Source organism: Chlorocebus sabaeus, chromosome 20, assembly GCF_047675955.1.
Source record: "Chlorocebus sabaeus isolate Y175 chromosome 20, mChlSab1.0.hap1, whole genome shotgun sequence".
NCBI classification, from domain to species: domain Eukaryota; kingdom Metazoa; phylum Chordata; class Mammalia; order Primates; family Cercopithecidae; genus Chlorocebus; species Chlorocebus sabaeus.
This window is the reverse complement of record NC_132923.1, coordinates 8,219,953-8,355,427: the sequence shown is the minus strand read 5'-3', so window position 1 is coordinate 8,355,427 and position 135,475 is coordinate 8,219,953. Positions and strand designations below refer to the sequence as shown.

The following is a 135,475-nucleotide window of genomic DNA, read 5'->3' as shown; positions in this document are numbered from 1 at the left end:
TTGAACTCCTGACCTCAAGTGATCCACCCACCTCAGCCTCCCAAAATGTTGGGATTACAGGCGTGAGCCACCACACCCAGCCCTGACCCCCTATTTTTATTTTTGTATGTGTGTGTATGTGTGTGAGACAGAGTTTCGCTCCTGTTGCTGAGGCTGGAGTGCAAATGGTTGCTCACTGCAACCTCTGCCTCCTAGGTTCAAGCAGTTCTCTCACCTCAGCCTCCCAAGTAGCTGAGATTACAGGCACCTGCCACCACGCCTGTCTAATTTTTGTATTTTTAGTAGAGACAGGATTTCACCATTTTGGCCAGGGTGATGACCCTTATATTTTAAGTGCCTACTAGAGCCTGGCAGTGTGCTATACATCACATATATGTGATTTTACTAATCTTCACAACAACCCTACGAAGTTGGCACTTTTTTTCTTTTTTAAAATTTTATTTTTCTGTGTGTGTGTGTTTTATAAACGGGGTTCTCACAATGTTAAACAGGCCAGCCTCAAGCAATTCTCCCACCTCAGCCTCCCAAAGTGATGGGTTTACAGGCATAAGCCATCTTGCCCAGCCTTTTTTTTTTTAAGACAAAATCTCACTGTCACCCAGGCTAGAGCTAATTTTTTGTATTTTTGTGTAGAGACAGGGTTTCACCATGTTGCCCAGGCTGGTCTCGAACTCCTAGGCTCAAGCAGTCCTCCCACCTCAGCCTCCCAAAATGCTGGGATTACAGGCATGAGCCACCACACCTGGTCAGCAAAAAAGCCCAATTAATGATTAAACTGAGGGTCAGAGAGGTTGAGAAACCTGCCCAGGGTTACATACCTAGGAAGTTGTAGAGATGGGATTTCAGCCTAATGCCTGATAATCTCTTACTCCAAAACACAGACCCTTTTTTTTCTTTGGTGACAGGGTCCCTGTCACCCAGGCTGGAGTACAGTGGCATGATCTCGGCTCACTGCAGTCTCTGCCTCCCGGGCTCAAGCAGTCCACCCACTTCAGCCTCCCAAGTAGCTGGGACTACAGGCATGTGCCACCACGCCCGGCTAGTTTTTGTATTTCTTTGTAGAGATGGGGTTTTACCATATTGTGCCAGTTGGTCTTGAACTTCTGAGCTCAAGCAAGCCACCCCGCTTAGCCTCCCAAAGGGCTGGAATTACAGGCATGAGCCATCACGCCCAGCCATCAGAACACAAACCCTTAACCACTAAACCCATTGTAGACAATTAGAGGGAGATGGGGCTGGAAAAGAAGATAGGGTGTACGCCACAGACAGCCCCAAATACTCTGCAAAGGAATTTGAACTTTATTCTGTATACAGTTGGAAACAACAAATGGCTTTTAAGTCCAAGAGTGATGCAATCACAGTGACGCATTAATAAAGGTTACTGAGGAGACAGAGCAGAGCACTGTGGCTGGAGGCTGGGAGCCTGGCCAGGAAGCTGTTGCCATTGTCCAGGTGAAAGGTGCTAAGGACCTGCTTGGTGGCAGTGGGGACAGAAAGAAGAAAGCAGGCCAGGCATGGTGGCTCCCACCTGTAATTCCAGCACTTTGGGAGGCTGAGGCGGGAGGATCACTGAGACCAAGAATTCAACACCAGCCTGGGCAACATGGCAAGACCCCGTTTCCACAAAAAAAATTAAAATGAGCTGAGTGTGGTGGCACGCACCTGTAGTCCCAGCTACTCGGAAGGCTGAGGTGGCCCTTGAGCCCAGGAGGTTGAGGCTGCAGTGAGTTGTGATTGAGCCACTATACTCCAGCCTGGGTGACAGAGACCCAGCTTTAAAAACAAACAAATGGATTTTCCCACTCTTGTGTCCAGTCCAGGCCCCTCAGCAGCCTGAGGTGGTGTCCTTCAAAGAGCAGAGCACTGCATCATCAGGTGGATGCAGCCATCATCTCCAACCCCCTGCCCTTCATCCCTACAGTACTGACGGCCTCATCCTCCCCTTCAACCCCCAGGGACACACTCAGGACACCAACACCTTCTTTCTGTGCCGGACACTGCGCTCCCTAGGGGTCCAGGTTTGCCGAGTCTCAGTTGTACCTGATGAGGTAGCCACCATTGCAGCTGAGGTCACCTCTTTCTCCAACCGCTTCACCCATGTCCTCACAGCAGGGGGCATCGGCCCCACTCATGATGATGTGACCTTTGAGGCAGTGGCACGGGCCTTTGGGGATGAGCTGAAGCCACACCCTGAGCTGGAAGCAGCCACCAAAGCCCTAGGAGGGGAAGGCTGGGAGAAGCTGTCATTGGTGCCCTCCTCTGCCCGCCTGCATTACGGCACAGATCCTCGCACTGGTCATCCCTTCAGATTCCCACTGGTCTCCGTCCGAAATGTCTACCTCTTCCCAGGCATTCCAGAGCTGCTGCAGCGGGTACTGGAGGGGCTGAAGGGACTGTTCCAAAACCCAGCTGTTCAGTTCCACTCAAAGGAGCTGTACGTGGCTGCTGATGAAGCCTCCATTGCCCCCATTCTGGCTGAGGCCCAGGCCCACTTTGGACGTAGGCTTGGCCTGGGTTCCTACCCTGACTGGGGCAGCAACTACTATCAGGTGAAGCTGACTCTAGACTCAGAGGAAGAAGGACCCCTGGAGGAATGCCTGGCCTACCTGACTGCCCGTTTGCCCCAGGGATCGCTGGTCCCCTACATGCCCAACGCCGTGGAGCAGGCCAGTGAGGCTGTATACAAACTCGCTGAATCAGGTAGGGGCCTTATGGAGGAGGGGCAGTATGCCCAAAGCCATTGGTGCCACCCCAGATCTCAGTAATGCAGGGGCTGTTGGGTGCTTCCTGCAAATCCCAGAGAGGGCAGAAGATAGCTTCTGTTAATTCATTATTCTTCCAATAAACGTTGATTGAGTACCTACTTTCATCAGCACTGTGCTAGGTGTTGGGGATATAGCCCAAAAGGATAATGTATGCCCTGCTCTTGTGGACGAGTGTTTTAACAAGAAAGATGGACATTAAACAGGTGATCCTGCATGGGGTGATGAAGGGAGTGATCTCCCACAGCAGGGAGATCAGCCTTGATCTGGGGTCAGAGAAGGCAAAGTGACATAAACTGAGTGATAAGGAGGATTTGGTCTAGTAGGTGGGCAAGAGCCAATAGTATAAATGATGGCCTGCAAGGAAGCAGCATGGGGTTTAGGGGAATGGAAGGAAGCCCAAACCCCACGCCCCCTGCTACGGAGGAATGACACTGAGGCTACCGTGAGGTGTGGCTGGGTGGCAGATGGCAGGTCAGGGGCCAACTCTGCAGGGCCTAGTGAGCAGCATGAAGGAGTTTGGACTTTATCCTCAGACAATTGGGAAGATATCGAAGGGTTTAAGCAAGGGCAGCATGCCTTCACTCCCCTTTGATAGCCATATGTGTCCATCTGATGCCCTCTTCCCTGCCTGCTTGGCAGGGTCTTCTCTGGGGGAAAAGGTGGCAGGTGCCCTACAGACCATTGAGACCGCCCTGGCTCAGTACAGCCTCACCCAGCTCTGTGTGGGCTTCAACGGGGGCAAAGACTGCACCGCCCTCCTGCACCTCTTCCATGCAGCTGTGCAGAGGTGAGCCTGCCCCCTGGGAGACAAGACCCCTGATCTGTTTCTCCAGTTCCACATCCCAGAAAGCAAGGGGAAAGGGGGTGTATAGGTGGAGTTCAAGAGGGAGATAGTCTTGGTGACCTCTCAGTTCCATTCTCCCACCATATTGAGCATATGATATGTGCCTGGCCTTGTGTATGGATGTGCAGGCCACTATCCCTGACCACAGGGAGGTCACAGTCCACTGGGGAGATGGGAGATTTACATACCTGAACCAGGGATGCGTGCTTAGATTTGAGAGGTGAAAGGTCAGAGTGGGCTTCCCAGAGGAAGTGGGTCTAATGGATGGAAAGGACAAGGAAAAGGGAGAAGGGGTGGGAGTCTGTTCCAGGGGCCAAAGAGAACAGTGAGCTGTTTCAGGAGAGCCATTTCCCTGTCCATGCTGGCAAGCCTGTGGATTCTTCCCCCTCCGCAGGAAATTACCTGATGTTCCAAACCCCCTCCAGATCCTGTATATCCGCAGCATCTCCCCTTTCCCTGAGCTGGAACAATTTCTACAGGATACTATCAAGAGGTACTAGGGGCCTGGAGGTTTGGGCTCCAAGAGAAGCTTGACAGAGCCCACTCCCGACCCCTACTTCTGTTTCTTCCTAAGGTATAATCTGCAGATGTTGGAAGCTGAGGGCAGCATGAAGCAGGCCCTGGGTGAACTGCAGGCACGGCACCCCCAGCTGGAGGCTGTCCTGATGGGCACCCGCCGGACTGACCCCTACTCCTGTAGCCTCTGCCCTTTCAGCCCCACTGACCCAGGCTGGCCTGTGTTCATGCGCATCAACCCACTGCTGGTAATGGGGAAGAGGGTTGATCGCGTTCAGTCTCACGTGCCCCATCAGTCACTGCACCCTAGCTCACTTGTAGTAGTGGGGAGGCTAGAGCCTGGAACCTGGATAAAGGGGCCTCATCATCCAAGTGAGGCAGTGCTATCTGTTCGTTCATCCTTTTGACCAATATTTATTGAGCCCAAATTCAGTAGCAGGCATTGTGCTTCCTACTGTGGACAGAATAGTGACTTAGACCTGTGCTGTCTAATATAGCCACTAATTATTTATTTACACTTAAATTTTAATTAATTAGAATGAAATACTTATGACTAAAAACCACTGAATTATATACGTTAAAAGGATGAATTTGACAGCATGTGGATAGCTCAATTTTTCAAATTAAGTGCAATTAAAAATTCAGTTCTGGCTGGGCGCGTGGCTTATGCCTGTAATCTCAGCACTTTGAGAGGCCGAGGTGGGCGGATCACTTGAGGCCAGGAGTTCGAGACCAGCCTGGCCAACATGGTGAAACCCCATCACTACTAAAAATACAAAAAATTAGCCAGGCGTGGCCAGGTGCAGTGGCTCACACGTATAATCCCAGCACTTTGGGAGGCCGAGGCAGGCGGATCACGAGGTCAGGAGATCGAGACCATCCTGGCTAACCGGGTGAAACCCCGTCTCTACTAAAAATAGAAAAAATTAGTTGTGCATGGTGGCGGGCACCTGTAGTCCCAGCTACTCAGGAGACTGAGGCAGGAGAATGGCGTGAACCTGGGAGGCAGAGCTTGCAGTGAGCTGAGGTCGCACCACTGCACTCCAGCCTGGGCAACAGAGCAAGACTCTGTCTCAAAAAAAAAAAAAAAAAAAAAAAGCCAGGCATGGTGGCATGCACCTGTAGTCCTAGCTACTTGGGAGGCTAAGGCAGGAGAATTGCTTGAACCTAGGAGGCGGAGGTTGCAGTGAGCTGAGATCGCACCACTGCACTCCAGCCTGGGCAACAGAGCAAGACTCTCTATCTCAAAAAAAAAAAAAAAAAAATTGCAGGCCAGGCGTAGTGGCTCACACCTGTAATCCCTGCACTTTGGGAGGCTGAGGCAGGTGGATCGCCTGAGGTCAGGAGATCGAGACCAACCTGACCAAGATGATGAAACCCCATCTCTACTAAAAATACAAAAATTAGCGGGACATGGTGGCAGGCACCTGTAATCCCAGCTACTTAGGAGGCTGAGGTAGGAGAATCATTTGAGCCTGGGAGGCAGAAGTTGCAGTGAGCCTAGATGGCACCACTATACTCTAGCCTAGGCAACAGAGTGAGACTCCGTCCAAAAAAAAAATACAGTACTTTAGTATTTGTACTAGCCACATTTCAAATGACCACCATATTAGACAGTAGAGATATAGAACATTTCCATCACCACAGAAAGTTCTGGCCAGGCATAGTGGCTCACACCTGTAATTCCAGCACTTTGGGAGGCCAAGGTGGGCTGATCAATGCCTGTAGTCCCAGCTACTCAGGCTGAGGCAGGAAGATCACTTGAGCCAGGGAAGTCAAGGCTGCAGTGAGCCATGATCATGCCAGTGCACTCCAGCCTGGGCAACAAAAAAGACCTTGTCTTTAAAAAAAAAAAAAAAGGCCGGGCGCGGTGGCTCAAGTCTGTAATCCCAGCACTTTGGGAGGCTGAGACGGGCGGATCACGAGGTCAGGAGATCGAGACCATCCTGGCTAACACGGTGAAACCCCGTCTCTACTAAAAAATACAAAAAAAAATAGCCGGGCGAGGTGGCGGGCGCCTGTAGTCCCAGCTACTCGGGAGGCTGAGGCAGGAGAATGGCGAAAACCCGGGAGGCGGAGCTTGCAGTGAGCTCAGATCCGGCCACTGCACTCCAGCCTGGGCGACAGAGCGAGACTCCGTCTCAAAAAAAAAAAAAAAAAATCGGGCGGGACGCGGTGGCTCACGCCTGTAATCCCAGCACTTTGGGAGGCCGAGGCAGGCGGATCATGAAGTCAGGAGATCGAGACCATCCTGGCTAACATGGTGAAACCCTGTCTCTACAAAAAATACAAAAAATTAACCAGGCGTGGTGGCTGGCGCCTGTAGTCCCAGCTACTCAGGAGGCTGAGGCAGGAGAATGGCATGAACCCAGGAGGCAGAGGTTGCAGTGAGCCAAGATCACGCCACTGCACCCCAGCCTGGGCAACAGAGCAAAACTCCGTCTCAAAAAATAAATAAATACACAGACATGGTCTCTGCCTGTCCTCCTGGAGCTCCACCCTTGCAGTAGAGGGTGGTTCAGGAATGGAAAGCAGAGAGTGGAGAAGATGAAGTCCTTATCTTTCTCTTTGCATACATAGAGCAAGCTATACCAGAGAATCAGATAGCAAGCCCTCCTTAAGAGGCCAAGGGAGCAGAAGAGCCATCAATGGGCCCCTTCCCAGGACAGCAGGGGTAGAAGTGGGAGAGGGGAGCATTTGTGACTATTCTATTACTCTGACCTCCCAGGACTGGACCTACAGAGACATCTGGGACTTTCTGCGTCAGCTGTTTGTCCCATACTGTATCCTGTATGACCGAGGGTAAGGGTATTAGGGGAAGGGAATGGGTAAGGGAGTTTTTAGGGTGCTGGAATAGGGAGGGCCAGTAGGATTGCACACCCTACCACATACTTGCCCTCTACCCTCCCTGCTCCAGATACACATCACTGGGGAGTCGGGAGAATACCGTGCGGAACCCGGCTTTGAAGTCCCTGAGCCCAGGAGGACACCCCACATACCGTCCAGCCTACCTACTGGAGAACGAAGAAGAGGAGCGAAACTCCCGCACATGACCTCCCACCCTAGGAGGGAGGGAAGGACACTGTTCTAGGGTATAACCTGGCAATAAACCATGCCTGTCACTGTGCCTGTTGCTCTAGCTGTGTCTTCCTGCTCCAGAGGATGGGAGAAGCAGAATTGGGTCAAATGCTGCCAGCTCTGACTGGCTGTGCTCACTTTAAGGGGCCCAGGGGCAGGGCAGAACAAGCTGGAAAGGAGCTCTCACTGATGGTTCTCAGTGTCAGCCTCAGCAGGAGCCCACCAGAGGGCAGAAGCAGGAGTTGTGCCAACCACTGGGAAAAGGGCAATCAGGCAGGGCAATACCCTGGCTGAAAGAGGGGAAGCTGCCTTGGCCTAGTTGTGGAGGATGAAAGATGGAGTGGCCAGGCCCTCCCTCCCACTAACCCCACCCTCCCATCCCTGTCTAGAGGGGCTGACTCAGCCTGTTCCCAGGCCTAGAACCTTCCCTTTGCTAAACCCTGGATCCTTTGTCTCTGTAGTCATGAGGCTGAAGGGGGTGGGGACAGTGTTGATAAAAGGCACTAGAGGCAGCTCCCACACCCTTCCTCAGAACTGCTGCCCACATGCAGCCCCGGACACAGCCCCTAGCCCAAACCCTACCTTTCTTCCTCGGAGGGGCCCCTCAAGACACTGGGTTGCGGGTGCCTGTCATTAAGATGGGCACAGGGTGGGAGGGCTTCCAGCGGACCCTGAAGGAAGTCGCCTACATCCTCCTCTGCTGCTGGTGTATCAAGGAACTGCTGGATTAATGGTGGCAGGGAACTGCCTCCTCTCCCCACCAGCACCATGGCTGGCATCGCTCAGGTGGGCAGGATAGAGTAAACAGGAGGCATAGCTGCAGCTTCTGTGGCAGAGCTTGCCTCAGCTTCTCATTCTCTTCTTTAGCCCCCAGCCCAATTGCCATCAAGACTCCTGGGGCCAGCTGTGCTTGACCAAGGATGGGCCATAAACAATGAGTAAAGAGTGAAGTGTGGATCCTGCTTTGAGCTGTGTCATCTGGCGGACCTGCCTCATCTCTGAGCCTCCTCCATTCCCAACCCCTGCCTCTGGGGAACCTCTGGTGGGCAGGAGCTTGGACTGATCTGGCTAGGACCCCAGTAAGATTGTGGCAAGACCTGGCACTCCTCCAAGCTTGGCACAGTGGGCCCACCAGCTCAGATGGTTGATCTTACTATACTCTCATAGTACCAAGAATGGACTGTCCCCTAAGATAACCGAGAATCACTGAATTATAAATATAATCCACAGGCTTTGAGGCCCAAGATTCTAAATGTCTAAAGGGGAATCAGAAAAAGTCAGCACTAGAAGGGTCTGAGAGCCAGGGTGCAGACCAGGGAGGGAAGGAGCTTGTCCTGAATAGAACCAAGAGTGGGGAGGGTGGAAGACAGTCCAGGTTTCTCTCAATCTGTGGGTAAGGAAGGGACCCAGCTTGAGTAGTGTCTTCATCTGTGAGGCCAAGGGTGTATGGAAACCCAGAGGACCCAGCCCTTTCCCAAATAGAAGACCTGCCCAGGCAGCTTCCTGCTTCTGAGGATCTTGGGGAAAGCACTGAGCTGAGGCTAGTCCCCAGCTCCTGAAGGAAGTGGAACCGCATGAGCTACAAGAGCTCCCAGCTCACATACAAAGCTACAAGAGAAAGGCACCTGTGTGGCCACATGGGTTCCCCCAGGCTTATCATGGCACAGCCCTATCAGGACATAAGCAGCTAGATTGAGCAGAATTGGCTCTTGACTTCCTCTTGGTAGCCACAGCTGGCATTTTCCAGGAGTTGCTCCGGTGGTAGAGGCGCGTCGGCCACGTGCGTCATCCTCCTCATGGGGCGCTTATGCTTACTGATGCGCCCACCCACAGCCCCCACACCTCAGAGCCAGCCATGGGACTGCTCAGTATTTCCCTGGGATCCCCACCCAGCATTCTCTGTCCCCTCTTAGGGCTCAGTTTTCATCCCCCAGCCCTTTGTCACTTGGGGCACTGGCCTGGAGATTACGGTAGATAGGGCCCTCTTCCTCCCTGCCTGGGACCTGCTCTTCCTCAGCCTTCTTGTTAGTTAACTCTTGTTTTTTTTTTTTTCTTTCTAGGTTCTTTTTGTAAAGGTGATATATGCCCACAGTAAAGAACTTTAGGCCAGGCTGGGTACGATGGCTTACATCTGTAATCCCAGCACTTTGGGAAGCAGAGGCAGGCGGATCACCTGAGGTCAGGAGTTCTAGACCAGCCTGGCCAACATGGTGAAACCGCATCTCTACTAAAAATAATCAGCTGGGCAAGGTGGTGAGTGCCTGTAATCCCAGCTACTTGGGAGGCTGAGGCAGGAGAATCACTTGAACCCGGGAGGCAGAGGTTGCAGTGAGCCAAGATCATGCCACTGCCCTCCAGCCTAGGGGACAAGAGTGAAACTCCATCTCAAAAAAAAAAAAAAAAAGAAAAAGAAAGGGCTGGGTGCGGTGGCTCCCAGCACTTGGGGAGGCTGAGGCGGGTGGATCACTTGAGGTCAGGAGTTTGAGACCAGCCTGGCCAGCATGGTGAAACCCCATCTCTACTAAAAATACCGAAAAAAAAAAAAAAAATTAGCCAGACGTGAGGGCGCATGCCTGTAGTCCCAGCTACCCGGGAGGCTGAGGCAGGAGAATGACTTGAATCCGGGAGGTGGAGGTTGCAGTGAGCCAAGATTGCACCACTGCACTCCAGCCTGGGTGACAGAGCAAGACTTCGTCTTACCAAAAAAAAAAAAAGAACTCTAATAGTTAAAAGTCTCCTGGTCTATCCCCCAGTCCCTTATTGCTGCCCCTGGAGGCAACCATGGTTACCAGTTTCTTGGAGAACATTCCAGTCTATGCATAGACTGCATCTTCATTCATTCTACAAATATTGAGTTTTTCAGTGTATACTTATATCAGTGTGGGTCTTTGGATACAGCAGTGAACAAAACAGATCCTTGTACTTGTGAAGCCTACATTTTACGGGGCAGACAGGACAAACTAGAAACATTTTTTAAAGTATGTATATGTTATTAGATGATAGGCACTATAGGGAAAAAAAGTGGAAATCGAGCTGGTGTTGGGAATGGTTAATAGAGAGCCTAAGAATTTGAGCTTTTATGCTGAGTGAAACGAGGAACTATTGCAGGATGTTGAGCATGAAATGAGTTTTTTTATTTAAAAGGCTCAAGCTGGCTGCTGTGTTGAGAACAGACTTCAGGGGAGCAAAGGTAGAATACGAGTGACCTATTAGGAGGTAATGGCACAATGTAGGCCAGACACGTTGGTGGTCTCAGACCAGGTTTATAGCAAAAGCAGTAGTGAGGGGTGGCTGGATTCTGGATATATTACTCTTCCTAGTTAGTTAACATACTCTCCACATTGTTCTGCACTTTGCTTCTTTTCCTTTGATAAACCTTGGACAGGATTCAGGATCCCACATCAACACATGGAGAGCTTGTCCATTCTTTTTTACAGCAGCCTAGTCTCTACAGTACTCCAACCTGAGCTTATTTCTTATCCCTGGCAGGTCAGTGCATCTTTTTTTTTTTTTTTTTTTTTTTTTTTTGAGACAGATTCTTACTCTGGCACCCAGGCTGGAGTTCAATGGCGCAACCTCAGCTCACTGCAACCTCCGTCTCCCGGGTTCAAGTGATTTTCCTATGTCAGCCTCCTGAGTAGCTGGGATTACAGGAGTGCACCACCATGTCCTGCTAATTTCAATTTTTTTTTTTTTTTTGAGATGGAGTCTCGCTCTGTCACCCAGGCTGGAGTGCAGGGGCAGATCTCAGCTCACTGCAAGCTCCGCCTCCTGGGTTCACGCCATTCTCCTGCCTCAGCCTCCTGAGTAGCTGGGACTACAGGCGCCCGCCCCCACACCTGGCTAATTTTTTGTATTTTTAGTAGAGATGGGATTTCACCATGTTAGCTAGGATGGTCTTGATCTCCTGACCTCCTGATCTATCCACCTCGGCCTCCCAGAGTGCTGGGATTACAGGTGTGAGCCACCACGCCCAGCCAATTTCGATATTTTTAGTAGAGACAGGGTTTCACCATGTTGGCCAGGCTGGTCTCGAACTCCTGACTTCAAGTGATCCTCCCACCTTGGCCTCCCAGTGTGCTGGGATTACAAGCATGAGCCACCGTGCCCGGCCTCAGTGCATCTCTTTAGGCATCCACAAAATGCAGCTTAGTGCTCTTGGCTGGTCCGTTGAGAGGCTCTTACCTGGTCCCAGTGATGGGAGTAGTCAGAATTTACCTTCCCATGAATCTGGGGCTCCTTCTTCCCCCTCAGAGCCTGTACCCTATTTGGCCAGCTCCAGCCCTTCCTTCCCCGACTCAGGCCCTGGCCTACTGCCTTCTTTTCCTTTCTTAGGCCTCACTCCCCCCAAGCGGGGCAGTGCCTGGAGGTGGATCCTGGAGTCTGAGGTCTGAGCTCAAGGGCCTTTGCCAGGGGAGGGGAAGTCTGGCAGAGACCACTGGGGAAGTGGTGGGTAGAGGAAGGCGGAGTCCAGGGCTGTGGCCTGTGGTGAGATGGCTGATAGAGAGCAGCAGGGGGAGTGAGACTGCCAGTGGCCCAAGGAGAATGTGAGTGGGAAAGAGGGCTTTGACAGTGTAAAGACTGAATAACAGAAACCTCAGATACCATTCAGAGAGCCCTTTTAACAATACAGAGTGCTTTGGGTGCCACGGAAGTCCACTTCAGCAATCATCCCATGTTAACATGAAGGAAATAGGCCCAGAGAGGTGAAAGGATTCACCCAAGGACATACACAGCACACTGCAGTAAAGGAGTCATTTAGCAAACCCAGATTTTCAGATCACCAACTCACTGCTTCTCCTAATGAGCCTGCCTTCCTCTTCTGAGCTGCTGTTGCATGGAGATGGTGGCCAAAGTGGCCTGGAGGCAGGGTCATGCAAGCAAAAGCATGGAGGGTACCACCACCCCACTCTGCACCCACTCCATGCCACTTCCCACCTCAGCCCTAAGCTCCCTGTTCTCAGCCCATTTGGAGGTTTCAGCCTCAGCCCTTTCACCTAATCCACACAGGCCAAGAGATCTTTCCTGGTCCATGGCTGCCCACTCTGTGGCTGTTCCCCCACAAGTATCTCTCCCCAACTAGGGCAACTCAGGTTTCGAGTGTCCAAACTACTCCCTCAGGAACTCAAGTGGAGTGAGGTGGGAGGGAGGTGAAGGAGACAGGGTACAAGATATTAGGTTGGTGCAAAAGTAATTGCGGTCTTTGCCATTAAAACTTCGCATACCCCTTGGTGCCCCGGTGCCCTCTAATGGTCACAGGGGGTGGGGGAATGGGTGGAGTAGGAATGGAGACAGGAGGGACCAGATGGATGTGACCCCCAAGTACAACAGCAAGAGGAGAAGCCTGATATCCAGGATTCCCGGCGGATTACATCGGATACAGGACCCTCGTTGGCATGCGAGAAACAGGTGGAGAAGAGGGATCACGGCCCAAGGGTCTGAGAAGCGGCGGGCAATAAACTGGATATCACAGCAATAATCTGGCGGTAGGGAGGCCTGGGTGGGTGGGGGTGTCCCACGTTTTCCCAACAACACCAACAGGCCAGCAGAAAGGGGGATGTGGCAATCATTTCACTGACAGAGCCAGAGCGCAGGCCTACCCCCAAGGGCATAGGCTTTTTTTGTTTTGTTTTGTTTTCTGAGACGGAGTTTCGCTCTTGCTGCCCAGACTGGAGTGCAATGGTGCGATCTCGGCTCATGGCGACCTCCCCCCCCCCCGCCCCCGTTCAAGCAATTCTCCTGCTTCAGCCTCCCGAGTAGCTCGGATTACAGGCGTGTGCCACCACGACTGGCTAATTTTTGTATTTTTACTAGAGACGGGGTTTCACCATGTTGGTCAAGCTGATCTCCAACTCCTGACCTCAGGTGTTCCACCCGTCTCTGCCTCCCGAAGTGCTGAGATTACAGGCGAGAGCCACCGCGCCCGGCATGGGCATAGGCTCTTTCTTACATCCTATTTACATCTCTCTTGCATGTGAGTTATTTTCCCCCACCCACTTTCTCAGTTACTCTCAGACTCTAGAGTGTTCGCCAGCCTTGGAGCGTACCCGTTCCTCCAGCCATTCTCCAGCCTCAGTTCCTTTCCATCATTCGCCCTCAGCCTTTCGCTTACCCCCGCTTCAAAGAAGCGACCATACCTGCTAGCTGGCCGGGTTCGAGGATCCGGGGACCTGCGCCTCCTGGTGGCTGATCGGAGGGAGGCTGAGTGCAGAGGGGTTCTCTCGCCTTCTCTGGGACGTGGAGTTTTGGAAAATGTTCCCCTGAGCTTCCTGAAGCTAAATTTACCTCCCCCGGCTTTGGGGGGCGCAGAGATCCCGGCGGCGATTAGCGCTGCGCGGCAGCCGGCTCCAACCCAGAGGCCCGGAATAGGCGCGGAGTTATAAATAGTGCCACCCGCAGGTGTTGGGGGGAGTCGGCAGGAGGGGGGTAGCCCTGGCGGCCACGGCCCCTTCAGGTGGGTTGGGCGGTCGCGGTGGGAGCGCTGGGGGGCGGGGGGCGTGGGGGTCTGCGGTCTGAGCGCCCCCAGCGGTTTCCTGGGCGGCGGGTTTTTCGAGGGAAGCGGAGGCAGTCGAGGATGGGGGGGAGCAGCGGGGAAGAGGTGGGCGCCGGGCGCAGGCTGACACTCCGCTTGCAGCTCAGTTCCCCACATTCCGAAACAGTCCCCCAGACCCACCCACGCAGGACCCCGCCCAGGCAAAGCCTCGCCTATCTCGCCACCTGAAGGTTCCGCAAGCATCTAACTTCTATGCTTATACCCTTTGGCGCACGTGGCCCAGTCAGTCCGGCACCTGGCCCTCACTCCGAGTCGCTGTCCCCAGCCCCAGGTATTCAGTCCTCCCACTCGGGGCTTTCATCCCTCTCTTACGGTAAACACTTCCTTCTCTGAGTATTTCTCCAACTCGTGCTACTCTCCCCAAATATTAAGGTCTAGCTGGTCACCTAAAAATTTAAGTCTTAACGTGAGGATCTGGGACGCTCCCCTATCCCCAGGCGGCCCCTGCAGTCCCCTCACTTGCCCTCCAGCTCCCAGTTCCAGTCTGGGCCTGGTGGCGGGGCGGGGGCGGCCGGCCCCTGGGGCCTAGCAGGGGCTTCAAGGGAGGGGGCGGGGTCCCCAGTCAGCGTTTCTCTACCGCCGCTGTTTCGGTCGTTTGGCGTGGTTAGGGGTTGGGGTAAGAGGGAATTTCAAGTAGGGGTTCCCCACTCCGATTTCTGAGTAAGGAGGGGAGCTATTTGCACCAGGAGAAAAAAAGACATGGGAGGGTGGGCGTCACTGAGGAACTAACTGAGGGTTCCAGGACTATTGGGAATGAGGTGGGGAGTGGCAATCTAGCCGCAGAAAGATCAGTCATGTTCAGCCAGACGTAGAACGCGACCCTCAGGGGGGAAGTTGAGCGAGGCAAGCCTGAGGCACTGGGCATCTTTCGAGTTTCTGTACCCAAAGGCTGGTGCCAGGGAGCCCGCCCTGATATTGCCTCTGGAAGCCCTGGCCCTGCCCTTCCCGGGCCACGTTCCCACCCCCTGTCCTCCGCCCCCTTTTTTGGCTATCCCCTTTCCTCCCCAAAGCAGCCCCCTCTCCATTTCACTTGTGGCACTGCCGCCTAGCTCCTAGCACAGCCCTTCGCCAGGCCTGCACTACCCGGACGGCTGGAGTAGGACGGGGAAAACCCCGGCCTGGACCCCACCGGCTCCCGGCCCCTCCGGACCAGAATCTGTCCGGCGGGGCTGAGAAGAAAACCCGGAGCAGTGACCGGCCTCGGGACCCAAGGGGGTCAGGGACGCTAGGAAAACCCGGAGCGGATTACTCGAGTCAGAGCGCCCCATGCCTGCAGCTACCTCCTCCTTCCTATAGCCCCCCTAATTCTCCAGTGAGATAATGTCTGGGGTGGGGGGCTGTTTGGTTTGGCCTGAGCCCTCAGGGGCGCCTCACACTTTCCGCCCCTGGCTGGGGCGCAGGGCAGCGGCCCCGAGGCTGAGTCACGGCCCGGCGCGGAGAGGGAGAGAGGGAGAAAGAGGGAGGGAGGGACCTGGACTCCGCCCCTCATGCGCGGGGATCCCGGGTCAGCCCGGGTGAGGGCCAGGGCCCCCCTGGCGCCGCCCATTGTGGTCCAACAGGTTGAGCTGGTGTCCCGAGGAGCCACCTGCTGGAAAGGGAGGGAGGCCCCCTGCGGAGGGGGGTTGGGAGGGGAAAGCGAGTCCGACCCGGTTCGGCCTGGCTTGTCGCGGGGGAGCCAAACCTGGCCCTAGGTAGCCTGATGTGATTCCGTTTGACACTAGTGGGAGGGGCCCTTTGGGGTACGCAGCTCCGCAGGCTCAGTCGGAAACATCCTTCACCCGCTACCTTTCTCAGTTGGGGGGCTCCCAAGTATTTATACCGGTCCTCCCCAAAACCTACACATACCACACATCCCAAAACATCCAGGCACCCCTCGCCACCTGGGTCTCTGAGCGAATCCATGTCAAGATATCCCTCCTCGGTGGAGACTCAGTTTCTCCACTTAGGGAACCCGCGGGATGGAGTTGGGGAGCAAAAGCGTGAGCGCGCCCCCTCCCCCTTCGCAGACTGGGCCCCTCCCCTCCGACAATGCCAAGGCCGCAGCGGGCACTGGCGACAGCACAGAGGCTGCTTGCCCGGGGCGCCCTTCCCTCCCCGCGGGGCACCGTCACGCGTGGGGAGGGACGCAGGGCGCCCGCAGGCTCAACTCCCCGGCTCCCTCCGAGAGGGGGTGGGGCGTAGGGGCCGGAGCTGAAGGCCTGGTGGCTCCCCCTCCCCCTCCCTTGTAGGTCCCTGACCTGATTATAGCCCCTCACGGGACCCCCTCCCTCAAGACCCTAAGTCCCCAATTCACTCCCACCCAGCCTATCCCTAACCTCTCATACCCTTCCCTCCTGAGGTCCTGACCCTGCAGAAGCCCCTCTTGGAGGAGAGGGAGCCCCTGTAGGGGGTGCTTGGTTCCCTGGCCGCTGCGGACACTGCCCCCTCCCCCCTCCTCTCCAGGTTCCAGGCCAGCCCCTCGGCTCCGCCCCCTCCTGGACGAAAGCAAGGCGAGACCCACTGGAGATGAGCGGGTATTCAGGCCAATGGGCGGACAGGGCGGTGGCGTGCAGGGGGCGGGCAGAGCAGCGGCAAAGGGCTGGATGGGGGCCTGGGGCGGAGTTTGAGTTAAGGTGGACTGGGAGAGATAGGGGCAGGAGAAACGGGGGGAGAGAGGGACCGCGGCAGGTGAAGGGAGACAGAGAGAAGGAAAGAAGGAGGGAAAGGAGGAGGGTGGAAAAGGCTAGGAGAGCTAAGTAAGAGTTTGGAGGAAGGGGGCAAAAAAGGAGGGAGGGACCCATCTGCGCTCTGCAGGGACTGGCTGGACGAAGGGGTTGAAGTTTATGTCCTTATTGGGCGGAGGGAGGGGGACCTGGGGGGGCGGGTGAAAAACCAGGAAGTGACAGAGGGTGTTGCTAAGTGTTGGGGGGGGAGTTTGGGGGGTGGCAGGGGCGGGGGGGAGGGAGGGGAGGGATGGGGGGAAAGCAAGCAGGAGGACAGGTGAGACAGCAGGACAGGTGAGGCGGGCCCTAAGGGGGGGGCGGGTGGGAGCCAGGTGAATGTACGGCTCTTGGCGGCCGAGGGGGGGCGGGCGGCAGGAGGAGGCAGAGGGCGGCGGAGGAGGAGCCCCCCAGCAGCGAGCGGCGAGCAACTGACCGCGGCCTTCTGACCAGGACCGGAGCAGGGCCCCAAGCCCCCGGGCCTGGTGGGGGACGCGCTTCTTCCCACACCCTGAGCCTCAGCAGCTCCAGCCAGCGGACCCGACGGCTGAGAGGTGAGTGTACCCCACTTTTGTCTCCTGGCTCGGGGTTCACTAGACTCGAGACTACTGCAGTGTCCTTCGTCCGTCCTGTAAGTGGGACCCCCACATACACACGCATGCAGATCAGATTCCCACCACTCCCCTTCCCTGTGCTTTCCCAACACCCCGGGTCTCTGGAATTGGTTTTAATTGGGAGGAAAGACAGAGAAGGAACTGCGGATGCCCCCCAACCCTGGGAGGAGGGTCCCCAGAAACTTTCTCTGCACTTCTCCTGGGATCAGACAGACAGGCGGCTTCGGGATGGAGAGGGGGTGAGGCGACGCTGAGCGTTTCCCCAGTCTCCTTCGTGACTTTAGGGGGAGACCCCAGACCGGACCGAGTTGAGGGAATGGAAACGCTGACGGACTCTAACTAGGACAACGCGCACCCCCCCACCCCGCGCCCCCTGGCGCGGTGGGTTGGCCCCAGGCCAGTTGCATGGGGGTTGGGGGGGCGCAGGAGGAGCCGCTGCTTGGGGGAAAGTTACCGGCTGGACTACGGTTTCTTGCGCTTCCAGAGCCGCGCTCTCTCCAGCGGTAGTGGGGCTCAGCAACAACCTCCGAACCGACATAGAACGACCTCTCTCTCCCCTGCCCCTCCATCCCACTCCCTTCCTTCAGGCTCCAGTACCGCCGCTACCTTTTCCACGCCAGCTCATGCCCCCAGAACCCGAGAGCCAGGGCGGGTGACTAGGAAGAATTCTCCTACCTACCGCCCGTCCCCCCACCGGCGCCGGCGCACCTGCCCCAGCCCAGAGTGGGGGTCGCTACAGTGTTGTTATAGAACCTACAGAGTGAGCCTGGCAGAAGGCTGCTATTCAAAGGGGTGGGGGGCGCTGCTTTCAATTTCCAGCTTTCTCTCCCTCCTCCCACCCCATCCCAAGTAAGAGAGCGACGTGTCCCGGCCAGAGCGAGGTGGGGGCGGGAGTGGGGGGGCGGCGTGGGCAGCGGGTTGTGCCCGGACACGTGCCTGCCCAGGCGCCCCGGCCCTGCTGGTGTTTAGAGAGAGGGCGGGTCCCCTGCCCCCCGCCCCGCACAACCCCCACGTATCAAAGGGCGGCTGAGACGTGGTGAGACCTCGGGGCGCCCTGGGGGGCGGGGGGGCGGGGAGCCTGGGTCCGGAGCAGGGGAGGGGCAGAGGCGCCGGTGCTAGCTGACCCACAGGAAACGAGCGCTGCTGACCTAGTTTGGGACACCGGAAGTGGGTGCTGGGGAGAGGGGGAGACCGGCTGGCTGTCCTGGCTTCCGGGCCAGGTGGAGGGTGTTCTTGAATTGACCCCCGCCCGAATGCCTTGGAGACCCCTAGCTGCAGCCGAGAACGGGAATGAGTCAGCGCAGCTATTCCTCCTTCCCCCAACTTATTCCTGGAGGAGGGAGACCGCTTATCAGGGGCGGGGGAACCAGATTGGGCTGTGAGGGGTTAAACCAGGATGGGAACTGTCTGTTCCCTAAGGGAGTATGTGTGAGTGCGGGGATGAGGCCTGGAGGATTATGGGGTTGCCTCCTGCTGCCCTACACACACCAACTGGTTTGGTCACCCCTGTACCCGCCTGGCACTGCTGGGAGAGCTGGCATGGAGTGGGCATCAGGTTGGGGAGGAGAGAGTGGGCATAAGGAGTGTTGCGCTGCACTAGAGAGGGACATACTTGTGACTATGTCTGGGTGGTAGTTAGTGTTTCTCCTTAGCGGTAACTGGGGAGAAGGGCAGGGGGCTCCCCCTGGAGCAGCTGATGAAACAAGGAGAAATCTCTGTCAGTGCCTCTGTCCCTGGCCCCGGGGACCCCAGCTCCCCCAGCGTGCCTCTGTTACATGGTTGCTGTGGGCACAGCACAACTAGCTGGCACCCCCAGACACTGTCCCCTCCCTTGGGTACCATACACCCCCAGCCTTGGCATAGGGGTCAAAAAGGGGTTAATACCACCAGAATGGGGCTCTGGGGAAGAAAGAAGGCAGTGCCCACTAGGCTCAGGTGTCAAGGAGACAGGCTTGCTCTAATGGGACTCTCATCACTACTCAGCCCTGGCTGATGTAGACCCCAGTATCTGGAAGACAGGTGCTGTCCCCTTCTTCCCCATGGTGCCCCCTGGCACCCAGGGCCCCCAGCTCCTCCTTGGCCTAGTGCCTGCCCAGGGAGGGCGCGGCGGGCAGCGGGGGCTGGGCTAACAATGCACCATCAGGCCCTTTGTGTGCCTGCACTTGGCACCCTGGGGAAGGGTGGGGGAGGGGGCCCAGCAGGCATGGGGGGCGGAGCGCTCTGGGGTGGGGACAGTGAAGGCTGGGGGAGAGAAGCAGAGAATGAAAGCAGGTGGGGAGGAAAGGGAAGTAGGTCAGATAGGATGCCAGCCCCCCATTCCAAGCCAAGGCTGAGAAAACCAGCCCCTGATCCTATGGCTGCCTGGATGGCATCAGACTGAGGGATAGCCTAGGACTGGGCATTTCAGGTCAGAAGTCACTGCCCAGGGGACTGCTCAGATGGAGGAGGTTTGGCCTAGTACTGCCCCCCTTCTTAATGGCTAAGAGACCCAATTCTTCTGGCCCAAGACCAAGGTCCCAAGATGAGTAGTGAATGGGCTCCAGGCAGGGCACTGCCCTCTGACAGAAGCCTCTGGGCCTGCTGCGGGGCTTCCTGCCTCTGTCCCGCTTGGCTCCCTGACCTTCCTGAGAGTTAAGACTGCCCTGACACCAGGCCTTAGGGCCTATGCCTGTTTTGGCCTAGGGCAGGAGAGAACAGTGGGGGAGGAAGGTGGGGACAGGCAGATGGATAGGACCCTGGCATGGGGTGTGCCCGCCCTGGCCTCTTCCCCCTCCTTGTGCTGAGTAAACTCGTGAGTAAACTTGACGTTTTGCCCGGACAGTTTGAAGTTGCCTCGCTGCCCCCTCCCCCCCACCTCTTGCCAACACAGAAGCGGCCAGGCGCCAAGGCGGGCCTGGGGGACTGGGAGGTAGGGGATAGAGCTGCTGTCATCCACCATCAAGTGTTTGGTGGGGTGGGGACAAGAAAGACCCCCACACCCAGCCAGGCCCAGGTCTTGGCAAGAATCTTGGCTGGGGCCTGCAAGCATCTGTCCCAGAGCCTTGGGGAGCCCAGGAGAAGTGACTTCAAAGCAGGTCCTCTGCCCACTTCTGACCTCCACCCCTACTAGGGAAAGGCACCCAGCTACCACCTGGTCCCCTGAATTGCCATCTTTAATATTCACTGGCACAGGGACAAAGCTACCTTTAACAAATTCCCCAGGGAGACCAGAGAGGGCTGCCCTCTTCATCCTGTCCCACAGCTTAGGATGGACATCTTAGCCCTCTCTTCCCTGAGGCCTCCAGATGCCATGGTTCTGCTCTGGAGGATAGCATTCTCATTTGCCAGCACTTGCCCTGACTACACCTGGCCTAACCCCACATATACCTCTACCATATTCACCATCAGGCCTAGCCCTGATCTCCCCAAGCCCCTTCCTTTGCCTGCTCTCCTCCCCAGAACCAGGTCAGCCTTCAGAGCTTCCCAGTCAGCAAATACCTATGCCAGATTCAAGGTTTGAAGGTGCCCCAGGCAAAAGAGGGCTGATGGAGGCAAAAGAAACAGTGATCCCCATAAATATATCAATTTGCTATCTTTTGACATCACTGATTCCTCTTCTTCCTCCCAGGCCAACAGAATGACATGGGGAAATGCCATCCCAGTCCCTGACAGGCCTCAGAGTGGGGCTCCCCCAGGCCTTTACTTTCAACCTCATGTCTCTGGCTTCAATTTCCTTCCTGTTTCCACCGTCCCCCCAACTCCTCCCCACCCATATGCCCCTTTCAACAGACATCCTCTCCTCCTTCCTTCCTCCTTTCCTCCCCCTTTGCCTGGGAGCAGGGGTCCTCTTTCCTCCACCATGGACATCCTAGCCTTTTACCTCTTCTTAAACCTAGCCCCCTTGGAGATTCATGACCAAGTCATCTGCCCTTCCCACCCATCAGCAAGGCTCTGGGGAAGAGGAGAACCCAGGGCTTCTCAAGGGGTACTACAACTCCCAAGGTACATACAAAGCAATTGTGGTGCACACTGGGAATTGTAGTCCTTGAGCTCTCAATTTGGCTGAGTCTGGAAGTGTTTCTTGATGAGGGTGAAAACCAGAACTGGGATGGGTTGGAATGTGGGTACCCTCTGCATCCCCCCACTTTATTCTTGCTATCGCATTGCCATGGGATGCCATGTACCTATGACTGACATCCATCTCCCTTGCTGAGACATGCTACCCGTCCTCACCTTAGGGCCCCACCCAAAAGATGCCCACACCCTGCCCTGCTGTCCCTGGCAGGGGTGAAACAGAGGGGCCCCATGAACTCCCTCCCTGCCCCCTGCCCTCTAGGCTGGTTCCCTCCCTTTATGGGGATCAAAGGGCAGAGAGCAGCCCCACCCCACTCCCTCGCAGGCTGCAGGCACTAGGGCTCTCAGGAATTGCAGGGACTTTGGTGCCCAAGCAAATGCTTGGGCAGGGGGAATGCCGGGAGGTTGGCACCTGGTGGTAGGGAGAGACACTGGCCCCCACCCTGGGGTGTGGAGCCTTCATTAACTGCTCACAGGGCTGTCCATTGCCTCCTAGGCTCTCCCTGTGTAGGCCCTGACCAGTGTGCTACCTCTTGAGGGGGTGGCTTGAGAACAGGGTCTTAGGCCTTATCTTTAGGGCCTAGGGGCCTGGGCCCGTCAGACTGGCACCAAGGCACAGGGTGACCCTCCCCCACCTCAGGCCCACAGTTGGCATGGGGCGCTGGGAGCAGGGGGGTAGGAGGGAGAGGAGGGCAGGACTGCCAGCATCCTGGTGGGTAGGTGCCAACCGGGCCGGGAGCTGGTGAGGGGCAGCAGGCCAGCGGCATTGAGCCAGCAGCTGTTGGGGGAAAGGGGAGGGGATACTTTAGGGGGCATTTCTATGGTACCCCCAAGCCTAGCAGGACTTGGGATGGCCTAGTGTCTGGGGGACACTAGGGCACTCCTCATTCCAGGAATAAGGGACCCCAGGAGTTGTTTAAGTGAAACTTGGTGGCCCATCCATGTCTGGGCTCAGAGCCCTCCTGAGTTGCCCCTCAGGCCCAGGCGGGTCCCACCCAACCGGCCAGGGTGGCAGCAGCTTGCGCAAGGGGTGGGGCTAGGCGCTTCCCAGCAGATGCCCCCTCCCGGCTCCTTCCTCTTTCGGTGCCCACAGCTCCCCCAATCTGTCTATCCCCCTCAGGCCAGCTCTGTACCCCCTGATCCCCCTGGCTATTGGGGGCTGGCATGAGTGCTGCCCCCTGGCCTGGTTGGCAGGGGTTGGCGCCCGGGCAAGGAACTGTGGTATGTGAGTGGGTTTGGGGTGAGGCTATGGGGAGGGCGGGGTGCCGCCTTGCCCAGCCCCTGAGGGCCCCAGCCCAGTACAAGGTAGGGAGAATTCGGCCAGCTCCCAGGGGGACTGAGGAGCCTGCTGGGGTCTAGAGAGCCTCCTTGTGGTCCCCATCCCACATATTCTGAGGGGCTGGGACCCAGGCACCTGTCACCCCTGGCACTGACCGTCCAGGGTTCCCCTCCTCCCTCTTCTGGCCACTGCCGCCTCTGTCCCCTCCCCTCCCTTCTTCCTTCTCCTGGTCCCACCTCCAGTAGCCTCTCCCATTGCTCCTCCTCATCTCTGTCCTCCTGGACTGTCCCAGCTCCTACCTTTCCTACCCCTCACCTTTTTCCTCTTTTAGGACTGAGTAGGTCCTAAGGAGCGGGTGGGTTCTGCTGGGGCTTCAGGCACCACAGGCAGAGACTCTGGGCCCTCTCCCACGCCGCCAGCCCTCCGGTAACCCCTCCCTCCAAGCTGGGGGGAGGGGGGACAGCACCCAGAGGGTTAAGGCTGTAGGGGGGAGGGGCTGGGCCAGGTCGTGGGCGGCCCCTTTGAAGGAGGGAGCTGGAGCGGGGAACAGCCACCCTACCTCCCCCCAAGCCTGGCCCTCCCCCACCTGTCCCAACCTGCTGCCCCCAGGGGCCAGGAGGAGTTGCCGCCAGGCCCCTCAGCATTCAGGTGAGTAGGCCCTGCTCTGGCTTGGGAGATCAGGCCCCAGGGGGGCTTGGAGGCCTAGAATTAGCCTAGGGTCAGAGGACTGAAAAACAGGCCAGGAAGAGGGTGCCCAGACTTCACAAGAGAGTTTAGGGAACTGAGGGCTTGAGAAGCGGGAATGTGGGGAGGCTTCAGTGTCTAAGGGGACCCGAGCGGATCAGGAGAGGCAGAAGAGCGGCCTATAGGGACTGAGTGATTGCTGGGCCAGGCCAGAAGGCTGGTCAGGCTGGCAGAGAGCCGGGCTCCGGAGATCGGGCTGGGGTGTCCTCTGGGGCTGGGGGGCTCAGGTTTCTGCCGGCGGCTTGGCGGGTGTGGGGTTACCAGCCAGCTCGGTTACCCAGCTGGAGACACTAGGCTGGGGGGAGGGGGTGGGCACAGGGCAGACCCTGGCACCTTGTGTGGTCTCCTCAGGCCCTAAGGGGAGCTGGCACTGCCCAGGCAGACCCTGCTGAGAATCCTGATGGCCAGAGTCTGTCCAAGTGGACAATTGCCTGGTCCAGGGTGGGCACCCTCCGGGGAAAGTCCAGCGGCTCCAGGGCTGGAAACTCTGACGGGCACAGAGGCACAGGTTATCCCTCCACCCCCACCCCACATCCGCTCTCGCTGCAAACCCCCCTCCACCACTCATTCTCCCCAACTGGCTCCCAAATTGTGGTCCCCTGCTTCATCCAAAAGTGGGGCATGGATGCCCTAAACTCAACCATCTTTTGGCAAGACCAGGTGTTGGAGGGCAGGCCTGGCCCCTGATTTAATTCCTCTGCCTCTCTCCACCCCTCACATGCCTGGGGAGAAGGGAAGGGATGCTCGAAGCAGGGGGCCAATGGAGACAGTGGAGAGGTTTGAACAAGAGAGAACCAAGGGGAAGAGAAAGGAGAGGCGGGGACAGTTCCTGGGAGGAGGCCTAGGGACACTGATGTGGTGGAGAGGGTGCGGAGTTCAAGGAGGGCTGAAGGAAGGAATGCAAAGGGTGGACTTGCGGAGGGAAGACAAGGGTCAAAGGAGGCAATGAGAACAAGGAGGCCAAGAGAAGGGCAAGAGTGAAGGCTGGCTGATGGCAGGGAATACCCAAAGGTGGTGGTGCGAAGGCTGGGAGAGTTGCCCCCATTCCTTCCTCCGCCATCTTTTATCTCCCTCATATTTCCCTTGATGGAGACTAAGGGGCTATGGGCAAGGGCTTGTGTCATGGAAAGAAAATGTAGGGAAGCATTAAGGTCTACCTCATTTCAGGAGCCCCAGAACCAGGACTGGGGGATTTGGAGCTGGGCAGAGACTTAACCCCCACAGCACCGGGAAGCAGCCAACTCCCCTCGCCTCCTTCCCCCTTCGTGGCTTGCGGTCTCTCTTCCCCGCCTCGGCCCCCAGGAAGTGTGAGTGCTGGGGGTGGTGAGGTTAGGAGGGGAAGCGTCATATGGGGGATGGGGAAGGCATGCACAAGCTTGGAGGGGCTGGGGTGGGGAGAGAAGAGCTCCATAAATGTCAGAGCATCCCTGGGCAAAGAACCTCTTCTTTGAAGCCCTTCTAGTCCTCATGTGAGAAGAGGTTCAGCCCCTTTACCTTCCCTCCCCAACTGGGCAATCCAGATGGCTTCGGCCCCTGGGCCTCAGAGGCCCTGAGAAGTGGTGGAGGAAGCTGGAGAATAAGGATTCCTGGGTCCCTTAGGACTTTGGACTGGCTGTCCAATTTCCCCACCTCCCTGGTCCAGACGCAGGCCAAAGCCCTGGCTTCGTGCAAACTTAGTTCCAAAAAAACAGGAAGAGAACCTGAGGCTGGAGTTGGGGTGGGGGTTGGAGGGAGAAAGGAGACAGAAGTAAGGGGGAGGGGTGGCCAGCCAAGGCACCAGGAGCGTTGGGAAGAGCCTCAGGTCTCTCCATCATCCCTGGCAGGAAGATGTTACAGCCTGGTCCTCATCCTCCCTCACCCCAAGCTGCTGCTCCTGGAGAAGCCTGGCCAGGCCCCTCTCAGGCTCCCTGGCAGAGCCTAGAGGTAGGGGCCTTGGAACCTGGGGAGGGGGGGCTCTGTGTGCCTGTGTCTCAGGCCCATATCTATTTTCTCCGCCGCTAATCCTGGTTCTGCCTGCTGCCCCCCACACTAAGCCTCACTCCCCTAATCCCCAGGGTGGGGAAAGGGGGGCCAGCTTTACTCAGCTGCCCTGTTCAGGGCCTCCTATCTCTGCCCTTCGGCTGGCTCAAGCCAGCAGTGTTGGCCCTAGTGGCCCCCAGCCCTGCACTGGACCCTGCCTGAGGTCAGCATCTGGAAAGAGTTCCCGTCTCCCTTTTCTTTCCAAGACCGGGCCAGTGGCCTCCACCTTTTGGTTTCTTGGTGCTGGACATACCCTGCCAGGTGCCCTTGAGCACTGAAGGGTAGGTGATAGGCACTCCCACCTTTACCCCCTCCCAACTTTCTCACCCTGAAGTCTTCCCCCAACCAAAGATAGGGCAGGCTTGACTCAGGGCCCAGTTTCAAGAGAGCTGCCCACCGGCTTGGCCGGTCTAGCAGGCCTGACAGTGAGGGGAGCCTGGGGGGTGGCGGGAAAGAGGGGAGTGATGGGGCGGGGCCCCCAGTTCTTCCCCCTACCGGGCAAACAGACCAAACAGACCTTGCCCGGTTCCCTGGCACAGCTGCACCCCCAACCACCACACACGCCCATGCCCACAAGGTCTTAGCAAGAGGGGGCATGCCAGACTGGGTGGGGATGGGCCGCCTTCATGGGGCGTCAGGGGACTGGGCCCTCTGGGATGCAGAGGTGGGAAAGGTGCCCAAGATGGGGTGGGCACCCTGGCACCAGTGCCCTACCCTGGCAGAAAGAAAGGGGATGCCTTCGCCCCACCCATCCCTCCCAGATGATGGGTCTAGGAGGGCCCCTTGGCCTGGTTGGCACCACCATAGCTCCAGGTGGCACCTATATTGGCATGGGTGCTAGAGCCCTGGGTAAGGGTTAGGGGAGTTTCCCAGAAGCTAGAGAACCTTATGAACACCCTCTCCTTCCCACACATGTCCTCTGCCTCTCCCCCTCTTTCATTGCTACCTCTTGGCCATGGGCATTGGATTTGGGCCTAAGGAGTTAAACACCCACCCTTGCCCAATCCCTGTGTGAGTTGCGTGGTGAACGAGCCTGAGCCTGTGACCTGACAGTGAGGTCAGCCAATCAGCGCCCCCACCACACCAAGTTGCCACGGAGACCGGCCCTGGGGTGGGAGAAAGGAGGCGGGCTTAGCAGCGGGAATGGGTGGGGTGGGCAGGGAAGGAGGGAGAGGGATGGGGTGAGCCACGTGCCTGCCAGTGCCCAGCTCCCAGCCAATGGACAGTGAGGACAGCCCCACCCATCCCCCTTAGGAAGGACAGGATCCACTTGGGCCCAGGAGGGTGCCTACTGCTGCTTAAGTGGCTACAGCCACTGTTGCTGCTGCTCCTCCTGCTGCTGCTGCCCACCTGGTTTTTGTCTGTTCCCAAGTCTGGGGGCCATTTGCCACTTGTACCATTTGTAAAGTACAGTCAGGAGGATTAAAGGGAGCAGGGAGAGTTCTCAGATGGCTTGGTTCCTAGGGAGAGAAGTGGTTTGAGGACTTAAGGTGGAAACAGGTGGGCTATCTAATGGTGCCTAGATGTGGCTTACAAGCAAAGACGGACATGCGGGTGCTGCTCACCTAAGGTTTCTGTGTAGGAGCCCTGGCCTTGCAATGAAGTGGGCAGGCAGGGAGGCAGACACAGAGAATGCAGTTCTTCTGTCCTAAAGAGAAAATTTGTGGCCGGGCGCGGTGGCTCAAGCCTGTAATCCCAGCACTTTGGGAGGCTGAGACGGGTGGATCACGAGGTCAGGAGATCGAGACCATCCTGGCTGACATGGTGAAACCCCGTCTCTACAAAAAAATACAAAAAACTAGCCGGACGAGGTGGCGGGCGCCTGTAGTCCCAGCTACTCGGGAGGCTGAGGCAGGAGAATGGCGTCAACCCGGGAGGCAGAGCTTGCAGTGAGCTGAGATCCGGCCACTGCACTCCAGCCTGGGCGACAGCACGAGACTCCCTCTCAAAAAAAAAAAAAAAAAAATTTGTGGCTTAACTCCCCATTCACTCCCCCACCCCCCCCAAAAAAACTCTTTCCCCATCAATGGCCAGGGCTGAACAGCTGCTGACGCGGCAGAGGGGACACTGACAAAATGTCAGTGGGACTTGCCCTAAGGATCAACAGGGGTAGTCTTTAATATTACATATGAGGAACAGGCCTCCTCAGGAAAGGAAGTGACTTATCCAAAGTCATGTAGCTAGTAGTAGCCTGGTTCCCTCAGGGTGATTTGAGGGAGGGAGGCTGACCTGTCCCCAAGTAGTTTTCTTAACAGAGGCCATCTATATAGTGGAATCTGACCCCAGGCTAGGCCAAGGCCAGAACATTTATTGAATCCCCACTGCGTATCAGGCATTGTGCCATATTTGGTCTCATTTAATCCTCACCACAACTCTAGGAGTCAGGTGGAATTATCCTATATTACAGACGAGGAAGGCGGCTCAGAGATTAAATCACTTGTTTAAGGTCATGGAGCTAACTGGTGGCAGAGACAGGATTCAAACTCAAACCTGGCTGACTCCAGAGCCCAGCTCTTTCCAGGCCCCAGCACTATCTCCAGTTGCTCCAGACCCACAAAATGTCAGGGCTGAAGGGCTGAGCCATTGGGGCCACTACTTCCACCCCCTCCTTGCACAGCTGAGGAAATGGAAGCACAGAGAGAAATGACTTTCCCAAGGTCATTCAGCAAGATAGTGGCAGAGCCAGGATTTAAAGCAGGTCTCACCCCCTTCCAGGCCCCAACCCCTGCCCACACCTCTGCCAGCCTTGGGATGGCTGGCTGCTCTGCACCCACCTCCTGTGGCTGGGCGTTGGAGGGTAAAGGATAGAGAGCAGGACCAAGGCCCTCTGGAGATGTGGCTCTCCTGGAATACGGAGAGAGGGGTGGCAGTAGCTGAGGGGGAGTTGGGGGGTGGGACTGGAACTTGGCCTATTGGCAGTGGGGGAGGGGGCGGGGGCGATGCTTATCTGTGCGGGGCAGGAAGCAACCGCGCCAGCCAGTGACACCCCAGCAAAGGGTGGCTGCTCCTTGGCCCCATGGGGGAGGGGAGGATGTGGGGGGAGGGATGCTGGGAGCTGTGTTTCCCGTTTGGCCTCAAGAAGCGGGGGATCTAGAAGGGGAGATGAACCTTTGGTGGCCAGGGGAGGGGCACGAGGAGGAAGAGGATGATGCTTGGAAGCTGCCTTCTCTTGTTTGCATATGTTTTACAGTGTCCTAGCCACTTTGGAGAGAGATAACTTGAGTTAAAGCACCTGTCTGTGCCTGGCCTCTAGCAGATCTTGGTCCAGTGTGAGTCTGAACTCTCTCATTGGCCTCTCCCCAGGTTATGAGGAGGTTTCACTACAAAGACTGTTACCTCACTTTTCAAATGACTGAGGCCAGCTGCCAGTACCACCCCCGGTCCTTCAGCCAATTCTTTATGAAGCCTGAACCAGGACCCAGGCATCCTAGCTCCCAGTCCACTGCTTCTTCCAAAGAGATGGGGAAGGGGGCAGGTGACACAGATGGACCTCTATGAAAAGGCCAGAAAGGCAGGGCTCCTGCTGCCACAGAGGCAGAATAGAACAGTGTAGTGGTTAGGAACAAGGACCGGGCCCACTGCCTGAGTTCAAATACTGTTCTGCACTTAACTTCGAAAATCACTTCACCTGTCTGAACCTCAGTTTCCTTGTCTGTGAAACAGATGATGATCATACTTCGGAGGGTTTTGGAAGATGAAATGAGTGTAAAGTACTCAGAAGGGTGACTGGCATGTAGTCATCCTTCAATAAGTATTGGCTAAAGTTGGTCCTCTTTCCCCAGACCCCTATGGGCTGAGCGCTCTTAACCTCCCCTCTATTTGACTCTGCAGGAGAAGATGGGGAGCCCCGAGGATGACCTGATTGGGATTCCATTCCCGGACCACAGCAGTGAGCTCCTGAGCTGCCTCAATGAGCAGCGCCAGCTGGGCCACCTATGTGACCTCACCATCCGGACGCAGGGCCTTGAATACCGCACCCACAGGGCTGTGCTAGCTGCCTGTAGCCACTACTTCAAGAAGCTATTCACTGAGGGCGGTGGCGGAGCTGTCATGGGGGCCGGGGGCAGCGGGACAGCCGCTGGGGGAGCAGGAGCAGGCGTGTGTGAGCTGGACTTTGTAGGGCCAGAGGCACTAGGCGCCCTCCTTGAATTTGCCTATACAGCCACACTGACCACCAGCAGCGCCAACATGCCAGCTGTGCTGCAGGCTGCCCGCCTGCTGGAGATCCCGTGTGTCATCGCTGCTTGCATGGAGATTCTGCAGGGCAGTGGGCTAGAAGCTCCCAGCCCAGACGAGGATGACTGTGAGCGAGCCCGCCAGTATCTGCAGGCCTTTGCCACAGCCACAGCTTCTGGAGTTCCCAATGGTGAAGACAGTCCTCCACAGGTGCCCCTCCCACCACCTCCACCACCGCCACCTCGGCCTGTTGCCCGCCGCAGCCGCAAGCCCCGGAAAGCTTTCCTGCAAACCAAGGGGGCCAGAGCAAACCACCTAGTCCCTGAGGTGCCCACAGTACCTGCCCATCCCTTGACCTATGAGGAGGAGGAGGTGGCGGGTAGAGTGGGCAGCAGTGGGGGCAGTGGGCTGGGGGACAGCTACAGCCCTCCCACAGGAACCGCCTCCCCTCCTGAGGGGCCCCAGAGCTACGAACCCTATGAGGGTGAGGAAGAAGAAGAGGAGCTGGTATATCCCCCAGCCTATGGGCTGGCGCAGGGTGGCGGGCCCCCGCTGTCCCCAGAGGAGCTGGGCTCAGATGAGGATGCCATCGATCCTGACCTGATGGCCTACCTAAGCTCCCTGCACCAGGACAACCTGGCACCAGGCCTGGACGGCCAAGACAAGCTGGTGCGCAAACGCCGCTCCCAGATGCCTCAGGAGTGTCCTGTCTGCCACAAGATCATCCATGGGGCGGGCAAACTGCCTCGCCACATGAGGACCCACACAGGCGAGAAGCCCTTTGCCTGCGAGGTCTGCGGTGTTCGATTCACCCGGTGAGCAGCAAGTGGGGAAGGGCCCGGCAGGGGCCGTGGGTAGGGGACAGGGTGGGAGGAGAGGGGGAAGGAGTTAGGAGACCCGAGGTGGAGGTAGGTGGTCGTGGAGGGACTGGGACATGAGTGGGTTACTGGAATGAGGAGAGCAGAATAAAACAAGCCAGCGGGGGGTGGGTCTGGAGCATGAAGGATTTGGTGCCCAGGAGGGCAGTGCTGGAAGCAGAGGAGTGGATAATGGCAAGGCCTAGTTAAGCTAGAGGTGAGCCAGCAGGGTATCCTGGGGCAATAGTGGGGTAACAAATGGTGAGGGACAGGGATGGGACAAGGCCAGGGTGGTATGACCAGAAGGAGCCAGGGATCCCATCCTGAACACCTCCCTGCCCCTCACCCCTGCCTGTGCCAGGAACGACAAGCTGAAGATCCACATGCGGAAGCACACGGGAGAGCGCCCCTACTCGTGCCCGCACTGCCCAGCCCGCTTCCTGCACAGCTACGACCTCAAGAACCACATGCACCTGCATACGGGGGACCGGCCCTATGAGTGCCACCTGTGCCACAAGGCTTTCGCCAAGGAGGACCACCTGCAGCGCCACCTCAAAGGCCAGAACTGCCTGGAGGTGCGCACCCGACGGCGCCGCAAGGACGATGCACCACCCCACTACCCGCCACCCTCTACGGCTGCTGCATCCCCCGCTGGCCTTGACCTCTCCAATGGCCACCTGGACACCTTCCGCCTCTCTCTAGCTCGATTCTGGGAGCAGTCAGCCCCCACCGGGCCCCCGGTCTCTACCCCGGGGCCCCCTGATGACGATGAGGAGGAAGGGGCACCCACCACACCCCAGGCTGAAGGTGCCATGGAGTCCTCTTAAAGAGGGACGAGGGCCAGGCTGAAGCAGCACAAGGCCGGGGACACCCATGCCAAGCAGTGGGAGCACGCAGGACAGACACAGCAGGGGTCTGGGGCACGGAGCCTTGCTGGTGTCAGCATCAGCCCTTTCTCCCAGAGCCCTCATTCCAATTCCGAGCTAAGAAGGTATTGGGGCAGAGGCTCCCCAAATTGGGGTGATCCCCCAAGGAGTGATACATATATTGTGTATATATTTACAGCTCTATTGTAAAAGTGGGGTCCCTGTCCCCAGCTGCTCCTGGGGAGTAGAAGCAATAATGTATTTCTGATTTGTGGGTCCCACTTCGGCTATGCGGGTTTCTAGGGGGTGGGGGCTTGGGACCAAAGCCTTGCCCCGCCCCTCTGCCCCTTGGGGGTTTTGGCTGTGTAAGGGGGTGAAGGACTGCCCCTCCCTTCCGAGACCCCTCCTTCCTGGTTTCTGTTCCTTTTTCCTGGCAGTGAATTATGCAAAGGGGGCCGGCAAAGGAAGGGTAGGTGGGGGAAAGCCAGGTGGAAGCTTGAAAGACTGGGGGACTGGGCCTGTAAGGAAGGAGCCATCCCAGTCCCCCTCCGCCCTGCTCCCGGCGCTGAGTCATGGGGTCGCGGAGAAGAAGGGGGCAGGGTGGCCTGATTGGCTCGCCCGCCCCTGGGGGCAGTGGAGAGGGGCCCCGCCCAGCTAGGGGAGCCGCTCCGTTCCACTCCCCTCCCTGTCCCTCCCTCCCCGCGGCCCTGGGCAGGGAATGTCTTGTTCCCGCCGCTCCCTCCCCGGGGCCAGAGGGCAGGGCGGGCCGGGCGGCGTCCTACCCTCTTCTCCTCCCCATCTCCTCCCCGCCCAGGTGCGAGCCGGAGCCGCCGCCACCGCTGCCGCCCCTGACTCACGCCGCCCCCGGGCTGGCGCAGCGAAGGGTGTGGGACAGGGTGAGGGGTTGGAAGAGCCTTGTGGAGAGCGGGCGAGCCGGCGCCATCTGGCGGCCATGCCCTGAGCGGGCGAGCGCCCCCCGCGGCCACTGGAGCGAGCTGTCTTCTCCTCAGCCACCCCAGCTGGTGAGCGGCGCCCCCTTGCCAAGGCAATGGGCACAGAACTTCTCGCTTGGCCGCAGGGAAAGGGGCTGCGGACCTGTGGGAAAGTGATCCCCTTCCCAGATCCTTGCCAGCTGGGCTTCCTGTCAGGCAGGGGAGAATAATCCCCTCACTCTTCTCTTAGGATTGAATCCACCCCCATTCTGTACATAGCCTCTTCTGTTGGTCTTGTTGAAATCTAGTTTCAGATTTTTAACTACCCAATTCTGCTGGGGGTGGGGGACACCCCCCTTCCTCGCTGGGTGCTGGACCCCTTTTGCAGCCTGGGCTCTGCCTTGCACTATTTCCCCTTCCTGGCCTGACGGCTCCTCCGCCTCCTTAAAAGGGGCAGGTTCAGGGGCCCGGTGCTCTTCCTCCCTTCCATGCACCCCCATGCCCATTTGCACAGCTGCCCAGGTACCCCTAACAGTGGGGAGGGGTCACAGGGAGGGGGTAGCGGGACCAGTCCCTGTATCTATTTAAAAAGTGATGATGTAATATATTGGGGTGGCAGGGAGGTCGGGTTGTCCTGGGCCTCATCTTAGCATTTCAGGTGATGGGGGGAGCCCAGGGCTGGGGAGACCTGGGGCCCAGCCCCAGAGAGTGGGGACAATGTGGCCTCCTTTCTCCCTACTTTCGGCTTTCCCAGTCAGTGCCTTAGGGGGAGAGGCACTCCCCCCCTCCTATTCCCTTCCCCCCATCCCAACCCCCCGACCAAGGGTGTAAGCGACAGGAAGAAATAATAATAATTTAAGATTCACACTTGTGTCCACTTTTGGTTTATTTGGGGGGTAGGTGGGAAGGATCAGGAGGAGAGGGAGGTGAGAGAGGGACTGAGGGTTCTGAAGCTGGAGTGGGGGCTGCTTTGGGGGCGGAGGATGTCTCAGGTGGTCTGTGGGGCTCAGGGCTGGTGAGAATGCTAATAGGCTGATGGGCTTCAGGTAAGGGCTGCTGCCCGTGCTTCCTCTGCTGAGGCCCCTTCTCCTCATCCAGGTCACTAGTGAGGAGAGGAAGGGGGTGGCCGGATCACCCACCTTCTGTCTTCACAGGTGCATCCCTGCCCCCTGCCCTGCCCCATCTGTTCAGATCCAGCTCCTGTTCTTTATGAGGAACTCCTGTTCTCTCAGACCCACGAGGCATACCAGCCCATGGCTGTAGATATTTTCTGATTTTAGGCTGATGCTGAGTGGGGGCAGTGACTTGCCTGAGGCCACATGGCTAGGAAGGGCAGAACCACTAGTGACCTGAGTGGTCACACCTGCTCAAGGCTCAAGCTGTCCCCTCTGCTGACCCAGCTTATCCTTTCACTGGGCCCTCTAGAACCTCTGAAAAGAAAGCTTTGCTTCCCCTTCAACCTCTCGACTCATCACGACCTCCACCGCCCCATTCACACTGGAATGTGCCCACTGGACAGTTTTATTTGCAGTCCTCCCAAGAAGAGGCAGCTTAACCTTCTCAAACCCAGCTGGCCCCTAGTGATTTTTGCAAAGCCCCTGGCTGCCACGACAGCTATACCACCAGTGCTGTGGCTGTCTCCTTAGGCCTGCCAGACACCTGCCACATCTGTTTAAGATGCCGGCTCTGGACTCCTGCTGTTTGTATGGTCCTACAACCTCCTCATTAGAGGACCCATCCATTTCTCTGGCCTCTCAATCGCTAACCTCCTTGGTCCTATTGACTGTCATCTCTGTTCCCACTCAGACGTCCTCCTCAGCCTTGGCCCTTCACTGGATTCATTCCAGAGTTCTTCCCTGGCCATGGCCCCCTCTCTGAGCCCCTCCTGTTCAGGCAGCTCTCCCTCCTGGCCACTGCCCCTGTTCTAACACGTCATCAAGACAGAGACCCTGGGCTGCCCCCAGGGGCCTTAGCCCCTCCTCTTCACCAGTCATCTTAGACACTCTTACCAAAGACACCTCAATTCTCACTCCATCTTGTCCTCCTGACTGCCCAGAAAAAGCCCTCCACCCGTGAATCCTATTCATGGCTACCACACATGCCAGAGAAAATCACATAACCAAGCGCACTGGAGCAATCATTACAGGTTACGGCTTCCAGCATCATCTGGGCCTTTGACGCTACCTGGAAATCCCTTAACCTCCCCAGTCGGCTTCTTTGCACACTTGCCACGGTAGGTCTTTCAACCTCTACCACCCACTCCTTGAAATCTTTATTCCACTCCCAGCCGCCTGCTCTGCTCTCTCAGCAGGTGCTCTTGCCTCCTCCTCCCCAGAGAGAAGCAAGGCCTCCAGGCTGGAGTGGGCTCAGCTGCTCAGGGGAAAGTATACTCTCCCCCTCTGCCTCTGCCAGCCTGCTCCTTTCTAAGGCAGGCCACCTGGTCCACCTGGCCCTGGAACCCCAACGCTCTTTTACACTGCCTAAATGCTCAAATCTTCCTGTCCTTAGATCTAGAAAACGCTTTTAGTGCTGACTCCCCTTCAAGCTACTTTCTTGCTCTGTGAAGCTAACTCTGTCTTTCTCTTCACCATCGAGCTTACATTTTTTCAAACTACAGCACTCATTAGATTAAAAGCATTATCAAACTCCTGGCAACAGTGATGCAGGAGCCACATACCATATTTTTGAGTCCTTTTATTTTGTTTGTATGTATGTATGTATGTATGTATGTATTTAGAGACGGAGTCTCTCTCTGTCACCCAGGCTGGAGTGCAGTGGCGCGATCTCAGCTCACTGCAACTTCCGCCTCCTGGGTTCAAGTGATTCTCCTGCCTCAGCCTCCCAAGTAGCTGGGATTACAGGCGCCTGCCACCATGCCTAATTTTTTGTAATTTTAGTAGAGACAAGGTTTTACCATGTTGGCCAGGCTGGTCTCAATCTCCTGACCTCAAGTGATCCACCTGCCTCAGCCTCCCAAAGTGCTAGGATTATAGGCGTGAGCCACCGCGCCCAGCCTATCTGAGTCTTCTTTACCTGACAGCCCTCAACCCATCATGACAGATCCAGTTTTGGTCTTCCCGATGCCATGAAAAACATTCCCACAAGCCACTCCAGTGATTTCCTAACTGCCTGTCACCTGTCTTCACATGATCCTACTTGATTTCTATTTTTTTTTTTTAATCTTCTCATTTTTCGAGACTAGGTCTTGTACTATTGTCCAGGCTGGAGTACAGTGGCACAATCTTGGCTCACTGCAGTCTCGGCCTCCCTGGCTCAGTGATCCCTCCCACCTTAGCCTCCTGAGTAGCTGGGACTAAAGATGTATGTCACCATGTCCAGCTGATTTTTATATTATTACTTATTTATTTATTTATTTATTGAGACCAATCCTCCCTCTGTCGCCCAGGCTAAAATGCAGTGGCACAGTCTTAGCTCAATGCAACTTCTGCCTCCCAGGTTCAAGCAATTCTCCTGCCTCAGCCTCCTGAATAGCTGGGACTACAGGTGTGTGCCACCATGCCTGGCTGATTTTTGTAGTTTTAGTAGAGATGGGGTTTCACCATGTTAGCCAGGCTGGTCTCGAACTCCTGACCTTAAGTGATCCTCCCGCCTCAGCCTCCCAAAGTGCTGGGATTACAGGCGTGAGCCACCATGCCCTGCCAAGTTTTTGTATTTTTAGTAGAGATGGGATTTTGCCATGTTGCCCAGGCTGGTCTCAAACTCCTGGACTCAAGAGATCGGCCCACCTGGGCCTTCCAAATTGCTGAAATTACAGGTGTGAGCCACTGTGCCCATCCCCCCACTTGATTTCATAAGTTTTCCTCTCCTGCTTTCTTGAGCCTCTCCCCTCCCTGTCCCCTCCCCCTCCCTGTCCCCTCCCACTCTCCTGCCATGCCCTCTGCCAGGATGATCTAGCTCATCCTCTCTCTTACAGTCTCTAGCTCAACAACCCCCCAAAAATATACCTCCAGCCCGGAGCCCTGCCCTTTTCTAACTACCCCCCTGGGCATCTCCAGCTGGATGCCCTACAGACACCTCAAAGATCTCAAACTGGGCCAGTCGTCTTTCACCAGAACCTGTTTATCTTCCTGCCCTAACACCTGCCCAGGTCCAAGCATAGAAATCCCAGTCACACTCAGCACCTCAGTCCTGAGGCCATCACGAACTCCTAGGCTAAGACAAGCTCCTTTCTGACCTCCCTGCTCCTGCCCAACCTCCACTCTGCCTTCTTCGTTTATGGTCTTAAAAGACAAATATGAGCATATCACTTTCCAACCTAAGCTTTTCAAATGACAAGTTAAGGTTCTTGCCCCTCTCTTCCCACCTTGACTTCCAACCTCATCTCCCAGCATTCTCTGAGGTCTCTACCCAGTCACACCCATCCCTTGGGCTCTACCCTTCTGAATGCCTCACATTCTCCAAACCCATACAGGCCTCCCCTTGGAATGCTTTCCTCTACTTCTCAGCCTAACAAACCACCAAGTTGCACCCAAAATCCAGCCCATGGCCAGGCACCATGGCTCATGCCTATAATCCCATAATCCCAGCACTTTGGAAGGCCAAGGTGAGAGGATGGTTTGAGCTCAGGAGTTTCGAGACCAGCCTGGGCAACATAGTGAGACCCCCGTCTCTACAAAATAATAATAATAATAAAATAATAATAAGCCAAGCATGGTGGTGTGCCTGATGTCCCAGCTACCCAGGAGACTGAGGTGGGAGGATCACTTGAGCCCAGGAGGTTGAGGTTGCAGTAAACTGGGATTGCGCCACTGCATTCCAGCCTCGGTGACAGAGTGAGACCCTGTCTCAAAACAAAACAAAACAAAACAAAAATCCAGCTCATTTATCACCTCTTCTATGAAGCCTTCATCAATATGCTCCTTTTCCCAAATTGGCTGTTGTGTCCTCTGTGCTGTCCAGAGTGTACTTCACTCCTTTATCAGGGTACTGTCCACCCTGTTATGTATTCGATGTCACTCTCCCCAAGGGCATGGTGAGCTCCTCCAGGGCCACGGTGCTAACACAGAGCAGCCGCTTGGCAAACCTTAGTTACTTCCCCTCCCCTCATGTCTCTCTCAAGCCCTGGCAAAGGTCCAGACACCCAGGAAGGCCTTTGTAAATGGAACAGAACCTGCTTAGGCCTCACAATTCCCAGGTGCCAACTCCTGCTTCCTGCTCACCTGGACTCGGAAGTGGACTCCACGGAGAGGCTCCTGCCGAGCACTTCTTGGAGCGGTTGCTGCAGTAACCATGCCTGCTCAGGGTCCTTCCACTGAGCTGCAGCCAGCCATAGCTGAGGGCCCTCCTCATCGCTGGAGTCCCTGGAGAAGACTCTCATCTCAGTGGCCCGCAGACATCCTGGGAGAAGGGTGGCTACTTCCACTGCCCCCACAGACTCCAGCCACCCCATGTCACTGAAAGACTCACAGCTCCAGGTCTAGGTCTCCCTGGTAGGAGAGGGGAGATGCACACACACAGCAGGTATTGTCCAGGAGGCGGAAGCAAGTGAGGCAGTAGAGACCTGGCGGAGGCCAGGGGGAATGGAGGTGAACCCGAGCTCACCCACCCACCCTCTGTGCTTCCTGGCTGCCAGCCCCTGCCTCCCCTCACACCCCTGGAGGAACCATCCTTGTCAAGGGGTGCATACTAGGGAACTGCTGCAATGTCACTTGCACATAAATCCTATTCATAAATACCCAGGAAAATAAAGGTAAGCATGGAGAAAATGAGCTACCTGAGGGCTCTGTGTAAATGAGAACATGCATAGTAGTGAAGGGAGGGGCACAAAAGGTGGGGTACAAGAGAAGTCCATCAAGGAAGGACCACAGTGGATTGTCATATGCAAGTGGGGTAAGTCTGAGCAGCGAGAGACACACGCCCCAGGGGGTCTCACCTTGGCAGCCTGGGGTACTGCAGGACACAATGTTCTCCATGTTTCCCTCATCCTGGGGCTGCCCACAGCCCAGGCAGTAGGCCTGATGCAGCCAAAAGTGGCTGACAAATGGACCTAGGCAAGGGCACCTGAGAAAGGGATCACAGACACTAAGCAGGCCAGACCAGCCAGCTTAAGCCTCCCCACTCCAGCACCAACCTCCAAATGGCAGGGAGGACTTTCTGACTTCCTGCAGTACATCCTCCATCCCTCTGACTTCAGCAGCAACCTCTCCATGGCTCTGCCTTCCTTCCTCCCTTCACTCCTCACCCCTAAGAATTCCCATCTCTCACGGCGTTAAGGGCATGCAATGGGCATCCTCTTCAACCAAATCTCTTGACACTTAGAGAGGACAGAAATCCATTCGGACTCCTGGCTCTTTTTCTTTCCCCTCTTGCCCCACCCCTATAGGAAAGACAGTGGCCTCACCGACTGGCCAGCACTAGGAAGGCACTTCTGTGGCCCTGGTCAGCCGCCCGCCGCCTCACTGATCGGTGCAGGGCAGCCAACAGATTGGTTCGGCGGCTCAGAAGTATGTTGTACAGGTAGGAGATCCTCTCCTGGTGCGGGGAGATCAGGGATGGGGTCCCACTTGACCCTGTTTTGTCTGCCTGGAATGCCGTCTGCGCCCATCTCCACTCCCTACCTTTTCCTTCTGTCCAACTCCTATGAATCCCTTTAAGTTTGGCTCAAATGCCCTATCCTCTGGGAAGTCTTCTGGACTTGCCCAGGTGGAGTTACCACTCTCTCCTCTGGTTTTCCATAACACTTTTATTCATTCCTAAATAAAAGTGCTTTTTAAATTACAATGTCTTGTTAAAAGCTTGTTAAAAGGTGACCTCAGGATCACCTGAGGTCGGGAGTTCAAGACCTGCCTGACCAACATGGAGAAACGCTGTCTCTACTAAAAATACAAAATTAGCTGGGGTGGTGGCACATGCCTCCACCAGTTACTCGGGAGCCTGGGCAACAAGAGCGAAACTCTGTCTCAAAAAAAAAAAAAAAAAAAAAAGAGGAAAGGAAAACAAGCTTGTCTGGCCTGCCTCGAGTTTGTGAGCTCCAGACTGTGTCTGGTTCATCCTGGCATCCTTGGAGACCAGCATAGAGATAGGGGAATATAGTAGATGCTCAGTAAATGATTAGTAAATGAGTAAACCAATGGTGAGGGTTTTTTGTTTGTTTGTTTTGTTTTGTTTTTTGAGATGGAGTCTTGCTCTATGGCCAGACTGGAGTGCAGTGGCGTAATCTCTGCTCACTGCAACCTCCATCTTCCGGGTTCAAGTGATTCTCCTGTCTCAGCCTCCTGAGTAGCTGGGACAACAGGCACGCGCCACCACGCCCAGCTAATTTTTGTACTTTTAGTAGAGACAGGGTTTCACCATGTTGGCCAGGATGGTCTCAATCTCTTGACCTTGTGATCTGCCCGCCTCAGCCTCCTAAAGTGCTGGGATTACAGGCGTGAGCCACCGTGCCTGGCCCCGATGGTGAGTTTTTAATTATACCTCAACATGCCAACACTGCCCCCACCATGGTTTTTGTTTTGTTTTGTTGAGACAGGGTCTCACTCCATTGCCAGGCTGGAGTGCAGTGGTGCAATCATAGCTCACTACAGCCTTGAACTCCTGGGCTCAAGCGATCCTCCCTAGTAGCTGGGACTATAGGCACACACCACCATGCCTGGCGGTTTTTTTTTCCTTTTCTTTTCTTTTCTTTTTTTTTTTATAGAGACAGAGGCTCACTTTGTTGCCCAAACGGTCTCTAACTCCTTGCTTCAAGCAGTCTTCCTGCCTCGGCCTTCCAAAGTGCTGGGATTACGGGTGTGAGCCATGGCACCAGCTCCACTCTCCAACTCTCCCCCATCTCTCATTCCTCACCCCCCCAACACCCCTGTGATTTTAACAAAACTTTGGAGGTAAACGCTGTCTCAGGAAGCCCCACTCCAGAGGCACCATTTCTCCCAGCCCCATCTTGGGTCCAGAAGTCTGCAGTCCAGGTCCTTTGCTTTGGAGTTCAACCAGAGGAGAGAGGGCTGGGGCTACTGAAGGAATTCAGCTCCCAAAGCCAAAACAGCCAGCCACTAGCTAAGCCCCCTGGGGAGGGGGCAGGGCCTAGCTCCCAGCCCTGGACCCCTCACCTGCTCCCGGGATGGGTAGTAGGAGGCACAGATGACTCGCCGCAGCCGGCTGACATAGCTGCCAAACAGGGTGACGAAGAAGCATAGGCCATACATGACGCCTGGGAGCACAGCAGCCAGTCAGCCTCACCAGCAGGCACAGGTGCCAGCCCACCCCTGATGCCCCCCACACCCTCAGCAGTCTGCACCCCTCATTTCCCGCATGGTGTCCACTCCCCCAGGGCCCTCAGGGTGTGGTTGATACCAATGACTATGTAGCCAGTTCTGTCCGGCTCCGAGGGACGAAGGAGACAACGCCGGGACAAAATACTGATGTTGCCTTGCTGCAGGACATCAAATGCTGACACCAGGTCACGATAAATATTCCCAGCATAGCCAGTCCCTTCCACGGTTATAGACACCAACACAGGACCTGGCACAAAGACACTGTGTGAGTGACACTCATGGTAGTTGCTATGCAGAAAAGCCCACACCTTCTGGAATGAGGAAAGTGGAGCAGCGCAGGTCATAGGATGACTCAGACCCTCGGCTGGGGGCCTCTGATGCCTCAGGCACCCTCATGGTGCCCTGGGGCCTGACCTCAGTTCTGGCTCCTAGGACTGGCCCCATGGTCCAGCTGGGTGGTACTGGTGTCTGGTCTTCCTATCCAAGCCACCACATCTAAGACAACCTTAATGGTCAGTGAGTCCACCCCCCTGGCCTCCATGACCACCCAGAAGCATTTATTTATTTATTTATTAAATTTATTTTTTGAGACAGGGTTTCACTTTGTCACTCAGGCTGGAGTGCAGTGGTGTGATCTTGGCTCACTGTAGCCTCAACCTCCCAGGTTCGAGTGATTTTCCTGCCTCAGCCTCCCAAGTAGCTGGTACCATAGCCACGTGCCACCACGCCCAGCTAATTTTTTTTTTTTTTTTTTTTTTGTAGAGAGACAGGGTTTCACCATGCTGACCAGGCTGGTCTTGAACTCCTGAGCTCAAGCCATCTGCCTGCCTTAGCCTCCCAAACTGCTAGGATTACAGGTGTGAGCCACCAAGTCAGGCCCCCAGAAACATTTATTGACTGAGCACTGACTGTGTAGCAGACACTTAACCAAGTGCTTTATTGTTTGGTTTGGGGTTTTGGTTTTTGTTTTTTGGGAGTTTTTTACCTTTTTTTTTTTTTTTTTTGAGACGAGTCTCGCTCTGTCGCCCAGGCTGGAGTGCAGTGGCCGGATCTCAGCTCACTGCAAGCTCCGCCTCCCGGGTTTACGCCATTCTCCTGCCTCAGCCTCCCGAGTAGCTGGGACTACAGGCGCCCGCCACCTTGCCCGGCTAGTTTTTTTGTATTTTTTAGTAGAGACGGGGTTTCACCATATTAGCCAGGATAGTCTCGATCTCCTGACCTCGTGATCTGCCCGTCTTGGCCTCCCAAAGTGCTGGGATTACAGGCTTGAGCCACCGTGCCCGGCCTTTTTTTTTTTTTTTTTGAGACAGGGTATCATTCTGTAACCCAGGCTGGAGTGCGGTGGCGTGATCTCGGCTCACTGCAGCCTCTGCCTCCTGGGTTCAAGTGATTCTCGAGCCTCAGCCTCCCGAGTAGCTGGGATTATAGGCGCCCACCACCACGCCTGGCTCATTTTTTTGTATTTTTAGTACAGACAAGGTTTCACCATGTTGGCCATACTGGTCTTGAACTCCTGACCTTAGGCGATCTGTCTTCCTCAGCCTCCCAAAGTGCTAGGATTACAGGCATGAGCCACCGCAGCTGGCTCACATTCTCAGTTAATGGCTTACCAGGCACTTGACACACTTAATTTATTTTATTTTTTTCTTCTTCTTATTTTTTTAGACTTAGTTTCACTCTTGTTGCTAGGCAAGTTGCCTAACCTCTTCAGCTTCAGTTTCCTCTTTTTTTGTGCTAGGATTACAGGCATGAGGCACCCACCTGGCCCCAACACACATAATCTAATTTACTCCTTACAGTGACCCAGAGAGGTTGCTACCATTATTATTCCACTGTTCAGATGAGGAAACTGGGTTAGCACAGTGGCTCACGCCTGTAATCCCAACACTTTGGAAGGCTGAGGTGGGTGGATCACCTGAGATCAGGAGTTTGAGACCAGCCTGAGCAATATGGTGAAACCCCGTCTCAACTAAAAATACAACTGGCCTGTAGTCCCGGCTACTTGGGAGGCTGAGACAGGAGAATTGCTTGAACCCGGGAGGCGGAGGTTGAAGTGAGCCAAGATTGCACCACTGCACTCCAGCCTGGGTGACAGAGTGAGTGAGACTCCATCTCAAAAAAAAAAAAAAAATGCCGAGCATCTTGGCTCACACCTGTAATCCCAGCACTTTGGGAGGCCAAGGCAGGCAGATGAGGTCAAGAGACCAACACCATCCTGGCCAATATGGTGAAACCCCATCTCTACTAAAAATACAAAACTAAGCTGGGCATGGTGGCATGTGCCTATAGTCCCAGCTACTCACAAGGCTGAGGCAGGGGAATCGCTTAAACCTGGGAGGTTGCAGTGAGCCGAGATGGCGCCACTGCACTCCAGCCTGGTGACAGAACGAGACTCTGTCTCAAAAAAAAAAAAAAAAAAAAAAAGAGGAAACTGCAGCTGAAGAGGTTAAGCAACTTGCCTACTAATAAAGTCACCGCCTAATAAAGGACAGAGCTGGGATTTGAACCCCGGCCAATCTGACTCTAGAGCTTGCATTTTAAACTACTCTGTATGCTATAACCTTGACCTAGACACAGGTGTTACTGGGCAGAGGATAGAGTTGAAAGAGTGGCCCACTTGGGGGCTGCTGAGTAACAGTGACATGGGGACATTCAGGCAGTCACCAGGACTGAGGATGGGAAGAGGAGAAGGCTTGGGAGCAGGCAGGGAGATGCAGGAGCAGGTCGAGGGGGCTGCAGTGGGTGAGTGGGAGGAGGCTGTGGTGTAGGCACTCACTGCGGGCCACAATCTCCCCCTGCAGCTGGTGCCGGGCCAGGTCAAGCACCCAGAAGACAGCATAGTCTAGGAAGACTAGGAACAGCACGAGGAGGAGGTGTCGGATAAGGTTGAAGGTCTCCAGAATGTAAAAAAACTTCTCCCATTGGGACAAGAAGATGGAGCCTGAGCAGGAGTGGGATGATCAGGAGAATGCTCCCCAGTTCTCCCGTCCACCAGACCCCAGTTCTTGGAGAGGCCTCCTGCCCGTGATCAGGCTTGGGCCTGTCTGCTCATCGGGAATATGGAAAAGAAAAGCTGTGAGGACTCCGGCAAGGATGGAAAACACTCTTCAGGGGAGGGGGCTCTGTGGCTAGAGGGGAGGGGCCTGCCTATCAGCTCCACCTGGCCCTGTGGTCCATTCCAGTCTCAGGAGCCCTCCCTCCTAGGGCATCCCTCATCCCCTTACCTGTCTCCCCACCTCACAGGCAGTCCTCCCCCTCCATATTAGCACTTCCTGCCCACCTGGGGAAGCCCTCCCAACTTGACTTCCCTCGCTCTGTGTCCATCCCCTGATGTCCTGATGTCCAGGGTGCTCCCAGAAGCACCATCTGCCTCTCCTGTCTCTGGCTACTTTCTCCAAGGGTGTCTATGTTCTCCTTTCAGACTGCGGGCTCACCAAGGACTGGGCAGTGTCTTCCCTCAGCCTGAAAGTTCCTTAAGCTCTGGGTCTCCTCCTTCTGGCCCCGCCCCAAGCCCATCCTGAGCCCTGCCTATGCAGGGGCTTAGGGGCAGGGCAGCGGGGCTGGGGGAAGCCCTGGCCTCCCTGAGCTGGGCTCTCCCTGTCCTCAGGGTCCTCACCCGGTGGGATGTAGCGCCTGGCCTCGTGAGCACTGAGTGGTAGCACTGTGGGCAGCCCTGCCGCGGAGCGCACAGCCTCCATGCGCAGGAATTGGCTGGTGATGTAGATATTGTCATAATGGTCCCAGTTCAGGTAACAGTACCGGTAAAATAGGGCTCTGGGAAGGGGAGGTAGAGCACATATGAGGCCCTTTACCACCCCGGGACAGACCCCACAGGGCATCCCCCCTTCAACCCCACTTCAGCCTCCCTGGATGCTGGGGCGGCATGGGGATGAGCTGCTCCCTGCAGCCCTGGCCCTGCACACCCCACCCCGTGCCGCCCGGTAGCGCCTCACTGGAGGTAGAGAAGCACAAGCAGCAGAGGAGTGGTGAACCCCATCAGAGCCAGGGCCTCTCGGACACGGTGCAGCTTCATGCTGACAGCCTCGTGGAGGTCCATGGCTACCTGGGACAGGCTCCGAGAGGCATTGAGATCCACAGAGAAGTGGTGGGTAGCTGTCATGTTGAACTCAAACTCCTGACGCACCCGGTTGAGCAACTGAATCACAGCTGGGGCCAGCAGGTTCAGGGGAGACGTGGGCAAGGAGAGTTAGGAGAGGGTGGAGCTGGCCCTGGGGAGGGGCCTGGCACAACCTAGGGGGTGCAGCTCACAGACCAGCTGGGAACCCCCAGTGTTTGGGTCAAGGTGGACTGAGGAGGGGACAAAGCCTCCACATATGGCCATCGCCACCACATGCTCAGCTCCCAGTATGACAGAAGGCATGCAACAGATGCCCCTAAGGAATGATCTTGATGACTTGAGTGTGGACCTGAGTGTGGACAGGAGGGCCTGGTTCTGTTTCCAGCTCCTGCTCTCACGGCAGGCTGTGGTGAGGCACTGGCCCTTCACTGGACCTCAGTCTCCTCATCTGTATTTGTACAGCATGGATATGGGCCTGGGTGATCTCTTGAGCCCCTTTCTTTCTCTTGCATTCTCCTTTATGGGCTGGGAGCACTGGGGGCTGGCCATGGCCACACCGGGATGAGGGAGGGAGACCACTAGGGAGCACCACGTGTGGCAGGAGGGGGTCACTCACGGGTGCCGATGGTCTGGCGCAAGAAGGGCTGAATGTACTTAGGGATGACGCAGAACACCTGGACCACTGACGGGTGGAGTCTGCTGAGTGTCCGAAGGAGGAGCACAGCCAGGCCTGCCCCCCACCTCTGGAGACCTCTTCTCACAGGGCCTCTTTTCGATTTTCCTATTGGCCTCCACATTTGCTCAAAACCTTGTAGCACCTCCCTGTCACCCCTCTCTCCCAACACCAGTCCCTCCCTACTGCCCGCCCCCACCCCCAATACTGGTCCCACCAAGCTTATTCCTCTCTATTGCCCCCAATGGTCCCCCTGGGCCTGTCCTCCCAACTGACCCCCACACTTCCACCCCGCCCCACCACACATAGGCTCCTCCCTGCTGGCGTGCCCTGGTTTTCTCACGGCTGGCAAGTCCACAGAGCGCCAGTTTGAAGGGCATGAGCACGTAACACAGATGGTAGGCTTGTGGTATGACCATCATGCAGCTGTCCTTGGCATCATCAAAAACCCGTGCACACTTCAGGTAAGGGTTGCCCAGTTCCGAGTTGCACACATCCCCGATGTGCAGGAGCCACTGCCATACATTCCGGAGAGCCCTGGCTGGGGACAGTTGCAGGGTTGACACCCAGGGCTGGAATCCTACAGCCTCTTCTCAGAGGTTTGGGGAACAATACCACAGCACCCAGTGTTGGAGAGGCCTGTGGTCAGGGACCTGGCTGTGCTGTGTCCAGTGAGCACTAGCCAACACCCAGGAGGGGCCTGAAAAGCCCTGGACAGGGATACAGGTGAGGAGACTGAAAATTTTTTTTTTTAGATGGAGTTTCGCTCTTGTTGCCCAGGCTAGAATGCAATGGAGTGATCTCGGCTCGTTATAACCTCTGCCTCCTGGTTCAAGCGATTCTCCCACCTCAGACTCCCTAATAGCTAGGATTATAGGCATATGCCACCACGCCTGGCTAATTTTTGTATTTTTAGTAGAGATGAGGTTTCGACATGTTGGCCAGGCTGGTCTCAAACTCCTGACCTCAGGTGATCCACCTGCCTCAGCCTCCCAAAGTGCTGGGATTATAGACGTGAGCCACCTCACCCAGTCTTTTTTTTTTTTTGAGACAGAGTTTCACTCTGTCGCCCAGGCTGGAGTACAGTGGCACAAACTCAGCTCACTGCAACCTTTGCCTCCCAGGCTCAAGTGATTCTCCTACCTCAGCCTCCTGAGTAGCTGGGACTACAGGCGCATGCCACTATGCCTAGCTAATTTTTTGTATTTTTTGTAGAGATGGGGTGTCACCATGTTAGCCAGGATGGTCTCGATCTCCTGACCTTCTGATCTGCCTGCCTCGGCCTCCCAAAGTGCTGGGACTACAAGCAAGAGCCACCACACCCGGTCCCCCACTTTTTTTTCTTTAGAGATGGAGTCTCACTCTGTTGCCCAGGCTGGATTGGAGTGCAGTGGCACGATCATAGCTCACTGCAGCCTCAAACCCCTGGGTTCAAGAGATCCTTCCACTACAGCCTCCCCAGTAGCTGGGACTACAGACATGTGCCATTACATCTGGCTAGTTTTATTTTTTATTTTTTTTATAGAGATGGGGTCTTGCCATGTTGCCTAGGCTGCTCTCAAACTCCTGGGCTCAAGCAATCCTCCCACCTCGGCCTCCCAAAGTGCTGGGATTACAGGCGCGAGCCACTACACCTGGCCAAGACTGGATGCATTTTGAGTCCCCAGGAGTAGACATGCTAATGTGCTTACCTACATGTTTCACACCATCCATGATTGACCGAAAGAACTTGCGGATCCGGTCAGCCACCTCTTTGGTCTTTTGGGCAATAGCTTTAATCTTGTTCAGGGCACCTGATGGGTGAGGGACAGAGGCACTGTGGAATCTCCTCCTTTAGGGGCTAGTTCTCAACATTGCCCCTTAAGCAGGGAGTGGAGAGGAGGCCACCGTACCAGAGGCAGGGAGCCTGGATTCTGGGGCCTGGGAGATAGTTAATCTGGGAGTGGAGGAGGCCAGAGAGCAAGGAGAGAGGGTTTAGCTGTGCCCAGAGTCCCTTCCAGGCCCAGATGCTCTGCGATTAGCACCAGCAGAGAAGGAGGCCAAAGGACTATAGAACATGCAGCATGAGTGGGGCAAGGAGGACCTGTGGGAGACAGTGGTGGAGGTGGGGGACTTACTGACAAGGGGCTGCTTGGCCCGCTGTAGCACTTCGGCAGTCTGGTTCAGGGCCAGCTCTGCCCCACAGGCTACAGCCTCGCTAGCCCGGGTGAAGTTGCGTAGAGTGTTGGCACAAGGACCTTGAAGCACCAACCCAAAGGCAGCCACCAACAGTAGTGTCCGGCCCTGCCCTGCGGGCGACAGCTCCGTTAGAACCAAGAACCCAGCCCCAAACACGGCAGCAAGTCCCTTCAGAATATTTCACTTAAGCCTTCAGAATATTTCCCTTAACCTCTGCCTCTCCCATAGCATCTCTCCTGCCCCAGCACCAGCTCCAGGACCTGCCCCCTAGCCCTGGGTGCCAAGCTCACTGGAGAAGGCCTGGGGCAGCAGCAGGAGGACAGTGGCTCGGACCTGGCGGGAGAATCCCATGCCCAGGCTAAGGAAGGCGGCCAAAGTGAGGGTGCCCACCAGGCAGCCCCAGGGGCTGTGCCCTTCCACCAGTAGCTCCAGAAGCCCATAGGCTGTGGCCAAAGACAAGCCCAGGGTAAAGCCTCCCACGCTGCGAACCACAGCTCTCGCCATGCTAGGCTCCTCTCCCCTCAAGGGGTGCACAATATCCTTCATGACTTTGGGCATGGCCGCTGAGGCCAAATGTCTGCCTGTCTCCAGGAGATGCCCGCTGACTTCCGTGCTCCTGGAATTTCTCACCGTATTCTAAGGTTCCAAGGGCTTTCACTGCATGTGTCTTGGAATCCCTGACCCAGTTCCGAGGGCTGGAGAGGGGATAGGTAGGTCTCGAATCTCCTTCCCCACTTTTTGAAGCAGAAGGATGAAAAGGCCTAGAGATCAGGTCTAGGCTTCCCGTAAGGCAGAAGAGACAGGCAGCGCCTCTCTTCTCTCACCAGAACCTTGTGTCCAAGGAGGTCCTTCAGGAGACTTGGGATGAGTGGTGCTTCCCCAAAACAGACTCATGGACATTAAACATCATCAGAGTGGGGCAAGAAGGCAAAGAAGAAAACAGCCTCATACTGGTGAGTCACTCAGCAGAGACCCAGCATCCCTTGACCTCCATTCTCATCCCATCTCTCCTCCTGGAACTCCCGCACACTATCTCCCAACTTGGTGTCCCAGCCTCCACCTCTCTGGTCTGGTGCCCCCGGCCCCCCAGCCCAGCCCAGCCCTTGCCTTTTCTATCCTTTACACCCATACCACTTCCTCAGGCTCCCTCATCCTCTCCAGGGTCCCCCAAGTTCCTACTGTTCCACATCCCAGGTTCCCCCAGCCTCTAACCACCTGCAAGCCCTGAATCCTAATGAACCCCATCTCGGGCAGAAGAGTGGGCTGTTGAGCTACCCTGTCCCCCTCTTAGTGGTGCAGAGGTTCCTGAGCTGGGGGCTGCCAGTCTCCTGTAGCCGGTTCCTATGGCGCCAGCCGGGCGAGTTTCCCGTCACTGCTTTCCTGCTGGGGGCAGGCGCTGGGGGGCTCCTGGCCATAGGTGAGTGTGGAAGCAGAAAGTCCGGGGTGGGCAGAGGCTGCACCAGGGTTAGGACCCATCTTTTGGCCCTTGGCTTGACCCTGTGCCCCTAGGTCTCTTTCAGCTCCTGGTGAACCCCATGAACATCTATGAAGAACAGAAGATGATGTTTTTGTACAGCTTGGTGGGTTAGTGCTGGGCAAAGACCAGGAACACTCAAGCGGCCTGTGGAACACAGGACCATCCTGCATGCCCAGGAAGGAGTCGGGGCTTGTTTCTTCTGTACCCAAGCATCCCCTGTGGCTTCAGCCTCCTCCTGGGCTTTAGGGGGAGGTCCAGAGGGAAGAGGCCACCAATTTAAGAAGGAAGACACCATCCTTGCCCTGAGGGAGTCTCTCCATTCTGAGGGACTCCCCATCACCCACATGATAACCCTTCAAAACTCTTATCTCTCCTGACCTGTCTGACCTCGTTTTCTGATCCTCCTAAGAAATTCAGTTCATTCATTCATTCATTCATTCATTCATTCAGCACTTACTGAGAATCTGCTGAGGATTTAGCAGTGAACAAGGATGACAAGCATTGAGCCGTTTTGCTTTGGTTTTGTTTGTTTATTTTTGCTTTTGCTTTTGTTTTGAGATGCAGTCTTGCTCTGTCACCCAGGCTGGAGTGCAGTGGCTCAATCTTAGCTCACTGCAACCTCCACCTCCCAGGTTCAAGCCATTCTCCTGCTCAGCCTCCCAAGTAGCTGGGATTACAGGCACCCGCCACCATACCCAGCTAATTTTTGTATTTTTAGTAGAGACAGGGTTTCAGTATGTTGGTCAGGCAGGTCTCAAACTCCTGACCTCAAAAGATCTACCTGCCTTGGCCTCCCAAAGTGCTGGGATTACAGGTGTGAGCCACCGAGCCCAGTCTGGATAATTTAACAGCTCAGTAGCTTCAAGAAGGACTCAGGTTCCTTCTGTCTTTTCTCTGCCATCTTCAGCCTATTGACCACTTCTCTTCAGGTCACAAGATAGCTGCAGCAACTCTGGCATCACATCTTTATACAACAATGTCAAAGATCAGAAAAAAAAAAAAAAAAAACAGGTCAGGCATGATGACTCATGCCTGTAATCCCAGAACTTTGGGAGGCTGAGGTGGGTGGATCACTTGAGGTCAGGAGTTTGAGACCAGCCTGGCCAACATGGTGAAACCTTGTCTCCACTAAAAATACAAAAATTAGCCAGATGTGGTGGTGCACACCTGTAGTTCCAACTTCTTGGGAGGCTGAGGCAGGAGGATCGCTTGAACCCAGGAGGCAGAGATTGCAGTGAGTGGAGATCATCGTGCCACCACACTCCAGCCTGGGTGACAAGAGCGAAAGGCCATCTCAAAAAAAAAAAAAAAAAAAAAGGAATATAAGTTTAATCCCAGGCCCAACTTCACTGTCTTGGGCTGTGTGATTTGAGGCCAGGGAAAAAGGAAAATGACCTAGGTGACAAAGACTCTGACTCAAAAAAAAAAAAAAGAAGAAGAAACATCTTTTCCTCATGTCCCTTTTTAGGAACAAGGGAAACTTGCCTATAATCCCCGCAGTAGACTTCCTCACATCTCTTTGGTCAGAACTGCGTGCAACACATGCCCTTTCCTGAACCTGTCCCAGGCAAGGGAAATGGAATTAGCATTTCATCACCTGTTTATTGAATTAATCCTGCTGGATACCAACAGGAGACTACTTTTTCTCTGACCCACTATATTCGAACATGTTTTTTTCCATTGATAACCTTTCACACAGCCCCTTAGATTTCTAGTTATATTTCTTTAGAAGACCTAGTCCTACTTCAACAATTAAGACTTATTTTTAGGGATTAAAGAGGTCCAGTCCATCCTACATCAACTTTTTTTTTTTTGAGACAGAGTCTCGCTCTGTCGCCCAGGCTGGAGTGCAGTGGCCGGATCTCAGCTCACTGCAAGCTCCGCCTCCCGGGTTTACGCCATTCTCCTGCCTCAGCCTCCTGAGTAGCTGGGACTACAGGCGCCCACCACCTCGCCCGGCTAGTTTTTTGTATTTTTAAGTAGAGACGGGGTTTCACCGTGTTAGCCAGGATGGTCTCCATCTCCTGACTTCATGATCCGCCTGTCACGGCCTCCCAAAGTGCTGGGATTAAAGGCTTGAGCCACTGCGCTCGACTACATCAAACTTTTAACCTCATCCATTCTCAAGCATCTTCCCTCCTTATCTTGCCCTCCCCATCCCTTAGGCCCCCAGCTCAGGCCTGCTCCCTGGCATGAGGTCCTGCAGTGGAGAAGGGGCGTGGCCTGCTCTTTCCTTTTTTTCCTCTACTTCCTTCCCTTTCTGGTTCTTCTGATGTCAGAAGGGAGATTAGAAGAATTAGAGGAAAAGGAACAAAAGTCGTTAAGTCACCAATGCTGTTATAATTCCACTTGGATGCCTGTGTGTAGCAGGCACTCACACCCTGGCTGTCCCAGTGGGCCTGATTATCATCTCCTTGGAGGCTGTGTGTGGACCTCAGCAGTGCCCAGTTTCCTGCAGAGGGCAGTTCTTTTGGCTGACCTCGAGTGAAGCCCCCCTTCAGGGGCCACCCACAGCCTCTTGCTTTTTGGATCCCTCCCTCCAGCAGACTGGAAGTGCACATGTCCGTGCCCTGCCAGGCAGAGAAAGCAGGGCACCTTCCTTTTTGTGGAGAATGGGGTCTCGCTATATTGCCCAGGCAGGTCTCAAACCCCTGGGCTCAAGCTATCCTCCCGCCTCTGCCTCCCTAAGAGCTGGGATTACAGGCATGAGCCACCACACCCCGTCAAAAGCAGGGCACCTTACGGCTGCCTCTCTCCTGCCCTGATGAGAAGCAGATACCAGTCTCCATGCTTGTATGCCCCCATCGTCCAGGGGAGGTTTACAGAGGCATTGCAGAGGCTGAGCTCTCCCAGGAGCTCTCCCTCCACTCTGTGTTCAGGTGGCAGCCCTGGAGTGGTCTCATGAGGCAGCCCTGGAGTGGTCTCATGAGGCTCTGCACTCAGCAGGAGTCCAGTCTACAGAGACCAGGCAGGTTCCCCTTCCTGCATCACCAGTCCCTGAAGCCTGTTGGACTCCTGGAGTCTCTCACTTGACAGGTGACACCCATCCTCTCCACAGACTCTCCCTCTCTGCCCGTCCATTCCAGCCACTTTTCTCCCCTTCCAGGAAATCCACATTGCCAGTCATTTTTTTTTTTTTTTCCAAGACAGAGTCTCGCTCTATCTCCCAGGCTAGAGTGCAGTGGCATGATCTCGGCTCACTGCAACCTCTGCCTCCCAGGTTCAAGCAATTCTCCTGCCTCAACTTCCTGAGTAGCTGGGACTACAGGCGCCTGCCACCATGCATGGCTAAATTTTGTATTTTTAGTTGAGAGAGCCATGTTGGCTAGGCTGGTCTCAAACTCCTGACCTCAAGTGATCCACCTGCCTTGGCCTCCCAAAGTGCTGGGATTATAGGCGTGAGCCACCATGCCTGGTCCATATTGCTGGTCTTTTTATATAGACAGGGTGGGATACAGGAGTAAACATCAAGTTTTGCTCTTTTGGTGAGCTCAAAGAAGACACCCATAGCTCCATGGGGCTCTCATTAGAATGTAAGGCAACTATTTGTCAACTATTGGCCTCAGCTCAAGTCTTTGGCCAGAAGGCCAAGACCACAGAACTAGTCCCTTTCAATGTCCTGTTCTACCATGATTGGTTTGGACAGATCCAGATTTATCCCTCAGGGGCTGGGGCAGGGCCAGGCTATTGCCCTTGCAAAAAACCCAAGTTGTGTTAGCAAGGAAGAAGGCAGAAAAAAACTGTGGGGTGGCACCCGACAGGGTTTGCCACAAACCTGTATGACTAGGTGGAGCCAGCCATGTGAAGAACAGGGAGAAGAGTGCTTCTGGCAGGGGGAACAGCTAGGGCAAAGATCAGAGAGGAGGAATGAGCTTGGCTTGTCCAAGGAGCAGCAACAAGGTCTGTGTGGGTAGACATGGTGGGAGAAGGGCTGCATAGAATGAGATCAGGAAGCAGGCAGGAGCCACATCACAAGCTAGGTAGACCATGTTAGGGAGTTTAGATTTTATACCAAATGTGGTAGAAAGCCACCAAATGGTTTGAAGCAGGGAGGGGACATGATCTGATTTATGCTTTTGCAAGATCACTCTGGCTGCCTTGTAAAAACTGAAGTGTAAGGTAGCAAGAGAGGACATAGGGAGATTCATTAGGTTATAGTCCCAGTAAGAGATGATGGGGACTCTACCAGGACAGTGGAGATGGAGGAAGTGTAAGGATTTGGGATTTGCTTTGGCGATCATTGGGTGAACACTCCATCAACACAGGAATCTTCTAGCTCCCCTGACCAGCTTATAATGCTCCTTTGGCCTGGAATGCCATCTGCACCTCCTAACAACACTTACTCACCTTCCAGGCCCAGCTGACACATCCTCTCTTTGTCCAGCCTTCTCAGCCCCACCCCTCCCTGCAGAAAGACCTACTCCCTCCTTGGCTCCCACAGCGCTCTATAAGCACCTCCCTTGTGCACTTAGCACATCGTGTTGTAGTCATTTGTTTACTCATCTGTCTCTTTCTCTGGATTATGAGCTTCCAGAAGTTCACTGTCTCCGTGCAGAGACCACAGGGAGACACATGTGAAACTGCTAAAACATACCAGGCAGTACACGACTAAGGGCTAAAATTAGAGGCAGGGACTGCGAGTGCTGTAGGTATCTGAGCACTGGGAGTACTGAGGTGGGCTCTGATCTCTCTTCTGACCACTCTGAGCATGAGCGCGTTTCCAGAGTTTTTCTCTTGCTCTCTCTGCTCCCTCAGCACCTAGGGTCAGTGTGACTGTAGCCCAGAAAACCTTGACTCCTTTCCCTAACACACACACACACAAGTCGATCATTTGTGGCTTTTTAAGTTCTAGCCATCCCTCTATGCCCTTCCAGAGACTGGCACATAGCTGAACTCTGTGAGTGGCTGCTGAATGAATGAATGAGTGGCCTAGCAGGTCTATCAGAGTCAGTGTAAATGGGGATAAGGGCAGGATGGTGGTGGTTCCAGAATGGGGTGTTACAGGTGGGTGTTCGGGTAAACATGAGGAAGGGAGGCAGCTTTCTCACTTTGCCTCACCACCTCCTGGGCTCTCCTGACAGGCTTGGGAGCCATGGGCTGGGGGACCTCCCCTCATATCCGCTGTGCTAGCCTCCTGCTAGTACCCAAGATGCTGGGCAAGGAAGGCAGGCTCTTTGTCCTGGGATACGCCTTGGCTGCCATCTACGTGGGTGAGTATGTGGGGGCCAGTGAGTTACACTGAAGCAGTGACCCTGGGTGGGCCATCCAATGGGAGCCAGGCTGGGTGAAGGAGAAAAGGCAAGGGTGTCATCCCAGCTGTTCTAATTTGCTGTGTCCCTGAGGGAGCTCCTCCCCATATCTGGGCCTCCTAAGTTTATAAGAGTGAAAAAATTGGCCAGGCACAGTGGTTCATGCCCGTAATCCCAGCACTTTGGGGGGCTGAGGTGGGTGGATCACCTGAGGTCAGGAGTTCAAGACCAGCCATGGTGAAACTCCATCTCTACTAAAAATGCAAAAATTCACCAGGTGTGTGGTGCACACCTATAGTCCCAGCTATTCAGGAGGCTGAGACAGGAGAATCGCTTGAACCTGGGAGGCGGAGCCTGCAGTGAGCTGAGATCACATCATTGCACTCCAGCCTGGGTGACAGAGCAAGACTCCATCTCAAAAAAAAAAAAAAAAAAAAAAAAAAAGGGCCAGGCACGGCGGCTCACACCTGTAATCCCAGCACTGTGGGAGGCCAAGGTAGGCAGATCATGAGGTCAGGAGTTTGAGACCAGCCTGACCAACATGGTTAAACCCCATCTCTACTAAAAATACCCCCAAAATTAGCCAGGCATGGTGGCACATGCCTGTAATCCCAGATGCTCAGGAGGCTGAGGCAGGAGAATCACTTGAGCCCAGGAGGCGGAGGTTGCAATGAGCAGAGATCGAGTCACTGCACTCCAGCCTGGGTGACAGAGGGAGACTCCGTCTCAAAAAAAAAAAAAAACAAAGGTGAAAAAAATCAAGGGTTGAACTAGATGACCTTCCATAGGCTTCTCGGCCCCACCACTGTATAGTTCTAGGAGATGGGCACCATGTGCAGAGGGGAGCTGAGCGGGTTTGAGAAAGTGCTGGTAATACAGGGAGGTGACCCACCAGGGCCTCTTTCTCCAGGGCCAGTGGCCAATCTGCGGCACAATCTCAACGACGTGATCGCATCGCTGGGCTGCACCGTGGAGCTGCAGATCAACAACACCCGTGCGGCTTGGCGCGTCTCCACAGCCCCCTTACGGGCCGTGTTCAAAGACCTGCTGGTCAGGAATCTGCACAGACAGGGCCTGGGGGGTCCCTCTCCCTGGAGCCAAGTTTACTTGAGCTGGGAGTTGTCACCCTGGATTTACAGTTCTCCAGTGGGGATACTACTGGCATTTTTTGCAGAACTATTCCCAAACATTGCAGAATATGCCCTGGTCCTGGGACATTAAATGCCAGGAGAGCCCCTGAGCCATTGGGACATGCTCTATACACATTTCCCAATACCTGAGTGGTCAGTACTCTGGACAGCTGAACTAGAATATCTAGGAAATTTGAGGGCCTTGGCCTTAAGTAGCTGAGAAGTTTTGAAGACAAGAGGATTCAAGAGTTGGGTATTAGAGGGCTGGAGACTGCGGTTTGAGAGAATTGGAGAGCTGGAGAGTTGGGGAGATGGGGGCTGAGGGGTTTGGAAGTTGGGGCATTCAGATGGCATAACGATCTCAGAGATTAGTGGTGAAGGGTAAGGACTAAGGACCTGGGGAACCACTGATCAGGAAGGGTCTGGGATGGGAGGACCGAGGAAGAGCTGAGAGTCCCGGAGGTACACAGAGCCAGGACATGTGGGATCAGACAAGACAGCTGCGGAGAGGAGGGGGCTCCCAAGGGCAATGGACAGCTGGGAATTTAAGGTGAGAGGCTGTGTCTCAGGGCCTAGGCTCCCTGCCAGCCTGAGGTGAGAGCCCAAAGCTCGGCTACTGGGGGAGGACAGGCCCTCAGGCAGCAGAAGTTCTAAAGCCTCAGCCCTCGCCCTTTCCTCCCTCCACCTCCAATCCCAGAGCAGCAAAGAATTGCTGAGAGCAGAGACTCGGAACATCTCCACCACCTTTGAGGACCTGGATGCCCAGGTGAAGAGCGAGACAGGCTACACACCTGAGGATGCCGTGGACTCAGGGGAGACAGCCCAGGGCAGGGAGGCCCACCAAGCCCCAGCCTCCAGCCTCCACCTGTCGACACAGAAGATGTATGAGCTGAAGACTAAGCTGCGTTGCTCCTGTGAGGGGTATCCCTGGGGAATGGAGGGTGGGGTGGGATGCAGGGCCAGCGTTGTGGATCAAGATGTGGGGACCTTGCTCCTTCCTACAGATGTGGTGAACCAGGCCATACTCAGCTGCCGTCGTTGGTTTGACCACAAGCATGAACAGTGCATGAAGCACATCTGGGTCCCACTCCTCACCCACCTGCTCTGCCTGCCTATGAAGTTCAAGTTCTTCTGTGGCATTGCCAAGGGTCTGCACAGTTGCAAAGGGGTGGGGAGCATCAGGGGTAGGGAGCTGAGTCCTTGAGACCCATGGTAGGTGACAGGCAGGAAAGCAACAGATGAGGAGGGTTTTGGCCCTGAGGCCACAGTATCCTTAGAGCCCAGTCCATCTGCTGAATAGCTCTGTGACCCAGGGTGAGTTACAGCAAAGCTGTGAGCTGTGGCTCTTCATCTGAAAGATGGGCATGGGCAGAATAACAGTAGTTCTTGCATTAAGGGCTTTTTTTTTTTTCTTTTGTGAGACGGGATGTTTCACTCTTGTCACCCAGGCTGGAGTGCAGTGGCACGATCTCGGCTCACTGCAACCTCTGCCTCCCGGATTCAAGCGATTCTCCTGCCTCAGCCTCCCAAGTAGCTGGGATTACAGGCGGCCGCAACCACGCCCAGCTAATTTTTGTATGTTTAGTAGAGACGGGGTTTCACCATGTTGACCAAGCTGGTCTTGAACTGCTAACCTCAGGTGATCCACCCACCTCAGCCTCCCAAAGTGCTGGGATTACAGGTGTGAGCTATCGCACCCAGCCACATTAAGGGCTTTTGAGGATTTACGGGGCTAACATATGTGAAGGCGGTGGCAGAGCTGGCACACAGAGGATCTGCTCTGTAAATGCTGGCTCTCCTTACTGATGTTTGTTATGGTTGAGGATAGGTTGACAAAAATGGGGGAACTCAGGCCTGGTTCCTGGAAGGCAGAATCCAAAGAGAGCAGAGAGGGGAAGACTCGGTGTTGGTATGGTAGCAAGCCATGGGCAGAGAGACAAAAAAGTAGGATGAGGAGGACCACAGAAGGACAGGCAGGCCAGGCCTGCACCTGGAGGACAGGCCCAGGGAGGCCCCCTGACCCCACCCACTGTCCACCAGTGATGGAGGTTTGGTGCCGCAATCGCATCCCAGTGGAAGGCAACTTTGGGCAGACCTACGACACCCTCAACCAGTCTATTCGTGACCTGGATGGGGAATTTTCAGCCAATATTGACTTCAAGGTAGAAGGCAAGGGCGAGGGTTGGTGGGGGGTAGATAGGGAGTGGGAGGAGGGCATTAGGGAATAGGGCTAGAGAAAGGACAAGTGAGAGAGCACAGGAAAGAGGTGACCAGGGGTGAGGAAGGGGGACAAGGAGGGGAATGTCGCTGGTGTTGAGGAGGCCCTCTGTTTCTCATCTCCACCCCCGAACACCTAAGATGGGCAGGGGAGGGGAAAGGTGTTGAGGAAGGGACAGTGCCAAGCCTGTGGTTTGTGCAGACTTGGCCTGGGGCGGGAGCTATCAGCCAGATATGAGATGATGTCAGCTGATGTAGGTGCAGGGGAGCAAGACTGTGTCCAGGAGGGTAGTGAGCAGAAGGAAGTGACAACTCCTGGAGGTCCTGGAAGGGTCCCGGGGACACAAGTGGGGTGCTGGGGGACAGATGCCATGAAGAGGTGGGACCTGGGTCTGGCAAGGCAGCCGCAGGCTGAGTTTGCTCATGTGCCCTCCACCAGGAAGAGAAGCAGGCTGGGGTGCTGGGACTCAACGCGAGCTGGGAGCGAGTGAGCACTGAGGTGCGGGACTACGTGCACCGCCAAGAGGCCCGGCTGGAGTGGGCCCTGGGGCTGCTGCACGTGCTGCTCTCCTGCACTTTCCTGCTGGTCCTGCACACGTGAGCCATTGTCCCCACCACAGCAGCCCTCCTCTGCCCAGGACTAGAGCCCTGCCCTGAGGCAGGCTGTAAGGATGGAACCCTAGTGCCTATTCCCACCTCTGAATCTGAGTATTATTTACCTTTGTCTTCATTAAGTTTGTTTACACAAAGTTAAAGGAAATGTGGACATTTTGTCAGAAGAACATTACCGATGTTCCCACTGCCTTAAAAGGCCAACCGTCTTCATTCATCCACCTCCTTCCAGCCTTTATCCCAATAGTGATTTTTTTTTTTTACATTTAGCTTTGACTTTTGATTTTTTCTTGCCCTTCATATTCCCCTTGGCTCTGACTTTGTGCCATTTTTATCTTTCCATTTTGCTTTCATTTTCTCCTGCCTGCTGCGTTGGCAGCGACTTTCCCTCCATTTAGAAGAAAGTCCTCAACCCCACCCAGCCCAGTGACCAGCTGGACTGCCCTGGGCCTTGCTCTGCTCTAGCTCCCCTGCTGGTCTCTGGACCTTCTATTTCCCATCTCTACTCCTAAACACCTGAGATGGGCAGGGCTTAGGTGAGGGCCGCTACAGGACTGTTGCTCTGTCTGCTCCTGTGTGGGGGGCCTAGAGTGACTGCAAGTGAGTGGCTATGTGTGTATCTAGGGCCCTGTGGGAAGACAAAGATGAAGGAGCTCTATTCCTGCTCTCAATAAGCTCATGGTCACCGGACATGGTGGCTCACTCCTGTAATCCCAACATTTAGGGAGGCCGAGGTGGGAGGATGGCTTGAGTTGAGGTGTTTGAGACCAGCCTGAGTAACACAGTGAGACCTCATCTCTACAAAAAATGAACAAAATTAGCTGGGTATGGGGCACATGCCTGTAGTCCCAGCTACTTGGGAGGCTGAGGCAGGAGAATCACTGGGAGGTCGAGGCCGCAGTGAGCTGTGACTGTGCCACTCCATTCTGCATTCCAGCCTGGTGTCAGAGTGAGAGCTTGCATCAAAAAAAAAAAAAAAAAAAAAAAAAAGCTAATGGTCTAGTTGGGATAATGAGATACCCACGAGACAGAGATGGTTCAAGGGCCATTCTATGGATTGGCTTTTGGGATGTGTGTGGGAGCTGAGAAGGTGCCCCTAGAAGGGCCATAACTGGGCTCCAAATGGCTGCAGATGGGGAGCGATGGTCAAGGAAAGAAGGGTGTCCCTTGGGTAAGGCTCCTGGTATCCGTGGGGTACAGAGGGCAGAGGCTGGCCTGGAGGACTGAAGTGGGCATGACCAGAACAGTCTAGAAAGCCCTGCAGGAAGACCTGGAACTGGCAGTGATGGCAAGATGGCCTCAGGAAGTCTGGAGGCAGGGAGGCCAGGCTGGGTCAGAGGTTAGGGAGCCTGGCCCAGGTAAAGCATGGCAGGAAGATGGTTTGAGGTGGAGGGGGAAAGGGAAAGGTGCAGCGAGGATCAGAGCCAGCTTGTGGAGGGAAGGAAGGAGGCACAGAGTCAAAAGGTACTTCCAGGCTTTCAAGCTGGGTGAGGTCATGCACTGAAAGGACAGCTGGCGGGAGGGCAGGCCCTGGCTCAGGAAGCCCAGGCACCGCCTCTGTGAGCCTCTCCACAAGAGGGCGCTCACAGTATGTCTTTGCACTTAGAGTAGTTTTAAAGGCAAAGATGTGGATTTTTACAGGGCCCCAGAAGCAATAGCATTGAAACTAATGTTGCACGCTTTACAGAGTTTATTTAATGTACTTTTACAGTTTTAAACACATTTGCAATAATTAACATTTTTTCCTTAGCAAACTGAAGCATTATGTGGGGCTTTGGGAAATACGTGGGAGATAGCTATCTATGCAGGCATGCACCCATGCACACATGCACCATGCTCAAGGGTAGGCAGGGAGGGCCAGGGTGTATTGAGGAGGATAGAGATGGTGGTTTGGGATGAGTTTTGCCCCGGCACACCTCCAGGAGATATGCTGCAGGCAAAGCCAAGAGGCAAGAACTTGTGAGTCACAGTGGATTAGGTGATTCCTGAAACCTCCAGGAGTTTCCTGTCTCTGTGACTCTGCTCGATATCCATCCTGCAAGATGCATGCCTGTCCCCTATCTCAGACGCACACATGCAGCTCCCTCCCAGACAGGCTGGCCATGCCCTCCTCTAAGCCCCCACCTCATCCCCTACTCACTTCTGCTGTGTCTCACCCATCGTGTAGGGGGATATCTTCCTCTACACAACTGGAAGGCAGGGACAGAGTCTTCTCTTTATTATCACCATCGCCTAGCAGTGCCTAGGACATAGATGGTGCTCAATGAATGCTGGCTGGTTGGCTGAAAGACTGTGCCTCAAGGAAGCCCATGTTTGGGGATGGATGAGGAGAACCTGGAGGAGATAGAGACATCCCCGCCCATCCACCCACAGGTCTTTCTCCTACATGGACAGCTATAACCGTGACATTCGTTTTGACAACATCTACATCAGCACCTACTTCTGCCAGATCGATGACCGCAGGAAGAAGCTGGTGAGTGGGTGTGGCACTGCCCAGGGATGCCTTGCTATGTGCCCTGTGTGGGTTCATGTTCCAGGAAGGCAGAGGGGGAAAGGGCAGAGGGCCCTTGGGCTTCCTAACTGTGTGGACATTTGCTTTCCAGGGCAAACGGACTCTGCTGCCACTCCGCAAAGCTGAGGAGAAAACCGTCATCTTCCCCTGCAAGCCCACCATCCAGGCCTCAGAAATGAGCAACATGGTGAGGACAGCATGGGGTGCGGGCTCCTGGGTGCAAAGACAGGCCTGAAGGTGAGGGTGGAGGGTAAAAGGCACCAGAGAGTGCTCCGTGCCCAGACAGGTGGCGCTGCCCAGCTCTGCCCCTCCTGCTCCTTGGCCAGGTGAGGGAGCTCCTGGAGACACTGCCCATTCTGCTGCTGCTGGGGGTGCTCTGCGGCTTGGACTGGGCTCTCTACTCCATCTTCGACACCATCCGCCACCACTCCTTCCTGCAGTACTCCTTCCGCAGTGAGCCCATCCCCCAGACACATTCCAGGCCCAAGAGATGCCCTCTGGAGAACTCCAACGCCTGTACAGGCACTCCACCCTAGTTCTTCCAACTGTGCCTCCTCCTTCTGCCTTTTTTTTTTTTTTTTTTTTTTCTGAGACAAAGAGTCTCGCTCTGTCACCCAGGCTGGAGGAGTGCAATGGCACGATCTCAGCTCACTGCAATCTCCACCTCCCAGATTCAAGCAATTCTCCTGCCTCAGCCTCTTAAGTAGCTGAGATTACAGGTATGAGCCACCATGGCCAGCTAATTTTTCTATTTTTGGTAGAGATGGAGTTTCACCATGTTGGCCAGGCTGGTCTTGAACTCCTGACCTGACCTCAAGTGATCCACCTGCCTTGGCCGCCCAAAGTGCTGGGATTACAGGCATGCACCACCGTGCCGGCCATCCTTCTGCCTCTTCTTTTCCCCTTTCTATGATTCAGCCCCTCCCTGTCCTCCTCAAGGTCAAATGTCAGCCCTGCAACCTGACAGCTCTCACAGCAGAGGAGGGGGGCTCTTTACCCCTTTATACTTACAACAGGGAGCAGGGAGGGGTTAGGATTCATCGAAGTGACAGAAAGACCCAGGCAGCTGAGAAGTATTTCTGTGTCTTGACCCCTCCCCGACATCCACCCCACATCCTGCCCCACCTCCTTAACACATTCCTGATTTCCCCACCTGCCCTGACTTCCCTACCCACCCTCCTGGCTGCAGGCAGTCATAAACTGGAGGTGAAGGTCGGGGGAGACTCCATGCTAGCCCGGCTTCTTCGAAAAACCATTGGGGCCCTAAACACCTCCTCAGAGACAGTGATGGAATCAAACAACATGCGTGAGTGATGCTGAAAGTTTGGATCAGAGGAATTGAGGGCGGTGGGGCAAGGGTCAAAAGACACCAAGGTAAAGAGTTGGGGGCCTGGGCCTCGGGTGTGGAGAGAGGGGGGTTGGAGCATTTGAGCTGGGGAAATCGGAGCAGGGAACACATCTGGGCAGGCTTGAATAAGGGGAGCATGACAAGCTTGGGTCAGAGGAGACTGGAGGCCAGGGTCTTGGGGCTAGAGGGCCCCAGCTCTCCAGAGCGGCACTCTCCAACAGGACGTTCAGCCAAGATGGAGATTTGCAAGATCTGTGCCACATTTTGCCCAGTGGCTACAGTACTGACAGGGCAGTTCTGCAGTGAGGGGCAGGCCGGAAGAGACCAGGGGAATCAGAGGCCCTGCCTGCACCTCCCACTGGGATGGGAAGTCCAACCCAGGGCTGCCCTGCCCCTTGGCTGGTCCTGACCAGACCCCTGGTCTGCCCCTCCCCTAGCCTGCCTGCCCCAGCCTGTGGGCCTGGATGCCAGGGCCTACTGGAGAGCTGCACTACCAATTGGCCTGTTAGTGTGTCTCTGCCTGTTACAGGCTTTTGGCTACCGACTCCGGAGGGTCATCGCAGCCTTCTACTTCCCCAAGGTTTGCCCCTCCCCAGACCTCTCCACCCCTACACACCTGCATGCGCGCGCACGCGCACACACAACACACACACCCCGCACCCCTCCCCAGCCGCACCCAGCTCCCTACCAACTCCATCTTTGGGGGATGCCTTCCTCCTCACTGTCAATATCATTGACCCCCTCCCTGCCCCCAGCGAGAGAAGAAGCGGATCCTGTTCCTCTACAATGACCTACTGAGGAAGAGAGCAGCCTTCACCAAACTCAGAAGGGCCGCTATCCTGAGACGGGCGCGACAGCAGAAGGCTCCAGTAAGTCCAGGCGTGAGTGCTGCTGCCCGCTCCTGGCTGGGTTTAAGTACAGTGGGGCAAGGGGCAGCTCCCTTCAGTCCACTCAGCACCCACCAATGGTGGCAGGCCTACTCCAGCCTGGTGAGTTCTTTTTGTTTTTTGAGATGGAATCTGACTGTGTCACCCAGGCTGGAGTGCAGTGGCACGATCTCAGCTCACTGCAACCTCTGCCTCCCGGGTTCAAGCGATTCTCCTGTCTCAGCCCCCCATTCCACAAGTAGCCAGGATTACAGGCGCAGGCCACCACTCCCAGCTAATTTTTTGTATTTTTAGTAGAGACAGGGTTTCACCATGTTGGCCAGGCTGGTCTCAAACTCCTGACCTCAGGTGATCTGCCCACCTCAGCCTCCCAAAGTGCTAGGATTACAGGTGTGAGCCACTACACCCGGCCAAGCCTGGTGAGATCTGATGTAACACATACTGAGGGCCCTAGTCACCCAGCTCCTAAGGTCAGGGCTGTGCCCATTTCTCAACCCCAGGATTCAGCCCAGCCTAAGACACTCAGTGGACCATTAGGAAGCAGGCAGAAAAGGAGAATGAGATTTAATAGTCTGCTCAAAGAAAAGCAAGAAGGCCGCACAGAAACAGGAGGCCCAAGGCAAAACCATAGGTTCTACCAGAGGGCTGCAGACCAGAAGCTCAGTGCAGTTCAGGGGATGGGAGGAGACAGGTGGGCTGGGAGTCAAGAAGGCCTCAGGCAGGGGCACATGGTAAGGCACATGGAATCTGAGGAAGCAGACTCCAGTCCAAACTCCCTCATTACGTTGTGTCACCTTGGCCAAGGTCTTCACTGAGCCTCAGTTTCTCCCTCTGAAGAATGGCAAGACTGGAGAGATCTGTAAGGCCTGCTCACTGGAGATCAGCCTAGAGTGGTGGTCAGGTGTGGGACTCCGGTGCCAGAGGGCCTAAGTGTGAATCCCAGCTCCTTCCCTCATTACTATGACACCGGTGTGACCTTGAGCACATGACTTGACTGCTGTGCCTGCTTTTGCCTTCCGTAAAATGGGGTTAACTACTCCATCTGGTTGTTGTAAGGATTAAATGAGTTGTACTCACATGGTGCTGGCATGCAGCAAGTTCCATATGCATGCATGTTGTCCTTCTGTGACCCTGGGCAGTGATCACATCTCCAAGCATCAGTTTTCTCACCTGAAAAAGAGATGATAATAACACTATCTGCCTTATATGATAATTGAATTTTTTGTTTTGTTTTGTTTTGTTTTTTGTTTTTGAGACAGAGTCTTGCTCTGTCACCCAGACTGGAGTGCAGTGGCGCAATCTCGGCTCATTGCAAGCTCCACCTCCCGGGTTCACGCCATTCTCCTGCCTCAACCTCCCGAGTAGCTGGGACTACAGGTGCCCACTGCCACGCCCGGCTAATTTTTTATATTTTTAGTAGAGACAGGGTTTCACCGCGTTAGCCAGGATGGTCTCGATCTCCTGACCTCATGATCCGCCCGCCTCGGCCTCCCAAAGTACTGGGATTACAGGCGTGAGCCACTGTGACCAGTTTTTTTTTTTTTTTTTTGAGACTAAGCCTCACTCTGTCGCCCAGGCTGGAGTGCAGTGGCATGATCTTGGCTCACTGCAACCTCCTCCTCCGCAGTTCAAGCGATTCTTGTGCCTCAGCTTCCTGAGTAGCTGGGATTACAGGCACGCACCACCACGCCTGGCTAATTTAGAATTGAAATAATTTACGTACAGTATCTTAGTACAGGACCTGATATTATAAACAATGAGTGGCAGCCATTCTTATTTAATCAGTCCTAACAAAGTTCATAAAAGTGAGACTGTGTATGCTTAGCTTTTTCCCTAGTACCTGGATAGTCCCAGCCCCCATGACACACAATAGGGGTCAAATGAATGTGTTATGAAAAAATGAAACCCAAAAAACAAAAAAGAACATGCCGGGATTCCTTGACAGGGTCGTGAAGCAAACTGAATGTGAATGCACAGATGGAAATGTGCGGGACAGCCATTCCAAGCAGAATGTGCAAAGACTCAGAATCCAAAGGGAATGCCAAGTGCCAGGGCTAGTCTCAGGAGAAACTGGTTCAGAAGAGACAGCTCTCAGGGAGGGCTAAAGTGGGAAAGAGGCTAGAAAGGGACCAGGTGATGGAAGGCTCTGAAGGCCAAGCCCAGGAGTTCTTCTGCCTGTCTGGCAGGCAGCAGGGCCTCTGGAGTTTCTTGGGCAAAGAGTGGCTGCTTCCTGGGTAAGGTGGCTTATGAAGAATCCCTGACAACTGTGTGGAGACATGTCGTGAGGGATGGCAGGGAGCATAGTGAACTAGGTTTGTTGTTTGGAATCAGGGTCCCTGGGGTCCAGCTGAGTTGGATTGTTTACTATCTGTGTGACTTTAAGAGTCACTTCACCTTCTCCTCTGTAAAGTGGGGATAGCAACAGTGATAGTCGATCTGGCCTGCTCACGTCTCAGCCTCACTGTGAGAATCAAATATGATTTACAGGAAAGTGCAAATGAGAGTTGTGGCTGATATCTGCTGGGAGAGAGCCTGGAGGGTGCATCCTCCCATTCTCTAAGAGTTGGGGAGGGAGGCACCCTAGCCCTCCAGGAGTTTCTTTGTCCAACCCAGCCTCCTCCAAGATGCAGGCATTGTCAAGCCTGGCGACTTCAGTCAGGAAACGCTGTCCAGGTCCCCTTCTTTCCCGCCTCGCTCTCCGGCTGGCGCTAACGCCCACCTCCCAACAGCGCCACCCGCTGGCGGATATCCTGCACCGCGGCTGCCCGCTCCTGCGCCGCTGGCTGCGCCGGCGCTGCGTGGTGTGCCAGGCACCCAAGACGCCCGAGTCCTACGTGTGCCCGACGCTGGACTGCGAGGCCGTGTACTGCTGGTCGTGCTGGGACGACATGCGGCAGCGGTGCCCGGTCTGCACGCCCCGCGAGGAGCTCTCCTCCTCCGCCTTTAGTGACAGCAACGACGACACTGCCTACGCGGGGTGAAGAGGCGGCCTACGCGGGGTGAAGAGGCGTCCTTCCCGGTTAATAAAATGCCCTGTACGCTTCACGTGGGTCGGGGACTGGGGTGAGCCGCGCGCTGCCTCGCCTGCAGTCGGGAGAGCCTGTCCGCCCGACCTCTCCAGAGCCAGGCCGCGCACAGCTGGCAGAGAGGCCGCGAAGCTACTAGGGAGGGGTCCAGACCTGGGGCCGGGTGAAGGCGCGCCGCCCAAGCCGGTCAGACCGGACCCCGGTTCCCATCCTGCACAGTTGCGGGAAGGTTGTAGAGCCGAGCAGCGCGAGCAGCGCCGGCGTTGTGGGCGGGGTCCCAGCTCCCGAGGCACCCGGCACGCAGCCGGGATGGCCTTGCCGAGGGCGGAGCTTGGCTTGGGGCCAAGTGGGAGGGGGCGGACCGGGGCGGGGCCTGGTGGGTGCGCGGCGCTGCTGGGTGCTCCGAGGCCACCCGGCCGCCGGCCGCTCCTCAGTGCGCTGTTCCGCACTTGCTGCCCTCGCCCGGCCCCAGGCGCCGCTGCCATGCGGCTGGCGCTGCTCTGGGCCCTGGGGCTCCTGGGCGCGGGCAGCCCTCTGCCTTCCTGGCCGCTCCCAAATATAGGTGAGTCGTCGGCCTGTAGTGGGTCGGGGGGCGGACTGGGAGGGAGGTGCAGGAAAGTCGGAAGGCATTAGGGTAATGGGGCCGGACAGAGACCCTGGGAGAGCCCAGCCAGAGCGCGGCCCGACCTGGTCCGTTGTCCTGGGCCTAGGGCCCAGTGACTTGGCGATGGAGTGGCGAGGGAAGGAGAGGGGATGCCGGCGCCCCCTTCCTCCTGCCTGGTCATCCTCTGCGCGATCCCTGCGGACACTTTCAGGCTCAGGTACCAGGTACCGAGGGGTCTGTCCAGCGCCACTTCAAGATCGTGGTGAGAGGGTAGCTGCTCCCCAGGGCTGGCATCTCCGCTGCTCTGGGGCCTAGCTTACCGTTCCACCCGGTGCCAGGGCGCTGAGCGGGCATGGCTTGTAGGGTTTAGTGAAGAGGATTCTCTCTAGCCTGTATTCCAGGCCTGGGGCCGCCAGGCACTCCTCACCCTGGTGCTGTTGCCACCAGTGCCTGGCCGAGCGGGAGGGGCCCGAGAGGAGCCAGGAGAAGGGAGAATTGGCCAGGAAAGAGGCTAGGACACCAACTCCTCCTTGGAACTTTCACTTCCCGCTGCTGTCTTGGGCCGGGACCGAGAGGGCAGGCGCGGGTGGAGTGTCCGGAGGAGAGAGGGCCATTGTGTGCTGGGGGGGTGTGGGGGTGCTCGGGGAGGAAGCAGAGGCTGTAGGCAGCGGGTGTGCCTGACTGGGCATGAGGGTGTTTAGGGAGGTGGGGGTGTTTGCACTGCTTACCCAGAAATGGGCGTTCCTGGCATCTCCGATGTGAGCTAAGGGGAGGGTGAGCGGGCACCCGGCCACAAGGCTTAGCTCAGTCTCAAGAGGGGGCGTTCCTGAAGTGGGGGGAGAGTGATTGGGAGGGAGTGGGAACAGGGGAGGGTCGCTGTGAGAACCTGGGATTGGCCGGAAGGGGACAAGGAGGGCCACAGGCTGAGCAAGCTGAAAGTCTTTCTTGGGGACTTGTGAATGGGTGGGTGGAAAGCCATAAATTAGAGAGACACCCCCTCCTTCGAGTATTTTCCTTTAAGTCTCAACATGCAATGCGGAAGCCCCTCAGGTGTCTAAGGGCCTTGACTGGCTGGGAGCTGGTGGGTCTGAGGGCACCTGCCACCCCCAGCCGTGCTGTCAGTTTCCTCAGTACTGTCTTCGGGTGTCCTGGGACCTGCAGGTGGCACCGAGGAGCAGCAGGCAATGTCAGAGAAGGCCCCGAGGGGGCCCTTGGAGCCCCAGGTCCTTCAGGACGATCTCCCGATTAGCCTCAAAAAGGTGCTTCAGGTGAACTCCCACACCCCTCTAATAAATAAATGAATCCACACACGCCCCTGCATAGTCAGGTGTCTCAAGGCCAAAGCTTGGCTGAGGAGCTGGTGGGTAGAGCTCGCTGTAGTGGGTCTATCCCAGGCCCAGCTGCCTCTCCCACCACACCCCAGCACCTGGCTTCACTTATCTCCCTCTCCCTCTACACGCACATCTGTCTGCCTCAGCCCCACCCAACCCATCCATCTCCACTGGGGAAATTGTGAAGCCAAACTTGCTTTCTTCATCTCATGTTGTCGGTTTTTTCAGTGGGGGGATTTGGAAAGAGTCAGGACCTTACCAAACCACCCCCCAACCCCATTATAAAGCTGAGTCAGAGGAAGGGCTGGGGCTTGTGCTGGGTCCTACATGGTGCTTCCTCTCTGGGCAGGAAGCCGAGAAGGGGCGGCTCAGATACCTTCCTTGACCTCCCCACACAACCCCCCAGAACAATGCCGCAGGCCAGGCAGGGCTTCCTGGCCCCTCCCCTGGGATCCCCCCACCAGTGATCTAATCGCTGGTGCTCTTCTGAGGGCCTTAGGTTTTCTGGTTAGAGAGGCTGGGAGTTGTGGGCAGGTCTAGGGAAGTGACCTGCCCTCTGGTGCCCACAGACCAGTCTGCCTGAGCCCCTGAGGATCAAGTTGGAGCTGGACGGTGACAGTCATATCCTGGAGCTGCTACAGAATAGGTAATAGTGATGGTGGCAACAACAGTGACCACATGGCCAACAACTTGTATAGCATTTATTATGTGCCAGGTGCTAAGTGCTTGTGCTCATTTAATCCTCATAACAACCCTGTAAGGGAGATACTATCATGTATTATTGTCCTTATTTTATACGTGAGGAAGTCAAGGCACAGAGAGATTAAATAACTTGCCCCAGGTCACACAGCTAGTATGTGGTGAAAACCAGATTGGAATTCAAATAAACAGAGTCAGTGGCCCACCCAGTATACTTTGCTGACCTGGTGTCAGGGAGTGGAAAAGTTGGCTGGGGGGTGTTCCCTGGTCCCCAGCCCCACCACCACCTTCAGGCCTCTGCTTGTCAATGCACGACCTGGGAAGTGGCTTGAGCACTGCCTTCTTTTCCTTCACTCCACAGGGAGTTGGTCCCAGGCCGCCCAACCCTGGTGTGGTACCAGCCCGATGGCACTCGGGTGGTCAGTGAGGGACACACTCTGGTGAGTCAGGCCCTCTTGTGCCGTTTTTGGCTTAGGGGAAAGAGGAAGGGGGTAACTGGAAGATGAGAAGACACTGCCTATTTTTACTGTCAAGCTAGACTCCTCGGTTCCAGTCCTGGTCTGCTCTCTGAGACAACACTAATGTTGTTCCTGTGCTGCAGGAGAACTGCTGCTACCAGGGAAGAGTGCAGGGATATGCAGGCTCCTGGGTGTCCGTCTGCACCTGCTCTGGGCTCAGGTATACTGGGCGGATTTGATGACAGTAGAGAAAGTAAGGAGACCCAGGCATGGAGCTGTAATGTTTTCTAACTTCCTTTCTTTTTTCTTAGAGGCTTGGTGGTCCTGTCCCCAGAGAGAAGCTATACGCTGGAGCAGGGGCCTGGGGACGTTCAGGGTCCTCCCATTATTTCCCGAATCCAAGATCTCCACCTGCCAGGCCACACCTGTGTCCTGAGCTGGCGGGAACCTGTACACACTCAGACTCCACCAGAGCACCCCCTGGGACAGCGCCACATTCGCCGGGTGAGGATGAATGGCAGGGGAGTGGGCTTCGCTTGTCTTGAGCGCTGACCCCCAGACACTCAGAGCTATGTGTTCACAGTAACAACAGCTCCTGCGAATGGAGCACTTTCCACATGTTGGGAACTTTATGAACATTAGCTCGTGTACTCCTCCCATACCTAGGAGGTAGGTGCTATCAATAGTTCTATTTTAAAATGAAGAAACCTTACAAAAAGTATCCAGGCATGGTGGCATGCGCCTGTAGTTCCAGCCACTCAGGAGGCCGAAGTGGAAAAATCGCTTGAGCCCAGAAGGCGGAGGTTGCAGTGAGTCGAAATCGAGCCACTACACACCAGCCTGGGTGACAGAGTGAGACCTCATCTCAAAAAAATAAAATAAAATGAAAATAAAATAAAATAAAATAAAATCTAGCTGAGACAGGTTAGGTGGTTTGCCCGAGGTCATACAACTAATAAATGGCCTATCTATATTAGTTGTATTTGGCTAAAACTCTTCATCTGTCTTATGATCCCATTTGCAGAGAGCTCTCACTTGGTTATAGATAATACATAGTTACCAGTGATAAAGCAATATAAACCCAATTTCCTAATTTGTAAAATGAAGATAATAAAACTACTTGCTGCAGAGAGTTGCTGGGAAGATTAAATGAGTCAATATAGATGTGAAGTGCTTAAAACTGTGCCAGGCACATGGTAAGTGACAAGAATTGATATTGGGATTTTTTCAAATTATTATTGTTATTATTATTTGAGACGGAGTCTTGCTCTGTCGCCCAGGCTGGAGTGCAGTGGCTCGATCTCGGCTCACTGCAAGCTCCACCTCCCGGGTTCACGCCATTCTCCTGCCTCAGCCTCCCGAGTAGCTGGGACTACAGGCGCCTGCTACTACGCCCGGCTAATTTTTTGTATTTTTTAGTAGAGACAGGGTTTCACCGTGCTAGCCAGGATGGTCTGGATCTCCTGACCTCGTGATCCGCCCACTTCGGCCTCCCAAAGTGCTAGGATTACAGGCGTGAGCCACCACGCTGGGCTAAATTATTTTTAAAAATTTGAAAAAAAACCACTGAGTTTGGAGCCAGAAAAGCAGGGGTCTACTCCAACCTTTATTATCTACTTCCTGGTCCTCCTTGGCAAGTTCCTGGGCCCTCTGGCCCTCAGTGGCTCATCTGTAAAATGGGCTCTTCACCCTCCTGTTTCACCCACAGAGTAGGAGTGGCTGCCTCTTGGTCAGCCCTGCACAGCTGTTGGCTGCGAGCGGCAGGTTTGCCTGATACTTCTTTTTGTCCGTAGTGGAGGCGGGATGTGGTAACAGAGACCAAGACTGTGGAGCTGGTGATTGTGGCTGATCACTCGGAGGTGAGCCGGCTGGCCCCTGAGCATCCTCCTTCCCCCACACTGTCCTGCCGCCTTTCATGTCACCTCTCTTGGCCTACAGGTCCAGAAATACCGGGACTTCCAGCACCTGCTGAACCGCACACTGGAAGTGGCCCTCTTGCTGGACACAGTGAGTGCTGGACAGGGCAGCCCCCACCCCAGGCCCCTGACCATGACAGCCCCTCTTCTGAGCCCCAGCTCTCTTTCAGTTCTTCCGGCCTCTGAATGTACGAGTGGCACTAGTGGGCCTGGAGGCCTGGACCCAGCGTGACCTGGTGGAGATCAGCCCAAACCCGGCTGTCACCCTCGAAAACTTCCTCCATTGGCGCAGGGCACATTTGCTGCCTCGATTGCCTCACGACAGTGCCCAGCTGGTGACGTAAGGCCCAGACCCAGCCAGAGAGGCCAGTCCTGTCCTGGCCAAATTCACACCCCTTCAGCACCCTACCTCAGCCCCTGAAGCTCTGACCACTGTGGCTTCTGGCTCTGAACTTTGGCCTCTCTGTCCCACAGTGGTACTTCATTCTCTGGGCCTATGGTGGGCATGGCCATTCAGAACTCCATCTGTTCTCCTGACTTCTCAGGAGGTGTGAACATGGTGAGTTATTTCCAGGTCTCCTCCTCGTTCCCAATTCAGTTCCTCCCAAGTGTGGAGGCATTTATTCACTGAAATCCCCCTACAAAGTTGCCCAGCCCCAAAGCTATGGGTATAGAGGGTGGAGATGCGTGATGTGGCCTTTGCAGTCAGGGAGCCCTCACTTGTGGTCAGCTCGTCACAGTGCACACAGTCATCCCCTGTGCAGTCTTCCCATTTCTTGGAGGAGGGTAGGAGGCAGCTGAGGCGCAAAGAACAGAGGTGATCTCCAAGGGCCCACAGTGAGGGAGGGGGACAGAGCTGAGCTAGAGCCCAGGTTTCTGCCATCCAGGCCTGGGTTCTGCTACTTTAGAAGCAATTCAGGAGGGAAGCAGTGCCTGCTGAGTGCCCGTGAGGTCAGACATGGAGGGAACAGAAGCAGAGAGGGTGCTCTGGGCATTGTGGTGGAGGCAGGCTGGGACTGGACCTGCGGTACCGCTCCCCAACGACAGGACCACTCCACCAGCATCCTGGGAGTCGCCTCCTCCATAGCCCATGAGTTGGGCCACAGCCTGGGCCTGGACCATGATTTGCCCGGGAATAGCTGCCCCTGTCCAGGTCCAGCCCCAGCCAAGACCTGCATCATGGAGGCCTCCACAGAGTGAGTAGCTGCAGGATGGAGAGAGGCGGTGGGGCAAGGGGCAGGGAGAGGCCCCCAGCCCCAACCTTCCTTGCCACCCTCCCCAGCTTCCTGCCAGGCCTGAACTTCAGCAACTGCAGCCGACAAGCCCTGGAGAAAGCCCTCCTGGATGGAATGGGCAGCTGCCTCTTTGAACGGCTGCCTAGCCTGCCTCCTATGGCTGCTTTTTGTGGAAATATGTTTGTGGAGCCGGGCGAGCAGTGTGACTGCGGCTTCCCAGATGTGAGCCCCTTTCCCAAAGCCTCGCCCTGCTCACTTCTGTGCCTTCACCCTGGTCATTAGCCCTCTCCCAGCCTCCTGAGCTCCTCTTGGGTTCTGAAGGGACTTCCCACCCCTCTCCTACTGGCTGTGTCTGTGGGGACAGCACATGGATTGTTCGTCTCTAACCCTTGCTTGCTGTGTAGTTCTGGGTGTCCTTCTGGTCTTGGCCTGTGGGAGGAGGAGGGATTGGAGGGAGGCTCACAGGCCCCACCTGCTCTGATGCCTGGCCCCCGTGCTCCTGCCCACAGGACTGCGGCGATCCCTGCTGTGATTCCTCAACCTGCCAGCTGAGGCCAGGGGCACAGTGTGCATCCGACGGACCCTGTTGTCAAAATTGCCAGGTGGGTAGAGACTAGACTGGCCACCCAGAGCTCACCTGCCGGGGCCAAGGTGGAAAGGGTCATTCTGACCCCCTAGCTGGATTTACCCAGTGCCCACACTGATGCTCATCCACCCTCGACAGCTACGCCCGTCTGGCTGGCAGTGTCGTCCTACCAGAGGGGATTGTGACTTGCCTGAATTCTGCCCAGGAGACAGCTCCCAGTGTCCCCCTGATATCAGCCTAGGGGATGGCGAGCCCTGCGCTGGTGGGCAAGCTGTGTGCATGCATGGGCGTTGTGCCTCCTATGCCCAGCAGTGCCAGTCACTTTGGGGACCTGGAGCCCAGCCCGCTGCACCACTTTGCCTCCAGACAGCCAATACTCGGGGAAATGCCTTTGGGAGCTGTGGGCGCAACCCCAGTGGCGGCTATGTGTCCTGTACCCCTAGGTAAGTGAGGAAACCTGGCTCCTCCTTTGGGTTTCTGGGAGTCTTGGCCCTGCTTCTACTAACCTGTGTGCCCTTCCCCCTCCTCCCAGAGATGCCATTTGCGGGCAACTCCAGTGCCAGACAGGTAGGACGCAGCCTCTGCTGGGCTCCATCCAGGATCTACTCTGGGAGACAATAGATGTGAATGGGACTGAGCTGAACTGCAGCTGGGTGCACCTGGACCTGGGCAGTGATGTGGCCCAGCCCCTCCTGACTCTGCCTGGCACAGCCTGTGGCCCTGGCCTGGTGAGCAGCCTGGGTGGGCAAGACCAGGTGTGAGAAGGGACATTTGGACCACGGTGAAGTGCCCAGACTTCACCGTTCACCAATGTCAAAGGCAGGGACTCCAAGGGAAGTCAGCTTCTTACTTCAGATGGAGCAAAGCCTATCAACCCACTACGCGCTGGTTTCCCCATATGTAAACGCAGGGTGTGACCTCAACCTTGTTGGCCTCCCAGTCCCATTAAAACTCTGTGGGACTCTGATCCAGGCTTTTCTCTCCCTGGGTCAGGTGTGCATAGACCATCGATGCCAGCGTGTGGATCTCCTAGGGGCACAGGAATGTCGAAGCAAATGCCATGGACATGGGGTGAGCAGGGATGGGGGAAGTGGAAGGGGAGCAGAGAGCCTCTAGAGAGGAAAAGGATGCTGGGCTTTGGAAACAGACATATCTGGGTTCTAATCCTTGCTCTACTACTTCCTAGTTGTGTGACCTCAGGCTGGTTACTAATTTTGCTGAGCTCAGTTTCCCCACCTATCAAATGGCTATAATAATAGTATCCCCATCTAGGGCACATGAGGTGAGTATGAAAGCATCTAGCACAGGCTGGGCACGGTGGCTCACGCCTATAATCACAGTTTTGTTTGTTTGTTTTGTTTTGAGACAGGGTCTTGCTCTGTTGCCTAGGCTGGAGTGCAATGGCGTGAACTCGGCTCACTGCAACCTCTGCCTCCCAGGCTCAATTGTTTCTCTTGCTTCAGCCTCCCTACTAGCTGGGATTACAGGCACCCACCCACACCCAGCTAATTTTTTTATTTTCAGTAGAGATGGGTTTCACCATGTTGGCCAGGCTAATCTCAAACTTCTGACCTCAAGTGATCCGCCCGCCTTGGCCTCCCAAAGTGCTGGGATTACAGGGGTGAGCCACTGCACCCAGCCAAATCATAGTACTTTGGGAGGCCAAGGCAGGAGGATCACTTGAGGCCAGGAGTTCAAAACCAGCCTGGTCAACATAGTGAGACTTCGTCTCTATCAAGGAAAAATTTAAAAATTAGGCCTGCTGGTGCACACCTGTGCTCCCAGCTACTTGGGAGGCCAAGGCAGGAAGATTGCTTCAGCCCAGGAGTTCGGGGCTGCAGTGAGCCATAATTGCACCACTGCACTCCAGCCTGGGCAACAGAGTGAGACTCCATCTTACTTGCTGTCTAAAATAAAATAAAACAAAACAAAACAAACACAAAGAAGGCAAGCATGTACCACAGTGCCCAGCACACAGAAGGTGCTCAGTAAGTGTTAGTTTGATCTAATTTGCTCTGGTGTGGATAAAGACCCTCCAGGCTCTCTCTACACATCATACCAAGCACAACCCCCAGTTGTAGAAATGTGAGATCTTGAAAAGCTAGAGACAAGGAAATAGTTCCAGAGTGCAGCATTCCTCATTGCTCACCTTGTACCTCCTAGGTCTGTGACAGCAACAGGCACTGCTACTGTGAGGAGGGCTGGGCACCCCCTGACTGCACCACTCAGCTCAAAGGTGGCATGGGGTTGGGGGACAGGGGCAGCTGGGAGGGCAAAGTGGCTCACGCTTTATTTTTCCCCCTCAGCCCTCTCTTTCTGACCCCCCTTTGCTGCTGGTTCCCTGAGTCTGCCCCTTGACCCCTTCACTCTCCCTGATCACTTGACTTCACTCCCTGCCCCCTGCGCCTTCATGGCTCTAGAGTCCTTAGCCCTGCCCTCTAAACCTGACTTCCGCCCACAGCGACCAGCTCCCTGACCACAGGGCTGCTCCTCAGCCTCCTGGTGTTATTGGTCCTGGTGATGCTTGGTGCCAGCTACTGGTACCGTGCCCGCCTGCACCAGCGACTCTGCCAGCTCAAGGGACCCACCTGCCAGTACAGGTATGAGCATCACCTCCCTGCTACCACTTCCTTTAACTGGGGACAGTGCTGAAGGCTGCCTCACCTCTGCAGCCCCTGCAACCTGGTTCTGAGCCCCAAGCCCCTTGGACCTTAAACTTGCTGACTGCCATACCCCACACCTCCCTTCCCTATATGCACCCACAGCTTTTTACCTCACAGCTGTGCCCCTGTCGGGTGGCTGGAGTGCTAGGGCCATTTCTCCCCAGGAGCTCCTGTGCTGGATAAGTGGGGTCTTCTCTCAAGCTAATAAATAACGCCCCCACGGGCCCCCACCACAGTTTTCCCTATACCACACATAAGTGCCTGCAAAGAAAGGGTTAACCCCACTCAAGGATGGCATAAGGTAGAGAACAGGGTCTGAGGCTGGGCCCTCTCCCTTCTTGCCTTTCCTTATGCATAGGGCAGCCCAGTCTGGTCCCCCTGAACGGCCAGGACCTCCGCAGAGGGCCCTGCTGGCACGAGGCACTAAGGTGAGTCCCAGATGCCAGAGGAAGGGGACTCCACCTTGGCCGGGCATCCAGCTTGGACCCTGGGGGGTGCACATTAAAGGCTCCAGACTCAGAGAAAGGCTAGCACTGCCCAAGAGTCAGTCGAAGGAGTCAGGGCCAGCCCTGCCCTGCCTTCCCCTCCCCTGCCTACAGGCAGAGAAGCTGAGTCCAGAAGAGTGGGGAGGGCAGCCAGCTGGAGCAGGGGCTGCTGGGCTCCATCCACTGGCCAAGAGGTGGCTTTGAGAGGTGGGTCTATCTGTGCCCCCAGCAGTGACCCCAGGAGGGCACAAGGGCAGTGGTGCTCAGAATGGCCTTCCGTGGGCCCAGGTCACCATGTTAGAAGGGCTGGTGAGCACCCCCGCCCTGAGCCCTCTGCTTGGATGATGGGAGTGTGTGCACACCTCCTCCCCACTTGCTCCCCACCTGCATGCACCTGCATAACTGCATGCACAGCACCCACTGCCCTGGGCCCCTGCCAGCCCTCCCTGGGCACTGACCCTTCTCTGCCCACTCTGTCTCTCTGCTTCCTCTTCCCCCTCTGTGCCCATCTGCCCCTCCTGCCCTCTCAGCAGGCTAGTGCTCTCGGCTTCCCGGCCCCCCCTTCCAGGCCGCTGCCGCCTGACCCTGTGCCCAAGAGACTCCAGGTAAATCTGGGCCAGGGCCCGCCCTGAGCCAAGGCAGGTGGGAGGCTTGGTACCCAACTGCAGTTCTCATCCCTGCTCCCTGCCAGTGGTGCTCTTCATTAGGTGATCGGGGTGCCCCTCAGCCTTCAGACACTCTGAGCCCCAGAAGCAGCAAAGGGTGAGCCTCCTGCCTTGGTTTCTACCACCATCTGGTGGTCAGTGGCGGGACTGCAGTCGGCCAGGGACTCCGCGGTTGACCTACACCTTCCTCCCCTGAGACATCAGCTGGCATGCCTCCAAACCCTCTGCGCATGCCCTCATTCTCTCCTGCCCCCTGGCTGACTTTGCATGTTGACTTGAACCCCTCTGGGGAATCTCTATGCATGTCCACAGCCCCTGGTTATGCTCTCACAGCCACTGCCCCTCTCTCTGTTCAGGCTGAGCTGGCTGACCGACCCAATCCCCCTACCCGCCCTCTGCCCGCTGACCCGATGGTGAGAAGCCCGAAGGTAACGGTGGGGGGAGAGAAGGGCACGGCCTCTCCCCCCATCTAGGGCTGTGGTGCTGGTAGCCATGACGGTGGTGGCCGTGGCGAGATGCCCCCTCAGTGCATGAGGGCACATATCCAGGTGGTGCCATTAATGGTGACAGGTTTGTTTGCAGACAAGGGTGACCGATGGTGCTGCCCCCAAGCTGGTGTTCCCCAGCACCAGTGCGTTGGGGGTGGGCAACGTGACACCCCCCCACCTAAGCCGGCCTCCTGCCTTCTCTTCCTCAGTCTCAGGGGCCAGCCAAGCCCCCACCCCCAAGGAAGCCACTGCCTGCCGACCCCCAGGGCCGGTGCCCATCCGGTGACCTGCCAGGCCCAGGAGCTGGAATCCCGCCCCTAGCGCTACCCTCCAGGTAGGAGGAGCCCTGGGGATGGGTGGGCGGGGTGAGTGACCTGGGGGAAGGGGGTCTCTGACCCTTTTTTCTCGGCTTCCCGCACTCCAGACCAGCGCCACCGCCTCCGACAGTGTCCTCGCTCTACCTCTGACCTCTCTGGAGGTTCCGCTGCCTCCAAACCGGACTTAGGACTTCAAGAGGGGGGCGTGCCCTCTGGAGTCCCCTACCATGACTGAAGGCGCCAGAGGCTGGACGCGGTGTCTTAAGGCTCCGGGCACCGCCACGCGCTGTCAAGCAGCACTCTAGGGACCGGCGGCGTCGTTGCAGCTGGGGCTTCGGGAGGGGCTGGGGGTTGGAAGGGGTTGAGGGAGGTCCGCACAGCCTGTCTCTGCTCAGCTGCAATAAACGTGACATCTTGGGAGCGTTACGCAGTTTGTCTGCTTCTAGAAGTCGGGTCGCTCCTGCTGCGGTTCCAGGTCTGGCCGCCAGGAGACGCTGCTGCCTCAGATGAGGGCGGGCTGTGTGGGGCGCGAGTACCAGAATGGGTCGGCGTGTGTCCCCGGGATGCTCGCGGCTTCCCTCTGCCCAGACTGGGGTGGCTTTCGGCGCAATCTGTCAAGCCGTTGGACCTGCCGTCCCTACTCTGACCACTGGCTGGGAAAAGAGGATCTGGCTGGTGTTCTCAGAGCCCAGGAGCCAGGGCGGAGCCGGGCGGCGGCTGCTCCCACGATCCCAAGGCGGCGCACCTGCCTCCTCCCCCTCCGCAGCCGCCACCTGAGGGATCCGGAACAAAGGTGCTTTGTACAGGCTACAACCACCTCATTACTTCGTCTTCGGGACTGGGGCCGCGTGGGCCCCCAGCCCGGATCGAAGGTGTGGAGCGGCAAGGGACAGACGCCAATCCCAAAGTGAGCATCTCTAACGCGCCACCTAAGGCTTTTTAGGGAAGGTGGTCCCAGAAGTTGTGTTGTCCCTTCCGCTTGCACTATCCCTAGATTTGCAAAGAAAACGGGGCAGTGTATGAAGGTGGTTGGATAGGCTAAGGTTATGTACCCTTATTTAAAATCTTCCAAACTTCTAATAAGGCAGTCTACCCAGGACTAAAGCAGACACGAAAGGGATGACCTCCCTAAAAATATTGCTGTTGGAATACGTCCTTCCTCCCCGTCCCCTCGCAGTGAGGTGCAGCCTCAGCGGAAGCTTTGGCTAACCCGGCGTGTGCTGCGGTGCACAGAGGGTTAACTGGAGTTGGCGCTGGATGGAGAGGAGGAGACGCGCTCCCATTGGCGGAAAGTTATCCAGGGCGGGGTCTGTGAATCTCTGCACCCCACCCCCCTTTCCACAACCCCCCTCTTCACTTTGTACCTTTCTCGCCTCGATTGTGAAGCGGGCCGGGACCTGCCAGGCCAGACCAAACCGGACCTCGGGGGCGATGCGGCTGCTGCCCCTGCTGCGGACTGTCCTCTGGGCCGCGTTCCTCGGCTCCCCTCTGCGCGGGGGCTCCAGCGTCCGCCACGTCGTCTACTGGAACTCCAGTAACCCCAGGTAGCCGGGCCGAACCGGGCGAGCGCCTAGCCAAGTCTGCGCGCTCCCGGGCTTTGCGCGCGCCCGCCACCCGCTCTGTGCGCGGCGCCGCCTGAAGCTGGCCGCGCGTCGGGGCTCCTTTGTTTGAGCCGGCAGGGAAGGGGGGAAGGGGGAAAGGGGGAGGGGCGAGGCGCGCCCTGGGTCTCCCCACAGCCCGCATGTGTTGGGGGGCAGGCAGAAGACCCCAGCCCCGAGGGTTGTCTAGGGGGTCTTGGAGCATGGACCTGGGGGGGCCTTTACCGGCACTCCGGGCTCCACCCCCCTCACTGCCCTCCTGGCATCCCCAGCCTCCCGCCGGCAGGAGCTGGGGCTGGCGAACTTGAGATCAAGGGAGGGGGCTTTACTCTTGTGAAAGAGCGTGGGTTACTCTCCTGCCCGCTGGGTCTCACCTCTGGCTCTTGCTCTGTTTCCTGATCTCATTTGCTATCTCTGCTTTCATCTCTGTCTTTATTGGTCCTTCTGTTTCTTTCCAGTGTCAGCCCTGCCCTTCTAGCCGAATCACCTCTGGGCAAGTCTCGTGACCCTCCTAACCTCATTTATCTCACCTGTATAATGGGCTAATAATACCTAGTACCCTGGGAAGTCCGGCGGGGTAAGTGAGGTCATGTGTGTGAAAGAAGCTCAGGCTGTACAGATATAAACTATTATTTCTTTCTCTCTCCTGAGCTGCCTGCCTTTGAACCTCAGTATATTTTACTGTTTCCAACCCCTTCCCCAAGTCTCCATGTCTCTTCTGTTTCCCAGCTGTTTTTCTTTCTGATTTTCTACTTGAGACAATCTGTGACTCTATTCATTTCTTCACTTACTAACACTTATTTATTAAACACATACTGTGTGTGCCCAGCCCTGTGATAGGTTGCAGGGGATTAACTATATAGATGAGAAGATCAAGACCCTGCCCTCTGGGATTCCACAGACTCTGTAGAACAGGCAGCAGAGCCTGCGTAAAGACAGGTCATTACACTACCAAGTGATAAGAGCTTTTGTTGTCCTTGGACTCTGAATTCCTCTATCTCTGTCACAGACCAATGCTTCTGGATCGCTTGGAGGACCTGTTAAAAATTCAGGTTTCTCACTCCCCAATCTCAAGGTTTCTGGTTCATTCATTCAATCCACAAATATTTATTGAACACTGTCTTGTGCTGGACACTTTTCCAGGCATGGGGAATGTGGTAGAACAAAACTTACCAAGGCCCTGTCCTTGCTCAGCTTGTGTTCTAGGAAGTCTGGACTGGCTAAGCCCAGGAATCTTCATTTCAAATCAGAACTGATACAGGTGGGCCTTGGACCACCCATTGGAGGCTTTTCCTACGTCACGCTTCGCTGTGTTTGTGGTATGGAGGGTGGTTCATGCAGCATTCAGTACTGTGGGGAGCAACCTGTTCCAGCCCTTCCCACATGTGCTGGCTTCCCCAGGCAGCTCCCAAGAGGTGGGGAAGGGAGTGCTGAGAAGACTGAAGACTGGGTAGTATGTGGACTCCCCCCATGCCTGGCACTTGCTCCTCCTGGCCAAAAAAGGAAGGCACCTAGCACCCACTCCCTCATTCTTTTTTTTGTTGTTGTTGTTAATTTTTAGAATTTAGAGACAGGGTCTTGCTCTGTCACCCAGGCTGTAGTGCGGTAACATGATAATAGCTTGCTACAGGAACTCATGGACTCAAAGGATCCTCCCGCCTCAGCCTCCCAAGTAGCTGGGACTACAGGATTGCACCACCACACGTGGCCTTTATTTATTTATTTATTTATTTATTTATTTATTTATTTATTTATGGTAGAGACAGTCTCACCATGTTGCCCAGGCTGGTCTTGAACTCCTGGCCTCAAGCAGTCCTCCCACCTCGGCCTCCCAAAGTACTGGGATTCAGATACTAGCCACCACACCTGGCCTCCCTCATTCTTTTTTTTACCATGACATTCTTTTCACCCTTGGGTTGAAGTCTAAAGGACAGTGTTCCTCACTTTATATCTGTGTTTGAGGAGACCTTTCCCAACCCCTGTCTCCTCCTCTGTATCTGCAGCTGCACTGTGTGCAACTGTACTTCCTGCCTCTGCCCAGCTTCTCCACAGCATCCATCCACCTGACATTGATCAAGCCTGGTGCTGTACCACGTTGAGTGTTGGGCACTGGGGCTAGAGAGGTGTGTGGCAGCTCCACCCTGAAAGATAGGGCGTGGTGACCCTCCTTCTGGCATCTAAGCTGTGTGGTTATGGGCACTGCAGGTCTTAGCCTCTCGGAACCTGTGAATCAATCATTTCATCCATTTCTTGCACTCTTTTTGTCTCTCAAGAGTTGTCAGTCTGGGGACCTTGGGTCTTCCTGAGCTTCTCTGTCACCCATGGGTGGAGGAGAGGCTGGCAGGGGCCTCTGAGAAGGGGTGTCTCTGGCCTCCATGGCCATGGTGTGGTGCCCTCCCCTCCTCAGCCCACCCCTGTCTTATGCCTGCAGGCTGCTTCGAGGAGACGCCGTGGTGGAGCTGGGCCTCAACGATTACCTAGACATTGTCTGCCCCCACTATGAAGGCCCAGGGCCCCCTGAGGGCCCCGAGACGTTTGCTTTATACATGGTGGACTGGCCAGGCTATGAGTCCTGCCAGGCAGAGGGCCCCCGGGCCTTCAAGCGCTGGGTGTGCTCCCTGCCCTTCGGCCACGTCCAATTCTCAGAGAAGATTCAGCGCTTCACACCCTTCTCCCTCGGTTTTGAGTTCTTACCTGGAGAGACTTACTACTACATCTGTGAGTGGCCAAGGGCACACTGGATACCTCTTGGGAAGGGTAGGGAGGGGGAAGGAGAGACCTAGGAAGAGGAGGAGCTGGGTCTCTAATGTACACTGGGTTGGGGCCTGGGCTGAACTGAGGACTGAGGAGGGAAATGTCTAGTAAGGCAAAAGTAGGAGGAGCTAGGAAAGGGGGCCAGGGAGATGAGAGGCCTGGATGGGGCCTGATACATGGGTGTGGCCCCAAAGTAAGGAAACGCTTTCCCGGGACCTGTAGAGAAGAAAAGCTGGGAGGGTCTGAAACAGTTTGAGGCATACAAAGGGGTGACTCCCTTTGCTAACTTCTTCCCAATTTCCCACTACCCAGCGGTGCCCACCCCAGAGAGTTCTGGCCAGTGCTTGAGGCTCCAGGTGTCTGTCTGCTGCAAGGAGAGGAGTAAGTGGGTTGGGGGCATGGACCCTACTGGCTAATGTGGGGCCTTGGGAAGGAGGGAAGGAGTGAGAAGAATCTAGGAGCATCAGACTCCAGGGGTCCTGGTGAAGCTTCAAGCTGTGGTCTCTTCTCCCCATTTAGCCTTGTGGGAGCTTCTACTGCACCATCCTCTCCCCACTTCTGTTTTGTTTTGTTTTGAGACGGAGTCTCTCTCTGTTGCCCAGGCTGGAGTGCAGTGGCGCGATCTTGGCTTACGCAAGCTCTGCCTCCCGGGTTCATGCCATTCTCCTGCCTCACCCTCCTGAGTAGCTGGGACTACAGGCACCCACCACCATGCACGGCTAATTTTTTGTATTTTTAGTAGAGACGGGGTTTCACTGTGTTAGCCAGGATGGTCTCAATCTCCTGACCTCATGATCTGCCCGCCTCGGCCTCCCAAAGTGCTGGGATTACAGGCGTGAGCCACCGCCCCCAGCTCCCCCACTTCTTTTTTAAGAGACAGGGTCTTGCTGTGTTGCCCAGGCTGGAATGCAGTGGCACAATCATACTTCACCACAGCCTCAAACTCCTGAGTTCAAACGATTCTCCTGCCTCAGCTTCCCGAGTAGCTGGGATTACAGGTGCCTGCCGCCACAACTCACAGCTGGCTAAATTATTTTTTATTTTTTGTAGAGATAGGAGCTCACTGTGTTGCCCAGGCTGGTCTTGAACTCCTGACCTCAAGAGATCTCCTGCCTCCCAAAGCACTGGGATTACAGGCGTGAGCCACCATGTCTTGTGTGGCCTCACTGCACACTTTTTTTTTTTTTTTTTAAGACAGAGTCTCGCTCTGGCTCTGTCGCCCATGGCTGGAGTACAGTGGTGCGATCTCAGCTTACTCCAACCTCACCCTCCGGGTGCAAGCAATTCTCCTGCCTCAGTCCGCCGAGTAGCTAGGACTACAGGCGTGCGCCACCCAGCTATTTTTTTTTTTTTAGTAGAGGCAGAGTTTCACTATGTTGGCCAGGCTGGTCTCAAACTCCTGGCCTCAAGTGATCCGCTCGCCTCAGCCTTCCAAAGTGCTGGGATTACAGGCGTGAGCCATCACACCCGACGTACTGTACACTTTTTTAAGCTGGGCCAAGAGAATGGGGTGTCCAGGGGCAAGGCCCTTCAAGGCCTTAGCTGAGTTGGTTGTCTCTATTGGCAATTTTGAGGAGGCTTGGAAGTTGGGGCTTAGAAAGGATGAGGTCGTAGATCATGGGAAGGGATTGGCTGGTTTGGGAGACCCTGGAGGATGGTAAAGGAGGGAACTGCTAATGGGAAGGGGAGGAAGGAGGCTGGTAAAGTGGGAGGACTGATCAGTGCTACCCCCTCCCCCTCACAGAGTCTGAGTCAGCCCATCCTGTTGGGAGCCCTGGAGAGAGTGGCACATCAGGGTGGCGAAGGGGGGACACTCCCAGCCCCCTCTGTCTCTTGCTATTACTGCTGCTGCTGATTCTTCGTCTTCTGCGAATTCTGTGAACCAAGCAGACCTTCCCTCTCACCCCAAGGAGCCAGAGCCCTCCCAAGATCCCCTGAAGGAGGGGGATCCTTGCTGCCTGCACTGGGGGTACCCATTCAGACCGACAAGATGGAGCATTGATGGAGGAGATCAGAGGGTCTGAGGTGACCCTTGCAGGTGCCTGTCCCCTCATCACAGGCTAAAGAAGAGCAGCAGACAGCCCTGGACACTCTGAAGCAGAGGCAAGACAAACACAGGTGCTTTGCAGGCTGCTCTGAGGGTCTCAGCCCATCCCCCAGGAAGACTGGGATTTGGTACGATCAAATCCTCAAGCCAGCTGGGGGCCAAGGCTGAAGACCTGGGGACAGGTGGATTGCTGGACCAGGGCAAAGAAGAAGCCCTGCCATCTGTGCCCTGTGGGCCTTTTCCCTGGGGCAGCACCTTGCCCTCCCCACGGGGTCACTCACTTGTCTTCTGTGAAGACGGACTCTTCATGAGGTTGAATTTCATGCCAGTTTGTATTTTTATAAGTATCTAGACCAAACCTTCAATAAACCACCCATCTTTTTGTTGCTCTCCCCAACCTACTGCCCTCAGGCCCCTTCCCTGATAGCAGGACTCCCTGTGGCCTGTACTCTTCAGCTTAGCTTGGCCTGACCTCCATGCCAGCTGTGCTCAGGCCATCCATGCCAGGCCTCAGTGGGCACCCCTCTGGGCAATGTGGGTGGGTGCCAGCAGCAGCTGTGGAGCTTGGCACCCTCTCTCACCTCCCCAACCGGCTTCCTGTGCTGAGGAGGGGCAGATGCTCCTGACAGCCCATCCACTTGGGGCCCTGCCCAAGTCCTGCTAGCACCAAGCCGGGTGCCCAGCAAAAGCAAGGGGTAGTATTAATAGAAAGACAGCATCTGGGTTTCAGAATGCCTGGGTCCCTGAGAGTTGGTCATCCCTCCCCCTCCCCAAGGGCACTCTGGGCGGTGCCTGGCCTAGAACTGGGAAGGTGGGGTCAGATCAAAGCCGCCTTCCCCAGCGGCCTCTTTGTTCCTAGCTTTTATAAGGAGGAGGAGGTGGGGCTGAGGAGGGAGGGCCCCCTCTGCTCTCAGCCCACACTGTCTCTTCCACCTCTGGTAGGCGAGGCTATGATCCCCACAAGGCGAAGTGGGGCCCTCTTTCTGAATGGTGTCCTGGATGGTGCCTGGGTAAGGGGCGCCCCTTCCCCTGCAGCTGTACTTTACCCGCCCCGGTGCCCCGCAGCCTCCACCGGCACGGTGCCAGCCCGCCTGGCACCGAGCCAGCGATCGATAGGTGGATGTTGTGCTGATTAGCTCGGCCCGGCTGCGGCAGCGAGAGGCAGCGTGTGAACACGGTTAGGGGGGCGGGGGGAGACGGCGGTGGCGGGAGGGAGGGCGCTAGGGGTCCAGAGACTGACACAGAGGTGCTAGGGTTTGCGAACCCCTCCCCCACCCCTTTGCACACCTAGGTCAGATCCCGGTCTCGCTCGGAGCGGGTGGGGGCCCTCTCCCCCACCACCATGCACCGATTTCGGCTGCCATCGTTCATGTTAATTCTATTGCTCTGGCTGAGGCCTTGGGTGGAGGGCAACACTGCGGGCAGAGCAGACTCCAGTCAGTCCCTTCCCCCATTCGAGGCCACCTTTCAGAAAACGCCTCTTGTAGGTAGGTGCATGTATCAGGGCCTTCACCCCAAACCTTGATCTTTAGCGGGGGCGAGGGTCTGGGGCTCGAAGGAGAGGGTGTAGTCGGCTGAAGGAGAAGCTATGGGCTAGGTCTTCAGGTCCTGGGTTCAAGTTCCATCTTTACAGTCATCCAGGAGGGTGTCTATACGTTGCTATAGAACCCGGCTTACTGCTACCTCCGCCCCTCCCAAGTGAAGCCATAGGCTGAGTAGACTGGGAGCGACTGGTTAGCAGCCCTTGCCCTGGACTGAGAACTGTGGGGGTCTCACCCGGCTCCCAGCGGCCCCAGGCCACCCCTCTTTTCGCGGAACCAGGCGGGCGCGCTCGCTCCCGCGGCTGGGGCTGGCGCGCGGATGCGCGGCTGATAAGAACGCATGTGCGAAAGAGACGCGGGGCCCAGTCAGCTTTCCCCGCACTCAGACGCACGCCCTAAATGTCGGGCGCTCCCACTTGACGCGGACACACGCCCCTGCCGGCCGCCAAGCCCCTTGCAGGTGCAAGGGCGGATGCCTCAGCTACCGCGGGAGCTTGGCAGGGGAGGTGGTGGGGGCTGGGGGAGTCATAAGCTTAGGCCCGCCCAACCACAGGCGCTCAGGCCAAGCCGGCCTTCCCTACACACACTTTGCTCATAGCATGCGCGGGCGGCTGATTCAGTCCCGGGGCGCGTCCCCATGGAAAGCCAGGGCCGAGTCCACTCATGGGGCCGAGACGGGCTGCAGGCGCTGGGAGGTCTTCCCCACGAGAAGCCCTCGAGGCGTGTTCCAGGGCGCGGTTCCAGGAGGCTGGGCAGGCCTGAAAGTTTTGGGGCGTAACCGATCTCCCCTAAACTCAGTAGCGCTAGGCGGCTCAGGGTGGGGCCCTCAATTTGCTGGGCCTGCCCTAGTCTCTCCCAAATAGATGTGAAAACTCCACTCATCTTTACCTCGCCCTATCTCCTTGTTTAAGAGCCTGAGAGTCTCTGCGACCGGGAATCCTGCTCCACACTTTCTGGGGTTGCAAATCTCCCTTTTCTTCTCCAGATTCAACCCTGAAGTTTTGTTCTTTTTCTGTCACCTCCCCCCATTTTCTTCTTCCCTTTTATTAGTTCCTTCTTTCCTTTATTTTTCATTCATTCAGCACATTGTGAGCTTCCGGCGCGCCTTTCAGTAGGCCAGACGCCAGCTGGGGTCGTCGGGGGATCCCCAGCGGTGACGCAATTGAAAAGGGTGCACTCTGGTTTCCAAATAGCCAATAGAATCCCGGGGCCTGGGCCATGAGGTCATCAGCGGTGATGCCCATTGGTTCAGGTCTGGAAGTGGGGGAGGGGTCCCCATAGCAACCGACGGTGCGTCCGAGTGCAACCTGGAGAGTAATGTTTGCCTGAGCTGCTGTGGCAGCTTGGGATGGGGTGGGGAAGCTGGGGTGGAGCTCAGCTTCCCAGGTCCTGCAGCCCTAGCCCAAGCAAGCTCATCTCTCTTGAGATCCTTTTTCTCTCTCAAAGTAATGGTCAGCACCACTTAACGCAGAAAGATTAGGAAGAGATTGGTTATTGGCGACAGCATTGGGGTACTGGGTGCAGAGCTGCTGCCACCAGGAATGTCAGTACTGAGATCTTGTGTTCATCTGCATATCGTCTGCATCTCATTTGCATTCTCTTCATTTAAGGTCAAATTGGGCAGACATCTCCACATCCCCAGCCCTGTTGCCTGTTTCTGGAATCTATCCCTGAGTGGCTCTGTAATCTGTCCCTCAGTTCTCCACCTTCATACCACACCTCTCCTCGCGTTCTCCAGTGTCTGTTGGGGACGGATGGGGCAAAGCCAGCTACAGAAGAAAGGATAAGGAGTTTGTTCTCCCCCTGGATGTTTGGTGACAGATGGAGAGTGCTGGTCTATACTGCTTGGAGACTAAATTGGCAAAGCCAGTGGTGGGGGGAGGTGCCCCGGCTGCGTGGAGGGTCTCCAGGGCCAAATCACCCACATGCCTGGTGCGGTGCTGGAACTAGGGATGCCTGGTTCCAGCAAGGGGCAGGCCCGCCCACCTGTCTGGTGCCAAGGCAGCTTCCTTCCTCCAATTAAACACTAATGAGGTGTCATTAACCCTTACCTTGCCTGGCAACCCTCTGGTCGAACGCAAATTCGTGGTCTCACACTGAGGGAAGGGGAGGAAAGGAGGGCTTCTGGAGAGCTGAGTGGTGGTGAGGGGACCAAGAGAAAAGAAGGCAGGGTCAGAGGCCTGAGTAGCATGCATGGTTATCCTCTGCAGGCTTCTGAAGGATCCTAGAAATGGATGTCCCACTGTCAGAAGGCATTTATTCTTTTGTTCCTTGATTCAACAATTATTAAGCACCTCACCTACTCCTACTAAGTAAATACTAGGCTGCATACTAGATGCTGGGGATACACACTTGCATAAGACAATCGCTTCCCTTAAGGGATCTTCAGATTACCCAAGGAGACAGACTCGCCAATGAGTAATTATAATGCAAAGTGAAAATGCTAATATAGAGCTATATACAAAGTGTTATGGGAACACGGGGAAAACGGGTCGTCAGAGAAGGCTTTGATTTTGAAGGACAAAGTTTATGGCAGAGAGGGGATGTGTAGAATAATGTCTGTGAGTTTGACACAATGTGGGTCTATGTTTGGATGTGTTTTCAGGACTGCTGGTGTCTGCCTTCCCAGAGCGGCATGTTTTGCATCCGTATGTATGTGTGTGAATGTGTATGTGTGTTGTGTCTGGAATCCCTTCTCCTGAAACACATTGTGGTTTCATTACAGATCAATGTTTGCTGTGAAGCTCTTCAGCAGATTGGCCTGAACCTGCCCAGCCCAGGGGAGGGGAAGTGGAGACTGATGTTGGCTCCTCGGGAAAGGGTGGGCAGGCACCATCTTCACACTGGGGGCCCAGACCCCTGGCTCCCCACGTGGCAGCAGGCTGACCAAGGAAGGCAAAGGGTTGGGTCCCAGGCTTTGTAGGGTGTGCCCAGGCTGTAGTCCTCTCTGTTCCTAACTCCTCAGAGGAGACACGGGGGTTACCGTTACCACTACCCAGCAAGATCTCAGGCCCCCTCCCCCAACCTGTTCTTCTTCTGTCTGTGGAGGAGCAGGCCAGCTCAGACCTGTTTGCTGGCTCTCCCACAGGGAGCAGATCCTTTCCAGGGGACACAGAGGCTGGGGAATGCTGGGGCCTACTGGGTGGCCGCCAGATAGTCCACCCTGGCCCTCCAAGGCTCTCTCCATCCTGGATTCTCCCCACCCACTCTGGGGTGCCACTCTTCCAGTTTTTGCCCAGACACAACCATTTTTACCAAGGAAGGCTTCAACCACTAGGCACAGGGTGGGGGCCAGAGCTCTGGCAGGGAAGACTTGTTGGGGGTAGTGGTTGTGATGCTACTCAGAGACCCCTGCTCCAATCTCTCTGCCTCCTTGCGACCACTGTCTTCCTTTCTTTCTTTTTTAAGAGACAGGGTTTCACACTGTTGCTTGGGCTGAAGGGCAATGGTGTGATCATTGCTCACGGCAGCCTCAAACTTCTGGACTCAAGTCATCCTCCTGCCTCAGCCTCCCAAAGTGCTAGGATTGATTACCCGTGTGAGCCACTGCATGGGCATTGCAGCCACTTTCTTTTCTTTTCTTTTTTTTTTTTTGAGACGGAGTCTCGCTGTGTTGCTCAGGCTGGAGTGCAGTGGTGCGATCTCGGCTCACTGCAAGCTCTGCCTCCCTGGTTCACGCCATTCTCCTGCCTCAGCCTCCTGAGTAGCTGGGACTACAGGCACGTGCCACCACGCCCGGCTAATTTTTTGTATTTTTAGTAGAGACAGGGTTTCACCTTGTTAGCCAGGATGGTCTGGATCTCCTGACCTCGTGATCCACCCCCCTCGGCCTCCCAAAGTGTTGGGATTACAGGCGTGAGCCACCGTGCCCAGCCATTGCAGTCACTTTCTAGAAAGCTAAACTTTGGTGAAAGTCTGGATCTAGGAAGACTTTTAAGGCTTAAGGAACATCTCTGGGGTCTGAGGAGAAGGTCAAGGACCCCTTCTTCCACACTGTCAAGAATAGAGACTTCCTTTTTTGACTGTAACCTCCTCATCTCATTTCATCTAATCTTTTCCTCCCCCTTGCATACTTTCCAAGCCCTAGGTCACATCTCTCACTATGATAGCTATTAGAAAGTTTGGAAATGAGGGAGACCAAATGGAAAAGAGTCTGGGCTGGTCTAGGTGGGCAGGCCTCAGTAGATAACCTCTTAATTATAAGAAACCCTCTATTAATCCAGTGCCTCTGGGATCCTAAACACTGTGCTAAGTGCTTCCCAGGCATTATAGATCTTAATCCTCATAACGACCAGCTCCCTGAGGTGGGGCATTATTATCCACATTTTACAGATGAGGAAGCTGTCTCAGAGAAGTTAAGTGACTAGCATAGTTAGCAAGTGGTAGAACTGGAATTCGAATCCAAGCCCAGGCTGTTCATTGCTCAGCCAATACTTCCTCCCTCTCAGCTTCTCTCGAAATAGCATTCAGAGGACACACACATAACTCTAGTGTAACACCCCAGAGCTGCCTCCCCACTCCAGGTTTCATGGCTTGCTGGACTCATTAGAGGGCTCAGGGCATGACCAGAATCAGAGGTGATTATACCCCAATGCCACCCACCAAGCCCTGCATCCTCATTTTCTGTGAACTGGACCACATACCAGTGCCCATGTTCCCTGCTGTCAGGCATGTATGCAGTCCCATGTCAACTCATGGATGTTAGAGCATCCTCAGAGCCGTGCCAACACACACACTTGCTGGCACCCAGGTTTCCCAGTTAGGACTGCACCAACAGCCTGCCTGGGCTGGGGTCACACACATGGGCCCTGTGCAACCTGCAGAGCCTGTGAATATTTCATGCCTGGAGCTGGCAGCTGCCTCTCTTGCTCACACGTGTGCCTGATCTTCCCTCTCACACGATCCTTGTTTGTTTGTTTAATGAATTATTTATCCATGGCCCCCGCTTCCCTCCTGACCTCCCCCTTCCCCAGGCCCTAGCCTCCATGATTTATTGAACACGGCTCAGTTCTGTGGTTGCCACCTACCGTCCCAGAAGCTGCCTTGGGCCACACAGCCTGAGAGCTCCCTCTGTCCCACACCTGCTCAGCTCCCTGCTTCCTTGGCCCCTGAGGGATGGAGGAGAGTGAGGCATCATGTCAGAGTCCTCCCAGGAGCTGAGCTCAGTGCCCTGGGAGAGATCATGGCAGCCAGCAGTGTGCTAGCAAGCCCAAGGGTCACAGCCTGCAGGTAAGTAGGAGGAGGCCTGAAGCCCTGAAGACAGGACCAGCCCCATGGAGGGAGCTCCAACCTCCACAGAGGCCCTCATCCAACAGAGAGGTAGTTCAGGGCCCAGGCCTTAGACAACAGTTTTTCACACTATAGGTTGTGATCCACTGGGGATGGTAAAGTCAAGAAGTCAATTTTATGGGCCTCAACCAGCTTTTAATTTTACTGTTTTTAATTTTAAAACTAGAACAGCCGGGCGCGGTGGCTCAAGCCTGTAATCCCAGCACTTTGGGAGGCCGAGACGGGCGGATCACAAGGTCAGGAGATTGAGACCATCCTGGCTAATACGGTGAAACCCCGTCTCTACTAAAAAAATACAAAAAAACTAGCCGGGCGCGGTGGCGTGTGCCTGTAGTCCCAGCTACTCAGGAGGCTGAGGCAGGAGAATGGCATGAAGCCGGGAGGCGGAGCTTGCAGTGAGCTGAGATCCGGCCACTGCACTCCAGCCTGGGCGACACAGCGAGACTCTGTCTCAAAAAAAAAAAAAAAAAAAACTAGAACAGAAGAAAATATCATAGTGCATCCTCTGTAGTAAGGGTAAGTATTGTTTCATGAAACTTATTATTTCAGTTGAATATGTGTGTGTGTATGAGTGTGTGTGTATGAGAGTGTGTGTGTGTGTGTGTTACTGAACTGCAATGCAAAATATAATCCTACTGTGGTGGATCACAGTCAGGAACAATTTGAGTTACAGTTACATGCAAACGTCTAGACCCCATCAATAGAGGCCTGGGTCCTTCCATGACACATGCCACAGAGAGAGGCCTGGGCCTTTAGATTAGGCCCTGGGCATGTGGACAGTGGCTCAGATCTTATACACAGGGATTCAGTCCCTAGAGAAGCCCAGACCTTATGAATAGAGGCCTATAGACAGACATAGGCATTATAGATAGAAGCACATATCCTGTAGACATAATTGCCATATATGGTGGTATAGTTTATGCATAGCACAAAGGAGCCACCCAAGGGGAAGGGGACATCAGCCCAAGCTCCCTCACTAAGACAGGGAGCCACACAGAGCCACCTCTCACTGAAGGAGGCAGCACCTTTGTTTTTGCACAAAGGCACCACTTGCCAAGAGATGCACCCTAGGGACTGAGCCTGCAAAGAAGGGTCCTTTTTCTAATTCACACAAAGGCCCAAATCAGCTAGCAGCCCTATGGATAGAGGCCCAGGTAGACAAAGCACTAGATCCCACGGACACAGGCCTAGCTAGACCCTCTAGAGAGTATCTCAACTTCAAAACCAGAGGCTTCAACCCCATAGAGAGAGCTGCTTAAATCCTGTAGAGAGGGCTCCAGATTCTAAGAGAAGGGCTCAGTTATTATTGGAGGGTGGGTGTGGGGGTGCAGATTCTAAAGAGTACCCAGACCCTAAAGAAAAAGGCCCAAATTCTTTTTTTTTTTTTTTTAGGTGGACAGGAAGTAGAATTTATTGGTGAATATTAAGAGGGGGCAGCACAGTGGAAGCCCTCATGAGTGCAGGGCCTGCCACTTGTCCAGAGCGCCACGATTGGGAACGTACTTGACCCATCTAGGATGAGCCGCTTCTCAGTCACCATGTCTTCAAATTCATTGGCATTGAACTTGGTGAAGCCCCACTTCTTTGAGATGTGGATCTTCTGGCGGCTGGGGAGCTTGAACTTGGCCCTGCACAGGGCATCAATCACATGGTCCTTGTTCTGCAGCTTGGTGCGGATGGACATAACTTGGCCAATGTGAACCCTGGTCACAGTGCCCTGGGGCTTTCCAATGGCATCTCGCATGCCTGTTTGGAGCCTACACTGGGGTAGTGCAAGGTCAGAAACATGAACATCCATCTGAAAGGACTGTCTCCAAGGTCCCTTAGAGCAACCCATACAACAAACAGGCTGCATCACTACCAGGGAAGCTGCTGTTTACAGCCATTGCACACTGGGCCCCCATGAGGAAAGGAACTCAGTCGGCTTAATTGGCTGCAGGAAAAGGCCCAAATTCTTAAGCAGAACCTAGATTCGATAAACAGGGATATAACTTTTCTAAAATGGAATTTAAAGTCCTAGACCAAACAAGCAAGTTCCTGTTCACTATCAATATGGGCAGTGTCTCTGCCAACTGTGGGCCCCTACAGAGAGAAGCTGACCTTGTGGAGCAGGGAATATGATTTGAGTGGAGGGGGCTGGGATTTGTGGCACCTGGAGTAAGCAGGTTAGCAACATTTGGGTGAAAAAAATCTCTCTGGGGATGAGGAGCCTGGAGGGAGGGAGAGCTGTTTGCAAAGTTCCCCACTCCCATCTCAAGGGGCCTAATTTGTTTGCTGGCTCCTGAGAAGGATGAAGAGATCTCCTGGGGTGGAGAGGAGCCCAGAGAAGACAGAGTCCTACTCTCACCTGGCAGCAGTCAGACACACAGCCTATTCTGGATAGCACAGCCCCTACCCCCAGCCTAGCACGTGAGGCTGACTTGTGGTCAAGACCCTATCCTGCCACAGATAAGCAGATGCGGGGGGGGGGGGGGGGAGCCTTGCCTGCATGTTCCCTTTCCTGAAGGGTAGAAGCAAAGTAGCAGCATGCCTGTCTCCCTGGACACAGGTGGGTTGGCTTGCATTCTGAGAACCCAGTTAGGCCTGGTTCCACCTGGTCTGGGCCTCTCCAAAAGAGAAGAGATAAGGGGCGGATAGCCCTAGGTCTGGTTTCTGAACCCTTTTCCTGAACTTCTACTTCCTAGGAAGAGAGGAGAGCAAGGAACTGTGTGTGTCGGGATGCATATGGATTTGTGTGTGTGTTGTGTGTGGATGGATATAGGTGTGTGCTCAGGTGTCTCTGTGCCTGGGTTTCTCCAGATCTCTAGCAGTCTGACTATGCCCTTTCCTATATGTGTCTGGAAGGTATGCCTGTGTGTCCACATGTCGGTGTCAGGCGTCTGTGTCTGAAGAGGCTCTGCCTTTGGGTGACTGTGTCTTTTCTCCTGAATGTGTGTGTGTGATGTGTGTGCTTGGGTGTCACTGTGAGGACAATGAGTGTGGCGAGAGCTGGAACACAAGGTGCTCTGCCCTCTGACTCAGGATCAGCGTCTCTGAGAGTAGGAGTGAGAATGCCTGGGGACACCCCTGGCTGCCCCAGGAGGGGCCCTGCCTAAGTGCCAGTAAGGAATCCTCTGTAGGTGTCCAGGGAACCCTGCTTTGCCCCAGCTGACTCTCTCCTTGACCCCCTCCTGCGCCTTGGGTTCTGGACCGCTGAAGGCTCTTACAGCACCTAGTATTGACATTCTGGGGGGCTGAGCTCTTTTACTCTGCCTGCAAGAAAACAAGCCTCATTCTCAGCTGGGGGCTTCAGGTCACCAGCTGTCAGGGCCTTGGTGCCAGCTGAGGACTTCTCCACCACCCTTCTGTGCCCACCTGAGTCCTCATGCACACGGGAAAAGGGGGCATGGACGCAGCAGTGGGCCACAGTGTTCAGAAGGGAAGGGAGTCCAGCCCTACTTACTAAGAGGTCCTGGATCCCCAGCTTCTTCTCAAGTCTGCTTCTTCCCCCCATTCCCAGAGATGAATGGGCTTCCCTGAGGTCGAGATCCTTATCCTGGGTTCCCAAATCCTTCTGGGAAATTCAGCCTGGGGAGCAAAAGGCCCAGGACCAGTTGTAGCAAACTGAACCCAAGAGGGAGAGGCGAGGCATGCGCTGGTCTTTCCGGAGGGGGTAGCACCGTCCCCAGCTCCCACGCGTCGCGCGCTCCCGGCCGGAGCGGGATGGGACCTGTCGGGGGCGCGCCAGGGGCGGGGCTTCGGGGGCGCGCCCAGGAGGGCGGAGGGAAGGGCTGGGGGCGTGGCCTAAGGCTGGGGGCCGGCGGCGGCGGCAGCAGGGAGCTGGGAAGCGCAGAAGCCGGGAGCGCGGGGCTCAGTCGGGGGGCGGCGGCGGCGGCGGCTCCGGGGATGGCGGCGGCTCCGCTGCTGCTGCTGCTGCTGCTCGTGCCTGTGCCGCTGCTGCCGCTGCTGGCCCAAGGGCCCGGAGGGGCGCTGGGAAACCGGCATGCGGTGTACTGGAACAGCTCCAACCAGCAGTGAGTCGGGGACCCTGGGAGTCCGCGCGTCCGGTGTCAGTGAGATGGGGAGCCGGTGGGCCCGAGAAATCCTGGGGGATCCCGGGGTGGGAGTCCTGGGAGACCAGAGCTGGGGACTTGGAGGGGACAGAGAGGGGGACGCACTCTGTGGGCGTCTAGGAAACTCGGGGGTGTCTGAAGAGGCTGTTGGGCTATAGTAAGGAGCGCTCGGGCCGTGCGGAGGAGGCTGCTGGAGGGTTCCCCCACCCCATCTTGGCTTCTCCCCGCACCCGCCGCTGGAATAGCATGGCCCTGTCCCATAGTCCCCCCAGTTGGGCTGGGGTTTGGGGGTAGCGGTGTGCTGGGGATAGGCCGCTGCATTTTTGGGCCCAGGGATGACCTGTTTTTGGCCATGAGGGCTTCCAGGGGTTCTGTCTAGGACTCCTGCTTTTAAAAGTGGGGTCCAGAGCTGAGGCAGGGAGTCCGACCGAGCACCTCCCTAGAAGGAAGGCAAATGGGTTGTCTTGGTTGTGTGGATAAGCCCGGCTGGGGTGAGCTAGGGCTGGGTCGCCGAGTTGGGGGGCCCTAGGAATGCTGCTTGGTTAGGATGGGAACGTGGGGTACCGGCGAGAGGGAAGGAGGCTGAGAGATGTCGGTGTGTCACACACGCACACACGCCCGGGCTGGGGACGGCGAATGGCTCCAAGTGTGAGCGGGCGTGCGCGGCTGTCAGTGTGCGTGTGTGTCTGAGTGTGTGATTTGTGTGTCTGCGTCGGCGATCGTCTGGGGGTGGGAGCGGGCGGCGGGTCGGGGAAGGGGCTGCGGTCGCTGTCCGCGCGGCAGGCTGCGTCTGGGCTGGGGTGGCTGTTGGCGCCGCCGCGGTCTGGGCGGGTGTCAGGGCGGCCGTGTGGTTTCCCGGGGTGTGTGGCGCGGCGGCCGGGTGCTGGCTGCGGGGCCGGGTCCTCATTCTGCTCAGTCCTTGCTGCCCTTGTCTTCTCCTCCCCGCCAAGCCGCCCTGTGTATCACCCTGGCCACCTTAGTGTGTGTCTGTGTTGGTAGGGGGGGATCCCTGGGGACGCGGGGGTCACTGTCACACCTGCCCGGGCGGTGGCGGCAGCACTGCCTCTGGCTCCCCACCCCAGGGACCGACCAGGGAGCAAATGGCCAGACCCCAGGGGAGGGGACCGGGAGGGCCAGGCGGCCGCGACCCCCCAACCTTTCGGAGGAGGGGCTGCCGCTCGCCGCTCCGCTCTTTGTTGTTTGGGGCTCCGCGCCTCCGTTTGGGGCTCCGCGCCTCCCCCTCTCCCTCCTCACGCCCGGAGTGTCAGACTGGGGGTGGGGATGAGCCAACGACGCCCCCCTCTCGCTTCCCATGGAAACCTCGGGGGTGGGGACGTGGCCCCTCCCCCCCAGAGCGGGACTCCAAGAACTCCGGGGGGCGCTGGGGGCTGACTTTCCAGCTCTATCTAGCTCAGCCCCCTCCCCCAGACTCACACGTCCGCCCCCCTCCCCGCTAGAGTCTGGCGGGGAGTGAAGAGCTCGCAGGTGAGGGGCCCCGGGTTCTCCGCCACCCTTGGAGCACCTCAGCGTTCTTAGGGGAAGCCAGAGCAGGGGAGGATGAGGGAATAGGTTTGGTGGGGGGAAGTGTTGATCAGGTTCCCCTCCCCCGCATACACCTGGGCGCAGGTGAAAGCTCAAGGAGCGGGTGGGGGAGCCCGGGTTCCGGGAGCCTCCCTTCTGTCCTCTCTACTCCGTGCGGGCCTGAGCCGGCAGAGGTAGGAGGGGGCGCACACCGGACCAGGAGGCTGCCGCCGCCCCCGCCTTGCTTCCCGGGCCTTTGTTGCCGCTGCGCCCGGGCTCCCCGGCTCCCTCACTGCGGCAGCCGCGGCCCCATAAATCGTGAGAGCGACGTGCTCCGGAGCCGAGAGTGGAGAGGGCCGGGTAGCTGGGGGCGGGGCCGACCGAGCCACGGGCTCCGGCGCCCCCTCCCCCTAGTCACGTGAGCTGGGCTCCTGGCGCCCACCTCGCGTCACGTGCGGAGGGTCTCTGCCCCTTGGGGTCACGTGGGGAGGGTCTTGCGACCCCGCCTCCTTGGGGTCACGTGGGAGGGTGCTGGTGGGACACGTGCATCAGCCTCCTTTGACAGACCTGGGGACAGTGCCCTGCACACCGGCCACGACCTAGCCCTCTGCCCCCCACTCAGTACTTCTGTTTAGTCCCGTGGAATAGGAGAGACCTGTTCCCAATCTGGCCCAGAAACTAGGGGTGGGGGGACTGTATTGGAGGGATGCATTAGAGTGTGAGGTCGAGGAGTCCCCTAAGCTGGGAATCGAACTTGGTGAGGCGGGTTGGGAAAGCCGATGGCCAAATATATGCCCCCTGGCCTGTGTTTCATTTCTTTGCAGAGCTGAGCAAGGATGTTGGTATTCGCCCCTGTCTCAAGGAGCCTCAGGAACATCTTTCTATATAGCTGTCTCTCTACTTATCTCTGAAACGCTTCTGTTGCTGATCTCTGTTTCATTCATACATTCATTCAACAAATATTTATTGAGGCTCTACTACGTCCCTGATGGTCTTTCTCTGTGTTTTCTCCCAGTCTCTGAGTCTCAGCCCTGCACCCTTCCCTGTCTCTGCTTCTCTCCTTTGCGCCTCTGTCTCCGTCTCCGCTGTCTGTGGGCCTCTCTGGCCTGCCTGTCTCTCCTGTTCTCCAAGACTCTCGGTTCTCGTTCTCTTCCCTGCCTCTCTCGGTTTCTGGCTTCTCTCTCGCGCCGTGTCTCCCTTCCTTTCCCCTTTTAGTGAATCCGGCCTCTGCTAACCTCCCCTCTCGGTGTGTGTCTCCGCCTCACTCCGTCTCTGTGTCTCGCTTTCGGCGGGTCTCTCGCTCCTCTCCGCCGCTGCAGATCAATAAACCTTCGCCGCCGCCGCCGCGGCTGTCGCAGGGAGGAGGGGCGGAGGTGTCGGGCGCGCTGATTCTCCCCTACCCGACGCGGCCCAGGGAAGCCTTGCGCCCATACCCGGGCTGACCAGACTGGGACGGGCGGGGCGCCGAAGCCCAGGGCGCCTGAGGGGCACAGGGGTGTCAGCGTGCAACCGCCGCCCCCGGAGCGTTCCAGCCACCACCGCCACCACCCTCAAAGCCCGGGCGCGCGGACCCCACGCCGCGCACACGTGGCCCGGCCTCGCCTGCTGGAGCGGGCGGCGCGCAGTCTCGGGGACGCGCGCTAGAGGGAAGAGGAACCCGGGTCTACGTTCTTCCTCCATCCCTTTAACTCTGCAGCCCGGCATCTAAGGCCGGGGCTGCGGGTGGGGGATGGCGAGGATTTGACAAGTTCAGGGCCCCCTGGGATCCCTTCCCTACTCTCTGGTCTTGTTAGACACCCTGTTTACTGCCCTAATTGCTCCGGGCTAGGGGAGAAGTTTGCTCCTTCCCCGCTCCGCCCCCCTGCCCCCTCCGCGGACACTCCAGGTTAAGTGAGGCCAGGCGCGGCCCGGCAGGGCACTGGAAGACAGAGAGGTGTCGGGATGCGCCTCAGAAGCGGTGAGAGTCGGGAGAGACCGAAATAACGGGGTGAGAGGGCACCCCCTCCAAATGGGGTGTGTCGGCATTCGCCTTTCTGCAAGAGAGGCGAGAGGCTATAGGGGATGAAGTGGAATAAGAAGAGAGAACAGTACGAAGGGGCAGAGCACAATTCGGTCCCCAGGTCCCAGGCCACCCCCACCCTTCCGCAGGAGATGCGGCCCTGGAGGCGGGGTTAGCTGCGGAGCTTCGCAGGGGCCCAGCGGCACGTCTCTCCACACTACCAGGGAGAGGGAGGGAGGATGACAGATTCAATTAAAGTGCCCAAGCCATGCAGACACGTTGGGTCTCCAAAGAGTTGTGACTGGGAATTCCTTGGCTCCCACCCCGTTTGTCCCCGTGCCCTCTGTGTACCAACTGGGCCCAGCCACCCCACCGGCAGGTCTTTCTCTCACATACCCAGCCTTGGGGGGCATTTCAGGGGCTGTTCCTGCCACACAGCGCAGGAGTACTTAACAGATAGCTTCCCTTCACATGTGGTCGCCCTGCAATCTTTTTTATAAGACTAGTCTTGCCCTGTTGAGGAAATGGAATTACCTGTAGGAATACCTTGGGTGTTGGCTTCCTCCCTGCTGGAATGGGGTGTGTTGTAGGGGGAACTGGGCGGTACAGCAGGGAGGGGCTGCTTCAGAGTGGGACTGGAAACATGGGTGAGGCTCAGAGACAGAGATCCCAGTGTGGCTGTGCAGCTGCTCCAGACCTGGCATCCTCACCGCTGGCGGCCCCCTCCCCAAGGCCTGAGGGGAGGAACAGACTATGGGGTTGGCAATGGACAGGCAAGCCTAGGATGGCAGCTTGGAGCCAGGCCTGGTCTAACCCGTTTTCCTGCTCCCAGTGCCCCAGGCCGAGACTCCTGCCCACCTGAGTGCCAGGGCAAGGGAGGGGCCTGAGTGACCCATTACTCCCATGGGAACGGAGTGGGGCTGATGGCATTCCTGATGACCCAAGGAGACTGTGCCAATTCTTACTGGGGTACCTAAACATCAGCTCTCTGCCTGCCTCACTGCCAGGCTTGGAATGGGTTGCTGGTGGAGGGGACAGCACAGGCAAAGCCAAGGAAGTGGGGTCAGCGAGGAGGGACCTTCAAGGCCCCACCGCATGCAGAAGCCTCCACGCTCATTTCTTTAATGCATCTAATTACTGTTTGGGGAACTGGGTGGTGCCTGGTGACACGGGGAGCCAGTCTCTCCCCTCAGGGAGCTCACAGGGACTAGGGACCCCGTGATTTGACATTTTGCCAAGGACCCCATGCCTTCCTGTGTCCACCACTCTCCTGGCACTGCCAAGATATGTATATTCTTACCCTAAAGAAATTAGGGAAAACCCCTGCCCCCTCTCCAGAGGTTTCTCTATCCCCACACCGCTCAGTACCGCCATCGAGGATGTTAAGACCAACACTTTGATGGTGACTAGCAAGGCAGGTGGGGATTACAAGGGACCCAGCATCTGCTTCTGTGTCCCAAAGAGGGATCAGGGAAATAAGAGGCGCAGCCATCTTGTCTAGGCCCTGTGCCCACTGCTCTGCCCTGCATCATTAAGGGGGGCCTTTGTGCCAGGTTGAGGAAGGAGGTGCACATTGCACAATGAGACAGAAGTTTGGGCTGGTTGGCATGATGCCACGTGGAGTCTTGGTGCTGAGTCCCTTAGCGCCCTCATGTGTTTAAAGTTCCTGGGAGCCTAATTGTCCTTGGCCTCAGGGTGGGGTCTCTGTCAGGGGACTCAAGGTACAGAAGTCAGTGATACTGTAGTATGGGGAGGGCAGGGAGGAGACCCCCAGATTGGTGGGGTCAACCAATACTGGCATGCGGGCCAGCACACATACAGCCCAGCTTTTCTGTGTGTCGGCCTCCTATGAGTGGGCGGTGGACATATTTGTGTGTGTGCCATAGAACTTATGCATGTATATGCATGAAGCCGCCATACATGCGTCTGTAAGGGCAGGTCCTGTTGGACTGGCCCCGGGGGTGGACTGGCAGCCGCAGGGAAGCATGGTGGGAGAAGCGATTGAGGGGGTGTGTGTCCCTCGGAAGGGATCCCTCCCACGTTCACCCTTGGCTTCCATCCCTCCCATCCCTCCTCCCGGCTGCTGAATTATGGGGGATGGACGGAGGAAATCCGGGCCTGGGTCTGGGAGTCGCTGGGGCCTGCGCCGTTTCTGTGGCAACCAAAGCGTACGCTCCCTTCTTCCCTCCGCCCCTCTCCCTCGCCTCCTTTTCTTTGGAGGCAGGTCGGGCTTCCCTGCGCCTTTGCTACCCTCTGGTGGCCAACAGGAGAAGGACAGACCAAGAAGGAGGGCACGGAAGGAGAGTTAGGGGAGCGGCGGCACTAGGGCCCCGGGGCAGAGACAGGAGCCGCGAGGAAGCTCGGAGGAAAAGTCAGGAGGCTACGCGGACCCTGGGGAGGGGCTGCGGAGCGGTCAGATGGAAAGCGGCTTTGCTCTGGGGTTTCTTCTCTCTGAGCCGCTTCCTCTTCCCCACAGCCTGCGGCGAGAGGGCTACACCGTGCAGGTGAATGTGAACGACTATCTGGATATTTACTGCCCGCACTATAACAGCTCGGGGGTGGGCCCCGGGGCGGGTCCGGGGCCCGGAGGCGGGGCAGAGCAGTACGTGCTGTACATGGTGAGCCGCAACGGCTACCGCACCTGCAACGCCAGCCAGGGCTTCAAGCGCTGGGAGTGCAACCGGCCGCACGCCCCGCACAGCCCCATCAAGTTCTCGGAGAAGTTCCAGCGCTACAGCGCCTTCTCGCTAGGTTACGAGTTCCACGCCGGCCACGAGTACTACTACATCTGTGAGTGACGGCGGCCGGGCGGGCAGGTCTGAACGCGAGAGTCTGAGTGACAGCCGGGGGGTGGAGCCCCGAGGCTCCGGGGCGGGGCCGGCTCGGCGGGCTCCAGGTCTCGCGGCTGAGAGACCCAGGAGAAGGCGTGGGCACGGGGCGCCTCAGGGATTCAGCTTAGACGAGGTCGTGGGGCCAAGAGAGGAGTTTGGTGACAGTCCCAAGTTTGGGCTGCGGAGAATCGCTGTTTCTGTGAGGGACATTCCGGGGTTGGAACATCAGGGATCCCAGTTTCTTAAGGAATGGGATCAATGGGGCTTCTGGGGCCGACGGCAGAGCTACAGTGACCTGTGTCCAGAGGGTAGGGGAGCTCCTGAAGGAGACTGCCCGACGGGGACAGTTTGAAGGGGGTGAGAAATAGAGCCGTCGAGGGAGGGCACAGGGCACGAATCGGGCTAAAGTGACTCGGGCCCTGTCTCCTCCCCAGCCACGCCCACTCACAACCTGCACTGGAAGTGTCTGAGGATGAAGGTGTTCGTCTGCTGCGCCTCCAGTGAGTAGACTCGGCTCCGAGCCGCGCCCGCATCCTCAGCTCCCTGCTTTGGGGCTCCCCTGGCTTCCTGGGGGTGGGGGTGGAGGGCACAGGTGAGGGGGGCTTGCTCCCCAGCCGTAGCAAGGGGAGGGAATCCTGGCCCTGACTCTCCCCTCCTCTCTCCCCACCCGCACCCCACCCCGCAGCATCGCACTCCGGGGAGAAGCCGGTCCCCACTCTCCCCCAGTTCACCATGGGCCCCAATGTGAAGATCAACGTGCTGGGTGAGTCTGCGCAGCGCCCTCTGGTGGCCACTGCTGGAACCGCAGCCCCCCACCCCGGTGCCTGCTCACCTCGCATGCCTTTCCCGGGGGCACTGATCCTTCCTACCCCGTGGGTGATCACGTCCCTGGCTCCACTGCTGCTGCCGCTGCCGCGTGCCCCTGCCCTGGCGCGCAACCCAGCCCTCACCAGTCTGTCTATTCCTCTGTCCACAGAAGACTTTGAGGGAGAGAACCCTCAGGTGCCCAAGCTTGAGAAGAGCATCAGCGGGACCAGCCCCAAACGGGAACACCTGCCCCTGGCCGTGGGCATCGCCTTCTTCCTCATGACGTTCTTGGCCTCCTAGCTCTGCCCCCTCCCCTGGCGGGGAGAGATGGGGCGGGGCTTAGAAGGACCAGGGAGCCTTTGGCCTCTCCAAGGGAAGCCTAGTAATGGGGCCTAGACCCCTCCTCCAGTGGCTAGAAGTGGGGCCTGCACCATACATCTGTGCCCGCCCCCTCTGCCCCTTACCCCCAGGTAGGGCACTGTAGTGGACCAAGCACAGGGACAGCCATGGGTCCCAGGTGGCCTTGTGGCTCTGGTAATGTTTGGTACCAAACTTGGAGGCCAAAAAGGGCAGTGCTCAGGACTCCCTGGCCCCTGGTACCTTTCCCTGACTCCTGGTGCCCTCTCCCTTTGTCCCCCCAGAGAGACATATGCCCCCAGAGAGAGCAAATCGAAGCATGGGAGGCACCCCCATTGCTCTCCTCCAGGGGCAGAACATGGGGAGGGGACTAGATGGGCAAGGGGCAGCACTGCCTGCTGCCTCCTTCCCCTGTTTACAGCAATAAGCACGTCCTCCTCCCCCACTCCCACTCCCAGGATTGTGGTTTGGATTGAAACCAAGTTTACAAGTAGTCACCCCTGGGGGGGCGGGCAGTGGACAAGGATGGCAAGGGGTGGGCATTGGGGTGCCAGGCAGGCATGTACAGACTCTATATCTCTATATATAATGTACAGACAGAGTCCCTTCCCTCCTTAACCCCCTGACCTTTCTTGACTTCCCCTTCCAGCTTCAGACCCCTTCCCCACCAGGCTAGGCCCCCCACACCTGGGGGACCCCCTGGCCCCTCTTTTGTCTTCTGTGAAGACAGGACCTATGCAACGCACAGACACTTTTGGAGACCGTAAAACAACAGCGCCCCCTCCCTTCCAGCCCTGAGCCGGGAACCATCTCCCAGGACCTTGCCCTGCTCATCACCCTATGTGGTCCCACCCATCCTCCTGGGCCTTTTTCAAGTGCTTTGGCTGTGACTTTCATACTCTGCTCTTAGTCTAAAAAAAATAAACTGGAGATAAAAATAACTGAGTGTGTGTGATTTCAAGGGGCCATCACCCTTCTGTTACACTGGTTAAACCCCACAGGTCACAGGGCCTGGGTAGGAGAGGGAATTCTGGGGCCAAAGAGTCACAACAAGGTGTTCAGACCTTGTTCTGGGGCTCATCTTCTTTACAAATGCAACGCTGCATGGAAAGAGTAACAGGGGCTTCCCGGCAGGGCCTGGTTGACTTTGGGCAAATCACTCAACCTCTCTGATTCTCAGGTATCCCACCAGAAAAACTGGCTGTGGTATCACTCTGTCAGGGTTGGTGTAGGGATTAAATGACGTAAGGAGTTAAAGGCTCCATCAATTATGGTTTCCACCTTTTCTTCCCCTTCCATTCTGTAATTGAGGTTCTTGACTGGGGTCTATGGATTTCAGGGGATTTGAGAACCTAGACAAAAAAAATCTATCTTTATTTTCACTCGCCTATAACTAAAATTTAACATTCTCTTGTGTGCTTGGGCAGCAAGCCATAGTAGTATTAATAGTACCTGTGACTTTGTAACCAGAAATCACAGATGTTTTCAGGCTGCATTATAGTTGTTGAAGATGTCTCAAAATACCATTTACACTCATCAGTACTTTGAAATGATCATAGTTGTTAGACCTTCCTCATTTTTAATGTGTTAATAAGAAAGCATATATATTACTATATCAATAAATGTAGATGTTTTGATAACGTTCAATATAATCAGCTTCCTTTATAACCCTTTGTAATTTTACTCATTTCAAACATTATGCCCAAGGGGCTGGGAGTTTGCTGGGGCTGGGGCTGCTCATAACTACACCACCCTGGATCGCTCAGGAGGGCAGAGGGGAAAGAAGGCAAAAGACAGGAGAATAGCCACTTCCCGGGGGCCCCAGGGCGAGGTCAGGGTTTACAGGCCAGCGAAGCATAAGGGAGTGCGGACGGGCTGAAATGTACCTGCAACTTCACTTGCTGAGCCAAGTTTCTGGCCCAGGGAGGAGACACCTTATTTCCAAGCTGTGCGCTCATGGGACTCCATCCCACCCAGGCTCTCTAATTGGCACTGTGTGGGCAGGCCGGATCCTGTGTGCCCCTGCAGCTCTTGCCAGCTGCTTTGTGAGAGTGAGCCCTTGGTGGCAGGGACTGTGTTTTCTCCTCCTCTCTCCCCATGAAACATGGAAAATGGAATCTCAGCTGGACTCTGGAGAGTGGGTGGGTTTCCCTGTAGCGGAACAGGGAGGAGTGTGGGGTGGGAGAGCAGGTGGGGAAAGAACTGGGGGCAGCCACTAGACCAGTCTGAGACTCCCTGCGTACTGATAGACAGGAAAGGTGGGCCTATCTATCTAATCGTCCATGCATTTAATCCACAGTTATCGAGCACCTGCCAAGTGCCAGGCTCTATCCTGGGTATTGGAGACACAAGATATAGCCTCTACCCCAGAATAAGCTCATACTTTAGTATGTGTTGATGTATGAGCAGAAATCGGTAACACACACATACAAAACTGACAACCAGCTCTTTTGTGGGTAAATGCCTGGGGGCTGTGGGAATGCCAAGAAAAAGCACACATTTGCCTAGGGACAAAGGGAAGAGGCTTCAGGGAGGAGGAGATACACAGAGCTGGGGCTGGGTCCTGTTGGGGAGAATCTCGAGGGCCTTGAAGCATGCAGACTGAGGACTTGTCTCATGAGGGAGCCCATAGCAGTGGGCCTGGGCTGCAGGCTTGCTTCAATCCCCAGACCAGGCAGGATAGGGGCTGGCCAGCTGGGCTCAGGGAGGGCCTTGTGGATTCAAAACTTCAGGAATGGTAAGACTGAAAGGGCCAAGCGCTTTGGGCAGTAACTAGAATAAGCCAACTTCCATTTACTGAGCACCTCCTATGTGCCGAGTGATGCGCCTTTGTAAGCCTCACTATTCCAATAACACAGATGAGGATCTAAGACTAGGGTCACACAGCCTGGCTAATTATAGAGCTGGCATTCAAAGTGGGTCTAATAGGAGGCTGAGGTTGGGAGGACCACTTGACCTCAGGAGTTTAATGCTAGCCCAGGTAATATAGCAAGATGGGTCTTTTATTTTTATTTTTATTTTTATTTTTTTGAGACGGAGTCTCACTCTGTCGCCCAGGCTGGAGTGCAGTGGCGCCATCTTGGCTCACTACAACCTCCGCTTTTCAGGTTCAAGTGATTCTCCTGCCTCAGCCTCCCGAGTAGCTGGGATTACAGGTGCATGCCACCAAGCCTGGCTAATTTTTGTATTTTCAGTAGAGACAAAGAGGGGTTTCGCCATGTTGGCCAGGCTGTTCTTGAACTCCTGACCTCAGGTGATCTGCCTACCTCAGCCTCCCAAAGTGCTGGGATTACAGGTGTAAGCCACTGTGCCCAGTCGACCCTATCTTTAATAAAACAAAAACAAAAAACAAAACGAATGGCCAAGCACAGTGGCTCAGGCCTCTAATCCCAGCACTTTGGGAGGCTGAGGTAGGAGGATCACTTGAGCCCAGGAGTTCGAGACTAGCCTGGGCAACATAGGAAGACTCCATCTCTACAAAAAATTTTAAAAATCCAGGTGTGGTGACAAACCTATAGTCCCAGCTACTGGGAAGACTGAGGCGAGAAGATCGCTTGAGCCCAAGAGTTCAAGACCAGCCAGGGCAACATAGTGAGACCCTGTTTCTACCAAAAAAAAAAAAAAAAAAAAAGCTAGGCATGATGGTATACACCTGTAGTTCTAGCTACTCTGGAGGCTGAGACGGGAGAATTGCTTGAGCCCAGGAGGTCAAGGCTGCAATGTGCTATGATCACACGAGTGCACTCCAGCCTGGGCGACAGAGCAAGAGCAAGAACTGACTTTTTTTTTTTTTTTTTTTTTGAGGTGGAGTTTCACTCTTGTTGGCCAGGCTGGAGTGCAATGGTATCATCTCAGCTCACTGCAACCTCCACCTCCCGGGTTCAAGTGATTCTCCTGCCTCAGCCTCCCGAGTAGCTGGGATTACAGGCATATGTCACCATACCCAGCTAATTTTGTATTTTTAGTAGAGACGGGGTTTCTCCATGTTGGTCAGGCTGGTCTCGAACTCCCAACCTCAGGTGATCCGCCCGCCTTGGCCTCCCAAAGTGCTGGGATTACAGGCTAAAGCCACTGCGCCCGGCTGACCCTGTCTTTTAAACAAATAAATAAGTAAATTGGCCAGGCACTGTGGCTCATACTTGTTTTTGTTTTCGTTTTTGTTTTTGAGACGGAGTCTCGCTCTGTCGCCCAGGCGGGAGTGCCGTGGCCGGATCTCGGCTCACTGCAAGCTCCGCCTCCCGGGTTCATGCCATTCTCCTGCCTCAGCCTCCTGAGTAGCTGGGACCACAGGTGCCCGCTACCTCGCCCGGCTAGTTTTTTGTATTTTTTACTAGAGACGGGGTTTCACCATGTTAGCCAGGATGGTCTTGATCTCCTGACCTCATGATCCGCCCGTCTCAGCTTCCCAAAGTGCTGGGATTACAGGCTTGAGCCACCGTGCCCGGCCTGTGGCTCACACTTGTAATCCCGGCACTTGGGAGGCCAAGGTAGGCAGATCATTTGAGGTCAGGAGTTTGAGACTAGCCTGGCCAACATGGCGAAACCCAGTCTCTACTAAATATACAAAAATTTAGCCAGGCGTGTGGTGCATGTCTGTAATCCCAACTACTCAGGAGGCTGAGGCAGGAGAATCGCTTGAACCTGGGAGGTGGAGGTTGCAGTTGGTCGAGATCGAGCCACTGCACTCCAGCCTGGGTGACAGAACAAGACTCCGTCTCTCAAAAATAACTAACTAAATAAATAATAAATAAATGAAATCAGTTTTAAAAGCTGCGGAACCCTACTGAGGATTTTCCCCTCCAGCGAGGCTTTCAATCCCAGAGCATGAAAGGGAGACTGGGGAGAGAGGTCTGCAATTACATGGCCAGACACCAATGGCCCTGAGCCTGTCTGGTACAGGGCCCTACTTTGTTTGTTTTTTGTTTTTTTTGGAGACAGAGTCTCGCTCGTCGCCCAGGCTGAAGTGCAGTGGCACGATCTCAGCTCACTGCAAGCTCCACCTCCCGGGTTCATGCCATTCTCCTGCCTCAGCCTCCAGAGTAGCTGGGACTACAGGTGCCCGCCACCACACCCGGCTAATTTTTTGTATTTTTGGTAGAGACGGGGTTTCACCGTGTTAACCAGGATGGTCTCGATCTCCTGACCTCGTGATCTGCCCGCCTCGGCCTCCTAAAGTGCTGGGATTACAGGCGTGAGCCACTGTGCCCTGCCCAGGGCCCTACTTTGTGACACCAAGGTCTACAGAGCCCAGGGCATCCTGGCCAAGGCAGTGGTGAGATGTCAACCAGGCACAGTGGTATGGCCTGAGGGCAGAGACGGAAGGGAGAGAAGGAAAGAGACCTGAAGTGCAGACCCAATGCCTACTGATGGATGGGAGAGGAGAGAATAGAATGGGCAGAACAGAACAGCTTCAGATATGGTACTGAGCAAGACATGGGGGAGTGGAGCAGATGGCAACAGGGCCACAGCTGGTGAAGGGGAAGCCAGGAAGAGCTCCCCGCTTTCTACTGCCCAACTCCAGCACCTGGGAACCCTTACAATTGACTGGTAGCCGCCAGATGGTGCCCCAGGGCCTGGACATTCTGCTCATCCTGCTGTCCCACCCCAAATCACAGCCCCCAGGCAAGGGAACTTCAAGTCAGTGAACTGTGGGGGCTCCAGACTGGCAGAGCCCCTTCCACAAGGGCAGCGGCCTCACCCTGGGCAGGGTCTTCTTCACCCTTGTTTTGTCTCATACTGGCCGCCTCCAGCACGGGCACAAAGAGGGCTCCCATCTGACACGCTGGCATTCCCAGAGGCTGTCACAGGTTAATGCCCCCAACACAGGTAGAGATCGCACACATCCCTCCTCTTCCCATCCTCCCCAGGGTGAAAAACAACAGCAACATCAAACAACTGAACAGATATTTTGGCTTGGAGAGTAAAGTTCAGAGCTGCCCCGCCCCTCCCTTCCAGGTGAGAGGTCACTCCAGCAGCGCTGTGGGTAGGAGGGAAGGAGCTATTTACAATCCTGGCTGGGGTCTAAGCCTCGCTGCCACGTGGGTTTGCCACTCGGGGCCTGCAAGTCTGCCGATATCCACCAGGTGGCGCAGCACCTGGGCTGGGACCCGCCAGAGCTGTGAGGGGAGCTTGGGAAAGGTTTGTGGTTGGTGGAAGGGCTGAGAGCGGGTGTTGGTCCTTGAGGGGACTCAAGCAGCCGCGCTGTAGGACCCTCTGTTCTCAGGTCTGGGGCAGGGTGGGCTAAGAGCCAGCCCACTCTCTGTCCATTTCTCGTATCCCCACTCTCTTCTTTTCCTTCCCTAGTTGTAGATGCCATGGGGTTGGGAGTGGACTTGGGCTCAGTCCACAGCCGTCCAGCCCAGACCTACCGGGCACCAAATCTCACCATTCTTCCTCAACCTCCATGTTCTGTCCAGCTGGCAAACCAGGGATACAGACTGGGCTGGAGGTACGTGGAGGGGGGACAGAGGCGTGGACTGGAGGTGGTAGTGACGGGGCTGGGGGGCCATGGATTGGAATGAAGGACACCAGCTGGGACCAGAAGACAAGAACTGGGATGAGGGGGGTGGGAGGATATGCGAGGGGAACGAGGGGCATGAGCTGAGTTGGGGGCATGGACTGGCAAGAGGGGCCCAGGTGGGAGGTTGTAGCAGGACGAGTCACACAACAGGGTGATGGGAACACAGGTTCAGTGTCTGCAGCCCATGGACGACAGTCTGGGGAAGTGTTACACGGATGGGATAGTCCAGATGTGCTGGGGCTGGGTCAGCCAGAGACACATTGGGCCAAGAGCAGCAGAGCAGCTTCAGGCTGAACCTGGTAATCTGGCCTGTGATCTGACCCCAAGGAAGTCTGGCATCCTCCAGTTTCCTCTGGTGTGGCCTGGGGGAGGGGCAGATATGACCCCTGCCCAGAGTGTCAGCACCAAACTCTTGGCCTTCACCACACATCTGGCCCCAGGTAATTACAGGGCTGTCGCCAAGCCTGGCTATAAAAGGATGGATGGGCCAGCCTAGGAACCTGGGAGAGCTAGGTTCAACTGACCGGGGGTCCACCAGCCTGCCCCTGAGAGGCTGGCATTGGCCAGGGGATGCTAGAGTTTCACATTCAATGGCACACACTTCAGTGCATGCCAATCATATAATCTCATAACCTTGCAACCGCACACAGTCAATCAAACTCAGTGCTGAGGGAGAAGGGGCTGGAGGGCAAAGCAGGGAGGAAAGCAGGGGCTTTGTTCACACAGCTGAAGTGGGAGAGGCCCCCCACAGGGCTTAGGGACCAGTCCAGGCACCCACAGGAGGGAACACGCACACACACTCATCCATCATTTACACACACATCCATGTGTGCACATTCGACCCGTTTTGCGGCCGTCGCACTCAAGCCATTCATGGGCATTAGGCACATACTAACTCCCCACTGTCTATAACACAGTCACGAAAACACCAGCCCCTACACAGGGCAAGGGGCTCCCAGGTACCCTGAGCCGTGCTTGCATCCAGGATCACATTGGGTGACACACTTGAGGGCTGGCATTCAACAGATGATACAATTCTCTAACACAGACCCAATGACAATCCCAGCCAAGCCAACTGGGCAAACCCTAGAGTGGAGAAAATCAGAAGAGGAAAGAGGTGGGAGGGGGTAGATCAGAGCCACATTCACACCCTCTGGAAACCGACAGGTCATTTCAACAGCCACAGGAGACACAAAAACAACTTCTAGGACCCCAAGGATATACGCAGACACATACACAAACACAAGGAGAGGCAGGGGCTTCTCAATCACATCCATATGTGCACCCACAGATACATGCCCACACCCAACATCACACGCAGTGCCCACCACATTCTTCCCAGGGACCTTAGGAACCCCCTATGCACTCCTGCCTTGCACTCATGAAGGAGAAGACAATGGTGGCAGGGAGCGGAGGGGGCTGGGAAGAGTAAGAACTAAGCTTGCGACAGGAGAGAGCCCTCTTCCCACACCACAGATATGCCTGCACACACACGTGTACATGTGCACACACACACACAGATGCCAGACCCTGAGCCTCCAGGGAGAGCCCTGAGGAGAAATCAACAGAGGCTGCCCAGCTCCACATGGGGCCATGCCCACAACTGACTGCCTGGACACCAGCACTGCCCACTCTGGGCACAGACCCCAGACCTGGCCTCTCTGCACCATTAAGCACACTGGGCATGGAGGGTGACCCCCGCATCCCTCTGTGCCCCCAGGCTTGTCACTTGGGTGCCCTTCAGGGCCTGGCAGGACCTGGTCTGACAGTGGGAAAAGGGTATATTCTCTGTGCCCTCCCAAAACGGCCCCCAAAAGAGGCCTTAAGAGTCTTCCTCCCTCCTTGCAGGCTAAGCACACAGCAGGCATCATGCTAACCCCTGGGTGTACAACCCAGAGTCTGGCAGCCATTTGGCTGGGCCTCTGGCCAGGGTTGTCAGGGAAGACTTTGGGAGAGATGAGAGGCTTGAGGGATGATTGGCAGTTTGCCAGCTAGGGTGTGGGTGTTGGTTGGGAGGGACTATGAGGGGAGACAGGCCAGCAGAGGGGGCAGCATGATCAAAAGGATGGAGGCTGCTGTGTTTATGTTTCACAGCATAAGCAGTCACAGAAACATTCACACTCACAACAAGCACGCCCTTTTCACACAGGGCGCCTTTGTGCACGCGCGCACCCTCCTGGAGCAAGACTGGTCTGTCCGCTCCGGGCTGCCCTGGCACCACCCTGTGGCACCATCCCCTAGAGACCCTCTCACACCTGCACCCTGCTGAGGGGCTGCCTGTCTGTGGGTGCCCATAGTGAGCACCCAGAGTTGAGGGAGCCTCCTCTCCTGGGACAAGTGGCTGGGAAGTCGGGGACATTTGAGCAGTCCCTGAGCCTTCTAGGGCTGGAGCGAGCAGAGAAGCCAGGGAGACTGTGGCTGCCTGGGAGTCTTAGAAGCAGTGATTCTCTTTTAGCCAAAAGCACTTAAGCAGAGGCCCGAGTTAAAAATAGGCTGGATTTACTGCCAGAAGGTGGCAGGAGAGGAAGTTTCTTTCTGACGGTACTCATTCTATCCCAAACACCTAGAGAGGCTCTATGGGACGCTGCTGGGCTGGGGAACCCCACCCAACTGTTTTGTGTGCTAAGGGGGTGGCCAACACGCCCCCTGTGATGTTAACTTCATTTTCTCTCCTTTATTGGTTCATGATGCTACACTTAAATATTTCTTTGTGATTCTTTCAGGATTACACAATGCTTCTTTAACTTATAGTATATCTCCATCAAGTAATATCACACCACTCAGCGCAAACACCTTCCTCCCATTCCCCACCTCTCCGCCTTTGTGCTGTTGTCGCCATGGATTTATTTCTACATATGCTATAAGCCCCACAATACATTATTAGATTTGCTCTAAACCCTCAACTATCTTTTAAAGAGAATTTTTAAATCAGAAAAATATCTTTTCTATCTACCCACATATTTACCATTTCCAGCTCTCTTAATTCCTTTGTGTAGATGGAGATTTCCATCTGGTATCATTTTTCTTCTGCTTGAAGGACTTTTTAAAGCCGTTCGTCTAGTGCAGGTCTACTGGTGATGAATTCTTTCAGCTTTTGTATGTCTGAATGCATCTTTATTCCATCTTCCTATTTGAAAGATATCTCCACTGAATTCTAGGTTGACAGTTTTTATCTTTTCGTATTTTAAAGACATTGCTCCACTGTCTTCAGGGTTGCATTGTTTCTAACGAGAAATCTACCTTCTATTTTTCCTTTTTACATAATGTGTTTTTTTCTCTGGCAGCTCTTAAGATTTTTGTCTTTATCACTGGTGTTCAGCAGTGATTAAGGCAGATTACGATGTACCCTTGGTGTAGTTGTCTTCGTATTTCTTCTGCTTAGGGTTGGAAGCTTAGAGCTTCTTCAGCATAGGAATTTATGGTTTCCATCAAATTTGAAAATTATTGTTCCTTCAGATATTTTTTCTGTCATCTCTCCTGTGAATCTGTTAGACCCACTTTTCTGGTCTCCAAACAGGCTACTTGTCATTCCACAGCTCACTGATTTTCTGGGTTTTGGTTTTGGAGGGTTTTTTTGTTTTTTAAGTCTTTTTTTCCTCTCTGTGTTTCATCTTGGATAGTTTCTATTGCTAAGTCTTCAAAAACCTTTTTTCTACAGGGTCTAATCTGCTTTTAATTCCATCCAGTGTACTTTTCATCTCAGATATTACACATTTCATCTTTAGAAGTTCAACTGAGGTCTTATTTTATATCTTTCACACCTCTCCACATCGTGTTCATGTTTTTCCATATCTGCTTGAATATATGGATGGTATTTAATAATAGCTATTGGAGCTAAAGTCCTTGCCTACTAATTCTGTGACATTTCTGGATCAGCTTTCTGTCATTATTTGCCTGTGTCTTTGCGTGCCTGGTAATTATTGATTGGATGCCAGACGTTGTATATTTCATGTTGTTTGTTGCTAGATTTTTTTTGTATTCCTTTGAATATATTTGAGCCTCTTTCAGGGACTTAGTTAAGTTACTTGGAAACAGATTGATCCTTTTAAGGTTTGCTTTTAGGTACCATTTGGCAAGACGAGAATAGCCTTTGGTCTAAGGCTAATTTGCTGTCACCACTGAGGCAGTATCATCTGAGGACTCTACTTGATGTTCCATGTATCAGTCAGTATCCAGTCAAGAGGCAGAAACCACATAGCAATTTGAATAGGGAAAGTTTAATGTAAAAAAAAAAATTTTTTTTTTGAGACAGGGTCTCGCTTTGTTACCCATGCTGGTGTGCAGTGGTGCAATCATGGCTCACCATAGCTTCCACCTCCTGGGCTGAAGTGGTTCTCCAACCTTAGCTTCCTGAGTAGCTGGGATCACAGGCATGTGCTACTACATCTGGCTAATTTTTAAATTTCTTTTGTAGAGACAGAGGGTCTCCCAGTGTTGCCCAGGCTGGTCTGGAACTCCTGGACTTAAGCAATCCTCCCACCTCAGCTTCCCAAAGTGCTGGAACCACAGGTGTGACCCACCACAGGCAGCCTAATGTAAAAAGGTATTAACAAGGGATTGAGGTTAGAAGAGATTGGCTAGTAAGAAATAAACAGAACTCTAAATGAATACAGGAATAGGGGGCCAGGTGCAGTGCTTCATGCCTGTAATCCCAGCACTTTAGGAGGCTGAGGCAGGTGGATCACCAGAGGTCAGGAGTTCAAGACCAGTCTGGGCAACATGGTGAAACCCTGTCTCAACAAAAATACAAAAATTAGCTGGGCATGATGGCGGGTGCCTGTAATCCCAGCTACTCAGGAGGCTGAGGCAGGAGAGTTGCTTGAACCAGGGAGGGCAGAGGTTGCAGTAAGCCGAGATCCTGTCATTGCATCCCAGCCTGGGTGACAGAGCGAGACTCCATCTCAACAACAACAACAACAAGAATACAGATATAGCAGATACAAGAAGCAACCACTATTCCTGGGGCTAAGGTGGAACACTGAAGAACAGCCCTCCCCATTCTGCCTATTGTCCTATGTCTGGAATCACTGTTTCATATAGTCTGTCAGCTGTTTTAGTTGTTTAAAGCAGGTGGGACCAAGCGCGGTGGCTCATGCCTGTAATCCCAGCACTTTGGGAGGCTGAGGTGGGTAGATCACTTGAGGTCAGGAGTTTGAGACTGGCCTGGCCAACACGGTGAAACCCCATCTCTACTAAAAATACAAAAATTAGCCGGGCACAGTGGCACATGCCTGGAATCACAGCTGCCTGGGAGGAAGAGGTTGCAGTGAGCTGAGATTGTGCCACTGCACTCCAGACTGGGCGACAGAGCAAGACTCGGTCTCAAAAAAAAAAAAAAAAAAAAAAGCAGGTGAGAAGATGGTCCTTGTTTCCCAGCTCCCCTCTCTGCATCTGAGAAGCTGCATGTGCTATGGACTTGCGGAGCACACCAGAGTCAGGAAGAAAATCGCCTTCCTCCCGCAGTGTCTCTCTAGCACTTTGCATTAACAAAGCTTAACATCATGCTGGGCTGGCAAAAGAAAAATAATTAAAGGGCCCAGCTACATTTTCACAGAGCAGGCAATGAAAAATCAATTTAGAGCTGAGAGGCAATACATTAATACTGGCACAAAGTGATAACTGTGAGGAGGTCTTTCCACTCTGGTTTGTGGGAACACAAAGTGTTCCTGGCACTGCGTGAGCACTTCAGATTGTTTGCTTTTTTTTTTTTTTTTTTTTTTTTGAGATGGAGTTTTGCTCTTCTTGCCCAGGCTGGAGTGCAGTGACGCGATCTCTGCTTACTGCAACCTCTGCCTCCCGGGTTCAGGCAATTCTCCTGCCTCCTGAGTAGCTGGGATTACAGGCTCACATTACTACGCCCGGCTAAGGGATCACAGGCATGAGCCACCACGCCAGCCTTCCTGCGTCTTTCCTGTGTTCTTTCCCTAATCCTGTCTGTTCCTTGTGTGCATGTACCACTTAGCACGCAGCTGAAGATTTGAGGGAGACCCTGCAGATGGCTGTGCAGCTCTCTCCTCTCCAGTACTCTGCCCTGTAAAATGCAGCCATCTACTCCCAGCTACTCGAGAGGCTGAGGCAGGGGAATTGCTTGAACCCAGGAGGCAGAGATTGCAGTGAACTGAGATTGTGCCACTGCACTCCAGCCTGGTGACAGAGCAAGACTCCGTCTCAAAACAAAAAAAGAAAATTAAAAAAAAGACCTTGTTGTGGCTGGGTGCGGTGGCTCACACCGGGGGGATCATCTGAGGCTGGGAGTTTGAGACCAGCCTGGCCAACATGGCGAAACCCAGTTTCTACTAAAAATACAAAAATTAGCCAGGTGTGGTGGCGCATGCCTCTAATTCCAGCTACTTGGGAGGCTGAGGCAGGAGAATCACTTGAACCCAGGAGGCGGGGGTTGCCGTGAGCAGAGACCGTGCCACTGCACTCCAGCCTGGGTGATAAAGAGAGACTCTGTCTCAAAACAACAACAACAAAAACCCCAAAACTAGCATAAACACTCCTCTATATCACAGGGTGGGGGAGGGGCTTTATATTGTAATGTATACATGTATACACCATGCTTTTTTTTTTTTTTTTTTTTTAAAGACAGGGTCTTGCTCTGTTCCCCAAACTGAAGGGCCATGGCATGACCATGGCTCACTGTAGCCCCGACCTCCCAGGCTCAAACAATTCACCCACCTCAGCCTCCCGAGTAGCTGCGACCACAGGCACATGCCCCCATGTCCAGCTAACTCGTATTTTTTATAGAGACCAGGTTTCTCCATGTTGCCCAGGCTATTCTCGATCTCCTGAGCTCAAGCCATCCTCCGGCCTCAGCCTCCCAAAGTCCTGGGATTACAGGCATGAACCACCACACCCAGACTACATCATCCCTTTTAATTGTATATAATTAATTTTATTTTATCATAGTAACACATTACATCATGACATAGTTTAAAAAGTCAAATAGGGTCAAGTGCAGTGGCTCACACCTGTAATCCCAGCACTTTGGAAGGCTAAGGCAGGACGGTTGCTTGAGGCCAAGAGTTTCAGACCAGTCTAGGCAACATAGCAAGACCCTGCCCCTACAAAACAACTTTTTAATTAGCTGGGTGTGGTGGTACATGCCTGTAGTCCCAGCTACTCAGGAGGCTGAGTGGGAGGATGGCTCAAGCCCAGGAGGCTGAGGTTGCAGTGAGCTGTGATCATGTCACTGCACTCCAGCCTGAGTGACAGAGCCCAGCTCTGTTTCTAAAAAAAAGGTCAAATGGGGCCAGGCACAGTGGCTCACGCCTGTAATCCCAACACTTTGGGAGGCTGAGGGAGGCAGATCACCTGAGGTTAGGAGTTCAAGACCAGCCTAACCAACATGGAGAAATCCCATCTCTACTAAAAATACAAAATTAGGCCAGGCATGGTGGCTCACACCTGTAATCCCAGCACTTTGGGAGGCCGAGGTGGGCGGGTCATGAGGTCAGGAGATCGAGATCATCCTGGCTGACATGATGAAACTCCGTCTCTACTAAAACTACAAAAAAATTAGCCAGGCGTGGTGGCAGGAACCTGTAGTCCCAGCTACTTGGGAGGCTGAGGCAGGAGAATGGCGTGAACTCAGGAGGCGGAGCTTGCAGTAAGCCAAGATAGTGCCACTGCATTCCAACCTGGGCGATAGAGCAAAACTCCGTCTCAAAAAAAAAAAAAAAAATTAGCCAGGCATGATGGCACATGCCTGTAATCCCACCTACTTGGGAGGCTGAGGCAGGAAAATTGCTTGAACTCAGGAACAGAGGTTGCAGTGAGCCGAGATTGTGCCATTGCACTTCAGCCCAGGGAACAAGAGTGAAACTCCCTCTCCAATTAAAAAAAAAAAAAGTCAAATGGACCAAACAGCTTTGATGAAAAATGACAGAGGCCGGGCGTGGCAGCTCACACCTGTAATCCCAGCACTTTGGGAAGCTGAGGCTTGTGGATCACTTGAGGTCAGGAGTTTGAGACCAGCTTGGCTAACATGGTGAAACCCCACCTCTGCTAAAAATACAAAAATTAGCTGGGCATGGTGGCACACGCCTGTAATCCCAGCTACTCGGGAGGCTGAGGCAGGAGAATCACTTGAACCCAGGAGGAGGAGGTTGTAGCAGTGAGCAGACATGGTGCCACTGCACTCCAGCCTGGGCAACAGAGCAAGACTCCATCTAAAAAAAAAAAAAAAAAAAGGAAAGTGGCACATCCTGCCACACCCTTCTCTGGCTCCCAATCTCACATCACATAGGCAACCACTCTCTAATCTTCTAGTTCCTTCTGATATTTACCTTCATTTTTTCGTAGTCCCAGTGAGTAGCTGGGACTACATGTGTGTGCCACTATGCCTGGCTAATTTTGTATTTTTAGTAGGGATATGGTTTCTCCATGTTGGCCAGGCTCATCTCAAACTCCAGACCTCAGGTGATTTGCCTGCTTCGGCCTCCCAAAGTGCTGAGATTATGGGCCTAAGCCACCATGCCTGGCCCATATTTCTTTTTATTTTGTTTTATTTTCAGAGATGGGGCCTCACTCTGTTGCCCAGGTTGGAGTGCAGTGGCATAATCATAGCTCACTGTACCCTTAAATTCCTGGGCTCAAACAATCCTCCCCCAGCCTCCCAAGTAGTTGAGACTGCAGTTGTGCACTGCCACACCCAGTTTACCTTTCTATTTCTAAATAAGAAGCTTGCACCGCTGTTTTTCTCTTTTTTCTTTTTCTTTATTCAATGTTAGACCTGCTCTACTGACTTCCTCTCATGAAAGATGAGGATTCAGTTCTCTGTGTCCTGCCTCTCAATGCACGGACACACACACTTCACCTATGCCCTCCCAATAGAGTCGAATCCAAAATTTTTGGTTAAATCAATATTTAGTATTTAGATGGTTATTAAACTGTAACAATTATTCACAATTGACTCACATAATATACTATGATTCATTCTATTTCTTTAAAAACTTTTTCTTTTCCTTGGAATTAATAACTAACCGGAAAGACCAATAACCCAATAGAGAAATGGCCAAAGAGGCTAGGAGTGGTGGCACACGCCTGTAATCCTACCAATTTGGGAGGCCGAGGTGGGCAGATCACAAGGTCAGGAGTTCGAGACGAGCCTGGCCAATATGGTGAAACCCCGTCTCTACTAAAAATTCAAAAAAATTAGCCAGGTGTGGTGGAGCATGCCTGTAATCCCAGCTATTCGGGAGGCTGAGGCAGGAGAATTGCTTGAATCTGGGAGGCAGAGGTTGCAGTGAGCCAAGATTGCGCCACTGCAGCCTGGGCAGCAGAGTGAGACTCCGTTTCAAAAAAAAGAGAGAGAGAGAGAGAGAGAGAGAAATAGCCAAAGAACACGAACAGTTTACTGAAAGGAAATGCAAGTGTCTTTTAAATGTTTAAAAGGATGCTCAGTCTCACACTTTACTGAAAGGAAATGCAAATGGCTTTTAAATGTTTAAAAGGATGTTCAATCTCACACATAAGAGAAACGAAAATTAAAACCACACCAAGACAGCACTTCTCATTTATCAGCGTGGCAAAAATCCAAAGGTTTACAACACAGTCTGTTGATGTGGCTTTAGGGAACAGGCATTTTCATACGTTGCCAGTGGGAGGGCAAAGCTGTATCACTCACATGGAAGGGGATTTGGAGATACCAAACAAAATGACAAATGCATTTATCCCTTAACCTAGCAATCCCCCTTCTGGGAATGTGTTCGGTAGTGATGTCTGTGCACATTTGAAACGAAGTATGTATATACTTATTCACTGTGGCATTCACTGACAATAGTAAAGTATTGGAAACAACCCAAGTGTCCTATGGAGGACTGGCTAAATAAACTACTGTACATCCATGCAATGGAACTAAGCCACTAGACAAAGGAGTAAGGAAATTCTCCAAGAAAGAGCTCCGGGATGTACTGTAAAGTGAAAATAGCAAAGTGTAGAACAATGTATATAGTACGCCAGAAAGATAAGATAGTGTATTTGGTGTATTTCTATTTACTTGTACCTTATTTAACAACAACAACAACAACAACAACAAAATACTGGAACACAGCAATGTGAATATAGACAACACTACTAAATTGCACATGTAAAAATGGTTAAAATGGCCAGGCGCGGTGGCTCACGCCTGTAATCCCAGCACTCTGGGAGGCGGAGGCGGTCAGATCACGAGGTCAGGAGATCGAGACCATCCTGGCTAACACGGTGAAACCCCGTCTCTACTACAAATACAAAACAATTAGCCGGGCATGGTGGCTGGCACCTGTAGTCCCAGCTACTCAGGAGGCTAAGGCGGAGAATGGCATGAACCCTGGAGACAGAGCTTGCAGTGAGCTGAGATCGCACCACTGCACTCCAGCCTGGACGACACAGAGAGACTCCGTCCGTCTCAAAACAAAACAAAACAAACAAACAAACAAAAACACAAAAAAAGGTTACAATGGTAAATTTTTTGTTATGTGTTGTTGTTGTGTTTTTAACCACTTTTTCTTTTTTTTTTTGAAACGAAGTCTCGCTCTGTCACCCAGGCTGGAGTGCAATGGTGCAATCTCGGCTTGCTGCAACCTCCACCTCCCAGGTTCAAGTGATTCTCCTGCCTCAGCCTCCCAAGTAGCTGGGATTACAGGTGTGCTCCACCATGCCCAGCTAATTTTTGTATTTTTAGTAGAAATGGGGTTTCACCATGTCAGCCAGGCTGGTCTCAAACTCCTGACCTCAGGTGATCTACCTGTCTCGGCCTCCCAAAGTGCTGGGATTACAGGTGTGAGCCACAGAGCCCAGCCTTTAACCACTTTATTTATTTATTTATTTATTTTTTATTTATTTTGAGACAGAGTCTGGCTCTGTCACTCAGGCTAGAGGGCAGTGGCTCAATCTCGGCTCACTGCAACCTCCGCCTCCAGGGTTCAAGCGATTCTCCTGCCTCAGCCTCCCGAGTAGCTGGAACAGGCATGCACCACTATGTCCAGCTAATTTTTATATTTTAGTAGAGACAGCTAATTTTTATATTTAGTTTCATCATGTTGTCCAGGCTGGTCTTGAACTGCTGACCTCAAGTGATTCGCCTGCCTCAGCCTCCCAAAGTGCTGGGATTACAAGCATGAGCCACCATGCTGGGCCATAACCACAATTTAAAAAACAACAGCAACACCACACTGGCAGTGTACATAAGAAACTAATAAAAATGGCTGCCTGTTTGTGGGGAGACTAGGTACTTGAGTCTGGTTTGTTTTTGTTTTAGAGACAGGAACCTTACTATGTTATAGCCCAGGCTGGCGTTGAGCTCCTGCACTCAAGTGATCCTCCAGCTTCAGCCTCCTGAGTAGCTGGGACTATAGGCACAGCCACTGTGCCAGCTTATTTTGAGTTTTGAACCATGTGAATGTATTGCCTATTCAAAAATGAATTCAAATTTTGAAATTGCCTGGTTTATTTAATTTAGTTTGTTTTTCTTTTTACTTCTTATTAATTTACCCCTTAACTCACTGATAGATCCTTCCTCTCAATAGAGCCAAACTCAGCCAGTAGCCTGGCAGCCCCCTTTTTTCTTGGAGACACCCTTCCTGGAGTCCTGTACTCCTTTGTTCTCATCTGGGGTGGTGGTTCTTTGGTTCTGATAAGCTGGTGCCATCGTGGAGCTTCCCTTCACCAACATTCTGGGAATGCCTTTCCACTCTTTCTGGCATATCAGCATTGTTTGCTGGATACTATGTCTCATTCTTTCTGTTTCTCAATTCTTCCTGCATTTTGTAGAGCACAGCTCCAAAGCTGCCTGAGAAACACTGCATGGGAAGTAAATGTTTTGTGTCATGAAAGTGCCCTTTATTCTAATCCCATTCTTTTTGTTTGTTTGTTTGTTTCTTTTCTTTTTTTTTTTTTTTTTTTTTGAGACGGAGTCTCGCTCTGTGGCCCAGGCTGGCGTGCAGTGGCCGGATCTCAGCTCACTGCAAACTCCGCCTCCCGGGTTTACGCCATTCTCCTGCCTCAGCCTCCCGAGTAGCTGGGACTACAGGCGCCCGCCACCTCGCCCGGCTAGTTTTTTTTGTATTTTTTAGTAGAGACGGGGTTTCACCGTGTTAGCCAGGATAGTCTCGATCTCCTGACCTCGTGATCCGCCCGTCTCGGCCTCCCAAAGTGCTGGGATTACAGGCTTGAGCCACCGCGCCCGGCTGTTTGTTTCTTAAGATGGAGTCTTGCTCTGTCATCCAGGCTGGAATACAATGGTGCGATCTCGGCTCACTGCAACCTCCACCTCCCGGGTTCAAGCAACTCTCCTTCCTCAGCCTCTTGAGTAACTGGGATTACAGGCATGCGCCACCACGCCCGGCACTAACCCCATTCTTGATTGTTAGATTAGCTGGAAGTAGAATTCTAAGTTGGAAAACATATTACCTCAGAAGTTCAAGGTCACTGATTCAGCTATCCCAGTTTCAAGCGCTGCTATTGAGAAATCCAAGTCAGAACAGATTCCTGATCCTGTGTATGAATACTAATCTTTATCAGTCATTCTAAATTTTCAGTTCTTAGAAAGTTTCTTGGCTGGGCACAGTGGCTCATGCCTGTAATCCCAGCACTTTGGGAGGCCAAGGTGAGTGATTGCCTGAGGTCAGGAATTGGAGACCAGCCTGACCAACATGGCAAAACCTCATCTCTTCTGAAAATACAAAAATTAGCCGGGCATGGTGGCAGGCACTTGTAGTCCCAACTACTTGGGAGGCTGAGGCAGGAGAATCACTTGAACCCAGGAGGCGGAGGTTGCAGTGAGCTGAGATCACGCCACACTGCACTCCTGCCTGGGCAACAGAGCAAGACTCCTTATCAAGAAAAGAAAGATAGAGAGTGAGAGAGGAGAGAGAGAGAAAGGGAGGGAGGGAAGGAGGAAGGGAGGAAAAGAAAGGAGGAAATGGAGGAAGAAAGTGTTTTGTATTATTTCTTGGATAACTTCCTCCCGTCTCTTCTCTTTTATAGTTGAATGTTCAGTCTCCTGGATTGATTCTCTAATTTTTCTATTTTTCTCCTTTGTCTCCCAACTCTTTGTCCAATTACTCTGCTTTCTCAGAGATTTTCTCAGACTTGCCATTCCTTTGGTTAATTGTTTTTACTTACCTATATTTAATTTCTGAGTAGTTTAGTTTTTTTGAGACAGGGTCTCACTCTGTGGCCCAGGCTGGAGTGCAGTAGCACGATCTTGGCTCACTGTAACCTCCGCCTCCCAGGCTCAAGTGAATTCTCCTCCCTCAGTCTCCTGAGCAGCTGAGATTACAGGCGTGCGCCACCATGCCCAGCTAATTTTTGTATTTTTAGTAGAGAAGGCAGTATACTATGTTGGCCAGGCTGGTCTTGAACTCCTGGCCTCGAGTAATCCACCCGCCTCTGCCTCCCAAAGTGCTGGCATTACAGGCATGAGCCACTGCGCCTGGCCTTATTTTATTTTTTAATATAACCTGGTTCTCATTTTATGAATAATCTCTTACCTCTCTAAAAATACTAATTGCCATTTTAAAGGTTCTCTTCTACTCCCTGAATGATTCCTATTTCCCTTTGATTTCTTTTTCTCTGTGCTTTGGTCTCTTTTTCCCCTTGGTGGCTCTCCACTCACATTTCTGCATGAAGCAGGACAAAGTGCTGTTGGGTGACCATACACCTGGCTTTCCACGGCACACCCTCTGGCACGTAAGCTCCTCAAGGCCAGGATCTACAGCAGTTCTGTTTATAGATAGAGTCCCAGCACCTAGAATGTTTTCTAGCGCATAGCACGTGTTCAATAGTAGGTGCAGAAGGGAGTAAGGGTGGAAGGCAAGAATAAAAGGACATCTAGTGGCTTCTCATTTGTTCTAAATGTCAATCTTTGGCCTGAGACCATTCTCTGGAATTTTTCCAGAAGAGTTCTCTAATCTTATTCCTGGAAGTGTAAACCTGGCTCTCAGGAAACAGTTAGGGGGAAGGGAGCAGCATACAAGGCTGCCATTTTTATGTATCTACTCCTCAAAGCCACTCTGGTGTTCCTGAGAATACAGCAATGCCCTTCCTGTTTTTTAAGATCCTACTTTGTGCTCAGAACTTTTTTCTGGATATGTTCTCTACAGTATGGAACAAAGTCCCTGCCTTATGAAGCTTATAGTCAGCTGGGGAGAGACATAAAATAGAAAAGAATATTAGATAGATAGATAGATAGATAGATAGATAGATAGATAGATAGGCTAGGGCCGGGCATGGCGTCTCACGCCTGTAATCCCAGCATTTTGGGAGACCAAGGCGGGTGGATCACTTGAGGTCAGGAGTTCAAGACCAGCCTGGTCAACATGGTGAAACCCCTGTCTCTACTAAAAATACAAGTATTAGCCAGGCGTGGTGGCACATGCCTGTAGCCCTAGCTACTCAGGAGGCTGAGGCAGGAGAATCGCTTGAATCCGGGAGACAGAGGCTGCAGTGAGCCAAGAAAAAAAAAAGAGGATAGAGTAAGAGGCGTGTGTGTCTGTGTGTCCGCATGTGTGTGTGTGAGCATGCTCCATTGTGCATGCTGTAGCCATCAGGAAAGACTGTCACTGCAGGGAACATTTGATTGAGCCAAATTACATATTGGAGGAGAGTTTCGCTTCCTCGGTTTCAAAGTACAAATTCCCTGAGGCTGGAGCATGGCCGAGGAGGTCGAGGAGCATGAAGAAGCCCAGTGTGACTGGAGAATGGTGTGTAAGGAGGGAAATAGGTTGAGAAATGGTGGAGGCGGGCGTCAGGGGATTGGGAGACCACAGTGTGCATCTGACTTTCACTGTAAACGTGACTGGGAGTCACTGGAGGGTTTGGCCAGGGGAGCACAGGATAAGAGTTACACTTTAAAGGATCTCTTGAGGCCAGGTGTGATGGCTCAATGCTTTGTAACTCCACTGGGAGGACTGCTTGAGGCCAGGAGTTTGAGACCAGTCTGGTAACATAGTGAGATCCTTTCTCTACAAAAAAAAAAAAAAAAAAAAAATTAGCCTGGTGTGGTGGTACGTGCCTGTAGTCCTAGCTACTTGGGAGGCTGAGGTGGGAGGATCGCTGGAGCCCAAGAGTTCAAGGTTACAGTGAGCTGTGATTATGCCACTGCACTGTAGCATCAACACAGCAAGATCCTGTCCCTTTAAAATAAGTAAATTAAATTAAATACATTAAAGGATCTCTCAACTGTGTGTGAAGAATAGGACTAGGCTGGGCATGCCTGTAATCCCAGCACTTTGGGAGGCCAAGGCAGGGGGATCACTTGAGGTCAGGAGTTTGTGACCAGCCTGGCCAATGTGGTGAAATCCCGTCTCTACTAAAAATATAAAAATTAGGCCAGGTGTGGTGGCTCACACCTGTAATCCCAGTACTTTGGGAGGCCAAGGTGGGTGGATCACCTGAGGTCAGGAATTTGAGACCACTCTGGCCAACATGGTGAGACCCTGTCTCTACTAAAAATACAAAAAATTAGCTGGGCGTGGTGGCGGGCGCCTGTAATCCCAGCTACTTGGGAGGCTGAGGAAGGAGAATTGTTTGAACCTGGGAAGTGGAGGTTGCAGTGAGATGAGATTGCGCCATTGCACTCCAGCCCGGGCAACAAGAGCAAAACTTGGTGTCAAAAAGCAAAACAAAACAAAACAAAAATTAGCCGGGCATGGTGGTGGGCGCCTGTAATCCTAGCTACTCGGGAGGGTGAGGAAGGAGAATTGCTTGAACCTGGGAGGCGGAGGTTGCAGTGAGCCGACATCGCCCCATTACACTCCAGCCTGGGCAACAGAATGAGACCTTGCCTCTAAAAACAATTTTTTAAAGTAAAAATATAAAGAAATTAGAATGGGAATAAAAAGAGACAAAAGAAGGCTGAGAGGAAGAGACAGCCAGCCTAACAGGGAGGAAGGCCATGCCCACCCCAGGTGCATCCCTAGCTGCACCCAGGCCTGCTTGTCACAGCCACTTCTTTCTCTCCCAGGAACTGAATGGGCTTGACCATCCCGCATTTGTCTAACTTTGAAGCCAAGCAAGGAAGTAACATTAATATGACAAGTGAGGTCCAAACAACAGAAGGAGATGCATTTCCATTTGGTGACCATAAACCTATCCTGCCCCCGACCCCAGGAGTGGATAATCTTCCCGCCCAGGTCCTCTGTGTCCGGGTGAAGCACATCCACGGGGATCAGGTATCAGAAAGGGCTGCTTAATTACGCTGAACATCCCCTCCAAAGAGGACTACAGCTGCACGCAGCTGATTCCCAAACTTGAACCAAAAAATCTTATAAGAATGTGGATGTCTTCAGTCCCAACCAGCTCCAGCCCTGTGTCAAACACCACGTGCATGCCACATCACACATCACACCATGTCACAAGCCATATCAAGGAGGACTTTGCTCAGGGGCTGGTGTCACAATCCTTCAGGCAGCAATGCTGGAGTTATCCACACACGAAAGCAAACAGCCAGCCCCCTAGAAATTTCTGGAAGTTTAGAAACATTCCTGTTCTTGTCTGAAAACCCGTGTCTTTGCCATAATGTGGTTTAAGACAAATCACAATCCCGAGATTCCCCAAATCAATTCTGATGCTGGTGTTGCTGCTTTGGAACATCACTCTCTACAGCCATAAACCCAAGCAGATGCCACTGTGTGCCGGACACTGGCAGAGGCCTTGGGGGAGTCTCACTCACTGCCCATCAGGAGCTGCAATGTGGGCTTTGGAGTCCAGTCCTGCAGACTTGAGCCTGAAGCACAACGCCACTGTGTGCCAGCTGGGCGGCACTGACCCTCCAGTGCTCCCAAGGTGACACTCCTTCCAGCCTTGGAGGGTTAATGTGACAGGTTGTATAAAGCTCCCACGTGTCTGGTATATTGTGGATGCTGGATAAGTAGTTGTAGTTGTTATTACTAATAAGTAACAATGTGTTGCTTCCTGGGTGTCAGGAAAGTGTCAAAGTCACGAAAGGCTACAGGAGTTCAGAGGGTGGAGACATCACCAAGCTGTCCTTCCTGGAGGACGTGGAACTTAGCATAGTGTTGCCAGATAAACTACAGAACTCCCAGTTGAATTTGAATTTCAGGTAATGAATGAATTTTTTCTTTAGCATATCTCCCAAATATTCTATTGGACATACTTAATACTAAAAAACTATTCGTTGTTTATCTGCAATTCAAATTTAACTGAGTATCCCATATTTTCATTTGCGAAACCAGCCTAAATCTGAAGAAAGGGTGGCGTAGATGGGCTGCAGGGAGAGGTTGGAGGGGAGTCTGCCAGGCTGAGTGGGAGAGCTAACGTGCCTGTGCACTTTTATCTGCCACGTGCTATGCTGGGCAGTTTACAAGTGTCACAAATCCTTGTGAGGTATTTATTATTCTCTTCACCTTGCAGATGAGGGAACTGAGACTCAATATCATTGCTAGTTAGTATTTAAACCCTAGGTCTGCCTGCTCCCTAAGCACCTGTTTCTTCCCATGTACCACATCCTAGGGGCAACAGGGAAGCAAAGCAAAAGGGCATGAATGTCCACCTTCATGTTAGAGCCCAGCAGGCACCTGCCTCAGTGCTGTTCCAATACAGGCTCACTATTTAACACCAAGGTTCTACAAGGTATCTTTGTTTCTCCTTCCTTCCTTCCTTCCTTCCTTCCTTCCTTCCTTCCTTCCTCCCTTCCTTCCTTCTTCCCTTCCTCCCTTCCTTTCTTCCTTCCTTCCTTCCTTCCTCCCTTCCTCCCTTCCTTTCTTCCTTCCTTTCTTCCTTCCTCCCTTCCTTCCTTCCTTCCTTTCTTCCTTCCTTCCTTCCTTTCTTCCTTCCTTCCTTCCTTTCTTCCTTCCTTCCTTCCTTCCTTTCTTCCTTCCTTCCTTCCTTTCTTCCTTTCTTCCTCCCTTCCTTCCTCCCTTCCTCCCTTCCTTCCTCCCTTCCTCCCTTCCTCCCTTCTTTCCTTCCTCCCTTCCTCCCTTCTCTCTCTTTCTTCTTTTTTTTGATGGAGTCTTGCTCTGTCGCCCAGGCTGGACTGTAATGGCACAACCTTGGCTCACTGCAACCTCTACCTCCCAGGTTCAAGCAGTTCTCTTGACTCAGCCTCCCAAGTAGCTGGGATTACAGACACCCACCACCACACCTAACTAATTTTGTATTTTTAGTACAGACAGGGTTTCACCATGTTGGTCAGGCTGGTCTCGAACTCCTGACCTTAGGTGATCAACCTGTCTCAGCCTCCCAAAGTGCTGGGATTACAGGCATGAGCCACCGCACCCGGCCTCTCTCTCTTCTTTTCTTTCTTTCTCATTTTCAAAAGCTGAACACAACAACTAGACTTACAGATTGCCACCCCCTTTAACTTTCCCACTTAACGAAGCAGCATTTTGGGTGCCTTTGAATTATTCATACGAATCATGTTCCTTCCATGCTCAGTCTTGTGTTCCATGATATCTAGCCCAGAAGCTACTGCAGAGAATAGTGCCCAGTGGCTGGAGTGGCACCATCCTTCATCAATCAAGTGCCAGGAAATTTCATAATAAAGACAAATTTGCCACAGGTTTTCTTACCCCTCATAAATGCTATCACCAAACGAAAGATTTCCTTGCAAGATAGGCATTATGTATCATAACAACTAAATAAAACCACATTTTCTTCAAATTATATTTTGAATTCCATCAGTTCTAAATTCAATACAATTAATTTTGTACTCTATTTTGGTGTTTGTTTGTCTGTCTGTTTTTAGACAGGGTCTTGTTCTGTAACTGAGGCTGGAGTGCAGTAGCACGACCTTGCCTCACTGTAGCCTTAACCTCCTGGGCTCAAGTGATCCTCCTACCTCAGCCTCCCAAGCAGGTGGGACTACAGGCGCGCCCCACCACACCCAGCTATTTTAAAAATTTTCTGTAGAGATGGTGGTATCACTAAAACCAACCCAGGCTGGTTTTAAATCTCTGGGCTCAAACGATTTTCCCAAAGTGCTAAGATTACAGGCTGAAGCCACTGTACCAGCCTACATCTATACTCTGAATGATGCAAAGTTCAGAGCATGAAATATTTTAAAATATTTAAGTGTAGGCCAGGCACAGAGGCTCACGCCTATAATCCCAGCACTTTGGGAGGCTGAGGCAGGTGGATCACCTGAGGTCAGGAGCTCGAGACCAGCCTGGCCAACATTGTGAAACCCTGTCTCTACTAAAAATAAAAAATTAGCCGGATATGGTGGTGCACACCTGTTGTCCCAGCTGCTCAGGAGGTTGAGGCAGGAGAATTGCTTGAACCCAAGAGGCAGAGGTTGCAGTGAACCGAGATCATGCCACTGCATTCCAGCCTGGGCGACAGAGCAAGACTCCGTCTCAAAAAAACAACCTTAAGTGTAATGGCTTTTACCAAGTTGGGTCCACGTCAATATGGGTTTTTTAATTTTCTGCAAAGTAATTCCCTTATAAAAAGAAGAAGAAGTTTAATTCAATAAACATTAACCAAGATCCCACACTGGGCACGGAACTGCAGGGAAGACAACAGCCAAGACACAGTTCTGGTCCTCAAAGGACTTGTGATGGGGAAGGGACACATATTCGGCTAAATTTCAGAAGAGAAAGAACCAAGTAAACATTTTAAAAGACAAAATGTCACAGGGGCCCAGAAGACAGAGTGATTAATTCGCTCTGTGGGGAGATGGTATGGAGCCAGGCTGGGAAGGATGAGTAGGATTTGACAGCTGGTGAAGGCGTCCCAGGCAGAGGGAACAGCTTAGGCAAAGGTAGAGGCCACGATGTGCGGGGGTCTAATTGTCACCATCTAATTTATCAAACTGCATGTCGCTCTATTCTAATTATGATGTGTTGTCAAATATTATCACACCTGCTTGCTTCAGAAGTAAAAACCACATACCTGTATTATTAGCCCCGAAGGCCTTTAACTAATGATTTATAATAGAGTGACTTTAAAAAAGATGCTAATTTCCCAGACTAAACCACCCCCGCAGGACCAGAGGCCCCTTCCACACATTCCAACACTGGGAACACACACCCTGACAACAACAGACCCCTTTTCTTGCCCCTGGTTCTTGCCGGCTCTTCTGCATCTCTGCCTCTAAACCAGGTCGTTAACACATCCTCCAGGCCACACATGCACATGTATTACCAACGCCCCCTCCACCGTGCCAGACAGGAAACACATTTGGAGGATTTTAAACAATTTTAAAATGTGCCCTCAAATTTTACAACTTGCTTGACTTGCCTGAGGGAGGAACCAAGCCCCTTATATAAATGTCACTGCAAACTGGCTTACTCCACATCCCACCCAGCTTGGGGACCTGGGGTTTCTGGGGGGTTGTTTATTTTTATTTTCTTTTTCTTTTTTTTTTTTCTTTTTTTTACATTTCATCTGTGTCTTCTGTGGGCACTGGCTTTTTAAATCATGTTTATTTTATGTGCTCTCCTGGTAGCCAGTGAAGAGGAGACACTTACCCCATTCCACAGACCACCAGCCACACAGCCAGCCTAGGACAAAAGCATTTAGCAGGCTCTGGGATGACCTATGAAGAAACATCTCAAGGAGAAGGTTTCCTGGCGGTGAATCAGACAGTTCCTAGACCCAGGCGCTGTGGGGCAGAGGAAAGGCCCCTCTCCTGGCAGCAGGGGTAGGATGGACCCCTCTAGACCTGGGAGGAGTGAAACCTCAGGGCCCCAGCCCCTGGCCCAGTGCCTTATCCACAGGATGCCCTCAGGACGCCACACCAGCCTCCTCATCCACTGTCCCTCTCACTGGTTCACAAACGGGGGTCTCCAGTTAACTTCTGCTGTTGTTGTTTGTTTGTTGTATTTTTTTTTTCTTCTTCTTCTTTTTTTCTGTCTGTCGCCCAGGCTGGAGTGCAGTGGTGCAATCTCGGCTCACTGCAACTTCTGCCTCTGGGGTTCAAGCGATTCTCGTGCCTCAGCTTCCCAGTAACTGGGATTACAGGTGCCCGCCCCACACCCAGCTAATTTTTTGTATTTTTAGTAGAAACAAGGTTTCACCAGTTTGGCCAAGCTGGTCTCGAACTCCTGACCTCAGGTGATATGCCCACCTCAGCCTCTCAAAGTGCTGGGATTACAGGTGTGAGCCACCGCGCCCAGCTGCTTTTTGTTTGTTTGTTTTTGAGACAGACTCTTGCTCTTTTGCCCAGGTTGGAATGAAGTGGTGCAATCTCGCCACTGCAACCTCCACCACCTGCTGGTTGAAGTGATTCTCCTGCCTCAGCCTCCCCAGTAGCTGGAATTACAAGCACCCAGCATCATGCCTGGCTAATTTTTGTATTTTTGTAGAGACAGGGTTTCACCATGTTTCACCATGTTGGCCAGGCTAGTCTCAAACTCCTGAGTTCAGGTGATCCACCCGCCTCAGACTCCCAAAGTGCTGGGATTACAGGCATGAGCCGTCGTGCCTGGCCTTTTTCTTTTTTCCCCTTTTTTTAAAGGTTTGTCCAGAGAAAAATAGGGATGAGGGGATGAGGCAGAGGGAAGGAAGATCTTGGTGTGTCCTTGACCTGTGGAAGGGTGTGGGGAGGAGACAGACAAATGGATTTGATGAGGGCCGTGGGGCCTGGGGGGCCTGGCTCTGCACCTTTAGTGACTAAGTACAGCCCAGAGTTGGAGACAGGACTCGCCCCTAACCTGTGCAAGGGGCCCAGCCCCACCTGGTGTGGTAAATTGTCGGCTGTGTCCTCACTCCCGCCCCCTTATGCTTGACTGCCCTCACCCGGGGCAGGTGGTCCCCTGCCTGGCCCAAGCTTTCTGCAGAAGGACTTGGCTGTGCTGCTGTCCCAGGGGGCGCCGTGGCAGACCATCTATGGGGAGTGTGATGGCTGTGTGCACACTGGAGTCAGAAATTGCCACAGCCAGGAGGAACACCTCACAGGAGCATGGTTGCCTGCGGGAGGGGCTGAGGAAGCTCCCAAATGGCTCTGTGGCAAAACCCTCATCCTCACAGAGGACTAGAAATCTCGCTGCAGGCCGGGCGTGGTGGCTCACGCCTGTAATCCCAGCACTTTGGGAGGCCAAGAAGGGTGGATCACGCGGTCAGGGGATCGAGACCATCCTGGCTAATACGGTGAAACCCCGTCTCTACTAAAAATACAAAAAACTAGCTGGGTGTGGTGGCGGGCACCTGTAATCCCAGCTACTAGGGAGGCTGAGGCAGGAGAATGGCGTGAACCCAGGAGGCGGAGCTTGCAGTGAGCCAAGATTGCAGCATTGCACTCCAGCCTGGGTGACAGAGCAAGATTCCATTTCAAAAAAAAAAAAAAAAAAACAATATTAATAATAACCCGGGGGTCTTTCTATATGCCAAACAAGCCAGCCATTCTAAGTACTTTACATATATTATCTCGTTTCATCCTCGTCATGATCCAAAGAGTGGGCACTATTATTATCATCCTCATTTCATAAATGAGGAAACTGAGGCACAGATGTGATTGGCCCAGGGTCATATCCAAATAAGTGATGGAGCTGGGATTCAAATCTTTGCAGTCTCTCTCCAAAGCCCAAACTTTTTTTTTTCCTTTTTAAAGACAGGCTCTTGGGCCCAGGTACGGTGGCTCACATCTGTAATCCCAGCATTTTGGGAGGCCAAGGAGGGTGGATCGCTTGAGATCAGGTGGTTGAGACCAGCATGGCCAACATGGTGAAACCCCGTGTCTACCAAAAACACAAAAATTATATGGGCGTGGTGGCAAACGCCTGTAAACCCACCTACTTGGGAGGCTAAGGTAGGAGAATCGCTTGAACCCGGGAAGTGGAGGTTGCAGTGAGGCGAGATTGCGCCACTGCACTCCAGCCTGAGCAATAAGGGTGAGACTGTGTCTCAAAAAAACTAATAAATAAATAAAGATAGGCTCTCACTCTGTTGCCCAGGCTGGAGTGCACTGCAGCCTCAGACCCCTTGGCTCTAGTGGATCCTCCCACCTCAGCCTCCTAAGTACCAAGCTTTTCACCTAGGTGAGGCCTGGGGAAGCAGCAGGTGATCTGGGTATAGGCTCTCACTTCTTTCCTCTTTATCAACAACTGGGCCTGGGTTTCCCCGTCCCTCAAAAACATCCTTCCCTCCTTTCTGCAACCTCAAGCTGCCAGGCTCTTCTAGTTAAATCTGCTTGTTTGCTTGCCCAGCTTCCATTCCCCTCAATTTTTTTTGGAGATTCCCCTTTATCCTGTCTTAGACTACATTCCCTTCCCCAAACCAATCCCTGTGGCCTGGGGCTGTTGTGCTGGGACTGGCCAGTCTCCGGATATTGCCCGCTACTGCACCTGGGAGATGGGGTGATCCCACTCAAACCATAAACAAGCCAAGGAAATCAGGAGCAGACCTGTGTTTTGAAGAAATTGCAAGGAGTTGTATTTTCAGCAAATTAAATTTAAAGTGCTCACAACTGTAATCCCAGCACTTTGGGAGGCCGAAGTCGGCAGATCACTTAAGGTCAGGAGTTCGACACCAGCCTGGCCAACATGAGGAAAACCCATCTCTACTAAAAATACAGAAATTAGCTGGGCGTTAGTGGCTTGCACCTGCGGTCAAAGGTACTCAAGAGGCTGAGGGAAAGGCTCACTTGAACCAGGAGGTCGAGGCTGTAGTGAGCTATGATGATGCCACTGCACTCCAGCCTGGGCGACAAAGTGAGACCCTATCTCAAAATAAATAAATAAATAAATAAATAAATAAATAAATAAATAAATAAATACAATATAATAATTCTACCTACCTCTTATGGTGACTGTGAAGATTAAGTGCATTCATGTACACAAAGTGCTTCAAATGAGCCTGGAATAGAGAACATGTTCTATAAACATGAGCTGATGCTGTTACTATTCCCAGGGCAACTTCCCAGTTAAATACAACCCCCTCAGCTTGCTTCTGAAGCCAACCTGGGTTTGCCCAAGGGCCCTTCTCCAGCCCAATCTGGAATGCCCTCAGCCCATTTAAAACCAATTTCCTGATAAGCCCAGTCTCCAAAGGACCTCCCCTAGGACGTCCAACACTTCCCCAGACGTGGGGGTTTGTGCCAGGAGAGAAGTTCTTTTTTGAGTCCCACAGTGCAGTGTGCCTTCCCCGAGGAATTTACCGCATTCCGCCTGGCATTCCAGCTATTTGTTTTCTCCTGCCCCACCTCTCTGGGTGGTTCCTGGCCTCCTCCCTATTCCCCCTGCCCAAACTCTGTCTCTTCAGTGCTTTTTGTACCCTCCCCCCGCCATTACTTAGTCAAGTCCTACTCCTGTTTAAGACGAAGCTCAGGGTCTCCCAGACCCGGCCAGGCGCGGTGGCTCAGGCCTGTAATCCCAGCACTTTGGGAGGCCGAGGCGGGTGGATCACGAGGTCAGGAGATTGAGACCACGGTGAAACCCCGTCTCTACTAAAAATACAAAAAATTAGCCAGGCGAGGCGGCGGGCGCCTGTAGTCCCAGCTACTCGGGAGGCTGAGGCAGGAGAATGGCGTGAACTCGGGAGGCGGAGCTTGCAGTGAGCCGAGATCGCGCCACTGCACTCCAGCCTTGGTGACACAGTGAGACTCCATCTCAAAAAAAAAAGAAAGAAAAAAGAAAAAAAAGGGTCCCCCAGACCCACCAGTGCCCGGCCCAGGTTGGTGGACTTGATGATCTTAGAGCCAAGAGGAAGAAGGAGAGCAGGGGAGCGTGGGGGAGACTACAGCGGATCCAGGGGAGGAAAAAGGACCAGGAAGGAGGGAAGAAGGAGCTCTGGGGGACGGATCTTCCCTGTCACCTTTCCCTGGCCCCTGCAGGGGCAGGGCAGTGTGGCCCATAGGATTCCTTTGGACATGGAATGCCCTTGCCCACCATCCCCACCCGAGAATCCTCAAAAGTCACTTCCCCTACTCATCACTCTGCCCTCACGGAACCTCAGCACTCTCGGCCACCTCATCCTAGGGTATTTACCACATACTACCATTTGTGGTCCTGGGACTCCTCCCCACTTCCCTATATCCTTACCCTCACTATCAGCACGTTTGCCCCCGTCTGCCTGTGCGGGAACCCTGCGAGGGGAAATGCACTCCGTGCTTATGCACAACCCGCTCCCCAGGCTTAGCGCCAGGCCCACACATCTATTATTTCATTTGATCCCTGCAATAATTGCATGCAGGCCAGGCTGGTGGCTCACGCCTGTAATCCCAGCACTTTGGGAGGCTGAGGCAGGCGGATCACGAAGTCAGGAAATTGAGGCCATCCTGGGTAACTCAGTGAAACTCCGTCTCTACTAAAAATACAAAAAAAAAACAAAATTAGTGGGGTGTGGTGGCGGGCGCCTGTAGTAGTCCCAACTACTTGGGAGGCTGAGGCAGGAGAATTGCTGGAACTGGGGAGGCGGAGGTTGCAGTGAGCTGAGATCGCACCTTTGCACTCCAGCCTGGGCAACAAGAGCGAAACTCCATCTCAAAATAAATAAATTTATAATAATAATATTAATAATTGCATAGAGAAGGTAGTCTTGACCCCATTTTATGATGAATAAAAGGTGAGGCTCAGAGAGGTTAAGTAACTTTCCCAAGTTTCCACAGCTGGGCCCCAGACCCCACTCCTCTCTGCACTGTCTCCCTGTTCACTAGCTGCCTTATCGGATGTGGCTTGGGTGTGTCTTGCCACACTTAGGCACAGCACCTGTTATACAAACAAACAAATGAGCTGTCCATTATCTGGACATCTCCCACCTGCCTGCAGGGACAGGCCAGGGTGAGCTTAAGCCCTGGGGGACTGCATCTCAGAACCTGTCCCACAAACCGCCTCAGGTTCCCTCTGAGACTGTCCCACACCCAGCCCCTCCTCTCTAGCTCTTTCCTTTACCTTCTCTACTGACTCCCCACATTTGCTCCCAGCAGATACAGCACTTGGTGCCAAGGCTTTCCTTTATCCCCAGGAGAGCCAGGCAAGTGGGGTGTAAAAGGAATAGCATGGTGTAGATCCAAGCCCCATCAAGTGTACCCATTTGAGTTCTTTTTTTTTTTTTGAGACGGAGTCTCGCTCTGTTGCCCAGGCTGGAGTGCAGTGGTGCCATCTTGACTCACTGCAAGCTCTGCCTCCCGGGTTTAGGCCATTCTCCTGCCTCAGCCTCCCGAGTAGCTGGGACTACAGGCGCCCACCACCACGCCCGGCTAGTTTTTTGTATTTTTTTAGTAGAGACGGGGTTTCACCATGTTAGCCAGGATGGTCTCGATCTCCTGACCTCGTGATCCACCCATCTCGGCCTCCCAAAGTGCTGGGATTACAGGCTTGAGCCACCGCACCCTGCCGAGTTCTTTTTTTTTTTGATACTGAGTCTTGCTCTGTAGCCCAGGCTGGAGTGCAGTGGTGCAATCTTGGCTCACTGCAACCTCTGCCTCCTGGGTTCAAGCCATATTCTCCTGCCTCAGCCTCCCGAGTAGCTGGGACCACAGGCACATGCCACCACACCCAACTAATTTTTGCATTTTTATTTTTTATTTTTTTTATTTTTTTATTTTTTTTTATTTTTATTTTTTGAGACAGAGTCTCGCTCTGTCGCCCAGGCTGGAGTGCAGTGGCGCAATCTCGGCTCACTGCAAGCTCCGCCTCCCGGGTTCACGCCATTCTCCTACCTCAGCCTCCCCAGTAGCTGGGACTACAGGCGCCCGCCACTGCGCCCGGCTAATTTTTTTCTATTTTTTAGTAGAGATGGGGTTTCACCATGGTCTCGATCTCCTGACCTTGTGATCCACCCGCCTCGGCCTCCCAAAGTGCTGGGATTACAGGCGTGAGCCACCGCGCCCGGCCAATTTTTGCATTTTTAGTAGAGCTGAGGTTTCACTATGTTGGCCAGGCTGGTCTCAAACTCCTGACCTCAGGTGATCCGCCTGCCCGGCCTCCTAAAGTGCTGGGATTACAGGAGTGAGCCCCTCACCCTGACTTTTTCTTTCTTTATTTCTTTTTTTTTAATTTTCTTTTCTTTTCTTTTTTTTTTTTTTTTTGAGAGGGGGTCTCGCTCTGTTACCCAGGCTGGAGTGCAGTGGTGCCATCTCGTTTCACTGTAGCCTCTACTTCCTGGGCTTGCCCCCGTCTGCCTGTGAGGGAACCATGCAAGGGGAAATGCACACTGAGAGTGAGAGTGCGACTCAGTGTCCAAGGAAAAAACAAGAGAGAGAGATGGGGT

At 54.3% G+C, this 135,475-nt stretch overlaps 8 protein-coding genes, 1 long non-coding RNA gene and 1 other non-coding gene across 40 annotated transcripts in view; 7 read left to right on the top strand and 3 right to left on the bottom strand.

Moving 5' to 3' along the window:
- The window catches only part of FLAD1 (flavin adenine dinucleotide synthetase 1), a 9,020-nt gene extending 1,768 nt beyond the window's left edge, over positions 1-7,252 (top strand). For 2 of the 3 annotated variants that reach the window (XM_007976908.3, XM_007976909.3), the window contains exons 3-8: positions 1,956-2,700; positions 3,405-3,552; positions 4,004-4,102; positions 4,184-4,373; positions 6,854-6,927; positions 7,043-7,252. In XM_007976908.3, the coding sequence (XP_007975099.1) occupies positions 1,956-2,700; positions 3,405-3,552; positions 4,004-4,102; positions 4,184-4,373; positions 6,854-6,927; positions 7,043-7,178 (1,392 nt within the window). In that variant the 3' untranslated portion in view covers positions 7,179-7,252. The remainder of the gene's footprint in view (positions 1-1,955; positions 2,701-3,404; positions 3,553-4,003; positions 4,103-4,183; positions 4,374-6,853; positions 6,928-7,042) is intronic. The other variant, XM_073008337.1, reaches the window with a different exon arrangement.
- A 347-nt stretch (positions 7,253-7,599) lies between these two features.
- LENEP (lens epithelial protein) lies at positions 7,600-8,288 on the top strand. The gene is made up of 2 exons (XM_073008341.1): positions 7,600-7,989; positions 8,071-8,288. The coding sequence occupies exon 1, from the start codon at positions 7,749-7,751 to the stop codon at positions 7,932-7,934; it is 186 nt and encodes a 61-aa protein (XP_072864442.1). The 5' UTR covers positions 7,600-7,748; the 3' UTR covers positions 7,935-7,989; positions 8,071-8,288.
- Positions 8,289-16,702: 8,414 nt separating this feature from the next.
- On the top strand, positions 16,703-32,860 carry ZBTB7B (zinc finger and BTB domain containing 7B). 7 transcript variants are annotated; one of them, XM_007976914.3, is made up of 6 exons: positions 16,714-16,735; positions 16,909-17,009; positions 24,313-24,452; positions 24,969-25,068; positions 28,996-30,155; positions 30,559-32,860. In XM_007976914.3, the coding sequence occupies exons 4-6, from the start codon at positions 24,973-24,975 to the stop codon at positions 31,022-31,024; spliced, it is 1,722 nt and encodes a 573-aa protein (XP_007975105.3). In that variant the 5' UTR covers positions 16,714-16,735; positions 16,909-17,009; positions 24,313-24,452; positions 24,969-24,972; the 3' UTR covers positions 31,025-32,860. The 7 variants fall into 7 exon arrangements, with proteins under 7 accessions (XP_007975111.3, XP_007975108.3, XP_007975105.3 ...); XM_007976920.3 differs by lacking the exon at positions 24,969-25,068 and having other exon boundaries at positions 16,703-16,752; XM_007976919.3 differs by lacking the exon at positions 24,969-25,068 and having other exon boundaries at positions 16,716-16,735.
- DCST2 (DC-STAMP domain containing 2) lies at positions 32,808-47,793 on the bottom strand. Its single transcript, XM_007976921.3, has 15 exons — positions 47,446-47,793; positions 47,095-47,265; positions 46,669-46,770; positions 45,321-45,518; positions 44,921-44,986; positions 44,180-44,393; positions 43,843-44,000; positions 43,003-43,167; positions 40,306-40,473; positions 40,062-40,162; positions 38,357-38,487; positions 37,889-38,016; positions 37,423-37,516; positions 37,176-37,316; positions 32,808-33,097 (listed from the first exon to the last, which is right to left on the bottom strand). The coding sequence occupies exons 1-15, from the start codon at positions 47,711-47,713 to the stop codon at positions 32,881-32,883; spliced, it is 2,322 nt and encodes a 773-aa protein (XP_007975112.3). The 5' UTR covers positions 47,714-47,793; the 3' UTR covers positions 32,808-32,880.
- Positions 47,794-47,816: 23 nt separating this feature from the next.
- Positions 47,817-65,630, top strand: DCST1 (DC-STAMP domain containing 1). 3 transcript variants are annotated; one of them, XM_073008333.1, is made up of 17 exons: positions 47,835-47,865; positions 47,983-48,108; positions 48,447-48,572; positions 48,665-48,739; positions 53,714-53,842; positions 54,792-54,931; positions 55,709-55,925; positions 56,016-56,159; positions 57,052-57,173; positions 57,668-57,825; positions 60,214-60,313; positions 60,444-60,539; positions 60,679-60,805; positions 61,542-61,658; positions 62,138-62,280; positions 62,456-62,569; positions 65,317-65,630. In XM_073008333.1, the coding sequence occupies exons 2-17, from the start codon at positions 48,048-48,050 to the stop codon at positions 65,566-65,568; spliced, it is 2,121 nt and encodes a 706-aa protein (XP_072864434.1). In that variant the 5' UTR covers positions 47,835-47,865; positions 47,983-48,047; the 3' UTR covers positions 65,569-65,630. The 3 variants fall into 3 exon arrangements, with proteins under 3 accessions (XP_072864436.1, XP_072864434.1, XP_072864435.1); XM_073008335.1 differs by lacking the exon at positions 48,665-48,739 and having other exon boundaries at positions 47,817-47,865; XM_073008334.1 differs by lacking the exon at positions 47,835-47,865 and having other exon boundaries at positions 47,980-48,108.
- LOC103223907 (uncharacterized) lies at positions 59,516-65,916 on the bottom strand. Its single transcript, XR_493926.3, has 4 exons — positions 65,767-65,916; positions 63,665-63,757; positions 59,981-60,082; positions 59,516-59,875 (listed from the first exon to the last, which is right to left on the bottom strand). It is a non-coding gene; the product is annotated as an uncharacterized lncRNA (long non-coding RNA).
- Positions 65,917-65,974: 58 nt separating this feature from the next.
- ADAM15 (ADAM metallopeptidase domain 15) lies at positions 65,975-77,486 on the top strand. 19 transcript variants are annotated; one of them, XM_037997837.2, is made up of 24 exons: positions 65,975-66,175; positions 67,379-67,485; positions 68,118-68,194; positions 68,609-68,687; positions 68,849-68,925; positions 69,017-69,209; positions 70,499-70,564; positions 70,644-70,712; positions 70,792-70,961; positions 71,096-71,180; positions 71,669-71,817; positions 71,904-72,078; positions 72,366-72,458; positions 72,581-72,885; positions 72,975-73,170; positions 73,436-73,513; positions 74,606-74,678; positions 74,904-75,042; positions 75,464-75,533; positions 76,121-76,195; positions 76,282-76,352; positions 76,612-76,668; positions 76,953-77,077; positions 77,168-77,486. In XM_037997837.2, the coding sequence occupies exons 1-23, from the start codon at positions 66,097-66,099 to the stop codon at positions 77,062-77,064; spliced, it is 2,595 nt and encodes an 864-aa protein (XP_037853765.1). In that variant the 5' UTR covers positions 65,975-66,096; the 3' UTR covers positions 77,065-77,077; positions 77,168-77,486. The 19 variants fall into 19 exon arrangements, 16 of the variants coding, with proteins under 16 accessions (XP_037853765.1, XP_007975114.2, XP_037853766.1 ...); XR_005240308.2 differs by lacking the exon at positions 77,168-77,486 and having other exon boundaries at positions 76,612-76,825; XM_007976923.3 differs by lacking the exon at positions 76,282-76,352 and having other exon boundaries at positions 67,379-67,476; positions 76,612-76,683.
- Positions 77,487-77,586: 100 nt separating this feature from the next.
- EFNA4 (ephrin A4) lies at positions 77,587-83,846 on the top strand. Of its 2 annotated transcripts, XM_007976941.3 has the most exons (5): positions 77,587-77,967; positions 78,447-78,604; positions 81,090-81,376; positions 81,725-81,793; positions 83,157-83,468. In XM_007976941.3, the coding sequence occupies exons 2-5, from the start codon at positions 78,492-78,494 to the stop codon at positions 83,291-83,293; spliced, it is 606 nt and encodes a 201-aa protein (XP_007975132.1). In that variant the 5' UTR covers positions 77,587-77,967; positions 78,447-78,491; the 3' UTR covers positions 83,294-83,468. The 2 variants fall into 2 exon arrangements, with proteins under 2 accessions (XP_007975132.1, XP_072864433.1); XM_073008332.1 differs by lacking the exon at positions 77,587-77,967 and having other exon boundaries at positions 77,976-78,604; positions 83,157-83,846.
- Positions 83,847-92,094: 8,248 nt separating this feature from the next.
- LOC119624609 (small nucleolar RNA SNORA70) lies at positions 92,095-92,228 on the bottom strand. The gene has a single exon (XR_005240765.1). It is a non-coding gene; the product is annotated as a small nucleolar RNA SNORA70 (small nucleolar RNA).
- A 1,779-nt stretch (positions 92,229-94,007) lies between these two features.
- Positions 94,008-102,797, top strand: EFNA3 (ephrin A3). Of its 2 annotated transcripts, XM_007976899.3 has the most exons (5): positions 94,014-94,302; positions 100,338-100,651; positions 101,127-101,192; positions 101,378-101,455; positions 101,669-102,797. In XM_007976899.3, the coding sequence occupies exons 1-5, from the start codon at positions 94,175-94,177 to the stop codon at positions 101,797-101,799; spliced, it is 717 nt and encodes a 238-aa protein (XP_007975090.2). In that variant the 5' UTR covers positions 94,014-94,174; the 3' UTR covers positions 101,800-102,797. The 2 variants fall into 2 exon arrangements, with proteins under 2 accessions (XP_007975091.2, XP_007975090.2); XM_007976900.3 differs by lacking the exon at positions 101,378-101,455 and having other exon boundaries at positions 94,008-94,302.
- The last annotated feature ends 32,678 nt before the right edge of the window (positions 102,798-135,475 follow it).

Coding starts and splice junctions, on each gene's coding strand:
- DCST2 (XM_007976921.3), bottom strand. CDS start 47,713: ATGCCCAAAGTCATGAAGGATATTGTGCACCCCTTGAGGGGAGAGGAG. Junction 47,266..47,445: donor GCTGCCCCAGGCCTTCTCCA/GTGAGCTTGGCA, acceptor TGTCGCCCGCAG/GGCAGGGCCGGACACTACTG. Junction 45,519..46,668: donor GGATGGTGTGAAACATGTAG/GTAAGCACATTA, acceptor AACTGTCCCCAG/CCAGGGCTCTCCGGAATGTA.
- ZBTB7B (XM_007976920.3), top strand. CDS start 16,709: ATGGGGGGAAAGCAAGCAGGAGGACAGGTGAGACAGCAGGACAG. Junction 17,010..24,312: donor GCGGACCCGACGGCTGAGAG/GTGAGTGTACCC, acceptor ACCTCATTTCAG/GAGCCCCAGAACCAGGACTG. Junction 30,156..30,558: donor TGCGGTGTTCGATTCACCCG/GTGAGCAGCAAG, acceptor TGCCTGTGCCAG/GAACGACAAGCTGAAGATCC.
- EFNA4 (XM_073008332.1), top strand. CDS start 78,318: ATGGAGAGGAGGAGACGCGCTCCCATTGGCGGAAAGTTATCCAGGGCG. Junction 78,605..81,089: donor TGGAACTCCAGTAACCCCAG/GTAGCCGGGCCG, acceptor TTATGCCTGCAG/GCTGCTTCGAGGAGACGCCG. Junction 81,794..83,156: donor TGTCTGCTGCAAGGAGAGGA/GTAAGTGGGTTG, acceptor TCCCCCTCACAG/AGTCTGAGTCAGCCCATCCT.
- LENEP (XM_073008341.1), top strand. CDS start 7,749: ATGCAGCCCCGGACACAGCCCCTAGCCCAAACCCTACCTTTCTTCCTC.
- DCST1 (XM_073008333.1), top strand. CDS start 48,048: ATGGACATTAAACATCATCAGAGTGGGGCAAGAAGGCAAAGAAGAAAA. Junction 60,540..60,678: donor CCTCAGAAATGAGCAACATG/GTGAGGACAGCA, acceptor CTCCTTGGCCAG/GTGAGGGAGCTCCTGGAGAC. Junction 62,281..62,455: donor CAGCCTTCTACTTCCCCAAG/GTTTGCCCCTCC, acceptor CCCTGCCCCCAG/CGAGAGAAGAAGCGGATCCT.
- EFNA3 (XM_007976899.3), top strand. CDS start 94,175: ATGGCGGCGGCTCCGCTGCTGCTGCTGCTGCTGCTCGTGCCTGTGCCG. Junction 101,193..101,377: donor GTTCGTCTGCTGCGCCTCCA/GTGAGTAGACTC, acceptor CCCACCCCGCAG/CATCGCACTCCGGGGAGAAG. Junction 101,456..101,668: donor TGTGAAGATCAACGTGCTGG/GTGAGTCTGCGC, acceptor CTCTGTCCACAG/AAGACTTTGAGGGAGAGAAC.
- ADAM15 (XM_037997836.2), top strand. CDS start 66,097: ATGCGGCTGGCGCTGCTCTGGGCCCTGGGGCTCCTGGGCGCGGGCAGC. Junction 73,514..74,605: donor GCAAATGCCATGGACATGGG/GTGAGCAGGGAT, acceptor TGTACCTCCTAG/GTCTGTGACAGCAACAGGCA. Junction 76,684..76,952: donor CGATGGTGAGAAGCCCGAAG/GTAACGGTGGGG, acceptor TCTCTTCCTCAG/TCTCAGGGGCCAGCCAAGCC.